Source organism: Mastigoproctus giganteus, chromosome 13, assembly GCF_048544385.1.
Source record: "Mastigoproctus giganteus isolate SK-2022 chromosome 13, ASM4854438v1, whole genome shotgun sequence".
In the NCBI taxonomy this organism is placed as follows: Eukaryota; Metazoa; Arthropoda; class Arachnida; order Uropygi; family Thelyphonidae; genus Mastigoproctus; species Mastigoproctus giganteus.
The window spans coordinates 51070147-51183225 of record NC_143587.1 but is presented as its reverse complement, the minus strand read 5'-3'; the positions used below and the strand labels follow the sequence as shown (position 1 = coordinate 51183225).

The 113079-nt window shown below is 37.8% G+C and overlaps 1 protein-coding gene across 1 annotated transcript; it reads left to right on the top strand.

Annotated features, from left to right (window-relative positions):
• Positions 1–19825: 19825 nt before the first annotated feature.
• Positions 19826–91317, top strand: Rpn8 (regulatory particle non-ATPase 8). Its single transcript, XM_090387881.1, has 8 exons — positions 19826–19965; positions 43890–44086; positions 47111–47203; positions 60417–60514; positions 75583–75663; positions 78828–78919; positions 87636–87747; positions 90919–91317. The coding sequence occupies exons 2-8, from the start codon at positions 43912–43914 to the stop codon at positions 91228–91230; spliced, it is 963 nt and encodes a 320-aa protein (XP_090244007.1). The 5' UTR covers positions 19826–19965; positions 43890–43911; the 3' UTR covers positions 91231–91317.
• Positions 91318–113079: the final 21762 nt, after the last annotated feature.

Sequence of the window (113079 nt, the reverse complement as noted above, 5' to 3'; positions counted from 1 at the left end):
ACTGTAATCATGTATGTCCATTTTTAAACACAAAAAAAAAAAAAAAAAAAAGAACTCTTTGTAAATCTACTCTACAAAACTGAATTCTTCAAGCAATCATATTAGGTTTAATTTTTTTTTTTTTTTACTATGCCACTTTACTACACTGTTTATAATATTATTTTCACTGAAATTATAAAATAGTAAACACTTTTTCTTTGAAAAATAGAATGAGGAAATCCTCCCATTTTTCAAAAACAAGAAGAAAAATTGGAAGGTTCTCATCCTCCTCGTGTTTTTTGGCCAGCAGGTTTTTAACTGTCTAATAAATGTAATGATCTTAATGCTAACAGAAGAACACACTTTGTTGTCACTGAAAGACATCTGCCACTTATTTAAAAAAATGAAACACTGCTATATAGCAGTGTCCCAATTAATCATAAAATAAAAAGTTAATCTGCAATTTAAATAAATTGCACACTACTCAAAACTAGGGTCAGGAATCTTTGGAATAATCAATTTTAAATGCAATCTAACTACCTATACAAAGGTAAGCAGGAAAAACATTGAGAAAAAATACATTAATCTTCAGATCAAACCAACACATAAAACTGAGGTTAGTCGATACTGGGACCTATTTTATCCACTGCTCTTAAAGATGTACAAAGAATTTATTCAAAGTTTTCTGAACTATACTGAGAAAACCCATTTATGGAAAGTTCAATCAAGAGACAACACAAATAAAAATTTTAAAGTGACATATTAAAAACACAAAGAAGTTTGATATATCTATGAAAAAACAGCCAAGCAAGCTGGTTATCCACTTCTGTATAACATTCTAATATCTATGCCACAGATATTAGAAATCCTCTTCGAGATTTCTTACAGGTACAAGCTAAAGGTTATAATGATTTATGCACCAACATCGAGCCATGATGATGATGAAGATGTTGAAGAAATGTACACCGTAATTGAGAGACTTCTAGATAAGCAGAAAACCCAATACACTATCATCCTGGAGGACTTCATTGCTAAGGTTGGAAAGAGGACAAAACAATGCAGAAAGGGGAACTACAGGAAATTTTGGAATTGGTGAAAGAAATGAAAGACTTATGGAATTTGCAGAATCTCGAGGAATGTCAATAATGAACACTTTTTTCAAGAAAAGGGTGAACAAAAAGTGGACATGGAAGAGCCCAAATGGATTAACAACTAATGAAATAGACTTCATCCTCACTAACAGAATTGTTTGTTTATTTGGTTTTTAGGAGCATTAGCAACAAAGGCCATATTGCTCCGGGGATATGCGGCGGTCATTCCCTGACCTTTCCGCATCCTCCGTATTTGGTGGACACGGGCTCAAACCCCAGTCTAATCAAGAAGCATGTGCTACGCACTGCTGCTCCTGCCCACCTGGCTACGGAAGCGCCTCACTAACAGAAGATATATCGTGAATGATGTTACCATCCTAAACAAGATAAATGTTGGAAGCGATCACAGAATGGTAAGATGCACACTTGATATATAAAGGAAAAAACTGACTCGAGTAAATAATATGAAGGTCTTTGAGATAACAGAGGAGGAGGAAAAAGCAGTATGTACTGGAACTTAAGAACATGTTTCAGCTTCTGCAAACCTTACAGGGCCAAGATTACTTTCTGAAATTGATAAAGCCCAAGAAACCTATACGTAAAAAAAAATCCAAACAAGAAAAAATTAGTCAAGAAACACTTGTCACGATGAACCGAAAGTGACAAATGAAGAGCAAGATAAACACTGACAAGGACAAAATTGAGTATACTGAGTTATGCAAAGCCATTAGAAAGAGAGTCAGAGAGGACATGAGAAGACTTAACACAAAAAAGAACAAGTATTAAGGGAAAACAAAGGACTTAAATCAGCAGTCATGAGCAGTAATACAAAAAGACAAATAATAATGAATCTGAAGAATAGTGATGGTGTGCTTATAAATAACAGAGAAGGCACAATTCAATTAGCAGAAGACTACTATAAAGAATTATATAAGGAGTGATGGAATGATGCTAGCAGTTGGGAAGATGAATCACAAATTAGTAACACATACGACATACCCAATATCTTTCCCAATGAGGTAGAACATGCATTGAAGAAAATTAAGAATCAGAAAGCCCTGGGCGAAGATGAAGTTACTGTAGAGTTGTTAAAATTGGGAGGAAGAGACATAACGCAGAAACTGGCAAGAATCTTCAAAAAATACATTAAGAAAGGCGTAATGCCTAAAGAGTGGAATAATGAAATCATAATTTTGCTGCATAAGAAAGGAGATAAATCAGAAAATGGAAATTATACACCAACTAGCTTGTTGTCCAACATCTACAAGTTGTTCACAAGGGTTGTTATTAACAGATTAGAAAGAATACTTGATGAGTATCAACCAAAAGGCAAGGTAGCTTTAGGACAGGATTCCAACTACGGATCACCAAGTAATATCACAGCTAATGGAAAAAGCAAATGAATACAAAACACCATAATTCCTGGCATTTGTGGATTATGAAAAGGCATTTAACTCCATACAGCATAAAGCAATGTTTCAGGCACTGTAAAGACAAGGCATAGATACCCCATACATTTTGATTTTGAAGAAAATATATGAGAACACTACCTCCTTTATTAGATTAGACAAAGACTTTAGCAAATTTAAAATTGAGAAAGAAGTTAGCATTAGCAAAGGCATGATGCAAGAAAGCAAGCTTATATAGCATCAGCAAAAAAAAAAAAAAAAAAACTTTATTTCACCCATTCACTCGCTCCAAATAGTTCAAAAAAGTAGACAATATCTCCAAAGTTGTTTACTGCTGTCCTTGAAGAAGCTTTCAGAAGATTGGACTGGTCACAAAAAGGAGTCAATGTGAATGGAGAGTACCTAAACCATTTACGATTTGGAGATGTCATTGTGATCATAAGCCACAATCCCAAAAAATTAGAGGAAAATCTTAAATCAGTTATGTAGAGTTAGTAAGGATTTCGAACTAAAGAGGAATATGATTAAACAAAAGTAATGATAAAAAAAAAGGATGCCACAGAAAGGGATATAATCATTGAAGGAGCAGTAATTGAAAAGGTGGGTTCATATACTATCTGGGACAAGTCATTAACTATAATAATGATAAATGGCTGGAAGTCAAGAGAAAAATAAATTTTGAATGAATAGCATTCAGGAAATATAGTTACATTCTGAGACGCAATATCCCAATTTGCCTGAAACGTAAAATAATGAAACAATGTATACTCCCCACCATGACTTTAGCATTAGCAAGAACATATGATGCAAGAAAGCAAGCTTAAATAGCATCATCCAAAAAAAAAAAACACACACACACCATTCTCGTTTCACCCATTCTCTCGGTCCAAATGTTTGTCTAGTTCTGCCTTGAATCTGTTTAAGCTATCAACTACAACAACGACAGATGGAAGTTTGTTCCAGCAATCAACCACCCGCTGGCTAAAGGCAAACTTCTGCACATCTATCCTACAACTGTCTTTCTTCAATTTGAATTTATGCCCTCTCAGGCAATTATTCTGAGCAAGAGGAAGAATCCCATCAACATTGAGCATGCTCAAACCATTCAAGGCTTTATACAACTCAATCAGATCACCTCACAGGCGCCTAGTCTCCAGACTGTCATTTGCAAAACTTAATCCTTCTTTCGTAAAAGCAACCCTATGTTCCATTCACTAATCTTGTTGCCCTTCTCTGAACTCGTTCCAGCAGCTCTACATCCTTCTTAAAATGAGACCTCCAGACCTGTATTCAGTACTCAATGTGTGGCGTGACCATTGCCTTATACAAGGGGATAATCATTTCCTTATCCCTGCTAGAAAAATTGCTGTATATCATTGACAAGACACCATGAGCTACTCTTTCAGACCGTCTGCACAGCTCAGAAAATTTCATATCTGCCTGCACAATTACCCCCAGATCCTTTTCACTCTCTACCACTGCCAGTGTAGTACTACACAGTTGATACATCACTCTGAGTTTACTGCTTCCCATATTCAGTACTTTAACTGAATATGAATATCTTTTGTCAATGTTAAACTTCAGTTGCCACCTCTCAGCCCATCTGCTCAACTTTTATAGATCCTATTGCAGCAACATACTGTCATTAGCATTAGTAGTATAGGCACACAATACAAGAAAACAAGCTTATGCAGCATCAGCCAAAAAAAAAGCTCTGATTTCACCCCTCCATTTGTTCCAAATACCTGTCCAGCCCAGCCTTAATTTTATTTAGGCTATCAACTTCCACAATAAAAGATGGAAGTCTGTTCCACCAATCAACTACCCGCTGGCTAAAGGCAAACTCCCGCACATCTATCCTACAACTGTCTTTCCTCAATTTGAATTTATGAACTCTCAGGTGATTATTCTGAGCACCACATTGTCATTAAGAACCCTGCCGACCTTCATATCGCCTGCAAACATGGACATTAAGCCTGATATACCACATCAATATCATTAATGAATACAGAAAACAACAATGGACCCAACACTGAACCCTGGGGAACTCCACTAATAACAATAGTCCACAAAGAGCAGTGTCCATTGATTACCACTCTCTGTCTTCTCCCACTCAACCATCCCTTTATCCAAAGCAGCAATTTGCCTCTATGCTACACTGCTCCATTTTGTGCAAGTCTTCCATGTGCAACAATATCAAAAGCCTTTCTAAGATCCAAATATATGATATCAAAATTATTCTTTGCGTCCAGTTCCTTTGTGACTACATCGTAGTATCCAATCAAATTGCTCAGACAAGAATTTGTCTGAGCAATTTCCCTTAACAAACTCATGCTGTGTCTGAGCTATAACTGAAGCCTTGTCTAGATGATCCTGCAATGCTTCTTTAACCAGTATCTCCATTAATTTTCCTGGAACAGAAGTTAAACTAACAGGTCTGTAATTATCTGTGTCTCCCTTTGATCCTCCTTTGTAGATTGGGGTCACATTTGGGTTTGCTTACTTCCTTTGCTGCCTCTTTTAATATAACTGGATAGATTCCATCCACCCAGGTGCCTATCTTACGTTTATCTTCAACAATTTCTCCTCCACTTACTGCTAGAGTTTAATTCACCTCTGGCATTCCCCTCCCTGAATAACTCCTCATGTTTGAATGTAGATGTAAAATATTCATTTAGTTTGTTAGCTACCTGAGCAGGATCATCAACGGTTGAACCATCGATATCAAGTGGACCATTCATCCCCTTCCTTCTAGAGTTTACATAAGTAAAGAACTCTTTGCTGTTTTTCTTTGCATCCTTTGCCAAAGATTTCTCGTAATCTGCCTTTGCCTACCTAACCTCCTTTGTGACTTGGTTACAGACCAGCTTATACTTATCACAGGCTTCTGTGTCACCTGTGAATTTATATGTATCCCATGCATTTTTCTTCTCTGCCACATGTCTAATTAGTTCATCTGACATCCATTTAGGCCTAAATCTTGAACAATATTTCTTAGTTGGTATGAAAAGCTTAGTAGCTCCCAAGATTAATTCTTTGACTGCTTCCCATTTTGAATTTGCTGTTAGTAACATCATCAGTTGGTCCCACTCAGTACTGTAGCTAGAGCTTTTGCCACCTGGGGTGGGGCGGTCCCTGAGTTTACCAACCCTCTCAATACACACCAAAAAAAAGTCAAAATGACGTATACGGAAATAAATTAAAACATTATATTTATTTTTGAAGTAAAACTTTAATTCCAACATTCTAAAATGTTATTTTTGCATATAACTAAGGCCATCCTGTCTATGGCCTTAGTTATATGCAAAATTAGAAGAAAAAAAAAAAAAAACAATACGTTTTCACAACTGTGTACTGACTGTACAGTGCCGCTGCTGAGACGCAGCCGCCGCGGTATAAACAATAAACCAATCGCAGTGGCATGCGTTTTGTTTTATTTTTAAGAATTTGAATAATAGTATGATAGGGAAATGTAACGGTTTTGTTATATTTATATTTTATTTATTTTAGTTGTAAGTATAGTTGTTAAAAACTAATTATTAATTAAGTAATAAAAATTACTAAGTTAACATAAATAAAAGAATCGTCGGAAAATAAAATTGTCTCACGTGAAAAGCACCGCCCTCCCCAGCTATGCCACTGGTCCCACTGTATAGAATTTAAATACTCTCTCAGACCGTAGTCGCCTTTACAAAAGCAAAAATCCATCCCTTTACCCCTGATGATAGTTACCTCTTTGAGTAAATCCCACTTCAGCACACTGTGATCACTGCCACCTAGTGGTTCCTTTATCCACAGATTCTTAATGCACGAAGAATCACTACTGATAATCAGATCACTCCCTCTAGTTGCCTCCTGAACATACTGCTGTAGAAAACAATCATCCAATAAATCCACAAAAGTGTGTGAGTGACCAACCCACAAATTCCAGTCAATCTCTGGGAAATTAAAATTCCCCTTTATAAGACACTCTGATTTACTAGCCCTCTATTTCTCTGCACAATTGCTCATCAGATTCATTAGGCCTATAACACACACCCACTCTCATTTTTCCTTTCCCAGTGCTTAAGTCACACCAAACAGACTCAACATTGCATTGTCCACCAACAACAACTAGATGCACTGCCTTAGATTTTATGTGTTTCTTTAACTAACAGCATAATCCCTCCTCCCTTTCTGTCCTGTCTATCCTTCCTGTACACATTGTACTCTCCAAATTCCAATTCTGCCCTGCTTATGTCTGTGTGACACCACGTCTCTAATATCCCAACAATATCTGCCTTTGTTTTTTTAATTTTCTACCACCCTAGGTGTAGTAGCACAGAGCTGGTACATTACTGCAGGCCGCCGTAGCCCAGTGGTCAGGTGCATAAGTACACATGCCTTGCATTACCGGAGTTCAAGCCTGTGACTACTGAATATGGTGCTGTTTCTTGTATTCTTGTCTATCTTGTGAACTCCTCTGACCGTTTTGTCGTCCCAGAGTATAAACAGAAAAAGAAAAAAATTACTCTGGGGGTACTGCAGCCCATAAGCAGTACTTTGCATTTGTCAATGTTCAACTTCAGTTGCCGCTTGTCAGCCCATCTGCCCAACTTTTCTAGATCCTGTTGCAGGAGCGTACCATCATGAACAAACCTGCCAACATTTGTATCATCTGCAAACTTGGACATTAAGCCTGACATAGTTTCATCAATATCATTGATAATTATAGAAAACAACAATGGGCGCAACATCAAACCCTGGGGATTCCACTAATAACATTAGTGCATAAAGAGCAGTGTCCACTGATTACCACTCTCTATCTTCTCCCACTCAACCATCCCTTTATCAATAGCAGAATTTGTCCTTAATGCCACACTGGATGCAATTATTTTTAGCATCCAGTTCCTTTGTGACCACTAGCATCCAATCAAATTGGCCAGACAAGATTTCCTCTTAAGAAACACGTGCTGTTATCTGAACTATAACTGCAGTTTGTCTAGATCAGTATTACCCAAACTGAGGTCCGCGGACCCACAGACCAGGGGATCTGCAAAATGGACCCCTTCAAGTGGTCAAATTATTCGTTCTATATATAGCAAATTGATGATAAATAAAGTTATTACTATATATTTATGTAAAAATAAGAATAAAGTTGAGTTTTTATAAACATAAAACTTTGAATTTTCTTTTCAGTAGGTGTGTGTTGCATAACACACACCTACTTTAATTTCTGCTTTCCCAGTGCCTATGTCACACTAAATTGACCCAACATTGCAATGCACCACTGGATGCACTGCTTTACATTTTATGTTTCTTAACTAACAAAATGACCCCTCCTCCCTTACCGTCTTGCCTGTCCTTTCTTGTGTCACTGCTGTTTAGGCAGTCTAACACATTTTGATGTATAGTTTATGAAAATTATGTTAATTGTTGTTGGATCGTAAATTAACTTTGATGATTCTCCACTAGTAACCTACTATAAAGTTTACTAAACTATTTCTTATTTCTAGAAGATGCCTTCCACTTTCATCTCCTACTTTCTCTCTTTTCCTCCCCTTCCATCCCATACTTATCACACCAATTCCTTTTTCTCTTCCTTAATTCTTGGTCTGCCATTTTGGCACAGGTAAGAGTCTCTTCCCTAGTGTAGCAGACCTTTACGTGCATCCACATAGCAAAGGATGGGGGACAGGGAACCAGGTATTCCCTGCCCCTTGGCTGCGAGGTCGCCCGGTGCCAGCACTCAACAGAACCCACACATACTATACACACCTACTGGCCTTCGCAAATGCCATCAGATGCATCAGCAGCATATAGGGAACCCTGGAGACTCCCTATAATACAAGAATACTTTGCCCTTTCTGTACGGCACCTCCATAGCCAGGTGGGCAGGAGCAGCAGTGCATAGCACACGTTTCTTGATTAGACCGGGGTTCGAGCCCGTGACCACCAAATACGGAGGATGCGGAAAGGTCAGGGAATAACCACCGCATATCCCCGGAGCAATATGGCCTTAGTTGCTAATGATCCTGAAAAAAAAAAAAAAAAAAAAAACCAACCCTTTCTGTACACATTGTACTCCCTAAATTCAAATTCTGCATTCCTTATATCTGTGTGACACAACTCTGATATCCCAACAACATCTGCCTTTGATGTCAAATTTATTCATCAAATTTATTTGCTATACTCCTAGCATTGGGGTACACGTAAGCATACATACACCTGTTCTTACTCTCAGTTACCTTAGCACAGCCCATGCATTTACTTGTTCCACGATGACTCCCAGCAGTTCTTAAAATCCCCATCACCTTGCTTTCCAGGCTGCTGCTCATTCCCATAGAAGCAGTGCAAGAATCACTTACACCTCTGCCCGAAGCTACTGTTAATCAATTAGTCTGTGTATCCCCCCGCCAAGTTAGCAGTTTTCTGAACACTGCCTCAATAGCATCAGCAAATATTCTTGCATCCTTTCTATTTCAGTGTATGCCATCCCTGTAGAAGAAGTCTCCTGTTAACAAGCACAGACCATTGAGAAAAATTCTACCCCATGAGCCTTGCATATTCTCTCCACAGCCGAATTGACTGACAAGGCTTTCATCATATACTCCTTCCTATCATGTCTGGGAAGAACTGCAGACACTCAAATTAACTCAACTTTTTTTCAACATTGACCTGTACTTGTTAAGTAATATTGAGTAAGTTCAATAAAACGAAATTAAAAGAGGCACTTGCGAGGTGATCTGATTGAGGTGAATAAGGTCTTGAATGGTTTGAGCAAGCACAATGCTGATGCGATTCTTCCTCTTGCCCAGATTAGTCGCCTGAGGGGACATAAATTCACACTGAGGAAAGACAGTTATAGAATAGATGTGTGGAAATTTGCCTTTAGCCAGCGGGTGGTTGATTGCTGGAACTGGAACTAGAGATATATTTGGAGTTAACAAATGGGTGAAATGGGAAGGGTTTTTTTTTTTTTTGGCTAATGCTATATAAGCTAGCTTTCTTACATCATATGCCTCTACTAATGCTAATGAGGAGAAAAATTAAATTTGCAGTCAAGGAGAATTTCAAGATAATTATGAGTTTCAATTTTAGTAATGAGAACACCATCCAAAGAGACAGTAATATCAAAAGGGCTCTTTTTGAAATAAATTTGCAAATGTTCATATTTAGAAGGTTTACTGAGAAATTAAATGGCAAGACAATCTGCAAATTCTTTAATGGTTTTGAAGAGTAAATTTTCAGAAAGGAGTTTGATTGAGACAAGGTTTTTACATCATCATCATCAGCATAGGAGATTACATTATGGTGGGTTTCCAAAAGAGGCTGAAGAACGGAGAAATGCAGGGAGACCCATCTCAAAGAATGCCATCAGTCAACTTCCTCTTAAAGCTGTTAACATCAACTGTTAAAATTGTAGATTTGACTAAGATCAGCAAGGAAACTGAGAAGAAACTATTTAAAAGAGGGAGCAGAAAATGATGCAGCAGTACACTGCATCAAAAGCAGAGCTATCACTGGTTTAAATAATGTCTACTTGACATTTATCATAAGCACTTTTCGGATGCAGAAGTTTATGGAAAGGAGGTTTGTTTCAGTTGAATGATTGCAGATACCATAATGCATATGATGTGGTGTGTGTGCACACTGGGAATAGTTGGTTAGATAAGAAGGCTAATAAACACCATTTAAGTACTTTTAAAATGGAAGAGGAAATTGAGATGGTGCAGATATCTTTAAGAACTTTAGGATTTTTATGTTTTGGGAGCGGTAGCAGTACGCTGACCAATAAATTAGCTGTCAAAGTGATTAAAGAAGCATATAAGGAAGTCCTCTGACCATGTGGTAGTCAAAACAGTACAAGAAGAAAATTTATTTTATTTAAGTCTAGGACATACACAGTTGCAATTTTGAGAATGAAAAATGGGATTCTGTCCATTTCAGATGCTTTAATGGGGAAAGAGTCGATTACTTTTTTAAATGATCCTTTGATATACAAAAGGAATTAAACTGCAAGTGAGGTAGGTGTTTTCAAAAGAGAATTCAACAGGGAATGATAGTATTAAATCTGGCAATATGATTAATGCAATTATCTTGCTGAAAATTTGAGAGAAGAGGAAATTTTGATTTTGGATACACAGAGGAAAAAGTTTTTAATTAAGGATTTCTTTTCTTTGTTTAAAATAGAATAGGCCTGGGAGTAAAGAAGGAAGTTTTCAGAGTAGGGGGGGATTTTTTTTTATAACTACAAAATAATTTTAGTTTGTTTTTGAAGACAGCAGTAAGATGGGAGGACTGCAACACTTCTGAGTGGGAAGAAAGAGAGCAGAGTTTTGGGGCTGATAATTTGGAGATTGATGAAAGGCAGATCAAAAATAAATAAATAGGCAGTTTCAAGAGAACAGTTTGGCAGGGAATCCCAGGAGTATAGATTCAATTTGCTTATTCAAATATTTTACAATTAAAATTCTGGGTTGAGAGGTATTTTTAACATTGCCTAAGTTGACATTACTTGAACTTGATTTAATATCTTTAATGAAAAGAATTTTCTGAGTGGCAGGCGATCAGAGTCAAAAGATATTGATACAGAGAATTTGTTGCATTCTGAGGCATTCGTAAAAAAATGATCTAATGTATTATGACCTCTGGCTGGTTTGTTTGTTTTAGGATTTTATGGCGCATTAGCATCTAAGGCTATAATGCGCCAAGTCAAACCTCTGACTAGAAGTTTAATAACAGGCATCAGAGATAATAAAGAGAACTGGTGAGAACCCGGAAAATAAATTTGCAAACACCTCAAAAGGGCACAGGAGGAATGCAGGGGCCAATGATATCTAACCATATTAATTGAGAGTTGATACAGATATGAACTGCTTCAAAGTTACAGGAAGGGCATATATTTTCTTTTGTGGTAAAGAAAGAATTCTTGACGATAATTGAAACTCCTCTGCTTTACTCGTGTTTCTGACAACTGGTGAATACATTGTACCCAGCTAAAGAGGGTATCACAAAGTAATGCTGATAAGTGGAAATCCAAGCTTCTGAAAGAACTGACTTCATAAATGCAACAGAGACAGGGATTCCAATGTGGATAGCTTATTCTTAATCTTTGATACATTTTGGAGGAAGAGCGAGATGTTCATTATGCTGGTGGTTGTTATTACAATTATCCTACACGAAACAGGGGTTTTTCTTTTTTAAGTCTACATTTTTTTTTTTTTTTTTTTTTGTGCAGCAATTTGAATTGTGGAGTGTCTTGTTGAAATTCCTATGAGGTGATGAAAAAGTTTAAGAGGATGGAGATTAGAAATTCGAACAAGGATTTGACAAAAAACTGATACGTCATCGTCAGAGCTCGAGACGAAGAAGCTTGCACCGGATGACCAAATAGCATGAGTTGTTCCAACTGAAGAGGGTAACCTTCTAAAACTTCTGAAGGTAGAACAGCCTGCGTCTAACAATCTAATGCCAGCTTTTTACGTTTCCAGGCAGTTTAACTACGCAACTGAAAATAAGTTGGTATAAAAAGCTTTTTCTCAAGAAGGTTAGGAAGGAATTCTTTAGCATACGTGTTAAGGAGAAACTGGAGAAGTCGACAGTTGCTGTCAGCAAGTGGTAAGCATGAGACGGCGATATGTTTACATGATTGCAGCAGAATAACAACAATGCTAAGCATACATGCGCGAATTAGGTTTACCATACCAGCGAGGAGGCTATATGAAAATTACTCACGTGGCCAGAAATAAAAAGCCTAGGACGATAAATTTACCAATATATATATACAGCAAACGCTAATGTGATTATGAGCAGAAAACACAAATTTCAACACTTACGAAAATAAAAAAAATCACAAAAAAAAAAAAAAAACAGCAAAACGAAATACATCCAATAACATCCAGCGCCCTCACATCTCTACTCTGTGGTACAGAGTAGTCACAGAAAAAAAGTAACATTCCTAATTACTCTGTGCTCACTGTACCATTCACCGGAACGATTCAAACATAATAAGTAAATAAATTAACAAAGTCGGCAACAATGAAGAACACAAACAAACATGGGAATCACGTGAAAACAAGCCAGACAACTGCTCTCCTAGGAATTTGAGAAAATATATAAGTAAAATATACATGCGTTTTAGAATACAGTATTTCATAAAGAGTTAATTACGACAATCGATAAAATGAAATTAATACGTTTTATTAAAATTTAAATGATTTATTATATTTATCAGTTTTTATAATATTGATAATAATCATAATAATAATTATTATTATTATTATTTGCCATGACTGTAATAACAACAAGTGAGGTTTACAGTATGTATACATAGAGCAGGAATAGACTGGGTTCGTGTGGAAAGAGGGCGGAGCCTAATGAGTGAAAGGAGGGGAAAGCCATGGCATGCGCCGCAAGAGCATTGAAATAGTTTTTAAAATTGATTTTTGTTGAATTCTCATTTTAAATTAAAATAAAAATGTCTTAGATAGTGGTATGCTGCTATTTTTATTAAGTGAATTTGCTAAATTTGATCAAAAAAAAAAAAAAAACTTTTGTATTATTTATTTCTCCTCCGAACAAAAATGTGTGAATCAACGGGTTCGTTGAACTTAATTTGTTATCAGCGAGTTCCCTCAACATGAATTGTTGAGGAGGCTTCCATCCTGCAGTGGGTTGATAATTATAATAATAATTATTATTATTATTATTATTAATATCCATATGATGCAAGGAAGCCTGAGGCTTATGCTGCACCAGGAAAAAAAAAAAAAAAAAAAAACAGTTCCCGAGTAACCCTGAGAGAGAGAGAGAGAGAGAGAGAGAGAGAGAGAGAGAGAGAGAGAGAGAGAGAGTGTGTGTGTGTCAAAATTAGAAGGGAATCACCAAGAAAGAGAAGAATGATGATATCCAGCTCAGGACCCTGGGTGTGCCAAGCCCATACTCACCAGATGTGAGCCCCCGGGGTTAATGGCTGCACTTTACTTTTTTTTTTTATCAGCGAGTTCCACTGAACCCCACAGCTCCGCATTGGCTTTAGACCATACAAACGAGATTTTCTGAATTTCACTAACAATATTTCCTCAGTATCGAAAACATAATAAATAATAATAATAGATGTATTTTTTTTTTTACTGAGCAGAGTGAGCCCCCCGATCGTGCATAATCATAATTCCGAACCATTTAAGAGCTTGCCGTCCGTTGGCTCTAAAGAACAGTCTTCCTTCTAGAAAAGAAATCAGCAGCAAATGTTTATAGTAGAGTATGGCTCTCCAGGTTCAGGAGGAGTCGGTCTAGATGGTTAGGTGAGAAATTTGGGTTTTCAGTTTTAATTCTATTCCTCTATTAGTCATAATGGGGGTAGTCATAAAAGATATGTTGCCAACCGTCCGCTCAGCGATCCGTGTTGAGCAGCCCCGGCTGATGCAATTTTTCATTAAGTGATCCGCGTCCTGTTATTAAGTAGGAGGTCTGAAATCTAAGGGAAAACCTTAGATTTCAGTTAGTTAGTTATTTGGAGCATTAGCAACTAAGGCCATATTGCTCCGGGATATGCAGTGGTCATTTCCTGACCTTTCCGCATTCTCCGTATTTGGTGGTGACGGGCTCGAACCCCGGTCTAATCAAGAAGCGTGTGCTACGCACTGCTGCTCCTTCCCACCTGGCTATGGAGGCGCCTAGATTTCAGTGAAAAAACTTTAGTGAATTAACAGATCTTGTCATTGCGAACTTAACATCCGAGAGGAACTTCTTAGTGACTTGTCCCTCGGGCGATGTGCCCACCTAGTTGCTATATATTGACTAGTTCGTTGAAACAAAAAAAAAACTATTATGTTTAGCCCACCAGAAAAATTAAATTTATCTGCCGTGCTGTGTCTTATATCTATTAATTGCGTGTGTTCTAGGGTTGATTTGTCTGTTTGCTGACGAAAAACCCCAGTTTCTGGGGAAAAAACCTTGCTATCTACGCCTGAGACCGACTAACTCAGCCACGGAGTGAAAAAAGCCCATTAAAGTTCCTCCCGTCATTGACGGGATTCGAACCAGGGCCTTTTCCACCCGATGTGGGGAGGACGGTGACGATACCACTGTGCTACATGCGCAGGTTCTTTGAAACAGCCTCAGGGGATAACATCTGGTGGGTATGGGTTTGGCACACCCAGGGTCCTGAGCTGGACATCATCATTCTTCTCTTTCTTTCTTGGTGATTCCTTTCTACTTTTGACTCTCTCTCTCTCTCTCTCTCTCTCTCTCTCTCTCTTTCTCTCTCTCTCTCTCTCTCTCTCTCTCTCTCTCTCTCTCTCTCACACACACACACAACTGAGTAACTTGGGAATTTTTTTTGGCTGGTGCAGCATAAGCTTCAGGCTTCCTTGCATTATACAGCTAATAATAATAATAATAAATAAAACAGCGTCTTTTTCCCTTCTTTATGTCTTATTATTATTATTAGTAGTAGTATTGTACTAGTAGTAGCAGTAGTAGCCATATGCTGCAAGGAAGCCTGAGGGTTATGTTGCACCAGCCAAAAAAAATTCCCTAGTTACCCTGAGAGAGAGAGAGAGAGAGAGAGAGAGAGAGAGAGAGAGAGAGAGAGAGAGAGAGAGAGAGAGAGAGAGAGAGAGAGAGAGAGAGAGAGAGAAGAACGATGATATCCAGCTCAGGACCCTTGGTATACCAAACCCATACTCACCGGATGTGAGTCCCTGGGGCTCCTTCTAGACAGAGCTCCATATCCATGATTTCTGCCGGGATGCTTTCTCGAAGTCTAAAGGGGCCGCGATATACAAGAGATAGGTCAAGTGAGAAGAGCATTCCAGCAATGGCTGCTATGCAGACTGTTCTAGTTTGCCTTGGCAGATTTTGCTTCTTCAGAGTGACACTTTTTCGAGGTTTTGTGGGGAACCACTGGCACTGCCGACAAAACCAAACCAAACTACGCTGGTGTACAAAACTTAAGGACCAACACTATTTCTAAAGGTTACAACCACAAAATCAAATGAAACAGCCTGTGGCGATTTGCATAACTGGTCGTTCAGTAGAAAGCTGGTGCACATGCAAAAATTTGAATCGTGATGAGAGGGCTCACATAAACAGATAAAAGCAGCAGTTATGTGCAAATTACCGAATGGTGAGCACGATTGTCAGACGTTCGACTGAGTTCATACATTGCTACAGACAACGAAATGGCCAGTAGACACATTTGGATGAATTTACCCGGGGTGGAATAATTGGGAAGCTAGAGGAAGGTCGAAATGAGAGGAGTGTGACTGCAGAGTTCGGTATCGCCAATAGCATCGTCTCACGCGCGTGGTCGGCCTTCAGAACGAGAGGTACAGCTGTTCGAAAGACCAGTGGTGGTCGTCCACGAAAAACAACGCCCAATGATGACGGCTATATACTCCTACAGGACAAGAGGGACCGAAACCAGACAGCGAGATCCATTGCAAACCAGCTGCACATGATATCGCGTTTTACTGTGGCCAGGCGATTCCACAAAGGTAGACTGTTTGCGCGACGGCCAGTACATTGTGTACCTTTAATACTTGCCCTTCAGAGACACCGTTTACAGCGGTGCAACGAACACAAGGACTGGACAGCAGCGCAATGGGGTAAGGTACGCTTTACTGATGAGAGTAGATTCAGTCTCAGCAGCGATTCTGGACGTCAGCTAATCTGGCGAGAGGTTGGAACACGGTAATATCCCTCAAACATCACTGAAATTGATTGATATGCCAGTCGAGGTGTTCTCGTCTGGGGAGGCGTTATCTTGGATGGACGTACACAACTCCAGATACTGGAAGGCGGTACTGTAAGCGGTGCACACTACTGTACTGAGGTAATCCTTCCCCATGTGCCTCTGTTCCGAGGTGCCATTGGCCCCAAGTTCGTGTTTATGGATGATAACGCCACACTCCATCGCACTGCAGCTGTTGATATGCTTTTGGAAAGTGAGGACATTGTTCGTATGGATTGGCCTGTCCGTTTCACGAACTAAATCCATCGAACACATATGGGACGCTCTGGGAAGAAGCCCAGCGGCACGCCCACACCCACCAGAAAATGTTCACCAGCTGAAGATGGCGCTGATAGAGGAATGGACGATGTTACTGCAAGAACTTATCAACAACAACATTGTTCTAAGTATAGACAGGCGGTGCAAAGCCTGTATCGACATTAGGGGTGGCCATATCTCCTACTGAGGACAACCTTTTCCCTTTCTTCCACCTTTGGCAGTGATGCCTCTGTATCATGGCAGCCAGTGCTATGTTGCCATTTTTGAATAAGTCCCTTTGTACCGTTTTGTTTCCTTTGTTGTGTAGCTTTTGTTTCCTTCATAATTTCTGTACCTCACGAGGTTCCTTTCGTATGCTTTTACCATATCCAGGCCACTCCTATGAGAAGCTACAGGTAAAAACCTGACTGGTCCTTAAGTTTTGCACACCAGTGTATTACATTAGGTTCACCAGGAAAGTTATTTCATATACTCATGTATATTGTGTCTGTAAATTGTGTGTGTTCTCTGGTCGATTTGCCTGTTTTTCTGGACGAAAAACACTAGTTTCTGGGGGGAAAACCTTTTATTTACCCTGAAACCGACTAACTGAGCCACAGAGTGAAAAAAACCCATAAAAGTTCCTTGCGTCATCGACGGGATTCTAAACTTGCCTTTTTCCATCCGTTGTGGGCTGGACGGTAACGATACCACTTTGCTACACGGGCATGGCACTGCTGACATAAAAAAACAAAAAAAGCCGAATTTTGATATTAGGGTTCCCCGGAAATGATTACATCTACCCGTATATTTATTTTGTCTGTAAATTGCGTGCCTTCTCTTCGATTTACCTGTTTCCTGGACGAAAAAACCCCAGTTTCTGGAGAGAGAAAACTTGTTGACTACTCTTGAGACCGACTAACTCAGCCACGGAGTGAAAAAAGCCCACTAAAGTTCCTCGTGTCATCGACCGGATTATCCCGGGCTTTTCCTTTCGGTGAGGGAGGACAGTGATGATACCACTGTGCTACCCGTCCAGACTGGCACTGCTGACAAAAAATTCAAATTATTATATTACGGTCACCCGTAATTCATTCCATAAACCCGTATTTGTGTCTGTAAATTGCATGTATTCTCTGGTCGATATTCCTGTTTTGCTGGACAAAAAAACCTTGCTACCTACGCTTGAAACCGACTAACTCAACCACGGAATGAAAAAAGCCTATTAGAGTTCCTCGTGTCATCGACGAGATTCGAAACCGGGCCTTTTCCACCCGGCGTGGAGAGGATGGTGACGATAGCACTGTGCCACCGTGCATTTAGGCCATCCGAATAATTAAATTCATCTGCCGTGCTGTGTCTTGTGACTGTTAATTCCGTGTGTTCTGTGGTCGATTTATCTGTTTGCTGGATGTAAAACCCCTCTTTCTAGAGGGGGAAACCTCGCTATCTACGCCTGAGACCGACTAACTCAGGCACGGAGTGAAAAAGCCCATTAAAGTTCCTCGCATCATCGACAGGTTCGAACCCGGGACCTTTCATCCCGGTGTGGGGCGAACGGTGACGAGACCATTCTGCTGTCCGTGCAAACTGGCACTGCTCACAAATACACACTATGTGTGCTATGGTCCATACGTACCAGGGATTTTAGTACTTGCTAGCAAAATAAGTCTCGTGTTAAGCAACCACCGCCATCTGCGATTGTGGGCACTGTGCACGATGGTGCCATGGATTCGTGTTGCTAGCGGCACACACACACACGAATGCGTCCTTTGGCGTGTTGCACTGGTATTTGAACTCATCCAACCAACGCACCTGTTTCTACTCCTCCGGTGTCCAACAACCATGCTGCTGACATCATAGCATTTGCCGTCAACGATGTCAGGACAGTATGTCTCTTTGGTCGTCTGCTCTAGAATCCATAGTTTGAGTGTGTGGCACATCGTCACGTGGGATATTATTTTTGCATTCCCTATATTTATATTGTTCTTGCTTGCTTATATTGTTCTCACAATCATGCCCTTTTGAAACTCCGTGATATCTGTACTACTTTCCATAAATGTTACTCTGTCTCTTTAACTTGCACAACCGTATTCAAATTACCACTTCTCTAGCGTAGGAATCTGCTCGACTTTTTACACTGCGAGATATACAGCTTAATCTATTACGTTGGGGTAGTCATAATTTATTGATCATTGAGTTTAAAATCCAGACCTTCGATGCCATTATAGTATAATGACATCCAATAATGGTATACAGTGCCGGCTTCAAAATTTGTGAGACCCTGTTCAAAATTACTTGCGGGCCCTAGGATGCTGTGCAAAACTTATACGGGATGTTTTTTAATAGTGATTTTTTAGCAATTTTCAAGTCGACTCGCAAGTGCCCTTGGAGTGATGATAATGTGGGTAACTAGTCATTAATAGGGCGGTAAGTTCGTTGATAGAAATGCGGAAAAGAAGCGGATGATATTATTATTTAGACTATTTGAGCGCGCGTCTCTGTTCGACTGAATCGGTTGAACATGCTTGTGGCTAGTCCTGCATTATACGGTAATATCACAATAGTGTGCCTCTCTGGTCTTATCTGTTTCTCAGAGCAGATCGGTTTATTACAATTGTTAGAAAAGGAATGAAATGTTATTATTATTGTTGTTTTTGCGTCAAAGCTACAAAGAATATTGAGGTGTAGTGTGTTGTATTTTGAAATTAGTAGTAGTAGTAGTGGCATGTGATGCAAGTGTATGAGCTTATGCAGCATAAGCCAAAAAAAAAAAAAAAATTTCACACAACCATTTCCTCCTAATGTTTGTCCAGTTCCTCCTTAAATTTATTTAACCTATCAACTTCCACAACGACAGATGGAAGTTTGTTCCAGTAATTAACCACCCGCTAGCTAAAGGCAAATTTTCGAACATCTATTCTACATCTGTCTTTCCTTAATTTGAATTTATGTCCCGTTAGGTTCGTAATCTGAACAAGTGGAAGAATCCCTTCAGAATTCAGCGTGCTCAACCCATTCAAGGCCTTATACACCTCAATCAGATCACCTCGCAGGTGCCTAGTCTCCAGCCATTGCAATTGCTTGTATTCCATGATTGGTTTGACTGTTTTGTTGTCTTGTTTTGGATGAAAGCACATTTCCCTCTTTTGTTTTTTTTAAAAATGTAAATAATCGGAGTACAGTATTTGTGATGGGATCTCTTGTAACTCTTAAGTTGTATCTTTCAAACCAGAGGGCATTAAAGTTGTAGCAACATGACAGTTTCGAATAGTAGTGTGTCATGGCTAATATTTCGTAAATATTCGTTTTTAAATTAATAAATTTAAGTAAATTGGTTTAGGCAAGTTTTTCTGGATGCGATTTTTGAAAATTTCTTTATAATCTAACATTATATATGAATATACGTATATGGTGAATAGTATTACAAGTGTGTATGCTAACCCGTAGAAAGCTGTAGTTTCTTTTATGTGCACGAGGTATATTACGTACCAGCATTTTCATAATACAGGTATGTTTTTTGGCTACCTCTGATTTCAGCTGCACTCAAATTTAATTCTACAAGTAAAGATAAAATTTAATTCATTTATATACATATTTTTGACTTTCATTTAAAATGATTACCGTAGGATGGAATAAATAAATATCGGTTTTGCGGCAAGAAAAATATTACAACACAGGTAATGCTCAAATTACCTCCTGGTACAGTGGTAGCTAGAGGGGTTTACAGTAGGAGAACCCGACATATATCAATATTTGAAATAAATCCCCAGAGTTAATTAAACATAACACAAATCATTAAAAATACATAAAAAAAGAACATATTTTTTAATAATTTGTTTATGAACAATGAAATTAACATAGATAACAGCTAAGGTACAGTTATTATCTATTGTAAGAGAGAATAGTATTTGCAATTTATTTTTGAATTGGTGAGAAAAAAATAAAATAAAACCAATGTTTAAGTTGTAATCAGCTTGAGAGAGGGCTAAGGGGAAAAAAAATTATATCAAGACCCTGTTGACATATTAACAAATGAGGGCTCAACCTGATGTTTGTGGGAGGAACATGCCAATGAACTTTTTTTCCCAAATGTGAAGATCCTGCCAGATGTTAGGGTATAAGTTCAAAAAAGCAGACAGGAATTTTGCCAGTTTTTCCACTGCCTGAGGAAACTAATTAAGATTCTTGTAAATCAGAGACCCCAAAATGGTATAATGATTAACCCCATTAAGGTTGGTCGATGTTAGAATTGTAAACTCACTTGAGAGTAGCCTTTGAGGTCAGATGCAGCAGACAAGATTTCAGAACCATATGTCAAGGTAAATAGGAGATTAATTTTAATATTCTGGAGGAGAATGTTTTGAACAGATACATGAAGAAGATTCAGTCTCAGAATCTACATTATGCTGATTAATTAAGTTGGTTGATGTGATTATGGAAGAGCACTTTTGCACTGAAGTGAATGCCAGGAATTGTAACCCTTTGAACCTCTTGGTTGTTAGGTTGTCAATCATGGTATGGGCTGAAAGGGAGTACTCCTTTTTTTGAAAAATATTTTTATGCAGTGCTTTATCTTGAGATATGGAAACAGCCCAAATTTTCACATCATTGGCATATGAAACAAGGAGCACATTCAGAAGCAGAAGAAGAATTAGAGCAAGGATTATGGTAAAAAAAAAAAAAGTAGAGCAAAGGGAGTATGGCTCTTGAGGAATCCCAACTGAAACTCTCCTCTTGGACACTGAATCAAATCTCTACCAGCAAAGACCTATTAAAAAGTGAGTGCCTAATGAAAGCAAGTAGATCACTCTGTATTATATACATTTTTCCCAATAGACTAACTAGCATAGAAGATTGAACTGCATCATGGGCAGATGGTAGATCTGTGTAAATGAGGTTAAGATGACCTTTAAAATTAAATGCTTTAGTAAATTAGTTCTGGCACATGGGGAAGGGAAGTTAACTTCATCATCATCAGCCATTTTCAATCCACTGCAGGATGAAGGCCTCTCCAGCAACTTTCCAGTTCCTTCTGTTTACTACCCAAAAACTCATGAATTTCATCTATCCATCTCCGCCTTTGTCTTCCAGGTTTTCTTCTAGCTCCTCTTGGGTACCATTCTGTTATTTTCTTAGTCCATCTGTCATCATGTCTTCGAGCTATGTGTCCTGCCCAAGACCATTTTAGTTTAGTTTTGATAAGAATGTCCTTTACTTGAGTTTGCTGCCTAATCCATGTGTTTCTCTTCTTATCTAACAGTCTGATTCCCAATATAATACGTTCCATTCTTCGCTGTGTAGTTCTCAGCTTCTCTTCCATTCCTTTGGCGAGTGCCCAAGTTTCACTTCCATAAGTCATGGTGGCGAGTATACATTGGTTCATTATTTTACATTTCAGACAAACTGGGATATTGCTCTTCAGTATGTGACTATATTTCCTGAATGCTATCCATCCAAAATTTATTCTTCTCTTGACTTCCAGCCATTTATCATTATTACAGCTAATAACTTGTCCCAGATAAGTATATGACTCCACCTTTTCAATTACTGCTCCTTCAATCATTATTTCCCTTTCTGTGGCATACTTGTTCATCATTACTTTTGTTTTAGCCATATTCATCTTTAGTCCAAACTCCTTACTAACTGTGCATAACTGATTAAGATTTTCCTCTGATTCTTTGGGATCGTGGCTTATGACCACAATGTCATCTGCAAATCGTAAATGGTTTAGGTAATCTCCGTTCACGTTGACTTCTTTCTGCGACCAGCCTAATCTTCTGAATGCTTCCTCAAGGGCAGCAGTAAACAGCTTCGGAGATATTGTGTCTCCTTGTCAAACTCCTTTCTCGATTTAAAATTTCCTACTATCTTTGTCTAGTCTAATAAAGGAGGTAGCATTCTCATATATTTTCTTCAAAATCATAAAATAGGGGGTATGTATGCCTTGTATTTCCAGTGCCCGAAACATTGCCTTATGCTGTATGGAGTCAAATGCCTTTTCATAATCCACAAATGCCAGGCATAATGTTGTTTTATATTCATTTGCTTTCTCCATTAGCTGTGATATTATGTGAAGGTGATCCATAGTTGAGAATCCTGTCCTAAAGCCAGCTTGCTCTTTCGGTTGATTCTCATCAAGTATTCTTTCTAATCTGTTAGTAATGATCCTTGTGAATAACTTGTAGATGTGAGATAATAAGCTAATTGGTCTATAATTTACGATTTCTGATTTATCTCCTTTCTTATGCAGCAAAACTATGATTGCATTATTCCACTGCTTAGGCGTCACTCCTTTTCTAATGCACTTTGTGAAGACCCTTGCCAGTTTTTGTGTTATGTCTCTTCCTCCCAATTTTAACAACTCTACAGTAACTTCATCTTCCCCCGGGGCTTTCTGATTCTTCATTTTCTTCAATGCATGTTCTACCTCATCAGGAAGAATATCGGGTATGTCGTATGTGTTGCTACTTTGCAATCCATCTTCCCCACTGCTGGCATCATTCCCCTGCTCCTTTTATAATTCTGTATAGTAGTCTTCTGCTATTTGAATTATGCCTTCTCTGCTGTTTATAAGTACACCATCGCTATTCTTCAGTTTCAGTATCATTTGTCTTTCTGTATTACTGCTCATGGCTGCTGATTTAAATCCTCTGTTTTCCTTTAATGTTTGTTCTACTTTTCTTGTGTTAAATCTTCTTATGTCCTCTCTGAGTCTCTTTCTAATGGCTTTTATACTCAATTTTCTCCCTGTCAGTGTTTTTCTTGCTCTTCATTTGTTGTCTTCGGTTCATCATGACAAGTGTTTCTTGACTAATTTTTTCTTCTTTGGATTTCTTTTTCCTATAGGTTTTTTGGGCTTTATTACTTTCAGAAAGTTGTAGTATTCCTCGTCAATATCTTGGTACTGAGCAGTCTGCAGAAGCTCAAACTTGTTCTTAAGTTCCCAGTACATACTGCTCTTTCTCCTCCTCTTTTATCTCAAAGACCTTTGTATTATTTACTCGAGTCAGTTTTTTCCTTTCCTACATCTATATCAAGTGTACATCTTACCATTCTGTGATCACTTCCAACATTTACCTTATTCAGGACAGTAACATCATTCACAATATATCTTCTGTTAGTGAGGATGAAGTCGATTTCATTAGTTGTTAATCCATTTGGACTCTTCCATGTCCACTTTCTGTTCACCCTTTTCTTGAAAAAAGTGTTCATTACTGACAGTCATTGAGATTCTGCAAATTCCACAAGTCTTTCACATCTTTTATTTCTTTCACCGATTCCAAAATTTTCCTATAGTTCCTCTTTCTGCGCTGTTTTGCCTTTTTCCAACCTTAGCATTGAAGTCCCATAATAATAGTGTAGTGGGTTTTCTGCTCATCTAGAAGACTTATTTCGGTGTACATTTCTTTAACCTCTTCATCATCATGGCTTGATGTTGGTGCATAAATCATTATAATCTTTAGCTTGTACCTCTTAGAAATCTTGAGTATTAGTCGTGACACCCTTGGTGATGTACTTTTGAATTCCAAAATGTTGTTTTTAAAATCTTTATGGACCAGAAACCCAACTCCACCTTCACTCCTTTCACTGTTTCCATTGGTGTACAGCAGATTTCCACTTGATAAACTTATAAGTGATTCATTTCTTCTTCTTGTTTCAGCCAAACCAATGATATTCCAATTCACATTTTCTAATTCCTTTTCCAGCTCTAATATCCTAAGTTCACTTGTATATCCCAATTATGGCAGTGGGATACAGTGAGCAGTAAATGTTTATACATTCAGTGATCACTGAATCATGACGACTTACCTAATATCACGTTGGGCCACCATTTGCACAGATAATAGCTGTTATTCACCTAGGCATTGACTCCACTAGATATCTGAGGACATCCATAGGGATCTGCAGGCATGCTGCCTGCAAGGCTTTCCACAGTGTTGAAATAGATGATGGTTGCCTGTCCACATGCTTTACTTTCCATTCAAAAACATCCCACAGTTGTTAATTGGATTGAGGTCAGAAACATTTGGAGGCTGATCAAGATGGGTGATATCTTCATTGTGTTCTTTGAACCACTCGTGCACAGTGTGAGCCTGGTGTCATGGTGCATTATCATCTTGGAAGATCCCGTTTCGCTCGAGAAAAAATACAACATGGTAGGGTGCATATGATCTCCTAAGAGCTGCCAGTAGACCTTATCAATGACACCCTCGGGTATTGCATTTCCTGTGTGTGAACTATCTTGCCATAGTTTGGTAAGAACAGGGTGATAATAGGCCAACCTGAGTACAGGGTTATCGCATCCACTGGTTTTGTACTACCTCCAGTGGATGCATATAGACTGAACTACAGGCCTGGCTCCACGTGCTGGGGAATGAGCAGCAGGTGTCCAGGTGATGGCTGCTCCCTGGTGGCAAAGAGGCTTGATGCACACTACAGCACACATTTCACAAAAGCACACTAAACACATGTTAGGCCTTCTTTGCAGAGTTCTGTATACCAGCACAATAACACTAGATGGAGATGGACAGTTGTCTTGGGCTACCATGGACAGGGTACACATACAGACCACATCAGTGAAATGTTGGCCTATATGCACTAGGGGCTCCTAGTCCTTGACAGCAAAACACAATCCATATTAAGCAACTATCACCACCTGCCTGCATAGCAGACACCCTACACAATGGTTCTATGGACTTGTGTTACTTGTGCCACAAATGGTGTTCATTGGCATTTTGCACCAGCAATTTGGACTCATCCGACCAGCACACTCATTTCTTGTCCTCCAATGTCAAACCAGCATGTTGACACCACAGCATTCACTGTGGAATGATTAGCGGTGAGGAGAGGGTGTCTCTTGGGTTGTCTGCTGTAGAACCCCATATGTCTGAGTGTGCAGTACATTGTCATTTGGGATATTGTTCTTGCATTTCCCATATTGTATTGGGATGTTAATTGTTGCAGAATGACCTGCTGTTCAACTCGTACAATGCACCACACTCTTCTCTCGCACTGAATGTTCACCTTGTGTAATTCTTTACAGTTCTGTTTGTGGAAGGTGGTTTGACCCATTTAATGCCATCCTTTGTACACCTTAACCACAGTGGGCTGTGAGCAACCAACAAGTTGTGCTGTTTCTGATATGGGTGCACCCGACACGAGCTCCCACAATCACACCCTTTTGAAACTTCATATCTTTAATACATCCCATAACTGCTGCTTTATCACTTGCATGATCAGATGTAAATTACCAGTGCCTCTAGTGTAGGAAGCTGTTTGGCATTTTATACTGCAAGCTATGCAGCATAGTCTGTTACGGATGGGGGTGGTCATAATTCAGTGGTCACTGAGTGTACCCACTACTTTCCTCCTTACTTCTCTTATTAGTTAGCAAGTTTTGGTAATCAAATGCTTTGGACTTTCATAAATCACTGCTTTTCTTAGCCTTGAAAAGCTAAGATATGCTAGTGGTCTATGCTCTTTTTAAAATTGTTTATAAATATCCTAAAATTTATTATAAAATTGTTTATAATATATATATATACACACACACAAAGGGTACTAGGAAAGTTTTGCAATACAGCTTGGTTTATTTAATTTTTTCAAAGTAATTTCCTCTACATTCAATACACCTCTCCATCCTCCGAAACCAATCTTTAAACCAGTTCTGCCAAGTTTCACTAGGGAGTAAAGCACACTCGTTGTCCCAAGCCCGTAGAAGGTCCTCATCACTGGAAAACCGCCTCCCTTTTAGCTTCATTTTCACATTCAGGAACAGTGCAAAGTCACAGGGAGCAAGGTCTGGACTGTAGGGAGGGTGCTCGAGAAGTTTCAGTCCTGTCGTGGTCAAATATTCGGTGCAGGCTTTGGCGCGGTTAGCTGGAGCATTATCGTGATGGAGGTACCAGGTGTCCATTCTTGACTTTGGCCGCAGGTTCTTCATAGATCCAATGACTTTAGGCAGGCATTGTTCAGTATACCACTTAGCTGTGACTGTCTTCTGCGTGTCCAAAACGATACGTTCCACAATTCCACTCGATTTGAAAAATACAGCTATCATTTTCTTCTTTACAGATCGGGATTTTCTGACAATTACGGGTGTGTCGTCATCATCAAAGACCCAAACTTTGTTTTGAGCCTTGGTCGGCAGATCATAATAGTACAGCCAAGTCTCGTCACCTGTCACGATGTTGTTCACATACCGAGATTGTCCCTTATCAAACTTTTTTAACATCTCCCGGCACCAAGTCACACGTCGTGTCATCTGCTCTTCAGTCAGTTGATGTGGCACCCAGAGAGAACAAAGTTTCTTCACGTGCAAATGATCTTGCAGAATCGAACGAATTGCTGGTGCATTTAGGCCCAAAGTATCCTCTATCTGTTGGTAGGTCACTCGCCTGTTTTCGTCAAGCATTTTCCTCACAGCAGTAACGTTTTCCTCCGTAACTGATGTTCGTGGCCTTCCCGGCCTCTCAGAATCCTCCAGAGTGAAATTTCCCCTTTGGAATTCTCTATACCACCTGAATATCGTTGTACGATGTGGACAATCATCATCTAGTGCAAGAGTAATTTCTTCTAAGCACTGGTCTATGGTTAAACCACGCTCGAAATTATACCGCAAAACTGTCCTTATCTCATTTCGTGACCACGATGCCATCGCAAGCACTTTACACTCTCACTACTAATGAATAACTGAGCCCATCGACTTGGCGCGGCGGCTACTATGCACGTATGAACATGTCTCAACATGCAGCAACAAGCAGCTTCCTGTGATTCATTGTTGCGTCATATTGCAAAACTTTCCTAGTACCCTTTGTATATATATATATATATATATATGTATGTATGTATGTATGTATGTGTGTATACTCCTCTTGGCTATAGCTGCTTTTCACTTTTACTGCATGATATATATAATTTTTTTAATTTCTCCTTTTTTCTTACTTTTTTGCCTTCTGTTTGTTTCCTAATATATCTTCACATTCATCTGCAGCTGAACTGTACAGATATAAATTTATATTTTTGTGTGTTTGCATATTGACTGGAATTTGTGGGTTGGTCACTCGCACACTAGCAAGGCTTTTGTGGATTTATTGGATGATTGTTTTCTACATCAGCATGTTCGTGAGGCAACAAGAGGGAGCAATACTCTTGATCTGATTATCAGTAGTGATTCTTCGTGCATTAAGAACCTGCAGATAAATGAACCACTAGGTGGCAGTGATCACAGTGTGTTGAAGTGGGATTTACTCAAGGAGGTAACTACCATCAGAGGTAAAGGGAAGGGTTTTTGTTTTCGTAAAGGCGACTATGATGGTCTGAGACCGTATTTAAATTCTATACAGTGGGACCAACTGATGATGTTACCAACAGCAAACTCAAAATGGGAAGCATTCAAGGAACTAATCTTGGTGGCTACCAGGCTTTACATACCAACTAAGAAATATTGTTCAAGGTTTAGGCCTAAATGGTTGTCAGATGGACTAATGAGACATGTGGCAGAGAAGAAAAATGCATGGGATACATACAAATTAATGGGTGACATGGAAGCCTATGATAGATATAAGTTGGTCTGTAACCAAGTCACAAAGGAGATTAGGCAGGCAAAGGCAGACTACGAAAAATCCTTGGCAAAGGATGCAAAGAAAAACAGAAAGGAGTTCTTTACATACTTGAACTCGAGAAGGAAAGGGATGAATCAGATTGGTCCACTGGATATTGATGGTTCAACAGTTGAGGATCCTGCTCAGGTGGCTAACAATCTAAACGAGTATTTTGCATCTACATTCACACATGAGGAGTTATTCAGGAAGGAGAATGATGTAGGTAAAGTAAACATTGGCAGTGAGCTGGATGATTTTGTAATAACTGAGAGGAAAGTGGAGGAGAGATTGTTGAGGATAAACATAAAAAAGGCACCTGGGGTGGATGGGATCTATCCAGTTATATTAAAGGAGGCAGCAAAGGAAGTATGCAAACCCCTAGCCATAATTATGAGAGCTTCTTTGGACTCAGGGGAGGTACCCATAGACTGGAGATGTGCAAATGTAACCCCAATTCACAAAGGAGGATCAAAGGCTGACACAAGTAATTATAGACCTGTTAGTTTAACTTCTGTTCCAGGTAAATTAATGGAGGCACTGGTTAAAGAAGCACTGCAGGATCATCTAGACAAGAATTCAGTTATAGCTCAGACGCAGCATGGTTTTGTTAAGGGCAGGTCTTGCCTGACCAATTTGATTGGATACTATGATGTAGTCACAAAAGAACTGGATGCAGGGAATAACTTTGATATTATATATTTGGATCTTAGAAAGGCTTTTGATACTGTTGCACATGGAAGACTGCTGCACAAATTGGAGCAGTGTGGCATTGGAGGCAAATTGCTGCTATGGATAAGGGGATGGTTGAGTGGCAGAAGACAGAGAGTGGTAATCAATGGACACTGCTCAACGTGGACTAATGTTATTAGTGGAGTTCCTCAAGGTTCAGTGTTGGGTCCATTGTTGTTTTCGGTGTTTATGAATGATATTGATGATGGGATATCAAGTTTAATGTCTAAGTTTGCAGATGATACAAAGGTTGGCAGGGTCGTTAAGGACACTACTGACGCTATGCTGCTGCAACAGGATCTGGAAAGGTTGAACAGATGGGCTGAGAGGTGGCAAATGAAGTTTAACATTGACAAATGTAAAGTACTACATATGGGTAACAGTAACCCCAGAGCAATGTATCAACTCTGCGGTACTACACTGACAGTGGTGGAGAATGAAAAGGACCTGGGGGTAATTGTGCAGGCAGATATGAAGTTCTCTGAGCAGTGCAGACGAGCTGCAAGAGTAGCTCATGGTGTCTTGTCAATGATATACAGGAATTTTTCTAGCAGGGATAAGGAGGTGATTATTCCCTTGTATAAGGCAATGGTTAGGCCACATCTTGAGTACTGTATACAGGTCTGGAGGCCTCATTTCAAGAAGGATGTAGAGCTGCTGGAACGAGTACAGAGAAGGGCAACAAGATTAGTAAATGGAACAAAGGGTTGCTCTTACGAAGAAAGGCTTAAGTTTTGCAAATTACAGAGTCTGGAGACTAGGCACCGGCGAGGTGATCTGATAGAGGTGTATAAGGCTTTGAATGGTTTGAGCATGCTCAATGCCAATGGGATTCTTCATCTTTCTCAGAATAATCACCTCAGAGGGCATAAATTCAAATTGAGGAAGGACGGATGTCGGATAGATGTGCGGAAATTTGCCTTTGGCCAGCGGGTGGTTGGTTGGTGGAACCGACTTCGAACGAACGGAGGGGTGAAATGGGAGAGGGTTTTTTTTTTTTTTTTTTTGGCTGATGCTGAATAAGCTTGCTTTCTTGCATCATATGCCTCTACTAATGCTAATGCTATTTATTTATTCTTTTGTGAATTTAAGGTAAATTTATTTAGTATTAGCAGTGAAAAATGACAATGAAGCAAGCTTATACAGCATTAGCCAAAAAAAAAAAAAAAAAACCTACCTACCTCTTCTGTCCATTGTTCTCATAACTTGTCTAATCGTTCCTTAAATTTAAAAACTAACCACTTGCATGACACCGGATGAAAATTTGTTCTGGTTGCACGATAGATTTTCAGAAATCTATCGTGCAAACAGCCTTTTTCAGTTTGTTCCCTTAAGTATGTTGTACGAGATAGAATGAAGGTGCCATCAACATTTAGCTTACTCAGTCCTTTCAAAGTCGTAACATTTCAGTTAGGTCTCCTTGCAGTTGCCTTGTGTCCAAATTCTGGAATTTGCAGAACTGAAGTCTTCCATGGTAGAATACTCTTTCGTGCCCTTGACTAATCCCGTTGCTCTTCTCTGCACTCATTCTAGTAAATAGCCACATCCTTCCTAAAATGACTTTCTGGACTTGTATGCAGTAATCAAGATGTGGCTTAACCATTGCCTTATACGACAGGACAATCACCTCCTTCACTTTTGTTGATTTACCAATAAATTGGTAAATTGACAGTGTTTCGATAAGCTGAAAATGTTCACTCTACATTATCAAAAATAGTTCATTAAAAGTAATTGCTGCAGTAATTAATTGAGATCTTTATTTACATTTTAGAATAATACATTTATTTGTTCCTTCCAGGGCACTTTCCATTGGAATTATTGTTGTAATGCTTCGATGATGTGAAATTAAGTTACACTGCTTATAATTTACTACTAATTTAGCTTCTTTATGAATGTGAATTTTAAATAAAAACAGTTATTTGGCATGTTTAATATTAAGTATTCGTCACTAACTTTCAAATTAAATCACGTGAAATAGCATTTCATGGGCACAATTTTATACATTTCAAACTTTCTATAAATTAGATATCTTTACCGTAATTATTTATGTCAACTTCTGTTTTCACTGCAGAAGTTGAAATCAACTTTTTTTTTTTTTTCATAAGAACCCCAAGCACAAGATGTATTAGAACCTATAGCACTTAGTACCCTGCCTGGGTTGAAAGTTAAGATGAAAGAAGATACTTCTTGACATTAAACTTGAATTTCTGTAGATTATAATTTTCAGTAAATACATATCAAGGGGAGATTGTTCCAAAAAACAAAACTTGAAGGAAGAAGAAAAGTTGGTTCTGTGAGCTTGAAGTTGGACAGTAGAAGGACGCTTACTGGTTGCTTCATATTTCCTTGCTGGTTTGTAACAGAGAGCAGGAATTATAAAGCCAATTTGGTGCCCATGGAAGTATCCATAGAAAAGGCATGCAGCAGAAACAGAATGTCTATGAGAGAGAAAAGAGAGCGAGAGAGAGTGGAGCCTTTCCTAGAGATGGGTCTTTAATTAACCTAATGCCCTCTTTTAAATGGAATCTAGAAGCCTGAGAGAGGTTTTGGGGCACCACCCCCAGATGTGAAAACAATATTCCATGGTAGGGCAGATTTGTTGTACAGAGTGAGCAGCTCTTTGGAAGAAAAGTAACTCCAAGAGAAAATAGAAAACCCTGTTTTTTAGATGCAGAGGAAGCAATATTTGTGATGTACTTATGCCAAGAGAGGTTAGAAGTCAGGGTAATACCTAGTAGAGATATGTGATCTTGGCTAGAAATTTGAGTGCCATAAAAGATAAGCATAGGAGAAAAAGAATCCTTTTTGCAAGATATAAAACAGGACGGAGTTTTAGGATTGAACTCACAAAGTTATTTTTGCCTCACTTGAGAATTACCGTATTTCCCTATGTATAAGTGCACCTTTTTTCGAAAAATTTGGGGTCAAAAAACTGGGTGCGTCTTATACAGTGGTTGTAGATTTTTTTACTTGCATTTCCCGCTTTTTCACGCTTGTTGTCTTTGTGCTCATTGTTTCGCACTTGTTACCGGTATATTAGGTTACGTTTTGCCACGTTCTGCCCAGAAATGGCTCAGAAAAGATTTTCGTACAATGCTGAATTCAAGTTATGAGGAGTTGTATGAATTTTATGATGAATAAAACTTGAGTTCAATAACTTTATGTAATACATTTTTTTTTTTTCAAATTTCGGGCTCAAAAATTAAGGTTAGGTACATCTTATACATGGGGAAATACGGTACCGAGAGATCAGCATTTAAGAATTGGTAGTGAAATAGCAGAGAAGGCATAATTCAAATAGCAGAACTACTATTGAGAATTATACAAGGAGCGAGGGAATGATGCCAGCAGTGGGGAAGATGGATCGAAATTAGTAACACATTCAACATACCTGTTATCCTTCCCGATGAGGTAGAACACACGTTGAAGAGAATGAAGAATCAGAAAGCCCCTGGGTAAGATGAAGTTACTGTTTTTTTTGTCCTCACCTTTTCCCATTATTATGGGGTCAGCGGTTTTTTTTTTTATTGTTTTGGCATGCAATTTTTACGGACAGATACCCTTCCTGACGCCAACCCTCACCCTTTTTTCGGGCTGGGGATATGCGGTAGTCATTCCCTGACCTTCCACATCCTCCGTATTTGGTGGGCATAGGCTCGAACCTCGTTCTAATCAAGAAGCATGTGCTATGCACTACTGCTCCTGCCCACCTGGCTATGGAGACACCTCGGAAGATGAAGTTACTGTAGAGTTGTTAAAATTGGAAGGAAGAGACAAGACACAAAAACCTGCAAGACTCTTCACAAAATGCATTAGAAAAGGTGTGATGCCTAAGGAGTGGAATAATGCAATCATAGTTTTGCTGCATAAGAAAGGAAATAAATCAGAAATTAGAAAATATAGACCAATTAGCTTGTTATCCCAATACAGGTTGTTCACAAGGGTCATTACTAACAGAGTAGAAAGAATACTTGATGAGAATCAACCGAAAGAGCAAGCTGGCTTTAGGACAGGATTCTCAACTATGGATCACCTTCACGTAATATCACAGCTAATGGAGAAAGCAAATGAATATAAAACACCATTATGCCTGGCATTTGTGGATTATGAAAAGGCATTTGACTGTATACAGCATAAGGCAATGTTTCTGGCACTGGAAAGACAAGACATAGATACCCCATATATTATGATTTTGAAGAAAATATATGAGAATGCTACCTCCTTTATTAGACTAGACAAAGACAGTAGTAAATTTAAAATTGAGAAAGGAGTTCGACAAGGAGACACAATATCTCTGAAGTTGTTTACTGCTGCCCTTTTTTTTTTTTTTTTTATATGAAAACCCCAAACACGAGAGGTATTAGAACCTATAGTACTTAGTACCGTGCTTGGGTTGGAGGTTCAGAGAATGAAAGAAGATATTTGTTGACATCAGACTTTAACTTCTGTAGACTGTAATTTTCAGGAAATATGTATGAAGGAAGGTTGTTCCAGAAAACGGCAGTTGAATGAATAAACGAGGAAGATGAAAAGTTGGTTCTGTGAGTTTGAAGTTGGACACTAAATGGATGTTGGCTGGTGGTGGTGGCACGTGTTCAGACTGTTTTGAAAGAGAGAGCGGGGAATTATAGAAGCCAATTCAGAAGAACAGTGTGCCCATGGAAGTATCTGTAGAAAAGGCATGCAGCAAAAACATTACGTCTATGAGACAGCGAGTGGAGAGATTCTGTTACAGAGGAGTCATTAATTAACCTAACTGTCCTCTTCTGAATGGAATCTAGAAGCCTGAGAGAGAGAGGTTTTGGGGGCACTGCCCCAGATGTGGGAACAATATTCCATGGTAGGGCAGATTTGCGATTTGTACAGAGTGAACAGCTGTTTGGAAGAAAAGTAATGCTGAGAGCAAAAGAGAAAACCAAGTTTTTTAGATGCAGAGGAAGCAATATTTGTAATGTGCTTGTGCCAAGAGAGATTAGAAGTCAGGGTAATCCCCAAAATGGATATATCATTTTGCCTAGAAATCAGAGTGTCACCAAAGATAAGCATAGGAGCAGAAGAATCCTTTTTTGCGAGATATAAGACAAGACTGAGTTTTAGAAGGATTGAAATCAACTAAGTTGTCTTTGCCCCACTGTAGAATTACCTGGTGATCGACATTTAAGGAATTGGTAGTGGATATTCGAGAAGTTGAAGCTGATTGAGCAGGGTAAGGTTTCTCAAAATGGAAAGTGGAATGCAATGTGCTGTCATCAGCAAAACTATGGATAAGATTTCCAGTCAATGGAAGAAGGCCATTAATATAAAAGAGGAAAAGAGTGGGGGAAAGAACTGAACCTTGGGGGACACCGGCATTAGTGGAGAAGTTAGAAGAAAGAGAGCCATCTACCATCACCCTCAGTGAGCGATCAGAGAGAAAACTGGATAACCAATTACTAAAAACAGTTGGCAAACCATAAGATGGAAGCTTGTTTGGAAGACCTTTATGCCAAACACGATCGAAAGCCTTTGAGATGTCAAGAGCAACTGCTTGTGTTTCACCAAACATTTACATTGAATTTTTCCATAAATGAGTAACATAAGCCAGAATATCACCAGTGGATCGACACTGACGGAATCTATACCGGTGATCGTCGATCAGACGGAAGGGTTCTAGGTAGTTTGAGTTGGTGGCTAATTGATTTCTCCATTACTTTAGAAAGAGTAGAAGTAATTGCAGTGGGACGATAATAGGATGGGAGGGATTTGTCACCTTTTTTTGGAACTGGCTGGATATGAGCAAATTTCCAAGCAGAAGGAAAAACACCTTTGGAATAAGAAAGTGAAAAAAGGCGGCAAAGAACATAAGTTTTGAGAACAAGTGGAGAAATTAAGTAAATCCAAAAAAATCTGCACAAATGGTATTTTCACTCAAATCAAATCCAACACAACTAAACCTGGAAATCCACGGAACCCCCATCACCCCAGTCATCAAACGCAGAGATCTCGGCATTATATTCGACCCTAAACTCAGTTTCAAACAGCATGTTGCAGACATTCACAATAAGGTCTGCAGATCAAGATGGCTTGCCAAACAACACCTCCTTCATGTCACAGAGCCCGAGTACACGCTCCAATACATTACCAGTTTCTGCAGCCAGCCATCACCTACGGTTCAGAAATCTGGGCGTCGGCAACGAAAACCACGCTAAAAACAATTGTATCTGATGAGTACTGGCTTCTTCGGTGGGTCCTCTTCAAGCATAATCTGCCACCACTCACACATACTTCAGATATCATCCAACTTCTAAATTATAAAAAGTGTCCAAACGGATATTCACCCTCTGCTTGCTTGTATCAATTAAAATGATAGCGGGTGAAGTCAATATGCCAAATTTTTGGCAGATGCGCAATTGGAGGATCTCCCCGAAACCCTTAAGAGCCCTCCCCTCTCTGCAAGTTGTGGTGTGGAGGCTCAGGATAGGGGATAGATTCCTGCCCATGGAGAGGCTCCACAACGTCCAGGAGATAGATGTGGACTACAAAAAGTTCATAGAGGACAAATCGTACAGAAGACGCATCATCAGGGACCAGCTTTCGTCTTCAACCGAGTGACTGCCGTCGTCTCTTCATCGCTTTTCATGTGTCTTAATTTCACATGTTAATATTAATTTTATATGTAAAATATGTAATTATACGTTTTATGTCCTAATATATGTTTTATGTAATTTTTCTTGTAGTAGTTATTTCATGTTAAACCCCTAGCATTGTCGCTGTTGTGGGTATTATTGCATCAGGCAATCATGTAATCAGTCACTGCCTGCAATAAAGATAAAGATATTAATTAAATACCATCCGGACCTGAAGCTTTCTTTGCATCAAGATTTGTCAAAATTCTTCTGACATTTTGATGGAAGACCACAGGAGGCATTGAATGGAGCATGTTAGGAATGGTGGGAGGTGTTTTACCAAGATCATTAATACACGAGTTGGAAGAAAAATGGAATGCTAGCAGGTCAGCTTTTTCCTTGGCTGAAGTGACAACAGAACCATCTGGCTTTGACAGAGGTGGGAGCAGAGATAGGCAAAAGTTGCGGCCAATAGCTCTGGCAAGAGACCAGAATGCTCGGCTACCATTAGGGCAAGAAGCAAGTTTTCTACTCTTAGCCTGTTCAAAATCTAGTTTGGACTGATAAATAATTGCTTTACAATTGTTGCAAGCTTTGATGTAGGCAGAAAATGAAATGGAAGAATTGGAAACAAGCCAATTACGATATGCAACATTCTTCTCTTGAACAGCCTTAGCAAATTTATTGGAAAACCAAGATTTAGATAAAGGACAAGATTTTAAAGTGAGTGTGGAATAAAGAATTCCATTCTTACAAGAATAATTTCACTGAAACGATCTGAGCAAACGTTGACATCAGAAGTTTTGAAACAGTAATCTGACCAAAGAAAAGAAAACTCGCAGGTCATTCCATTTTGCATTCTTGTAATGTCAAATTGCTTGAGGAAGCTTTCAGAAGATTAGACTGGTTGCAGAAAGGAGTCAATGTGAATGGAGAGTACCTAAACCATTTACGATTTGCAGATGACATTGTGGTCATAAGCCACGATTCCAAAGAATTAGAGGAAAATCTTAATCAGTTATGCAGAGTTAGTAAGAATTTTGGACGAAAGATGAATATGGTAATGATGAACAAGTATGCCACAGAAAGGGATATAATGATTGAAGGAGCAGTAATTAAAAAGGTGGAGTCATATACTTATCTGGGACAAGTCATTAGCTGTAATAATGATAAATGGCTGGAAGTCAAGAGAAGAATAAATTTTGGATGGATAGCATTCAGGAAATATAGTCACATACTGAGGAGCAATATCCCAATTTGTCTGAAACAAAATAATGAACCAATGTGTACTCCCCACCATGACTTATGGAAGAGAAGCTGAGAACTACACAGCGAAGAATGGAACTAATTATATTGGGAATCAGACTGTTAGATAAGAAGAGAAACATATGGATTAGGCAGCAAACTCAAAGGACATTCTTATCAAAACTAAAGAACGAAAATGGTGTTTGGCAGAACACACAGCTCAAAGACAAGATGACGGACTAAGAAAATAACAGAATGGTACCCAAGAGGAGCTAGAAGAAAACCTGGAAGACAACAACAGAGATGGACAGATGAAATTCATCAGTTTTTGGGTAGTAAATGGATGGCCATTGCGCAAAACAGAAGGAACTGGAAAGTTGCTGCAGAGGCCTTCATCCCGCAGTGGATTGAAAATGGCTGGTGATGATGATGAGTGGATATTTGAGAAGTTGAAGCTGCTTGTGCAGGGCAAGGTTCCCCAAGATGGAATTCAGTGTGCTATCACCAGCAAAACTATGGATAGGATTTCCGGTCAGTGGAAGAGTGTTATTAATATACAAGAGGGAAAGAGTGGGAGAAGAAAGAGAGCCATCTACTATCACCCACAGTAAGTGGTCAGAGAGAAAATTGGATACTCAATTATAAAAAACAGTTGGCATACCATAAGATGCAGCTTATTTAGAAGACCTTTGTTCCAAACACATTTCATTTATTCATTTGTTGATTGGCAGACCCCAGGGTTCCCCCATTAGCCACTGTTCAACATCATGTGGAGAGAGCAGAGTAACTATGTAACTACACAAAATTATCTACAGAACAATCAACAATATCTGTAGTTCTATATACAATTTCTAACAGGTTAACACTCATAAAATAAAAGATGGATCATCTTAAGTAAACAACTTAACTGGCCAGATGGCCAGTAGAATGGCTAAAATATATTTATTACATCTTCAGGTCAAACACAAGGTAGAGCAAGAAGTTAAAAATAGAGTATATTACTCAAATCTCAATAACAACTTATCACAACAATCTGTGTGATTAGACATCAGAACATCAAAGCTAATTAAACATTACCGTCAAATACATTATCAAAGCATATACAGCACAATTAATTAGTTTAAATATGTATACACCACACTCAAACCTTACACAGAAGTCATAAGGCTACAGTAATAATAACAGTGACATTACCAGCAGAATAAGTTACCAAACCAAAGAATGATTGAACTTAGGATTAAGTGGCAGCAGAGGAACTGCATCAACTTCCAACTAATACCCAGGAATTTAAAATTTTATCTTCACAGTCGACTTGTAACTTTCAGAATGAAAGTTCCTAAGAAAGCAGACATTAACGATTACACATATTTGACACTCAATCCAATCAGGGCATAAGCTAGACCAACCAAACAATATATACACTATACATTAAGTCCAGCTCTCGGGGTTCAATGACAATTACAAATACACCATATTCCTGCGGCTTCCAACAAGGTGAAAGTTCACAAGCACGAGTTTCCCAAGCAGTAAGTTAAAACCAAAACAATCAACAACAATACAATATTTATACTATAACAATTACATCATCTCTAACAGATATGACAGAATATTTGCAATATTGCAACAATTACCAATTATACAACAGACTTTCTTGTGACTTCCAGACTAGGTGAAAGTTCAGAAGCACATCATTGCCATAATAACAATCTGTTCCACTGACAGCAAAAGTGCATAGCAGATCAAAGTGCACAGCATAAACAGGACGAAAGACGCTATCTACTAGATTCTAAGCAGAAAAACACTAAGCAGTCAAGTATATCTTGAAGATGCTTGTCAGGAACAACTTGTGTTATCCGAGTTCGCTATAACGGTGAAGTTCTCATTCAATTAAGGAGCCACTGACTGATGTAGAAACTCCCTTCTTTTGAAAGCTCTGCCAGCAAAACAGTTTAAGATGATAAAAACATTTGCCGTTTGCACCAAAGCCCTTTTCACAGCTGGGGAAAAGTTTGGAATTGATGACACCAGTTCAGTCCTAAGATCACAATAAGATGGCCAATCAAAGAGAATGTGGTCAGCAGATTCAACAGCTCCACAAAGACAAAGGGGAGTGCCAGAGAGACCCAATATTTAAGCAACTTCTTATTTAAACTACCATGTTCTGTTAAAAGAAACATTCTATACAGATTTTTGATTGTGCCAAACACAATCAAAAGCCTTTGAAATGTCAACAGCAACTGCTTGATTTTTGCCAAACTTTTCCATTGAATTTATCCATAGATGGGTAACATAAGCCGGTATATCACCAGTGGTTTGATGCTGACGGAATCCATACTGGCGATCATTGATCAGATGGAAGATTTCTAGATAATAGATTTTTCCATTACTTTAGAAGTAGAAGTAATTGCAGTGGGATGATAATTGGATGTGAGGGATTTGTCACCTTTTTAGGAACTGGCTAAATATCAGTATATTTCCAAGCAGAAGGAAAAACACCTGTGGAATAAGAAAGTGAAAAAAGGTAATGCAGAACAGGAGTAAACTTAGCACAGGTTTTGAGAATAAGTGAAGAAATACCATCAGGACCTGGCATTTTCTTGGCATCAAGACTGAAAAATTCTTCTGGCATCCTTTTGATGGAAGACCACAGGAGGCATTGAATGGAGTATACTAGCAGGTCACCTTTATATTTGGCTGAAGCGGCAGTACAGCCATCTGGCTTTGAAAAAGGTGGGAATAGAGATGTGCAAAAGTTGCAGCTGGTAGCTTTGGCAAGAGACCAGAATGCTTGACTACCATTTGGACAAGAAGCAAGTTTTCTACTCTTAGACTGTTTGAAATCTAGTTTGGACCGATTAATAACTGCTTTACAATTGCTGCAAGCTTTGATATAGGAAAATGAACTTCCCTATAGGAAATATAGGAAAATGAAGTTCATTTTCCTATACTAAATCTTATCAGGAAACGAACATGGAGATTTGGTCAATTGCGATATGCTACATTCTTATCTTGAACAGCCTTAGCACATTTATTGGAAAACCAAAGTTTAGATAAAAGACGAGATTTTAAGAAAGGATTTCATCCCTTCAAGAATAATTTCACTGACACAATCAGAAACAACGATTGACATCAGAAGATTTGAACAGTAATCCGACCAAGGAAAAGAAGATAAGATATCTCACAGACCATCCTATTTTGCATCTGTAATGCCAAAAAACATGAGGTTGAGAATGGCAATGAGAGAATAGCTTCATTGGAGAAGAGACCATCACCAGGTTGTGATCTGAGGTGCCTAGCAGACTACTCACCTCAACCATGTACTTAGAAGGGTTGTTGGTAAGAAAATGATTGTGTTGGCTGTTTGATCAGGTTTGTCTGGTATTATCATAGTTAAATGAACAGTCTGTGCAAGTTCATTAATAATTGCAGCTGGAGTTGTGAACATCAAAATCACAAAAAAAAATTACTTCACTGTTAGGAAAGTTAGACTGGAGAAAGTAAAGTTTCAAAGAGAGGAAGTCAAAGAGTTCCAAGTGATTAGTGGAGTTGGGAGAATGATAAAGGCAACAGATGAATTTGACAGAATGTGGTAGAGAGATTTTAACCCAGAAAAGATCGAAAAGAGGAGATTGCAAATTACTAAGTCTCTAACAGGAAATATCAGAATGGACATATGCACGCATACCACCTTTGAAGTGAAAGGAATCATGCAGCAAATAATTTGGACAACTGAGATGAGCATATGGTTGAATCAACTGATAATTGGGATTTTCTCAGAAAAATGTGTGGTGGCAGACCGAGTGGAAATGGACATCGAGATTGGGGCTGAGACCACATGTATAGTATTTGTGAAATGAATGAGGAAGTGTTTGGAAGGTTTAGATCCTTTCACAGATAAGTTTGTTCTGTTAGTTTGACAGTTCATGATGTATTCAGTAGTAATAAAAGGTGGGAAGGACACGTTGCATTATGTAATGAAATTTTTGGATATGGCATTTGCATTAGCATTAGTAGAGGCATATGATGCAAGAAAGCAAGCTTATGCAGCATCAGCCAAAAAAAAAAAAAAAACGCTCCCATTTCACCCCTCCATTCGTTCCAAATACTTGTCCAGCTCAGCCTTAAATTTATTTAGGCTCTATCAACTTCCACAACAAAGGATGGAAGTCTCTTCAACCAACCAACTACCCGCTGGCTAAAGGCAAACTTCTGCACATCTATCCTACAACTGTATTTCCTCAATTTGAATTTATGCCCTCTCAGGTGATTATTCTGAGCAAGAGGAAGAATCCCATCAGCATTGAACATGCTCAAACCATTCAGGGCTTTATGTTCAGTCTGATGGACTACTCTATCAGATCACCTCGCAGGTGCCTAGTCTCCAGACACTGTAATTTGCAAAACTTAAGCCTTTCTTCGTAAGAGCAACCCTTTGTGCCATTCACTAACCTTGTTGTCCTTCTTTGTACTCGTTCCGACAGCTCTACATCCTTCTTAAAATGAGGCCTCCAGACCTGTATACAGTACTCAAGGTGTGGCCTGACCATTGCCTTATACAAGGGGATAATCACCTCCTTATCCCTGCTAGAATATACTGCAACATGGCAAGAATGTACTCGGCTCCTTGGCATAACATGGCCTCCTCCTCCCCCCTTTCACACTACTCAGACGCCCCCATCACTATCTGACAGAGTGGAGGCAGCAAGATTATATTCTAGCTGGTCTGGAAGCCTCCAATAAAATTGCCAGTAGGTTCAGTCTGATGGACTACCTTGCAGCCAGCCTTCAAACATAAGGAAGATTAGATCTTGCCATGATGTCCATCATAACCTCAGAAAACATCAATCATACTGCATGATGGAAGAGATGGGAGTTTGCCAGAGCTTTCCTCTGGAGGCTAAACATGGGTTCCACCACTTCAAGCACCCAATAAGCAAAGTGGTGGTGGTTGATGAGAGTCATCTACCACCTAGTATTGCCTGGTAACAGAAGTTGTGTATGGGTGCCTCCGTAGCCAGGTGGGCAGGAGCAGCAGTTCGTAGCACACGCTTCTTGATTAGACCGGGGTTCGAGCCCGTGACCACCGGATGCTGTGAAAGGTCAGGGAATGCCCATCGCATATCCCAGGAGCAATATGGCCTTATTTGCTAATGCTCCTAAAAAAAAATAAATAACCGAGTTGTATGTGACATTTGCTCTTCATTATGTATTATAGTCATTGACGTTTACTATTAATGTCGATGAGAAAAATGTAGCTGCATACATTAACACAAAAAATAAGCTTTTACATTAATTTAACTGTTAAGTAGATAAAAGTAGTACCCAGCAGAGATTATTTTGAGTTTTTAACTATTCATCAGTTGCATGGGATATCTGATAGATTGCCACTCTTTTTCTTTTCTGTTATACCTTAAAATTTGGGAATGAAATCATATCCTGATCTGTACATTTCTCCACTAATTTTCTGTTGTCATGATGCAGTGTTTTTAGTTTTTGTTTTGATTTACTAGAATTATGAGAGATTAGCATTAGCAGAGGCATATTTATTTTTATTTCGTATGATGTGATCAATACATGAAGGAACCAGTTTTTTCTTGCTTCCTTCGTATATCATGGCCGGGATATCCAACCAACCGGTTGGTTCGGCACCATCGTGATATCCAGCCCGAGGCGGGAATCGAACCCGCAACCTTTGGGTTGCCAGGCAGGCACTTTACCTACCCGGCTAGCCCGGTCGGCAGCAGAGGCATATGATGCAAGAAAGCAAGCTTATATAGCATCATCCAAAAAAAAAAAAACCTTCCCACTTATCCATAATTTTTTTGTTTGTTTAGCATATAACATATGCTGTGTGACTGCATCAAAGTTGTCTGGAATTAGCTGAAGTGGACAAACTTCTCTCATCCATTAACTGTAATTTGTCTTCCCTACCTACTCCTCACTGTAGGTAGAGCTAGATTATAGGTAATATATTTACATCAACTGCATTTTCATATCCACCATGTATATTTTTCTAAAATTGGTTTTTTTCAAGTGATTGGGGTGGTTTACTAAATGAAAAACTGGAAAATTAGGAAAATATGTATAATGGAAGATCAGTGAAGAATATTCATACAGCGCAAGAAACTTCAATGAGAAATGGGATAAATTATGTAAATAATAATTAATAAAAAACCGTTTTCAGTTCATGAAAATTTTTTTTTTTTTTTTTTTTATAATTGAAGAATAACGATGAAGGCTAGCAGATGCTCTTTTTTGCTTCCTTTTAGGGATGCAACTGACATAGGTCACAAGTTCTATTAAAAAAATTTTTAAAAAAATTAAACCTGCTATTATGAATAGGATATTTTTTATAGTGTTATAATGATATTGACCAAAAAAAAATTTCAGTAGTATTTATAAACATCTATGCTATAAGAATTTAAATTTCTGTTGAACTATAACATCATTTATTAACATGTCTCCCACACCATGCACATCCCAAATAATGTTGCATCCATCTTTGATGCACTATACCATTCAAATATCCTGCCTCTTGATAAGGCCATTTCATCATATGTTTCAACAATAATTTTTACTGTCGTTAACAAAATGCAAAATTTTATAGATATTTCAAAAAGCAACTTTCTGAAAAAACAATGTAAATTTATTTTATAACAACAGATAAAATATAACACTTTTGTGCATGTGCAGCCAAAAGTTTTTTCTTTTTCAGTATTCAACTGTTTTTAGCACATTCAGTCCTGGAAGCATTTTGATTAACTGTAATTTGTTAGATGACATTTGGCTACATTTCAGTTCTACCATATTTCTTTGTGGTTGTGTATATTTTATGCTTGATTCTGCTCACTACCATGAAAAATCCACAGCCCATTGCTAATAGGATAGATATTGCTGAGCACTGCATGTATCTGCCCTGTCAATGAAGTTATTAGTTGTCCTCTTGCTGTATATGGCTCTTCCCAAAGTATACGCAGAAACTTTGAGAGACAGCTGTAGCCCTGTAATTTTATACCCTTGAATCCACATGCCAGTATAAAAATAATGTATCATTAACCAAATGCTGTAGGTAGCTGTCACAGCAGTGAAGTTTTTACTATTTCTCCTGCCACACTGGTATTTTGGAATATAAACCGAAACTTTGTAATTATTTATTTTTCTAATTATAGAAGTATCATAATTTTTATTCTCCTTCTTTAACTCTCTTGATGTCAGTAACACTTTGTTAACAAGTGCTTTTTATTTTTCAGTTATAAAAACAAATAAGCAAGTATGCCAGGAACAGAGTTGCCTATTTCCAAGGTTATAGTCCATCCTCTTGTTCTGCTAAGTGTAGTTGATCATTTCAACAGAATGGGAAAAATTGGAAATCAAAAAAGAGTTGTTGGAATTCTTTTAGGATCTTGGAAAGGAAAAGGTGTTCTAGATGTTTCAAATAGTTTTGCAGGTAAAATTTTTATTGGACATTTTAGAATCTAAATAGGCTTAATGCTTAATATTAACTTAATAAAACTAATGTTAATAAAACTAATATTAGCTTAATAAAACTAAAGAGTTGAGTTTTTTTTCCTTATGAAAGTTTTACTGGATCCTTTGACCTATTTGTTTAGTTCAGACACGAGTGAATTTTCATCCATCTAAACTTTCAGTTTGTAAAGCATTTCTCTGTGATAGAAACTCTAATTTGTATTTTATCGTTGATTAAGTTAATTCTGGTGCTAAAATGCAATTTGTTTTGTAAAAATTTATATGAATGACCAAAGCATTTTTGATCTTTTTTACTGTCATAATTTTTCATAGTTGCATTGTGAAAGCTGACTATTTGTATATACCACTTGTTTACTTAAATATTAATTTATCAACTATATTTCTTACTGTTTTCTGTATAAAATGTTTATTTTATTGTCGTTCACAGAAAAAATATCTTCCAAAAAGTGCCAGTAAGTTTGGCCAGTCAGTTGCCATGAAAAATGTGCTCCAATATATAAATGTATTGTGAATATATTTGAGTGTAAACAGCACTCAGATTTATTAAAGAAAACATTTCTTTGCCTCCCTTTGATTTCATATTTATATATGTATAAATATGAAGAAGGAAAATAATGATTTCATTTATACAATAGTAATAAATAATTTTTATTTTCACAAGTTTGCAACTTCAAGAATGATGTTCCAGTGTTTTTCAGTAGAAAAAAGCCTCCTATATACGTCAATAATTTGAAATGTCAATAATCCTAACAAGCCAGCATTTATTTATTTATTTTTATATACTGGCGGTTATTGTGATTATGTTTGCGAATTGAATTTTGATTCTATTAAACGGCAGTTCTAATAAGTGATAATCGGAGGAAATTATCCACAGGCTATAGAAATGAAGATATAAAGCACAAACTTGCATTTTTATTACCTTACTAATTAACAAAATTAAATGATATGTGAAAATTAGAAAAATATTATCTGCAGGTTAGCAAAATAAAAATAAATTTATGCTTATGAACATAGCTTAATTAATATACATACAGTACTAACTAAACATAACACTTGGTAATCGGTTATTAAACTCACTTCGTAATCTGATATGGTTTACCAACGATTTTATTCCGAATGTCAAGAAGTATTGTGAATGAGAAGGCAAAATGGGCAAGGTCTTTCTTATCCTACAGTGGAAACATTGAACAAAATAGAAGACAGATTCAAGGTCATGTTTCTTCCATTAAACATTGCCGCACTCAATCAATTAGCATTAGTAGAGGCATTTGATGCAAGAAAGCAAGCTTATGCAGCATCAGCCAAAAAAAAAAAAAAAAAAAACCCACTTCCACTTCACCCCTCTGTTCGTTCAAAATACCTGTCCAGCTGAGCCTTAAACTTATTTAGGCTATCAACCTCCACCACAAGGGATGGAAGTCTGTTCCACCAACCAACCACCCGCTGGCTAAAGCGGGTCCAGGGAGTCGTCGAAAAGTTGAAGAGAATATAAAAAATGTCTTGCGTCATTTACCTTTAGCAGAAAGCATCGTTGCATTTTTAAAAAGCTCAGTCTCAAGGACAGCTGGTACATGTTAGTTGACACATGGGAATCACTTACTGCACAGAATTTTAAAAATGCTTGGAAAAAACTATGGTCTACTGCAGAAACCATAGGAGATGAGCAGAATCGAACTGAAGGAAATGAGGGACAAATACTGAATGAGATGAGCAACTTGTTTCAGCCAAACCGTGAGTTTGAAGATTGCAATGAAGGTGATGCAAGGGCGTGGATGGAAAATGATATTGATGCAACAGGGTTTCCTGTTTTAAATGAAACGAAATTGTGAAATAAAAGAAAGCTCCCAAAAATGATGACGGATGAAGACTACTGAATGGGTTGAATGGGTTGAGCACGCTGAATTCTGATGGGATCCTTCCACTTGTTCAGATTACGAACCTAAGGGGGCATAAATTCAAATTAAGAAAAGACAGATGTAGAATAGATGTGTGGAAATTTGCCTTTAGCCAGCGGGTGGTTAATTGCTGGAATGTGAAGGTTAAATAAATTTAAGGAGGAACTGGACAGGCATTTGGAGGGAATGGTGTGATTTTTTTTTTTTTTTTTTTGGCTGATGCTGCATAAGCTCATACACTTGCTTTCTTGCATCACATGCCACTACTACTACGAAGAAAATGACATCAATACTGGGCCTACACATGCTGAGGCATTCGCTGTGCTATTATAGACTGCGATAGCTTGGTACGAGCAACAAACTGAATGCTGTCCAGCTCAACTACTGTTTTGCTGCAAAGAGTGAGAAAGCAAAGAAACAAAGTTCGAAAATGGTGCAGCAAAAAATAAGTAATTGTTTTCATTAAGCCTATACATCTGTGTTATTGTGACTGAAAGTTCCATTTGTTTTGTTACCTATGAATAAAAATACGTAAGTACAACTTAGTGATTTTATTTACTTAACTTACTAAACCTCTGTTTTTTTTTTTTTTTTTTTAAGTCTCCAAAACGGCATTTTTGAAAATCCGACCAAATTGAAAGTCTGAACTACCCCCAGTCCCAATTAGTTCGAATTATCGACGCTCTACTGTATGTATATAGGGTGTTTCCAAAGTATGAACAGAAAAATACAAATACAAGTCTGTATTTTCAATTTTAAAATTGACAGTTAGGAACCAGTTCTGTGAAACTGTTACTTTGAGAATCATACAAGAAATATTTTATTGTATGAAGCCCTGTAGTACTGAGGTGAGGTGTAAGGACACCTGATGCTTGCAAGATGTGCTTGTAACTGATGCAGTATAATACCTTATATTAATAATGTTTAATGTGAAAACTAGCATTTGCACAATACCACCTGCATGGTTTGTACTGAAATGTGCAGGTGTATGGCTGTATCTATGGTTATAAAATATATCTTGTTAACTGATTTCATCATTTTACTTTTTTTTTGGTGTGTTTTTTTTAAATACTATTAAATATTTTTAGTTCCATTTGATGAAGATGATAAAGACAAAACTGTGTGGTTTTTGGATCATGACTATCTGGAAAATATGTACAGCATGTTCAAGAAGGTTAATGGTATGCCATTTTATGTAACTTCTTTTGTTATCATATATAAAATATATATGAACAGAAATCTTATAATTGGGATAATTTTTGTTAATATGATTTTAACTTATATGATTACATGATTTTAACTTATTATAATAAGTTAAAACCATGGAACATAAGTGAGGATGAAATAAGCTAAAAAAATGTAAATGCCTCTTTTTCAACCATCTAGTGCATGGGACAATATGACATAAATAGTAGGTTTGTTGTATGATAGAATATAAACCAGGACATAATGATGCTCAAAAAATATATACAATGGATTCCGGTTATTTGGGACACATCGGGACTAGTGCAATTTGGCCTGATTAAGCGGCTGCCCCAATTATGCAGAGTTTCATGTAAATGGTTAAAAATACAGTGGACCTCTGCTTTATGATTGGTTCACTGTACAATCAAATCACGATGGACTCACCATAGCAAAATACCATTCACTATAAAATATGTAGTAAGTGCCAGTCTTTGTGATCGTGTTTGTGAATTGAATTTTAATTCTATTAATTGCTGATTCTAATAAGTGAAAATAGGAGGAATATTATCCACAGGCTCTAAAAGGTAAGATATGTTAAGCACAAATTTGCACTTTATTACCTTACCAATTAAAAAATTAAATGATACATGAAAATCGGAATAATATTTTCCACAGGTTAGCAAAATAAAAATAAATTTATGCTTATGTGCATAGCTTAATTAATACTGTAATATGTACATACTAATTGATATTTCTGTTCACTGGCTTTTTTTTTTTTTTTTTTTTTTTTTGGCTTGTAAAATTTAAAACAGTTAAAAAGATAAGCAATTAATAACAAAGAACATGGCACGCACAAATTGCAACTAACACGATACACGCAAGTGAGAACAGAGTAACCGTTACGAAGCTTAAAAAATAGAAATGAAGAGAATATTCTGAAAATTTGTTTTTTATATGATTGAAGAGAAAGAGGAAACACATTTCACCATAATAACGTAAAAATCCACAGAATTCCAGCTGTCGATATTATCACAAGTGCAATAAGATAGAGTTTACTACCCGTTTATAATAGATTGCACTAACAGAAAAGCCCAATAAACTGGAAGCTGCTAATTGTTTTATGGTTGTGACCTCCAGAAATCTGACCGGACCACGTGGTGTGGTCAGGCACAATCATAGGGTAATCTCAAGTGCTGTGGTCTCCTGCCTCGATTAAACAACATGTTGTCCCAATTAAGCAAAGAAAACTCTTGCTATTAGCATTAGCATTAGTAGAGGCATTTGATGCAAGAAAGCAAGCTTATGCAGCATCAGCCAAAAAAGAAAAAAAAATAAATAATAATAATAAATAAAAAATAACCACTTACACTTCACCCCTCTGTTCGTTCGAAATACCTGTCCAGCTGAGCCTTAAACTTATTTAGGCTATCAACTTCCCCGACAAGGGATGGAAGTCTATTCCACCAACGAACGGAACCTATTCTCTCGATTAGGTTCCATTCTTTAAGATTTGTCCCAAATAAATGGCTGCCCTGATTAACTGGTGGCCCAAATAACCGGAATCCACTGTATAATAAAAATAAAAAATATAGCTAAGTATCTGACAGTAGTAAATGGCATTACATACCATGATAACAATACGAGTGTGTCAGTTCTGATCATATTGTAGGATAGCAGCATCCATAATGAAGAGGATACAGGTACTTCTGCTATGGTTAAAATTGGGGCGCACCATAAAAATAGATTGCCTTGAACCATAAGTGGAAGAGAAATTGTGTGAGCAATCAATAACATGTCAAGCCAGCTTTTTATGTTGTATTGTGCCATGCACTAATTAGTTGACAAAGAGGCACTTTGCCTTGAAAACTTCTTGTTTGTTTATTTATGATTTTAATTTATTTTACTCAGTATATTTTTATCACTTTTAGTATGTTGTTTGTCATTTTAATTTATTTTTACTTATTTTTGTATATTTATTTTTTTTAATGTTCAGATAGTTGTTTCAAGTAATTTTATTATCGATTTATAGCAGGAATTCCCAACAGGTTCGATATTGAACCCCCCCCCACCCAGGGTCAATTGTCTTAAAAGAGGAGTCAATACATGCCAAGGAGTCAAATTTGGGTCCATGGGCTAATTATATAATATCATCATCAGCCATTTTCAATCCACTGCAGGATGAAGGCCTCTCCAGCAACTTTCCAGTTCCTTCTGTTTTGAACACTGGCCATCCATTTACTACCCACAAACTCATGAATTTCATCTATCCATCTCCGCCTTTGTCTTCCAGGTTTTCTTCTAGCATCTCTTGGGTACCATTCTGTTATTTTCTTAGTTCATCTGTCATCATGTCTTCGAGCTATGTGTCCTGCCCAAGACCATTTTAGTTCTTTAGTTTTGATAAGAATGTCCTTTACTTGAGTTTGCTGTCTAAACCATGCGTTTCTCTTCTTATCTAACAGTCTGATTCCCAATATAATTCGTTCCATTCTTCGCTGTGTAGTTCTCAGCTTCTCTTCCATTCTTTTGGTGAGTGCCCAAATTTCATTTCCATAAGTCATGGTGGGGAGTATACATTGGTTCATTATTTTATGTTCCAGACAAACTGGGATATTGCTCTTCAGTATGTGACTATATTTCCTGAATGCTCTCCATTCCAAAATTTATTATTCTCTTGACTTCCAGCCATTTATCATTATTACAGCTAATAACTTGTCCCAGATAAGTATGACTCCACCTTTTCAATTACTGCTCCTTCAATCATTATTTCCCTTTCTGTGGCATACTTGTTCATCATTACTTTTGTTTTAGCCATATTCATCTTTAGTCCAAAATCCTTAATAACTGTGCATAACTGATTAAGATTTTCCTCTAATTCTTTGGGATCGTGGCTTATGACCACAATGTCATCTGCAAATCGTAAATGGTTTAGGTACTCTCCGTTCACGTTGACTTCTTTCTGCGACCAGTCTAATCTTCTGAAAGCTTCCTCAAAGGCAGCAGTAAACAGCTTCAGAGATATTGTGTCTCCCTGTCGAACTCCTTTCTAGATTTAAAATTTCCTACTGTCTTTGTCTAGTCTAATAAAGGAGGTAGCACTGTCATATATTTTCTTCAAAATTATAATATATGGGGTATCTATGTCTTGTCTTTCCAGTGCCCGAAACATTGCCTTATGCTGTATAGAGTCAAATGCCTTTTCATAATCCACAAATGCCAGGCATAATGGTGTTTTATATTCATTTGCTTTCTCCATTAGCTGTGATATTATGTGAAGGTGATCAATAGTTGAGAATCCTGTCCTAAAGCCAGCTTGCTCTTTCGGTTGATTCTCATCAAGTATTCTTTCTAATCTGTTAGTAATGACCCTTGTGAACAACTTGTAGATGTGGGATAACAAGCTAATTGGTCTATAACTTCCAATTTCTGATTTATCTCCTTTCTTATGCAGCAAAACTATGATTGCATTTTTCCACTGCTTAGGTGTCACACCTTTTCGGATGCACTTTGTGAAGACCCTTGCCAGTTTTTGTGTTATGTCTCTTCCTCCCAATTTTACCAACTCTACAGTAATTTCATCTTCCCCCGCGACTTTCTGATTATTCATTTTCTTCAATGCATGTTCTACCTCATCAGGAAGAATATCAGGTATGTCATATGTGTTGCTACTTTGCAATCCATCTTCCTCACTGCTGGCATCATTCCCTCGCTCCTTTTATAATTCTCTATATTAGTCTTCTGCTATTTGAATTATGCCCTCTCTGCTGTTTATAAGTACACCATTGCTATTCTTCAGTTTCAGTATCATTTGTCTTTCTGTATTACTGCTCATGGCTGCTGATTTAAATCCTTTGTTTTCCCTTAATGCTTGTTCTACTTTTCTTGTGTTAAATCTTCTTATGTCCTCTCTGAGTCTCTTTCTAATGGCTTTGCATAACTCAGTATAGTCAATTTTCTCCCTGTCAGTGTTTTTCTTGCTCTTCATTTGTCGTCTTCGGTTCATCATGACAAGTGTTTCTTGACTAATTTTTTCTTCTTTGAATTTCTTTTTCCCTATAGGTTTCTTGGGCTTTATCACTTTCAGAAAGTTGTAATATTCCTCGTCGATATCTTGGTCCTGAGCAGTCTGCAGAAGCTAAAACCTGTTCTTAAGTTCCAGTACACACTGCTTTTTCTCTTCTGTTATTTCAAAGACCTTTGTATTATTTACTTGAGTCAGTTTTTTCCTTTCCTTTCGGTGTACATTTCTTCAACCTCTTCATCATCATGGCTCGATGTTGGTGCATAAATCATTATAACCTTTAGCTTGTATCTCTTAGAAATCTTGAGTATTAGTCTTGACTCCCTTGGTGATGTGCTTTTGAATTCCAAAATGTTGTTTTTAAAATCTTTATGGACCAGAAACCCAACTCCACCTTCACTCCTTTCACTGTTTCCATTGGTGTACAGCAGATTTCCACTTGATAAACTTATAAGTGATTCATTTCTTCTTGTTGTTTCAACCAAACCGATAATATTCCAATTCACATTTTCTAATTCCTTTTCCAGCTCTAATATCCTGTCTTCACCGATGAGTGATCTTACGTTATAACAGGCTAAGTTCAGTTTCCGTGCATGGCAGCCTGGTCGTACCCAGAGAGTCTTAGCACCCTCTGCTTCCACTCTGATCCTCTTGCTGCCGTAAGAGGGGGAGTGAAAGCTGCTGGGGACTGAGGGCCATTTGTTTTGTCATGCTGTCATATACTGGAGGGTTTGGTCTTTTCCTCTTCACACTGACCAAGCGTCTTGAAGAGAACCACTCTACACGTTCGTTGCCACTTAAGTGACATAACAGGGCTTACCATTGAGAAGGTGTGCATGAGTGCATTTTAGGGAGGCAGGCCAACCAGACTTCTCCTAAATCTTCTGTAATAGAGAGATATTGGATCCATCAGTGTTTTAGGCTGAGTGTCTGATAACACACAGGATACCTGTTCCCCCTCTAAGCCCCATTATATAATAATAGTGTTATAATTATTTTACATTTTTTAATAAATAATTAAGTGTTATCAACAGATTTTTCTTATAATCCATCCATAAAATTAAAATGTGTATTTTTTGGATAAAGAGGGACTAATGAGGAAATAATGCATTTTTTTTTAAAGGGGATGGCAGTTAAAAAAAAGGTTGAACCCCTGATTTACAGGTTGTAAGGCTACCATAATGCCTAGACATTACAGTGGTGCAGCAGGGTTGCAGATCTAATGATGATTGATGCTGAAAAATTCCACTGTTTTGTGTAGAGTGGCTTGGTGAAGCAAATATTATAAAAACATATGTATAAAGGAGATCATAAAGAATAAAACATTATATATTACTTTACATCAGCTTTATTGAACACAGAAAATTAATGAATTCTGATGAAAATACCCCACTAAATTTATTAACTAGTATAATTTCATGAAATATCAAAATGATATGTTGCACAAAGAATGTGTGAGAAGAGTTTTGAAAAATGTTACTAATGAAAATAAATATTTTACACGAGGGCTTGTTTTTTGTTATCGCAATAAAATGAATAAAATATTAATGCAATAAAATTAATACAGATATTCTTTTGCATAAAGGGCATTTATTGAAGATCGTTTAGATGCTGTGCATGGATTTATAACATCTGGGTTATCTTTGTGATAATTTTCCTTCTGCCAAAGATCACAGCAAAGTATACTCCTTACAGATGAGATAATGTTTAATACGTTATACAATGTATATTAGTATTAGTAGTAGCAAATGATGCAAGAAAGCAAGCTTATAAAGCCTCAGCCAAAAAAAAAAAAAAAAAAAAAAAACTTCCTGCATTACCTCTCCATCCCCCTTCAGTAATTTAACTAGTTCTTCCTTGAATTTATTAAAACTTCCTATTTGTACAACCACGGATGGAAGCTTGTTCCAACAATAAACCACCTGCTGACTGAATGCAAACTTCCACATATATATCCTACAACCATCCTTCCTCGGTTTGAATTTATGCCCTTCATGTGTGTAATCTGAGCAAGAGGAAGAATATCATCAGCATTGAGCTTGCTCAATCCATTCAAAACTTTAAATTGCTCAATCAGATCACCTTGCAGGTGCCTAGTTTCCAGACACTGTAATTTTCAGAATTTCAATTTGCAATTTTAAGTCTTTTCAACTGCAATTTCACAGCCCATCTGCTTAATTTTTCTAGATCTTGTTGCAGTAGTTTACCTTGATTACTGTCATGTATATTATGATAGTTACTATTAAATATAGGTGAGATACACCATAGTATTATTGTGTTAGGGTAGTTAAATATACAAGAACAGTAAGTCTTAATTGTTTATATAGTAATGTTAGAAGTGTCGTCAATAAAATGAGCGAATTCGAACTGCTGGTTAAAACAAGTAACGCGGACATAATAGGGCTTACGGAGACATGGTGCCACGCGGAAATTGGGGATGATGAGTTTCAGTACGGCTTGTATAATGTATTTAGGAAGGATATGATAGATAGAAGGGGTGGTGGGGTAATGCTTCTTATCAGAAGCAGCCTGAGTGCAACGATAGCTTTCCCGGATTCAGATGTTTCACATGCTAGTATAGAATCTGTATGGTGTGAAATAGTTGGAAACAAAGGTATAATGCGAGTAGGAGTAATCTACAGACCAGGTGATTGTGAAGATTATCATGAAAGCCTCTACATGAAAATGGAATGGGCAAGTAAGCGTCAATGTCTTATTATGGGTGATTTCAATTTGCCTCTAATTGATTGGAGTAAATGGGAAGGAAACTCGACATGGGGAACAAAATTTTTAAATCAATTAGATGACTGTTATTTGTATCAATATATCAGGGAAAGTACTAGAGAAAAGAATATCCTAGACCTCATCATCACCCATGAATCAGATGACATAACAGGGCTGACAGTAGAAGAACCAGTAGCAGGAAGTGATCACGGAGTTCTATGGTGGATGATGATGAGAGAGGTAGCAGCAGTAAAAGGCAAAGGAATGGGTTTTAATTTCAGAAAAGGAAATTACGATGCCTTAAGGTACTACATGGCCTCTATTAACTGGGTAGATATTGCACAGAGAATGAATACATTTGAACTGTGGTATGCTTTTAAAACATTAATCACAGATGCCTTGAATGCGTATTTACCATTAAAAAAATACTCCACGAGGAGGGTTCCAAGTTGGATGAATAGTGAAGTTGCTACATTACTTGAGCAGAAAGAGGTGGCATGGAAAGGTTACAGAGCAATAAAAAGTACCGAAGCCTATAACAGCTACAAGATGATCTGTAATAGAGCCACAGAAAAGGTTCGACAGGCAAAGGCAGTTTATGAGAAATCACTAGCAAACAGAGCAAAGAGGGGGGGGGGGATAAGGAATTCTTCACATATATAAATGCCAAGAAGAGCAGGGCAAACCAGATCGGACCTTTACGTAAGGGAAAGGGGATAGTATTAAATACACCTGTGCCATTGCAGATGAACTCAACAGTTATTTTGTTTTGCATCGATATTTACAAATAAAAAACCTTTTGTGGCAATGGGAAATTGCAGGAGCGAAGTTGAAAAATATGTAATTAATGATATTGAAATTTTGCAAGATTATTTAATGAAAAAACTTTCAAGCCTACAATCCAGTAAGGCTCCTGGAGTTGATGGAATATACCCTATAATCTTAAGGGAGGCGGCAAGTGAGTGCATTGAACCATTGAGTCTAATTATGCGAGCATCACTAGATTCTGGGGAGATTCCCTTGGATTGGAAAAGTGCCAGTGTATCTCCCATATATAAGGGTGGCTCTAAGAGTGAAGTGGGAAATTATTGACCTGTCAGTCTGACTTCAGTGGTAGGGAAAATCATGGAGGCAATGATCAAGGGTGGAATTCAGGATCATTTGGATCGAATTGAAATTCTCAAGGATACTCAGCATGGTTTTGTAAAGGGAAAATCATGTTTTTAACAAATCTGGTTCGCTATTTTGAAAGGCTCACTCACGAGCTGGATTTAGGGAATAATTTCGACATTGTTTATTTAGATTTCGGCAAAGCTTTTGACTCAGTCCCACATGAGCGGTTGCTTTATAAGCTGGAACAGATTGGAATCACTGGGAAAATCCTTAGATGGATAGCAGGATGGCTTCAGGGCAGGAGGCAGAGGGTTGTGATAAATGGCTATTCCTCAGATTGGATTGATGTAAGAAGTGGGGTTCCCCAAGGATCAGTATTAGGACCACTGTTGTTTTTAATTTTCATAAACGACATCGATGAAGGGATAGAGGGCATGATGTCTAAATTTGCAGATGATGTTAAAATTGGTAGAGTAGTTAATGATCACTGTCAAGCTGAGCTTCTTCAGAGAGACCTAGATAGATTTCAGGAATGATCAGAAAAATGGCAGCTATGCTTTAATCCAACAAAGTGTAAGGTATTACACCTGGGAAACGGTAATCCCAAAATAACTTATTCACTTGGTGGAGTTCAACTAAACCCAGTACTGGAGGAAAGGGACTTGGATGTTACGATATGGTCAGACATGAAATTCTCTGAGCATTGTAAACAGGTTGCAAGGAAGGCCCATGGTGTCCTATCAATGATCTATCAAACTTTTGCAAGTAGAGATAGGGATGTGATAATCCCATTATATAAGGCTTTTGTTAGACCACACTTGGAATACTGTGTTCAAGTATGGAGAAACCTAAAGAAAGATATCGAGCTTCTTGAAATGGTGCAGAGATGGGTAACTCGCCTGGTGAGATTGGCAAAAGGGCGTCCTTATGAAGAAAGACTTTGAATATGTGAGTTGCAGAGTTTGGAAACTAGAAACCTTAGAGGAGATTTGATTGAGGTGTTTAAGGCTCTGAGAGGCATCAGTAAAATGAATGAATAAGTACGAAATTTTCAAGATTATAAATGATGCTAGAACTAGGGGGCATAAATTCAAGTTATGGGGGGAAATGTTTAGATTGGACTGCAGGAAGTTTTATTTTAGCCAGCGAGTTACAAATTACTGGAATAAGTTGCCTACATGGATGGTAGAGGCTGACAGTTTGGGGAAATTCAAAGGTCATCTGGATAATACCTTCAGGTGAGGGAAGCGCATAGGATGATAGGTTTAATTTCCTTTTCTTTTATTAATTATTATTATTATATATATATATTTTTATCATTGTTTTATTCGGGGGGGGGTGGTTTAGCATAAGCCATAGGCTTTCTTGCACCATGCGGCCATTACTAATGCTAATACTAATAGTGTAGCTCTTAAATGAAAACTACAATCGTAGTGTAAAGGCATCAATCATTTCAATTGTATCTCATATTGTGATCATCCTTCTCTCATATAGATTTCGCATCTCTCATATTGTGGAAATAACTTCACAACTGTGATGGCATGTTTCATTACCAGGGTACCTGCTCACTCACTGATGATGAAGCCAAAAAACTTCGAAACGATCGTCTGGGTGGTGGTATCTCCTGAGAATAAATAACAGTAGTCTTCTCTACTAGAGAAGCATTATTTATTTGAAGTAGTGCAATACCTGCTATCTTGTTGTGAAGGCAAACCACAATATGAGATTCAATTAAAATGATGCCATTTACACCACTTACATAGTTCAAATTTATGGGTTAACTATGGTGTGTCTACACCGATATTATATAGTTAATTACCAAAACCCATAAAGATTATGCCTTGTGCATTTCTTGCGAATATAGTATTATTACATACCTTTTGGCATTTCTCATATTATGGGAATAACTTCAACTGGATTGTCATGAGTGCAATACCAGGGTACCTGCCCAGCCACCGATGAAAGGCCTACAAGCTTTGAAACGGTGCCGTCTGGGTGGTGGTGCCCATTGAGAATAAGTAATAATAGTCTTCTCTATTAGTGAAGCGTTACTTATTCGAGGTGGTGCAGCACATGGCAACTCGTTGTGAAGGATGGTCACAATATGAGATACAATTGAAATGATGCCTTTACACTATGATTGTAGTTTTTATTTAAGATTAAGTACAGTTGTGCCCCCGTATCCGCTGATTCAGTTACCCTCAGATAACCACGGTAAAAAAACAAAAAACTTAACGCGTACTGCTCCCGTGTCCAATACGATGCTTTCCTTTATTTTTTACAATGTTGCGTATGGCTCGATCACCAACATTATAATGGTTCTTTAGAGATTTAACGTATAGATTTAGAGATTGTGTGTACTGTTTTCAAACCTTTGAATAATTTGAAGTTTTTGTTTAATTTGAAAGCACAACTCTTGCATTTGCCCATCATTTTCACAATTCCTAAACAAAAAAAGAAGAAAAAAAGTTACTATGAAAAAAAAAAATTCCGACATCCCTGACATAAATAACAAAACAAAATTTGCCTTTTGCGGTGCGATGGAACACAACAATTGACACAACACACTAAATCAAACTAAACATTTGGTCTTGAAGTGTCCTGGTAAATAAATCGAGAGTCTGCTGTACTTTATTATTACTGTATTTAATGTTGGTAGTGTCTTACTGTGTGTTTAATTTATCAGTTAAACTTTATTATATACGTATGTATGTACAAGAAAATCATGTTATATATATATGGGGTCAGCAGGTATTCGCTTATATCCGTGGTTTCAGCCATCCACAGTAGGACTTGGAACGTATCCCCTGCAGATACAGGGGTCTTACTATATGGTGTAACTTCATAGCAACCTTGATTCATCACATAGACATAACTGTACTAATGGTCATTGCATTAAATACCAAATTGTTGGATTAGATACGAAAAGCTTGTGTTCATTGAAACACTCCTCATTTAAGTAAAGACATATTTGAAATTATCTTATCCCCTTTGAGATTTGTCAAATTAATTTGACATTAACAAACATGAACTTTGACTATTTAATTGAGAAAGTTTCAGTCAGCATTGTATTAATGTGGTGTTGAGGTATAAGTGCTGCAGTTTTAATTTTTTAGCAAAAAAATTATTCTTCAGTCTTGTCCATCAAAGCATATGACTTAGAGCAATGAAAATGCTTTGTTTTGGAGGTAGGGAAAGGCCAGAGCCAATTATCTTATGAATTATCATGTCTTATTGCTTGATCTGTTGTGTGTGTCGCATGCTTGTGTGTACAGATTTAATTGTAACTAGACATAAGAGTACCACAGGAGATTCCTTTGTGTGCATTAGATGCAAATAGACTGAGCAGATTAAGCAAAAATTTGCTATTTTCATGGACAAAATTGGATGCTTTAAAAAAAGAGTTAATTCTCTCAAAGGAATTATATTAGGAGGCTCATCAAATTCTCATCTATGATATGTGCTTAGAGTTAGAAAGATACAAATTAATACTGGTATATTTTTCAATTTAGTACATATATTTTTGCATAAATGTCCATCGTTGCTCACCGTTTATAACCCAACAATTTGTTCTTCTTCGTCAGATGAAAACCATTCATGGGATTCATTGGGAGTTATGCTTTTGTGTTTACTTTTTTGAGCTCTTGAAAAGTAAACTTTCAAGATTGCCATTTTCTTACAGCAAATTCTTTCCATTTTGAAACATTGCTTATAAAGAAACCTGTTTGCCAGTACAGTACTAAACAGGCAATAAGGAATGGCTCGGTCACATAATCAAAGCCTCTCACATACACATTATAGCATTTGTAAGGCTGATGTCATGTCTTCATCTATAGCATAGGTGATGACACTCAAGTTTGGGTTGGTTGGATAACTTCATAAAGCAGTACTGTATACACATTACAGCTTTCTTTAGTTTGCTGTGTAATGTAATAAAGTATCACTAACTTTTGGAAGAATGAGCAGAAATGATTGAATTAAAAAGCAGTAGTGATTATTAATAAACTACTAAACAAGATGTACAAATTCCTGGAATGCTTGGGGGCCGTGATAGTGAATTTTACAAATGCACATGAGCTACTGGTAGTGAGTTTCTGATGGAAGTGGGCTCTGTGGAATGAATTTGTAGAATTTTGAAGATAAAGTAAAAATGGATGCTTTGTATATTATTCATTATTATTATTAGCTATATGGTGCAAGGAAGCCTGAGGCTTATGCTGCACCAGCCAAAAAAAAAAAATTCCCGAGTTACCTTGAGAGAGAGAGAGAGAGAGAGAGAGAGAGAGAGAGAGAGAGAGAGTGAGTGAGTGTCAAAAGTAGAAGGGAATCACCAAGAAAGAGAAGAATGATGATATACAGCTCAGGACCCTGGGTGTGCCAAGCCCATACTCACCAGATGTGAGCCCCTGGGGTTATAAAACTGTTTAAGTATTAATTTGTTTTTATTTTGATTTGATTGTGCAAAATGAGCGAAATTATTGTCCAAATGAGATCAAAATTAAAAACAAAATCATGACACGATCACATGATTCAGTTTCATCAATTTATAGATAAAAATTCCAGAGAATTGATTGTTTTACATTAATATGCCCAAATTGGACAACTGACACTAACGGATACAAGTTTTTATTCCAATTTTCAGAGCTCCTTTCTTATCTCTGTGTCTTATAAACTATCTATATAATATAGGTGTAAAAACACCATAGACTTATAAACTATATACATAATTACTTGGAAATGCAGATATGGTAATGCCTATTTGCAGATTTATAGATAATTTGTACATAAATGGATGCATTATGCAAAATTACCTTGAAATGTGTATGTATACATATATACTCCACAGAACCCACACATGAAAAACATATGTACATAAATACCAGGGCCGCCGCAAGTGGGTAGGCGAGGTAAGTGTCACTTGCGGGCAACAGTTCAAGAGGGTGCTGAAATGTTTTCAGGTTAACGCTTATCGGTATTCAGCATTTAGGGAGGCAAATTTTATTTTGCTTACTAGCAGCACATAGGAACGCAGCGCTACTGATACGTACTCACAAAACGATTAAACATGGGGTATGTGGAAATGTAGAAAATGATTTGCCACACTGGAATATGTGGCAAATCATTTTCTAGAACTGTTGAATAATATGATTATTTCTGGGCTTTGAGGTTTACTAACTTTAACGATTTTCATAACAATAAGCCCCAACATATGCTTCCATTAATAGTACAGGAATAAAGCTTTATAAGAGCTTATTAATTAGTCAAGTCTCAGTAAATTATTATTATTGCTCCCATTATGATAATTATAGTTTATAAAGTAAACTGAAAGAAGAAAAAAAATTTTCTTTCAGCTCGTGAAAGAATAGTTGGCTGGTACCACACTGGTCCAAAGTTACATCAGAATGACATTGCCATCAATGAATTAATTAGAAGATACTGTCCTAATTCTGTAAGTATATAATCATACTGAAGTTAAAAGTTTAGATTATAGCAAATTCTCTCTCTCCAACTCACACGAAAACCTTGTTGGTTGCAACTTTGCTGTTCACTGATTTGCAGTAAGTTTTTGAGATACTGTTTTCTGAATTGTGGACAACTGTTTTGTCAGTTATTTCCTCTTGTGATTTTATTGCCTGGTAAGGCCTGTCAGTCAATCATTTTGACCAATATTATTCGTTATTACAGAGCGTGGTAATAAATTTCATACGGCAAACTTGAAAAAGATCTATTAAAGAATATCGCTAGTGCTAGAGTACTCATTTGTTTACCAAAAATCAAAATTTACAGACAGTTGTATATTATTCCAACCTGTAGAAAAGGTAGATTGACAGTTTGCAAATTATGACATTGATACACAGGTGTGCTTAGAATATATGGTGAAAAGGCTTATCTGATGTTTTTTTAAATGACTCTTTTTTTTTTTTGCTGGTAATATCTGTCAAGAAATGAATTGTTACAACACTATCATGCTGTATAAAGGGTTGTAACAGTTCATTTATTGATGATGGAAAGGCTTTTAGATTTATTTACATTTAACTTTTATTTCTATATGCAGGATTCCTTGGCATGTTGGTCACAATTTGGAACACTGTCTGACTTTACTCCTGCGCTAAGTTAATGTGATGTTTAGCTTTCATTGCTGACAGGGTTAATAGGTACATTATGTTATAGGTGTCAAACTCAAATAGAAAACGGGGGGCCACTAAACCTTATATGAGGATCAGTGCATGCTGCATATTGACTTGACTATGCATTGGTTTTCAGTATTTATATGTATTTATATTTATGAATACAAATCAGATAGAAACTATAGATAAAAATAAAACATATAATTTTATGTTTTAATATCGAATAGATTCAAAATTAATTTAATATTGTTTGCAAGAAACTGTATGAGCTTTTGTGATAATGCAGTTTTCGGTACAGATGATAAGAGCTTATTTGTTAATCTTGTCCTATGTGAAGTTTTAATCGTCTTCGGTAGTGAAAATAACTGCTCGCAAAGGTATGTACTACCAAACATAGCTAAGATTCTCACAGCAAGCATACACATTTCAACAAAATGTCTTGGCAAGTAAGAATAAAAGTCAGGAACATAATCTTCACCACTTCTCTTTTAGCACTGTGTTACACTGAACTTCAACAAGTTCCATTTGAATGTTACCTTTCACTTTCTCAACATCAAAAGAAAATGAAGTGCTAAATAGTAAAAAATTGTTTTCACACATCTTAAATCCTTCAAATTCAAATATTAATTCCTCAATATCTGAGGCATACTTGCTGAAATTACAAGAATCAAATGAATCTTGATAATTTTTACATGTAGGAAAAGGAGTCAAATCACAATTTTTCAGTTGCCTTTCCAGAAGTCTTGAGTTTTTTCTTAAAAGCTTTAACACAGTCATACATAAACGTTACAACCTGATTTCGACCCTGAAGTTTTAAGTTCAATTCGTTTAAATGCCCCGTAATATCTACAACAAAAGCCAAATCCTGAAACCATTTCTTATCATTAAGTTGTTCTGGTGACTCTCCTTTCATTTCTAAAAACATTTTGATTTCTTGGTGTAGTACCCAAAATCGATTCAAAACCTTCTGACAGGAGAGCCAGCGAACTTCTGCATAATAAAGTAAACCTTCCTGTTCACTTTCAATTTCCAAGAGTAATGAAGAAAACTGCCATTGATTCAAACCTCGGGAATGTATAAAATTCACTGTTTTCTTAACAAAGTTCAGCACATGTTCCATTCTCACTACTTTTGAGCACAAACTTCCTGATGTATAATGCAGTGAACATGATGAAACTTTTTATCAGGTGCAGTTTTATTCTGCTTAGCCAATAATTTAGCTATAAATCCATTTGTCTTCCCTGTCATTGCTACTGCACCTTCTGTAGATATACACACACTAGTTTTGATAATGGAAGGTTATACTTTTCTAAAAGTCCATATACTTTCTTAAAAATACCTTCACCTGTTGTAGTGTCGTTAAGAGAAAGAACATCAAGCAATTCTTCAGTCACAGTAAGATTTTCATCACATGTGCAAATATATTACGCTACTTCAGCCAGTCCACTAATATCAGTACTTTCATCGACCGCGATCAAATGAGTCAGACAATTTTCCATTTTTTTCTTTTAAGATTTCCACTGATGTCAGTGGCAATTTCATCAATTCTTTCCGCAACAGTATTTTGCAATAATGAAATGTTCTGAAAGATTTTAACTTTTTCAGGGCAAAGAATTTCAGCGGTTTTCACCATACACTGCTTTACAAATTCACTTTCACTAAAACACTTTGAATGTTTAGCTATGAGTTCTGAAATAACTTAACTAGCTTTGACCACACTGTCACTGTCTTCATAAATTTTTGTAAATACTTTTTGTTGTTTTTGAAGTGTAGATTTCAAATTTCTTAATATATCTTCTCTTATTTTGCCCAAGTATTGATCAAACTCAGAACGGTGTATTTCGTAATGGCATTTTAATTATATTTCTTGGGGACACTAATATTGAGTCTACAAATTAAACATAAAATCTTGTTGTTTACTTCAGAAAAGAAATAATCTTGTTCCCATCTTGTCTGAAAAATTCTGTGTTCTTGTATGAATCTTTTCTTACTGCTCTTAGAATGTGACATGACTGATACCCTTCCTATAAGATTAAATTAAAAATAAATAAGTTTGGATTGATTAAATGAAAATTGGTGATGGAAAATAATTTCATATATTTAGTTATAAAGAAATGTATAATTTTCTTACCTTACATAAATTGCAGTTAAGACTCGTAGAGTATAAAACCTACAAAATATCATTGCCTGCATACTGTTTAACATAGATTAAATTTCTGAATTGAAGAAAACTTTCACAAAACCCTACCCTGCTACTTTGCTTATCCACCGCTAGTCTACTGATAGGGAGTGACGTTCAAGGTGCTTCTACCTGGAGAGGGAGAGAGAGAACATGCAGTGAGTGGGGAAGTGTGCTGCCTTACCTACTTAAAAGGCATGTATAAACCAAAGTCCAAAGAGAACTTTATGATTTTCAGTTTTAAAATGAAATACTATCAGTGTTTTATTGTATTTTTATTATTTTGTTGAATATTTCCCAATTAAATTTTAATCTGGTTCAGGCTGCACTCAGGAGTGTTGTGGGCCACATGTTTGACACCTCTGCATTACTTTATACCATAATCATCTACAGCCAGAAGACCTATGGATTTCTAGATGTTATCTGGTTATAGAGAATTGTCATATAAATTAAAAATTAATAATCATTGACATAATAGTAATTGTCTCTATATTTTTGCATGCACTGCAACATAACCTCATCATAGCCTTGCTCCTTAACCTCTCATGTGGTACGTATGCTTGTTAATATAGTGGAATCCATACATGGGTGCACTGGGTCTAATGAGCATCCTATCCCCGGTGACTTAAAACTTTCCCTGTCATAATCACTTGGTATAATACATAGTATTAAAAATTCAACAAATAATCTATAATTAGAAAGCAGATCTTTGCAAGGAAAATTGCAGTGAATCTTGAAAGAACATTTGAATCAGGAGGAAATGATGTAGAGGAGTCAGCAGTAAAAAATAAGTGATATAATGATTTCTAAGAAGTGTATATTAGAGAAACTACTCAGGCTGAGTTAGTGGCCTTCGGGAATAGATGTTATACATCCTGTCATATTAAAAAAGGCATTGGGAGTATATAAAACTTAATAAGATATATGATTTGAACCACAGACTGGTGAGTTTCACTTCTGCGCTAGGCAGGATCATGACATCTGTAGTTAAAATCTATTTATGCACCAATGTGGCCCTCAGAGGACTGGGAGGAGTTCCAACTTCATTGTAACTGCTTTATTGAAACTGATAAATCAGGCAACAGTTAACAGTGTAAAGTGTGTTAGTTGTCTGATGGCACCGGGGGTTTCTCTCATCTCCGCGTTGTATTCTTTGTAAGTGACACAGAACTCTGTGGAGGCCAGAAATTTAAAAAGTGTGTGTGGGGAGTGGTTTGTTGTGTAGTGTTATGTTCTGTTGTTTCTCTGACCATTTAGCCGTTGGGCCCCTATTGGGACCCACCGTTGCCCACACTTTGCCACTAGGAGGCAGGTCAGGCACCCAGTAGATTATTTAAGTACTCTGGCAGGTCCTGCCACCTATTTGATATTAAGAGTAGGAGACCGGCAGAATTACTTAACAAGTACAGATCACTGTTGAAAAAAAGCCGTGAATTAGGGTTGAATTTGAAAGTGGCTGCAATTCTTCCCAGACACGATAGGAGGGAGTATATGATGAGAGCCCTGTCGATCAAGTCGGCCCTGGAAAGATTGTGCAAGGCTCAAGGGGTAGAATTTTTTTCAGCCTGGTCTGTACTTGTTAACAGGAGAGACTGCTTCTACAGGGATGAGATACACTTAAATAGAAAGGGTGCAAGAATATTTGCTGATGCTATCGAGGCAGTGTTAGGTGGGTCGGAAAACTGCTAGATTGGGGGGATACAAGGACTAATAGATTAACAGTAGCCACTGGCAGAGGTGAAAGTGATTCTTGCACTGCTTCTATTGGAATGAGCCGCAGCCTGGAATATAAGATACAGGATATTTCAGAGACTGCTGGGAATCATTGGGGTACAAGTAAACACATGGGTTGTGTTAGGGTAGCTAAGAAAAAGAACAGGTGCTTGTATACTTGCGTGTACACCAATGCTAGGAGTATAGTAAATAAATTTGATGAATTTGAGGTATTGCTCAAAACATCAAAAGCAGATATTGTGGGGATTTCAGAGACGTGGTGTCACACAGATATAAGGAATGCAGAACTGGAATTTGGGGAGTACAATGTCTACAGAAGGGATAGACAGGATAGGAAGGGAGGAGGAGTTATGCTATTAGTTAAGAAATACATAAAATCCAAGGAAGTGAAGCCAGACATTGCTGGACAGTGCAGTGTCGAGTCAGTTTGGTGTGACATAAGCATTGGGAGATTAAAATTGAGAGTAGGAGTGTGCTATAGGCCTAATGACTCTGATGAGTATAATAAGAAATTGTATAGGGAAATAGAGTGGGCCAGTAAATCAGAGAGTCTTATAATGGGGGATTTTAATTTCCCAGATATTGACTGGAATTTGGGGGCTGGTCAATCACACACTAGCAAGGCTTTTGTGGATTTATTGGATGATTGTTTTCTACATCAGCATGTTCGGGAGTCAACTAGAGGGAGTAATAATCTTGATTTGATTATCAGTAGTGATTCTTCATGCATTAAGAATCTGCAGGTAAATGAACCACTAGGTGGCAGTGATCACAGTGTGCTGAAGTGGGATTTACTCAAAGAGGTAACTACCATTAGGGGTAAAGGGAAGGGTTATTGCTTTCGTAAAGGCGACTACGATGGACTGAGACAGTATTTAAATTCTGTACAGTGGGACCAACTGATGATGTTACCAACAGAAAATTTAAAATGGGAGGCATTCAAAGAACTTATCTTGGAAGCCTAGGCTTTACATACCAACTAAGAAATATTGTTCAAGGTTCAGGCCTAAGTGGATGTCAGATGAACTAATGAGACATATGGCTGAGAAGAAAAATGCATGGGATACATACAAATTAATACGTGACACAGAACCCTATGATAGATACAAGTTGATCTGTAACCAAGTTACAAAGGAGGTTAGGCAGGCGAAGGCAGATTACGAGAAATTTTTGGCAAGGTATGCAAATAAAAACAGCAAAGAGTTCTTTACTTATGTAAACTCTAGAAGGAAGGGGATGAATCAGATTGGTCCACTTGATATCGATGGGTCAACTGTTGATGATCCTGCTCAGGTAGCTAACAAACTAAATGAATATTTTGCATCGACATTCACACATGAGGAGTTATTCAGCGAGGGGAATGCCAGAGGTGTATTAAAACTCTGGCAGTAAGCTAGAGAATCTTGTAATAACTGAGAGTAAAGTGGAGGAGAAATTGTTGAAGATAAATACAAGAAAGGCACCTGGGGTGGATGGGATCTATCCAGTTATATTAAAGGAGGCAGCAAAGGAAGTAAGCAAACCCTTAGCCATAATTATGAGAGCTTCCTTGGATTCAGGGGAAGTACCCATGGACTGGAGGTGTGCAATGTGACCCCAATTCACAAAGGAGGATCAAAAGGCGACACAAGTAATTATAGACCTGTTAGTTTAACTTCTGTTCCCGGAAAATTAATGGAGGCACTGGTTAAAGAAGCACTGCAGGATCATCTAGACAAGAATTCAGTTATAGCTCAGACGCAGCATGGTTTTGTTAAGGGCAGGTCTTGCCTGACCAATTTGATTGGATACTATGATGTAGTCACAAAAGAACTGGATGCAGGGAATAACTTTGATATTATATATTTGGATCTTAGAAAGGCTTTTGATACTGTTGCACATGGAAGACTGCTGCACAAATTGGAGCAGTGTGGCATTGGAGGCAAATTGCTGCTATGGATAAGGGCATGGTTGAGTGGCAGAAGACAGAGAGTGGTAATCAATGGACACTGCTCAACGTGGACTAATGTTATTAGTGGAGTTCCTCAAGGTTCAGTATTGGATCCATTGTTGTTTTCTGTATTTATAAATGATATTGATGATTGTATATCAAGCTTAATGTCCAAGTTTGCAGACGATACGAAGGTTGCCAGGGTTGTCAAGGACACTACTGACACTATGCTACTGCAACAGGATCTGGAAAGGTTGAGCAGATGGGCTGAACGGTGGCAAATGAAGTTTAACATTGACAAATGTAAAGTACTACATATGGGAAACAGCAACCCCAGAGCAATGTATCAACTCTGTGGTACTACACTGACAGTGGTAGAGACTGAAAGGGACCTGGGGATGGTTGTGCAGGCAGATATGAAGTTTTCTGAGCAGTGCAGACGGGCTGCAAGAGTAGCTCATGGTGTATTGTCAATGATATATAGGAATTTTTCTAGCAGGGATAAGGAGGTGATTATTCCCTTGTATAAAGCAATGGTCAGACCACACCTAGAGTACTGTATACAGGTCTGGAGGCCTCATTTCAAGAAGGATGTAGGGATGCTGGAACGAGTACAGAGAAGGGCAACAAGATTGGTGAATGGAACAAAGGGGTGCTCTTACGAAGAAAGGCTTAAGTTTTGCAAATTACAGTGTCTGGAGACTAGGCACCAGCGAGGTGATCTGATTGAGGTGTATAAAGCCTTGAATGGTTTGAGCATGCTCAGTGCTGATGGGATTCTTCTTGCTCAGAAAAATCACCTGAGAGGGCATAAATTCAAATTGAGGAAAGACAGATGTAGGATAGACGTGAGGAAATTTGCCTTTTGCCAGCTGGGTGGTTGGTTGGTGGAACAGACTTCCATCCCTTGTCGTGGAAGTTGATAGCCTAAATAAGTTTAAGGCTCAGCTGGACAGGTATTTCGAACGAACAGAGGGGTGAAGTGGAAGTGGTTTTTTTTTTTTTTTTATTTATTTATTTATTTTTATTTTATTTATTTTATTTTATTTATTATTATTATTTTTTTTTTTTTTTTGGCTGATGCTGCATAAGCTTGCTTTCTTGCATCAAATGCCTCTGCTAATGCTATTTTTCCAGGATTTCTGTGGCAAGGCCTAGAAAAGGGGGGGGTGAACTTGGAAAGAAATTGGAAAGGCTGAAAGAGGTTAAAGAGAAAGTGGTTGAATTTTTTGACGCTGATTAGAATTTGGTGGCATTGTTAGGAGCATATCAGTTGGCTTAGTTATAGTGGAGGAGAAACAGGTAGAAGGATGGGGACGATAGAGTAGGCATCCCCAAAGAGGTCATTGGGGATGAGCCCACTAGGCAAAGTATGGGGGAGGCAGGGAGGGGGAGGCAGACCTGTCTCCTCCCTCCCCTGCCTGGGGATGGGGTTTTAAAGGGAACCGGGTTAGAGTACCCAGTTCAGTTCGCCAAATGGTGCATTGGTAGCAAAGCCGCAGTATGTCTTCATCGGTGATGGTTGTCAGGTCCATGTCTTGTCGAATCCGATGGGAAGGTCAAACTGCCCATCCCACTCTGGCTGTGGGATATGTTAGCTGGCAGTGTGGAACCCACCAGGTGGGGGGGGTGAGAGAGACACACATTTACTTCATTCATAATCCGTATTCTCATTTTACTTGCATTCTATTTTTATACTTTTTTTTATAGTTTATATAATTTTTTTTTTCCACTCACTCATTCATCTCTTTCTCACACACCAGGGGGGGATGCAATGGTGTGTAATGTAATTTAAATACTGATGCTTAATAATTAAGCTAAATAAGAAAGATTATAAAAGATTAAAACTAGGGTTAGTGTGAACTTTAACATTTATGGTTTGTGTTCTTTTTCTCACACACTTACACTCTCATTCATTCTTCTGGCTTTTATTTCATTTGTTTGACTCTTGCTTTCTGCACTGCAATCTCTGGGCACCTCAACTTGCTATTATTCTTCAGTTGTGGTGCCACAAGTTTTTTGCAGGCCAGAGGAGAATGCAGTCATATTGTTGTTAGTAAATGTTTGTTAGTATATATAAAGTAGTGTACATTATTATTAATTTTGTATTCTTTCATCCAATTACAATTGCTCTTCCACTTATTTCCATTCACCGTAACACTCATTCACTCTCTTTCCCTCGTGCTGGGTCCGTCTTTCATTCACCAAAACTGACATTTATTCCCTTTTGCCATAATTTCTAATTCACTCTTTCACTCAGTGACCAGCCTATTCATTCTGTCTTTCATTCTACTTGCTACCAGCTTACTGATAATTTTCAGCTAATCTGCTTTCCTGGCTGCCTGTACATCTCCCTCCTCCACATGGTTACTTATTTGGTGTGGGGACCCCAGGTTCCTACGCATGGCAGGGTAATCCTAGGGGGTACCCAGGTCAATCTGGTTTTGTCATGTCAGGGCACAGAATTCTGCTGTCCTGACAGTTAGGTCATCATCTGGGCATGGTGGAAGACGTGGGCAATTTTAACTATTGATTATTATTTAATTTCCAGGGGGCTGAATTGCCATTCTTTGGATTGTTCTGCACATTTCAAATACAGTCAGTCCTCATATAGCACGATAGTTGTGTTCCTAGAAACCCCCGTGCAATGCAAAATCGTGCAATATAAACAACAGGCCCTATGGGAAAAATAGGGTTAGGTGCTGACCACCCAAGACTGAACACACGTTTGTAATCAAAACGTTACCAAACACAATAAATTATAATAATAAAATACGTAAGTATTTTATTACGACTATTGCGTAATAAAATATTGCTAATGCTTTTGCTTCTATCGTAAGCAAACTTGTTTTTTGTTTGATTTTCTATCCAAATAGATGACAGCTGTTCCATCTCTTCCAATTCTTTGTGTCTTAATCTAATGGATTTTAATTACACTTTGAGTTGTTCCTGCTATAAAAGTTGTTTTTATTTTCTCTGCATTCTTTGTAATTCTTGGCATTGCCTCTTTTGGGCCTGTAGCAGGTGCAGTATCACATGGTCTTTCATTTCGCTCAAAGCGTTCCACAATTTCATATTTTTTCTCTATTGACAGAGGCGGACTGGCCATAAGCCTTACCAGGGAAACCACGGTGGGTCAGAGGCCAGTGTGATTTTGGCCATAAACGCTAGTATGAGGCCACTACAAATTTTCCCAGGTAAGAATTTTTGACCCAGTCCACCTCTGTTTATCAATATTGCTTTTCTTTTTCTCTCTGAATCTGTAGTGTCTTCACCAGGATGCTTCCTTTTCACACCTTTTACGTATTCTACTCATTTTTAGGGAATAAAGCACAATTACAAAATGAGGTGGCACACTTGATACACATAAACAAAGCTGTGCACGTGTAGCAACTGAATAAACAACACCGTAAAGGCAGAGACAACCCTATTAACACCTCACTAGCTCACATTTTACTAAAGCACATTTCTGGGGGTTAATACCATAAAACAATAAAAACAATTTCCAGTTGCGTTCCTGCTAGTGGAATCTGTTAAAAACTGGTAGTAAACGCGATCTAATTGCATTTGCGATAATACCGATAGCTGGAATTTTACGTTATTATGGTGAAATGCGTTTCCCCTTCACTGATATAAAAAACATAAATACATTTTCAGAATCTTCTCTTCATTCCTATCGTGTTGCGTTCAGTTGGGGTGATTCTGGTCCGACTGCCATTTCTTGTAAACACAAAGGCGAATCATGCATAAGCGAATTCGGTTCATGTTATAATAAGATATCATTCCCCTATTTATAAATCGTGTACAATTGAATTCGTGTAGTGTAAACACGTGTTATACGAGGACTGACTGTACTTTCTGTGTGAAGGTTGTAAAGGCTTTATAATTTTCCTCTTCTATAATGAATAGATGTTCTTCTCCCCTTGGAAGGGGGCCAATCTGTGCTGTAGAATGTGTGCCCTGTCTTCACTCTCGCCACAGGTGTAATTTGAGTCACCAGTCAGCCCTAGGAAGGTTATTTTTGCCTTTGGGGAGCCATGACTTGTCAATATGGTGCCTCCCTAGCCAGGTGGGCAGGAGCAGCAGTGCGTAGCACATGCTTCTTGATTAGACCAGGGTTTGAGCCCGTGACCACCAAATACAGAGGATGCGGAAAGGTCAGGGAATGACCACCACATATTCCCAGAGCAATATGGCCTTAGTTGCTAATGCTCCTAAAAACCAAATAACAACAACAACCTGTCAATATGAATGTTGTAAAAAGTCCAGGGGCATACCACTTAGGTTGACCATTGCCACTCGTGGCAGAAACCTTTTGGTAACTAGACCTCTGGTTTCCTGCTTCCATTTTGTTTGCCCTAGCTCATGGAGCTTTGTGGATATTCTTTTTTCTTTCAGCATTGAAAGTGCTGGCTGTATCAAGGGCTATCCCTAGAAATTCTGTGGGTATGCCCTTTTAAGTCTATAATACAAACCTCTTTTGGCTACTTCCAGGTAAAGTGGGAGAGTTCCAGCCAGCAACTGTAGCGCAGGTGTGCTCACTGTGCGATATGCTCTGGTAATGGTGAAAATTATTGTCCTTTGTATCAATTCTAATTTATTCCTGTTTCTTACTATGGCTAAGCAGATGAACCACGCACTGGCTCCATAGGTGATAACAGGTAGGAACATTGCACGTTATATAATTGCCAGGGTCTTTCTTTTGAGCCCCCAGTTTGATCGACAGATCCTGGCAATCATGCCTGCATAATTTCTCACTTTAGTTAACAGTGGGATGGGCATTTTTTGTGGCAGCATATGAGCTTGATCTTGCATGTATGTAACCATGTTTGCATACATTACCCAGGACCACAGCCAGCCCTTGGATGTGATAAAACTTACAGGAAAACCTTGTAATAACTTAACTGCTGTAATGAGATCACAAAAACAGTTGTTCTAAAATCAACTTTTGACATTATATACCATTACTTTAATAAAGCTTTTGATATTATACAGTTATGCAATTACCACATGGTAATTGTATGATGTGGAGCTAATTGGGATTACAGAGGAAATTCTTAAGTGGAGGGGCTGGGTAAATGACAGAAGATAGAAGGTAGTCGTAAATGGGCATTCTTCAACTGTTTTATCACAGCTGAAATACAAGTGCAACTTTTAAAATGGGTTGTGTACTTTTGTGGCAATATACAGGCTTGATTTTACACTATGTGCACCAGCATTTGTATGTGTACATTACTCCAAGAAAACACTCTCGTGGGCAGCATAGTGGTTATTGACTGCTGTCTTTTCACACAGCATGGAAAGGCTTGGGTTCAGAATCCTATTAATTGATGAAGGTTGTATGGTTTTTATCCTCTTAGAAATTTGTTTTTAATTCAGTAGAATAAGCAAAGCAACTGTAAAATACATTCAATTTTTAAAACAAGACACTAGCTCCAGGATCATGGCAATATTTGTGTATAAAATGGAGTTTCTTATGGTTCGGTGCTCGAACCCTGAGAAGGATGGGTAAGATGGATGAAGGCAATATATTCTCACTGTTAGGAAAGACTAACCAGTATAAAAGACATAAGTATAAAATATTGGAGAATAGCAAAAACCTGGATCTTGTGAAGTTTATTTTCAGGGAGTGTGCTGTAGGTTAATTTATATTCAGGTAGTGTGCTGTAGGTTAATTTATTTTCAGGTAGTGTGCTGTAGCTGTATTTTAAGAAGGATGTAGAGCTGCTGGAATGAGTACAGAGAAGGGCAACAAAATTAGTGAACGGAACAAAGGGTTGCTCTTATGAAGAAAGGCTTAAGTTTTGCAAATTACAGTGTCTGGAGACTAGGCACCGGTGAGGTGATCTGATAGAGGTGTATAAAGCCTTGAATGGTTTGAGCATGCTCAATGCTGATGGGATTCTTCCTCTTGCTCAGAACAATCACCTGAGAGGTCATAAATTCAAATTGAGGAAAAACAGATGTAGGATAGATGTGCGGAAATTTGCCTTTAGCCAGCGGGTAGTTGGTTGGTGCAACAGACTTCCATCCCTTGTGGAAGTTGATAGCCTAAATAACTTTAAGGCTCAGCTGGACGGGTATTTCGAACGAACAGAGGGTTGAAGTGGAAGTTTTTTTTTGTTTTTTTTTCGGCTGATGCTGCATAAGCTTGCTTTCTTGCATCATATGCCTCTACTAATGCTAATGCTAGGTTATTGGAATACATTACCTCCTGAGGTCGCCAAGACAGTTCTGTAGAGTCCAAAGGCAGAATTAGATTTTCTTTATTTTGTTTGGTAGAGGCAGAAAATGTCTACTTGAATGGATTTTTATTTTTTCTCCCACTTTTTCCCTTCTTTTTGTAAGCTGCTAACTGACTGACTGTCAGCATAGTATCATCAGTTTGCAATAATGAGTTTTTTAACCCTGAACCATTTTCTTGTTTTATTTCCACAGCTTTTGTAATTTGTCTTAGTGCACATATTTGATCATGACATCCTTTGTCGCTGTTTTTATTGTACCTCCCAGAACCTTACTGTTCTTCCCAAAGATACATTCAACAGTGATTCTAGCCCTCTTCTCTAAAATACTTGCATAGATTTTAGTACACTAAAGAGGGAAATTGTTCTGTAATTTCCATATTCAGATTTATTTCCCTTTTTATATATTGGTATAATTGATGTCTTGCTCCAATCTTCTGGAACCTTTTGTGCAGAAAACTACCCTTGGATAACGTAACGTGACTGCTGTTGCATTGTTTTCCCTTTGGCTTTCAGCATTTTGGGTCTAATTTCATCTGCATCTGCTGCTCTTCTATACTTTATATATTTTCTGTGGCATTATTTACCTCAGTAATATAGTATCCCAAATTCCTCCATTTAAATTTTTACCTGTTTCAATAATGTCATCAGCAACTTTGTTTAGAAAATTACCCAGGTAATTACTCCATATTTTTAAAGTATTCTCCTCTTCTGTTTTAACTTCACCTTTGTCATTTTTGATTACCAACTTTATGATTTTAATATTTTTTTATTTTTTTCTAGTTAGCTCTTCAACTTTTTATGAAACCCCCAAGCACAAAAAAGGTATTAGAGCCTGTAATACTTAGTACCATGCATGGATTAAAAGATGAGAACATAGAAGATAGTTGTCTCATGGTAGATGACTTTCATCAACCGGTGAAATACCACCACTTTGCTTATTGGAGGCTTGAAGTGGTGAAACCCATGTTTAGTCTCTAGGGCAAAGTTTCCGGCATCCCCCTCCCCCCATACTTCTCCTTCAACCCATGCACGGTACTAAGTACTATAGGTTTTGATACCTTTCATGTTTGGGGTTTTCATAAAAAAAAAAAAAAAAAAATTGTTTTTCTAGATCCATCTGTTACTGAACTAGAGCCATGAATACAGTAGGAAGTGTTATGCTGGAGAAAGTTGAAATCTGATCTGTTATAAAATTTCTTCATTTGCAAGGCAAAGAAGCAACAAAAATCCACGAGGAGATGAAAGCTGTATCTAGTGAGGATTGCCAGTCATGTGAGACTGAAAAATTGGAAAAGGCAGTTCAGATGTGTGTGTGTGTTTGAAGCAGTGTACATGATGACTCAAGAGAAGAAAAACTCATCTCAGCATAAACCCTGCCATTGTGGCTAAAGTGGAACAGCTAATCCTTGTATTATTAGCCATGGGTGTGTTTGAACCATAATTCACAAGTTCCTGAACATGTCTAAGGTGGAAGCCTGATGGGTTGAGAGATTGTTGACACAACCTCAAAAGCTCCACAGAAAGAGTTTTCCTCACAATTGTTGGAGCTTTGTAAAGAGAATGTTGAATGATTTTTTTTTGACTGAATTGTGATGATGCTAAATATATCACTATAACCCAAAAACAAAAATAGATGATCAAACAGTGGAAACATTCATTGTCACCAATCCACAAAAAAAGCCAATTGTCTGCCAGCATAGTCATGTTGTCAATCTTCTGGGACTCTTAAAGGTCTTATCCTTACAGATTACCTCCCAAAAAGCAATACCATCACTGGGAAGTACTACAGGAACCTCCTGGGAAAGTTAAGAGAAGCCATCAAGTAGAAGAGTAGATACTGGAAGCTATCTAAAGGTTTCTGCCTCCTAGCTAATAATGCTCCTGTTCACAAGGCTGCTCTCACAGTGGACTTTGCAATCAGATGTGGCTTTGAAAATCTGCAGCACCTACCTTATTCTTCAGACTTCTTCCTCTTCCATAAGATGAAGAAATAGTTACAGGATGAAGTGAAAACATAGTTTTCTGCTCAAAGTGAGTTATTTAGGAAGCCTGAAAGAACTTATCCACAGATGGGGGAAATATGTAGCTGTATAAGAGAAGGATTAAATTGTTCAGCCAAGTTTCAACCCCTAGCTCAAATATTTCTAGGTGAGGGTAAATACTTATTGACCAGCCATCGTATGTTTGTCTATATAGTTATCATAGAGTTTACAGAAAAAAATAACAGTATGCAAATTAAGTTTCAGAATGTTTACTAATAAACATGTAAATATATGAAATAAGCCTTAAATTTATTTTCAGGTACTTGTTATTATAGATGCCAAGCCAAAAGATTTAGGACTTCCAACAGAAGCATATATTGCTGTTGAGGAAGTGCATGATGTGAGTTTAATTACCTTTTATTATATTTCATAAAAAAATTTTGGTTCAGTATTTAACATTGAGAATTGTAGATAGTTCCATTAAAGTAACTGCTATGGAAGTGGCAAGATCTCTTCAATTAAGACTATAGTTAGCTGTTTTTATCAGAGGTAATAGGATTTTTTCCTGTGAGTTAATTCTGGGGTTTTTAGCTCTCATAATGCAAATCAGCCTGTGATGATATATTTGTATAGATACATTATACTGGCACATTATGTTTCTAAGTTGCTGATGCATTGTTATACCAACAACAACAACACATTCTTTTTTATACTTATAAAGTTTTGCCCCCCTTTTTTTTTCTTTTCTTTTTTTTCTTAGTTATCAGAGAAACCCAAAGGTTTTGAGAAAGGGGTAGAGAGGGGATGAGAAAATAAATCCTGATTGCTATACTATAACAGTACGATTATCCTTAACTATCTTATATTAAGTTTATTTTTATGCAAGGAAAATAAGAAAATAAATCTTGCACATCATCCCATTTTGCATTTTTGTAAGGCCAAACAATACCACAAAAAGCAGTACTGTTTGGGAAAGGCTCCATTGGAGAAGAGACCATCACCTAGTTGTGATCTGAGGTGCCTAGAGGACAGTTCACCTCGACTGTGTACATTAGAAGGGTTGTTTGTGAGAAAAAGATAATAAGCATTTTAGCTGCGTTGTTAGGATTGTCTAGTATTCTGCAGGTAAACAAACAGTCTGTGCGAATTATTAGTAATTAGTAATTGCAAAAGCCTCAGCATTTCGGCCAGCTGGGTGTGTGTCACTAGAAAACAGAACCCAGCTGGAGTTCTAAACATTAAAATCACCAAGAAAATTACCTCACTGTTAGGAAAGTTGGACTGGAAAAATTAAAAAGTTTCAAAGAGAGGAAGTCAGAGTTCCAAGTGATTAGTGGAGTTGGTGGAACAATAGAGATAACTGATGAATTTTAGATTATTAGCATTAGTTGAGGCATATGATGCAAGAAAGCAAGCTTATACAGCATCGGCCAAAAGCAGAGAAAAAAAAAAATTTCCATTTGTATGGGTACCAGTCACTCCAAACATTTGTCTAGTTCAGCCTTAAATTTATTTAAGCTATCAGCTTCCACAACAACACATGGAAGTCTATTCCAACAATAAACTGCCCGCTGGCTAAAGGCAAACTTCCGCACATCTATTCTATAACTGTCTTGCCTCAATTTGAATCTATGCTCCCTCAAGTTCGTAATCTGAGCAAGCAGAAGATTCCCATCAGCATTGAGCCTGCTCAAAACCATTCAAGGCTTTATACACCTCAGTCAGATCACCTTGCAGGTGCCTAGTCTCCAGATGCTGCAACTCGCAGAACTTAAGCCTTTCTTTGTAAGAGTACTCCTTTGTTCCTCTCACCAATTTTGTTGCACTTCTTTGTACTTGTTCTAGCAACTCTACATCCTTTCTAAAACGAGGCTTCCAGACCTGTACGCAGTACTCAGTGTGGGCTGATCATTGCCTTATACAAAGGCAGTGGTCAGGCCACTTCCCTGAGTGTAGGACCACACAGTTGGTACGTTTCTCTTGGTTTACTGCTACCCGTATGCAATACTTCGCATTTGTCAATGTTAAATTTGACAGAATATGGTAGAGAGATTTTAAGCCAGAGAATATCAAAAAGAGGAGATTCCAAATTACTTAGTTTCTGACAGAAAATATCTGAACAGACATATGCACAAGTACCACCCTTGAAGTGAAAGTAATCATACAGCAAATAATTTAGACAACTGGAATGGACAGTGGTTGAATTTTGATTGGAACTGAGACTACATATATTTGTGAAGTGTATGAGGAAATGTTTAGGGAGGTTTATATCTTGTCGCAGATAAGTTCGTTCTATTAGTTTGATAATTCATGATGTATTCAGTAGTAAGAAAAGGTGGGGACAATGTGTTGTATGAAGAAATAAAATTTTTGGATGTAGTGTGCGCATGCCAAGAATATACTCATCTCCTTGACATAACATGACACCAATAATTCCCCTCCCGTGCACACTACTTGGACTCCCCTCCAGTCACTATATGACTGAGTAGAGGCAGCGGGATTATACGCTTGCTGATACAGAAGACTTCTAGAGAGTTACCAATAGGTTCGGTCTGGTGGACTATCTAGTGGCTGGCCTTGGGGAGGTACAATCCTCGTTACATTTCAAGAGTACAGCTCTAAAACGGTGTTTTAGAGTTGTACTCTTGAAATATAACGAAGATTGGATATCGCCATGATGTCCATCATAACCTCAGAAGATGTCAATCATACTATATGATGGAAGAGATGGGGGGCTTTGATCTGGAGGCTAAGCATGGGTTCCACCACTTCAAGCCTCCAATAAGCAAAGTGGTGGTATTGCACCAGTTGATGAGAGCCATCTAGTATCACCTAACACAGATGGGCAGTATTCCTCTGTGTGGTGTGGGCACAATACCTCAAAACCTCTGCTTACTTTGTCACCTCCAGTATGCTAGGTGCCATATTTTAGGATATGTACATGGGGTTATACCCAAGGTTACTAACACTCCCACCATGGTGAGAGGATTTGGCTGTTTCAGACTGAATAGACTTGACCAAAATTAGGTCCACTTGACTTGAGTGTCACCCAAATATCAGTTCCATCAGAGTTTTTGACTCCCATATAGCAAGCCAAGCTTGGCATACCTGAGAAAATGTCTGTGACCACCTCAAATAATAAATCAATAAAATATATTTTTTTATGATATACTGAAAGAAAAATTTTTTTATTTATATTTATTTCAAGCATTTCAGAAATTTTGGGCTTGAATTTTTTTATAATTAGTCTGAAATACATTGAAAACAAGGATGTCAATCCCTGACTGATTGTTGTTCCTTTTTAGCACTGCTGTTGCTCAGCTACTTTTTTTTTTTTTTTTGTTGTTGTTGTTGTTGTTGTTGTTACTAGAGAAACTCTTTTTATATTTATAATCGTGGGCTTTTAATGATTGCATTTTTCATCATTTTAAACTTTTTATTCAGTATATTTTTATTGATTTATTTGTATGTGTTTGATGATTTATTATTTTAAATAAATAAAATTGTATGTATGTAGTGTAAAAATGTTAACATATCTTTTAAATTTTTAATTTTTCCTTTAAGGATGGAACACCAACTACGAAAACATTTGAGCATGTTCCAAGTGAAATTGGTGCTGAAGAAGCTGAAGAAGTTGGAGTTGAACATTTATTAAGGTTTGAGTTTTTCAAAATTTCTTGATTTGATGTTTATTTAAAATAAAAGAAAGGGAATTACGGTGCAGTAGTGAAGGTAAAATTGTTCCCATGGCACCTCCTTCCTAATCTCCACTGAGATTGCTACCAGTCTGTTATCGAGATGGTTTTCCTGTATGACACAAAATCACTTCAGCAAGACATAGATTCTTATTAAACTGTAAGGCCTAGTGGAGCTCACAGCTGCTTAAGAAATGGCCAAAGTGATGATAATATAGCAGAGAGAATTTCTGTCGGTGAATCAAAGTCATTTTCTGGCTATTCCATGACACATTCATGCTACAATTCCACTCCTCATTGACAGACTGTGGATTCAAGAAATGCACTACTTATGTAAGCAGATAATATTACCAAAAATGTGGGTGAAATGTATACGGAATGAGAGAGAGAGAGAGAGAGAGAGGAGTACAGCTTATTAGTATTAACAATGGCCACATGGTGCAAGGAAGCCTATAGTTTATGCTGCACCAGCCAAAAAATAAATAATAAAAATTAATTAACAAAAAATAAATAAAATAATAATAATAAGAAGAAACTTTTTAAAAAATAATAATATTAAAAAAAATAATAATAATTAATAAGGGAAAAGGAAATGGACAACCTATGTGTTTCCCTTCTCCTGTAGGTAATTATCCACCTGACCTTTGAATTTCTCCAAACTGTCAGCCTCTACCACCCATGTAGGTAACTTATTCCAGTAATTTATAACTCACTGGCTAAAATAAAACTTCCTGCAATCTAGTCTAAACATCTCCCCTCCGTAACTTGAAATTATGGCCCCTTCTAGAATCATTTATAACCGTGAAAATTTCATCCTCATTCATTTTGCTTATGCCTCTCAGAGCCTTAAACACCTCAATCAAGTCTCCTCTAAGGTGCCTAGTGTAATAGGTCTAAGGTCCCATATGTAATACTTTACACTTGTCAATGTTAAACTTCATTTGCCACCTCTCAGCCCATATGCTCAACTTTTCTAGATCCAGTTGCAGCAGCGTACTGTCATTAGTGTCCTTAACAACCCTGCCAACCTTCGTATCATATGCAAACTTGGACATTAAGCTTGATATACCATGATCAATATCATTTGTAAATACAGAAAACAACAATGGACTCAACGCTGAACCCTGAGGGATTCCACTAATAACATTAGTCCACGATGAGCAGTGTCCATTGATTACAACTCTCTGTCTTCTCCCGCTCAACCATCCCTTTATCCATAGCAGCAATTTGCCTCCAATGCTACACTACTCCAATTTGTTCAGCAGTCTTCCATGTGCAAGAGTATCAAAAACCTTTCTAAGATCCAAATATATGATATCAAAGTTATTCCCTGCATCCAGTAGCTTTGTGACCATATCATAGTATCCAATCAAATTGGTCAGGCAAGACTTTCCCTTAACAAAACCAAGCTGTGTCCGAGCTATAACTGAAGTCTTGTCTAGATGATCCTGCAGTGCTTCTTTAACCAGTGCCTCCATTAATTTTCCTGGAACAGAAATTAAACTAACAGGCCTATAATTACTTGTGTCACCCTTTGATCATCCTTTGTGAATTGAGTCACATTTGCACATTTCCAGTCCATGGGTACCTTCCCTGACTCCAAAGAAGCTCTCATAATATGGCTAAGGGTTTTCTTACTTCCTTTGCTGCCTTCTTTAATATAACTGGATAGATCCCATTCACCCCGGGTGCCTTTTTAATGCTTATCTTCAATTTCTCCTCCACTTTCCTCTCAGTTATCACAAAATCATCTAGCTCACTGCAAGAGTTTAATTCACCTCTGGCATTCCCCTCCCAGAATAACTCCTAATGTTTTAACGTAGATGCAGAATACTCATTTAGTTTGTTAGCTACCTGAGCAGGATCATCAACAATTGAACCATCAATATCCAGTGGACCAATCTGGTTCATCCCTTTTCTTCTATAGTTTACATAGGTAAAGAACTCTGTGCTGTTTTTCTTTGTATCTTTTGCCAAAGATTTCTCATAATCTGCCTTTGCCTGCCTAATCACATTTGTGACTTGGTTACAGACCAGCTTATATCTATCATAGGCTTCCATGTCACCCATTAATTTATATGTATGCATTTTTCTTCTCTGCCATATGTCTGATTAGTTCATCTGACATCCATTTAAGCCTAAACCTTGAACAATATTTCTTAGTTGGTATGTAATGCCTAGTAGCTTCCAAGATAAATTCTTTGAATGCTTCCCATTTTGAATTTTCTGTTGGTAACATCATCAGTTGGTCCCACCGTATAGTATTTAAATACTGTCTCAGACCATCGTAGTCGCCTTTATGAAAGCAAAAACCCTTCCCTTTACCCCAGATGGTAGTTACCTCTTTCAGTAAATCCCACGTCAGCACACTGTGATTACTGCCACCTAGTGGTTCCTTTATCTGCAGATTCTTAATGCATGAAGAATCACTACTGATAATCACATCAAGAGTATAACTCCATCTAGTTGCCTCCCGAACATGCTGATGTAGAAAGCAATCATTCAGTAAATCCACAAAAGCCTTGCCAGTGTGTGAGTGACCAACCCACAAATTCCAGTCAATATCTGGGAAATTAAAATCCTCCATTATAAAAGACTGTGATTTACTGGCCCACTCTATTTCCTTATACAGTTTCTTATTATACTCATCAGAGTCATTAGGCCTATAGCACACTCCTAATCTCAATTTTGATCTCCCAATGCTTATGTCATGCCAAACTGACTCGACACTGCACTGTCCAGCAATGTCGACTGGCTTCACCTTCCTTGGATTTTATGTGTTTCTTAACTAATAGCATAACCCCTCCTCCCTTCCTATCCTGTCTTTTCATACCTCCAGTACATGGGGGACCTCCTCTTCTGTAGACGTTGTACTCCCAAAATTTCAATTCTGCATTCCTTATATCTGTGTGACACCACGTCTCTGATATCCCAACAATATCTGCCTTTGACATTTTGAGCAATATCTCAAATTCATCAAATTTATTTACAACTCTTAACATTGGTGTATATGCAAGTATACATGCATCTGTTCCTATTCTTAGCTACCCTAACACTACCCATGTGTTTTCTTTTACCGCAATGACTCCCATCGGTCTCTGAAATAACCTGCATCTTGTTTTCCAGGGTGCTGCTCATTCCAATAGAAGCAGTGCAAGAATCACTTTCACCTCTGCCAGTGGCTACTGTTAATCTGTTAGTCCTTGTATCCCCCCCCCCAAGCTAGCAGTTTTTCTGACCCACCTAACACTGGATGGCATCGGCGAATATTCTTGCACCCTTTCTATTTAAGTGTATCCCATCTCTGTAGAAGCAGTCTCTTCTGTTAAGAAGTACAGACCAGGCTGAAAAAAATTTTACCCCTTGAGCCTTGCACAATCTTTCCAGGGTCGAATTGATCGAAAAGGCTCTCATCATATACTCCCTCCTATCATGTCTGGGCCGAATTGCAGACACTTTCAAATTCAACCCTAATTCACGGCTTTTTTTCAACAGTGACCTGTACTTGTTAAGTAATTCCACCGGTCTCCTACTCTTAATATCATTAGTGCCAAAGTGTACAACAATATCACCTTTTATGCCCTTAAAAGATGATATTCACTCTACACCATCAACCTTTGCCCCTAGCAGACATACCCTGCTCCTGTTCCACCTATCCTTTTTACATACCATGTTCTCTGTTTCTCTGACAACAGAGTCACCAACAACTACTAGTTCCTACTATAATTTTTAGTGTTTTCCACCAACCATGGAATAAAACGAAAGACGAAAAACCCAAATTTTTTTTTTTTTTTTTAAATATTTAATATTTACAATAAGTGATTTACAAACAAAATATTACTGATAGTAATTTTAAAATAAAATAAAACAACTGTGATATTCAGGATAATAATAAAATGCCGAATTTAAAATGCAATAAAATATACTGGGTTAAAAGCGCTAAAATACTAACTGAAGCTTTCAAAGGCTTCTGCCTTCTTTCTCAACAGTGTAATTTCTGTTCTGCGGTGCATCATTAAATACCAGCAGGTTCACGGTGCATCTCACGTGAACGTGTACTGTTCCCATCAGAACCGGAAGTGGTTCGGGAGCGTTTCAGGCAAAAACGTTCATCCCCTCCAAGGATTACCGCCTCAAAGAGGGGATGAATGCGTGTGCCCCTATCTCTATTTATATTTTTCTCAGTAGAACTAATTCGCAAGCTCTCGAGCCACTTGCGGTCCCAAAATCTATGTGCCCGATCAGTGATGACCGCTTCATATGGGGAGATTTGATGTTGCTTCTCCCAGAAATGTTCAGCTACGGCGGATTTGCCATAGTCTGCATTTCTTATCGCATTTGTGTGCTCCCCCAGACGATCCTTGAGACGCCGTTTTGTTTCTCCCACATAACACTCCCCACATTCCGGGCATTTAATACTGTATACGACCCCACTTATATTTTCTTTTAAGACAGGGTCCTTCACCTGTGACACGATTGTGTGCAGCTTCCTGCCTGGGAGCTGCACACAGTGTCTGGTAATTCCTTAATACGCGAGCTAAACGCTCGGATAAACCCGGATAGTAGGGAATGTATGCGGTGGCTGTTGGCGTGAAGGACTCACTTCTACTCTGCCCTCCACTAATGTATTTCTCAATGATCCTCCGGGGGTAGCCACACTTCAAAAGATCCGCCGTAACACGTTCATACTCCAAGTTTCTATCCTCTGAGGTACTACAATGGGATTTTGCCCTATCCACTAATGCTCTTACTACACTGTTCCTGTGATAATTAGTCTGCGCTGAGTTGTAGTGTGAATATTGGCCCCTGCACATAGATTTTCTAAATACTTTTGTTTTCAAATGCTAGCCTTCTCTACAAATCAGCACATCCAGGAACGACAAAACCCCTCCTTCCTCTACCTCAGAGGTGAATTGTATGAACGGGGAGAAGCTATTAAGAAAATTCAACGTATCATCCTCACTCCCTTCCCGAATAACTGAAAACGTATCATCAACACACCTTTTCCACAGACGCATAGGGAGAACTGTAGTGTTAAATAGTCTGGACTCGAGCTCCTCCATCGCTAAATTAGCTATGATGGCACTGATGGGGGAGCCCATGGCTGCACCATTAACCTGCTTGTACATGGTGTTATTAAACACCATTGTAGTACTCGAAAGACATAACTCTATTCCTTTACATATGTCCTCTAAGTTTAGTTGCGTCCTATTATTCAAGGTGGTGTCTCTTTCTAAAGCCATGTACGCACAATGTATCCCATGGTCAATTGGGATGCAGGTAAACAACGATGTTACATCAAATAGTGGAGGGCAGAGTAGAAGTGAGTCCTTCACGCCAATAGCCACCGCATACATTCCCTACTATCCGAGTTTATCCGAGCGTTTAGCTCGCGTATTAAGGAATTACCAGACACGTTGTGTGCAGCTCCCAGGCAGGAAGCTGCACACAATCGTGTCACAGGTGAAGGACCCTGTCTTAAAAGAAAATATAAGTGGGGTCGTATACAGTATTAAATGCCCGGAATGTGGGGAGTGTTATGTGGGAGAAACAAAACGGCGTCTCAAGGATCGTCTGGGGGAGCACACAAATGCGATAAGAAATGCAGACTATGGCAAATCCGCCGTAGCTGAACATTTCTGGGAGAAGCAACATCAAATCTCCCCAGATGAAGCGGTCATCACTGATCGGGCACATAGATTTTGGGACCGCAAGTGGCTCGAGAGCTTGCGAATTAGTTCTACTGAGAAAAATATAAATAGAGATAGGGGCACACGCATTCATCCCCTCTTTGAGGCGGTAATCCTTGGAGGGGATGAACGTTTTTGCCTGAAACGCTCCCGAGCCACTTCCGGTTCTGACGGGAACAGTACACATTCACGTGAGATGCACCGCAGAACAGAAATTACACTGAGAAAGAAGGCATTTGAAGCCTTTGAAAGCTTCAGTTAGTATTTTAGCACTTTTAACCCAGTATATTTTATTGCATTTTAAATTCGGCATTTTATTATTATCCTGTATATCACAGTTGTTTTATTTTATTTTAAAATTACTATCAGTAATATTTTGTTTGTAAATCATTTATTGTAAATATTAAATATTTAAAAAAAAAAAAAAAAATTTGGGTTTTTCGTTTTATTCCATGGTTGGTGGAAAACACTAAAAATTATAGTATGAGTATACCCAACCCCAGAGGCCTATTTGAAGAACTACTAGTTCCTGTGGGACCAGCGCATTCTGCCTTGGGGGTTGCTGCTGTGTTGCGAGATGATCAAGTGCAAGCTCTGCCGTTGATGTGGGCAGCTGAGAGCGTGATGGGGCCCCTCAATTTAGATCCTTCTAGGGCATCCACCCTGCTCTTCAAGCTCTCATATAGGCGCATAACAATGCTGAGTTGTCATCAGATTTCCTCACACTCCTTACATCGCACGCACACACAAGGGGAATGTCTTTGTGTGTGCGCGATGTAAGGAGTGTGATTTCCTCACACTCCTTATGTCTGATTAGCTATTTAAATCTAATAGCTTTCCTATATTTTTTATGATGTCGCATATGGTTTGGTCACCAAGATTATAATGGTTCTTTAGAGATTTAACGGATGCACCGTTTTCAAACTTTTCAATAATTTCAAGTTTTTGTTTAATTGAAAGCGCAACTCTGGCATTTACCCATCATTTTTGTGATTTCTAAACAAAGAAAAAAAAAAACCTATAAAAAAGATTTCTACATCCCTGACATAATAAAACAAAAATTTGTCTTTTTTTTTTTTTTTTTTTTTTTTTGTGTGGCGGGTGTGAAGACAGTGGGGTTGCAAGTAATAGATAGATTAATCTCCCAATGACGACTTATAACGCCACTTATTTACAACTTGCAACATCTGTTTATATCTATTCTAGTTATTACTTGAATTTTATGATTTTTTTTTTTTTTTTTTTTTTAATTTGGAGTCTTGAAGTGTCCCGGTAAATCGAGAGTCTAATGTATTTTGTATTTATGACAACTAATATAAATGATTAAATGTTGCAAGTGAACAGCTGAAAGCAAAGTGCCATGCTAATGCTGATTCTCATAGTTGGCTATAGCAAATAACTCACTCAAGTGCATATCAATGCTTTGGAACTCTTTTCTGCATTCATTTGAAGGACAAATTAATGTATCAGAGCAAGCCTGGCTCCAGTCTCCACTCCTGCATTCTTGTGTTAATATTTATTTGCAATGAATTTGATTTATTAAAATAATAATAATAACCTTTTCATCACTGTCATATGATGATGAACTTGAAATTAAATGATTAAGCAGACCTCTACCTGATCTAAATATTACGGAAAAGTGAAAAACAACAACAAAAAAGATGAAGTTATTATTTTTATTTATTTTTTTTTTGCCATTACTGTTGAAATCAGCAGCAGCCACTACTGGGATAAAATGATCTCAACAAATGAAGTTTGATGGCTAACACTTGGTAGTTTTACCAAATAAAAGACTTGTCTTTTCTGAATCCCATCAGAATCAAGGTTTTCTCTTCATTCAAGGCTGTAATTAATCATTCTCAGGTATAAAGAGCAGGATTTCCCCATGATGCCTGTAAAATGCCTCAATGAGCATGTTGGAATTTTATGTAACCCAGACACGTCCTGTTTATTGATGTGTGCCTGTTTAGGTGATAGTGTGCCTTATCGGTGAAGTAAATATGATAAACGGCATCTCAGTTGTCTTTCAAAAAAATTGGTCATAAAAATAGTATTGCCGAATAACGTGTCAATGTTATTCGGGAATTGTTGTAACTGAATTTTGTAGAATAATATTTTTGTCTTCTTGAATAGTAGTTATGTTGGATGTTTGTTTTAAAGCAAGCTCTTCCAGAGGTTTTAGATTTTCTAGGATGAGAAGTAATGGTTGTTCCTGCATCCTATATTCCTGCAATGTTTTGGTGTTCTCACAACACTTCTTTCTGCATGCAGCTTCCTTATACACAGCACCAGTTTTCAAACTTTTTAAATCAACCTACTAATATGCTGATCTGCTTGGTCAATCCATTATGGAAGATCTTACTCAAAACTCTGTTCCTTAATAATACAAGCTGCTCATAGCATATGCCATCTTGTTCACAACTGCTTACAGAATTTCCACAAAAGGACCACAATATTTCCAAGTTTGGTGATTTCTCTAGTATCAAATTAATTGCTGTAAATTAAATACTTAAATAAATATAGACAAATTGAAAATTGAAAATCCTTCCCCCCCCCAGTTTAAAGTTAACCTTGGATACTATGTTTATATCCTTTTAAGTTTCATATTATGGGCTTTGAAATGAAATTAATTTAACTGCACTTATAACTGTTATTTTACAGCTGATGACTAGCCTTGCCTATCGTGTTTTCAGGTTCCTTTTTTTTTTATTTATTTCTTTTATTTCCTGTACTATATGTTGGCTCTGTCTGATTTTAAATTATAGCTTTCATTTATCATTTGCCATTTTCTTTACTCTATATGATGTTTATTAAATTTTTATTAATTTTTTTTAGTTACAGAATGTTTTGCATGACCTTTTGAATAAATACTCATATCACTATGTTAAACCATATTGATCTCCTTCCATTTATTCTTGTTCTTTGAAATTTTGTGTATCATTACTAAATATTATACATGTAGCCTAATGTTTGTTATTTTCTTTTAGAGATATTAAAGACACAACCCTTGGCACTTTGTCTCAAAGAATAACCAATCAATTAAGAGGATTGAAAGGCTTACATTCTCAAATTAGTGATATTAAGGATTACTTAGACCAGGTAAGAAAGTGTTCTTAGTCACTTGAGTAAGCTAAAATTATGGGAAGATTGAGTTGTGAGATGTCTTCAGTTATGTATGATATGTATAATAATAGAGCAAAATTATTTTGTTCTGTGAGCAGTTTATAGTTCAAGAGTAAGAATTACATTATGGAATCTACAATAATCCCTCTATCATATACAACTCCACTCAAAACTGGTACAAAGCTTCCTGCTGTTTCATTTTAATTTACTCTCCTGGGAGAAAACTACAATGTATTGCTACAACTGTAAACACTGCAGCTTTCTGATAACGTAAGAAACAGTTTTGTCTACAATGTTCCTGATTGTGTGATGAGTTAGGTTTGTAAAACTAAGTGAAGGGGTCAACTGACTCTTTTGCCTTGGTCCTGCACTACATACAGGAGCAATATTAATGTCTTAATGTTAAAATTTTTGACTCCTTACACATAATTTCCCCCCTCCCCTTTTTTTAATGAATAAAACCCCAACCCAAAATACATTTAGCCACTATAGTGCTTAGTTACATATATGGGTTGAGTGCCAAGAAGTTAAAAGGTATTTGTTGACATTAGACTTGAGGCGCCTCCGTAGCCAGGTGGGAAGGAGCAGCGGTGCGTAGCACACGCTTCTTGATTAGACCGGGGTTCGAGCCCGTCACCACCAAATACGGAGGATGCGGAAAGGTCAGGGAATGACCACCGCATATCCCGGAGCAATATGGCCTTAGTTGCTAATGCTCCTAAAAACCAAATAACAAAACATTAGACTTGAATTTCTGTAGATTATAGTTTTTGGGAAATGCATGAGAAGTAAGATTGTTCCAGAAAACAGAAGTAGAATGTATAAATGAGGAAGAGGAAAAGTTGGATCTGTGAGTTTGGAGTTAGACAGTAAACACATGCAGACATGTTTGAACTGGTTTGAAACAGAATGGGGAGATTTACAGATGCTAATTTAGAACACTGCTCATGTAAATATCTATAGAAAAGACATGCAGCAGAAACTGAACATCTCTGAGACTAAAGTGGAGAGGCTCAGTAAGAGAAGGGTCATTAATTAACCTGACTGACCTCTTGAATGGAGTCAAGAAGCACGAGAGAGATTTTGGGGATGCCACCCCAGACATGGGAACAGTATGCCACGGTAGGGCAGATTTGAGATTTTTGCATACAGAATGAGTAGTTGTTTAGAAGAAAAGTAATGCAGAGAGCAAAAAAGAAAATCCAATTTTTTAGATACAGAGGAAACAATATTTGTGATGTGCTCAAACCCGAGAGAGAGAGAGAGACTAGAAGTTGAGGTGAGAGGACTGAAAAGCTTACAGATTTCTAGACACGGTCATATAAAAATCTGGAAATCAAAGTTAAACATAGGAATAGTAGACTTCTCTTTTGTGAGAAATAAATAAGACAGGACTAAGTTTTAGAAAGAGCAAAGCTAACTAACTTTTCTTTACCCCATTACTGAATTACTTGAAAATCGTTATTTAAGGAATTGGTGCTGGATATTTGAGAAGTTGAGGCTGTTCGTGCCAGCACAGTTTCTTAAATTGGAAGGTAGAATGTAGTGTATCATTAGCAAAATTATGGATAGGATTCTGAGTCAGTGAAAGAAGGGTCATTAATGAACAAAAGGAAAAGTTCAGGAGAAAGAACTAAACCTTGGGATACACCAGTATTACTGGAGAAGTTAGAAGACTGAAAGCCATTTGGGAACTGTCTTCTCACTTGGAATCAACTTGGGAAAAACACTAGGATCAAAAAAAAGTTAAAATAGTAATCCAACCAAATAAAAGAAGAATAGAAATCAATCAGATTGCCCATTTTGCATTTTTGTAATGCCATACAATACAAGGCTGAGAATGACCATGAGAAGAGGCCTGAAGGAGAGACCATCACCTAGTTGTGATCTGAAGTGCCTAGAGGACCAGTAACAGTGACTACTTATTTTGAAGAGTTGTTGATGAGAAAAAGGTCAAGAATGTTTGGCATGTGATTAGAATTGTCTATTATTCTGGTAGGGAAATGAACAAGCTGTGCAAGGTCATTAGTAATTGGAAAAGCCTCGGCATCTTGGCCAGTAGGGTCTGTATAACCAAAAAACTGAAGCTGTCAGGTGTTGTTAACATTAAAATCACCGAAGTAAAATTACCTCACTGTTGGAAGAGCTAGACTGGAGAAAGCTAGTTTCAAAGAAAGAAAATTAGGGTTCTGTGTGATTAGTGGATTTGGGAAAACAATAAAGGCAATAGTTGAATATGACAATGTGACAGAGAGATTTTAAGAAAGAGGAGATTCTAGTTAGCAAATGTCTGACAAGGAATATCAGATTGGACGTATTTGCAAAAGAATACATTATTTTAATTGTGTGAATTTTGTCTTAAAATTATAGTTCTATTATATATATATATATATTCATTTATTTATTTTTTTTTAGATTCCTGCCAAAATTTTATCCGAAAGAATCTAGCAGGGTTTCTAGTAGTGCAGTTAGAATACTTTTTTATTATTAGACTAATTAGTAAAATTAGAATAATTTTTATTATAAGTATGTTTTAATTTAAACCATTTTTAGTGAATCATTGATATATTAAAAAAAGAAAAAACAAGTGATGTTATTTGCACCACCACACTTTAATAAAAAAATTTTAGAAATCAATCAGATTGCCCATTTTGAAAGTTTTACCAATAATAAAATATTAATAGTGTTTAGTTGTATAATTTAATTTTGTTTTGTAATTGGTTATACTGTGTTCATATTTTGTTCAAGACACCTTAATGGTAGAAAACTTTATAAGTTAAAAACAGTATTCTTTCCATAAACTGTTTATCATGTATTTTATTATTTTTTATTATTTTTTTTCTTTTAATTTCAGAGGCTAAGTACCAGGCATTCAATAACCAGCAATTATATTACATTGATTGAATGAATAATAACTATTTCACCCATTTGCACAATCAGTGTCTGATTTAATCATTGCATTTTAGTATAACCTAATGAAGGATTAAAGAAAATGCATATTTGTGCATCTTTTTGTTTTGAGAAGCAGTTTCAAATACTGAATTGAATAAAATCCAATACCTAATAATTTAATAGTAATATTAAAATAAATATTACAAAAATATTCATTAAAGTAAATTTTATAAATTAATAATATGTTCATTGCAGGTAGTATCTGGTAAACTTCCCGTGAATCATGCCATTATATATCACCTTCAAGACATCTTCAATTTATTGCCAGATTCTAAAGTGGAAGAATTTGTGAAATCTCTGTACATCAAAACTAATGATCAGATGTTGGTAGTTTACTTGGCTTCACTTGCACGATCTGTTATAGCTCTTCACAACCTCATCAACAACAAAATCACCAATAGAGATGCAGAAAAGAAAGAAGGCATGAAAAAAGAAGATAGTAAAAAAGAGAAGATTGAAGAGGGAAAAGATGAGAAAGATAAGAAGAAAGAAGTAAAAAGTAGCTGATTTTAAGAAAGCCCCCAGTAGTTAATTTTCTACTGAGTGCTACTTGGTCACTTTTATAGTAAATTTCATAAATTAGTAAATGACTAATTTGTGCATTGTTTTATTTTTATTTAGAAATGCCTATATTTTTAAACTCTGCACCAGTCCGCATAATTCAGACCTAAATTATATATAATCGACAGAAATCAGCAATTACTTGGTAAATAGTTTTCTTGTATTTCAGTTAATTTTTAAAAAATGTTAAAATTTGTGCAATATGCTTAAAAAAGGTTCTGTAACAAAAAAAAAAAAAAAATAGAATTCTTGCTTCCAGTTACCATCTTAATTATGAAGATATAAATTATTTCCATCTTTCAAGTCTGTGGTGTTAGTTTACAAAATTATTCATCAAGAAAGTTATATAGCCATACTCAGGATCACACATGAAATTAAATTTTCTTTTCAAGTCTCCCTTTCTTCCACCTGAAGAAAGCCTGGCCATGTTTTTGTAATGTTATTAATTCTAAGCTTTGAAAAACTTTACATTGCTCAACACACAAAAAAAATGATACTGAGTATGAAATTTGCATGGTATTAATTTCTAATTTAATAGAGGGTCAGTTGAGTCATGGATTTTATATAATAGCAGTGACTCTTCACATAACTTTTCTTTCAAGAAAATTCTAATAACTAGTTTAATTCATGACCTTACAACCACAGAATATATATTTTTCCCATGATTCATTTATTTATATATGAATATTGTTCACAGCATGTTCATACAGCTGTAGTTAATTCCAAAATATCTACTGTAATAATAAATAAATAACCAAACATAATACAGGCAACAGAGATAATGACAAAATTAAAACTATCCTGTGTGCTTAAATTGAAAATCCAGTTTTTCAAACTGCTAAACAAACTTTAGCTATAAGGACGAAGGAAAGTACATTAGATTGAGATAGTAACAGTAAATTTGTGGTGGAAGCACCTGTGGTAGAATGCATTTGGAAGAGATGTGCTGATAGGCAAGTAGGCTGTAGAAATCAGTGAGAGAAAGAAAATAATAGAATTATGCATCCTTTTTTCAACATTATTAAGAATTACTGGACCATTGGTTGCAGCCAACCATGATATATTGGAAACTGGAATGCATAAAACTATTGCAGAAGGTTGCTGTGATGCTGTTGGTAGACGATCTGCCAGTTTTATTATTCTGAAAAATGGAATTTGTTTGGATTTACTCTCATTTTTAAAAAGCTCATCTTTAAATTCTTTTCTCTGTCAGTGGTTATCTGGAAAATACATAGCCTGTGAACCTCCTTCCAAATCTTTGTTTTTATTTGTTTGTTAGCTAGTTCAGATCTTTTAACTCTAGTATACTTTTGGGTTCCCCAGCCAACATCCTTCAAGTGATGGTAATGTCTTCTATAGCTGTGGTCTACATATATATTTTTGCATTGGTAACATAGACCATAGAAAGAACTTATGGATGTGTTTTCATGAGAGCTTTGTAGGATCATAATGTGAATTGAAGAAACTGAAAGAATTGCTAACCCAACTTGATTAAAAGGAACAACAGTTCCTTTTAATCAAGTCTTATAAGAAATGTTTCAAATCTAAGAATGAACTCTCTGGAAATGAAAGGCTCCACTTTACCCAGCTTTGTTACTGGTGAGATGGTTGATAGGGTAGTGAAAGCTTTCTACTATCTGTTTGCTTTTTAAAAATGAGAGTAAATCCAATCAAATTCCATTTTTAGGCCTCCTGATATATAAACATAGAATTTGATTAGTTTCAAGTTCGATTTTAAAGATGTTAGGATGCCTGTTAATAAGATACTGGTGGAAACTCTGAAGACATAGACCATGTTGCCAAGTGGCTAAGCTATTGTCAGTATGGATGCTACTTAGATTAGGCTTCAAATGCAGTTGATTGATGGAATTGGATCATTTTCTTCTCTTCTACCAAATATGAAAATATTGGATGATTGTTTTCTACAGCAACACATTAGAGGCAACCAGAGAAAGTAATACTCTTTATCTGGTTATCAGCAGTGATTATTTGTGCATTAAGAATTTGTAGATAAAGGAATCACTGGCTGGCAGTGATCTCAATGTACTGATATGGGATTTACTTAAAGATATTACTATGATCAGGGGTAAAGGGAGGGGTTTTTGCTTCCGTAAAGGTAACTACAGTGGGACCAACTGATGCTGTTACTGGCAGCAAATTCTAAATGGGAAACATTCAAGGAAGTAATCATGGAAGCTACTAGGCTTTTCATGTATACTTTGATTAAGAAATACTGTTCTATATTTAGGCCTAAATGTATGTCAGATAAACAGAGACTTGTGGCAGAGAAGAAAAATGCATGGGATCCATATAAATACCTGGAAACACAGAAGCCTATGATAGTTATAAGCTAGTGTGTAATCAAGTCACAAAGCAAGTTAGGCAAGTAAAGGCAGATTAACCAGAAATCTTTAGCAAAAGATGCTAAGAAAAACAGCAAGGACTTCTTTAGTTATATAAACTCTAGAAAGAAGAGGATGAATCAGATTGGTCCACTTGATATCAATGGTGCGACTGTTGATGATCCTTCTCAGATAGCAAACAAACAATGAGTATTTTGCATCTACATGCAGACATGAGTTAAGGAAGGAAAATGCCAGAAGTTTATCAAATTGTAATGGGGTGCTTAATATTGGAATAACTGAGAGCAAAGTGGAGGAGAAATTGTTGAAGTTAAACATAAAGGCACCTGGGATGGACTATCCCATTATATTAAAGGAGGTAGCAAAGGAAGTAAGCGAACCCTTAGCCATAATTATGAGAGCATCCTTGGACTCAGAGGAAGTCCCCACGGACTGGAGATGTGCAAATGTATCCCCAATTCACAAAGGGGAGTCTCAGGGTAACACGAGTAATTACAGACCTGTCAGTTTAACTTCTGTTCTGGAGAAAATAATGGAGTCACTGGTTAAAGATGCATTGCAGGATCATCTAGACAAAACTGCAGTAATAATTCAGACACAGCATGGATTTATTAAGGGAAAGCCTTGTCTGACAAATTTGATTGGATGCTATGGTGTGGTTACAGGGGAACTGGATGCAAAAAATAATTTTGATATCATATACATTAAACCCTCAATTTAACGGACCCTGATATAACAGACTTCAGATTTAATGGACCGAACGAATAATAATACAGTAATGTACATATTAATCTCGACCATATTATTTTTTTTAGGTTATACAAAACTTCAGTGTTATTATTAATTAAAATTAATAATAACACTAATCCATTATTGTTATGATAATTACCTACTTTCATTTTTATAATCAAATTCAGTAATTTGTTTTTTATTCTTTCTGAAAAACATGTTCAAAGAGCTGTTTTCCCAGATAACAGATAAGAGCAGGCGGTAACTTGCGAGCTGAACATGACTCGAGACACTAAACTGCAGGTCTACCGACTTGCTTTGTTTCGGTCTGTCTGCCTCAAGCTATCATGGGGTCAGGTTGTATGCAGAGTGTTTCTGTGATTTCTGAATTGTGATTATTTATTAAATAATTTTGCAATCCTTACAATTTAAAATGGCATCAAGTGATAGAGGAGTTAAAAGAAAGCATGTAAACTTAAATGTGGCACAGAAATTAGGGCTAATTGAGAAATTAGAACAAGGCATCTCAGTACCTCGTAAAAAAACAAACTTTCTGATAACCATAAATGAAAGGCCAAATTGCAACAATTTTTTATTGTACAGTACTGTATATTGTATTAAAGCTTTTTTTTTTTTTTTTTTACATTAAGAACAGTAAAAGATGCCCCCCCCCCCCAGGTTACATTCGATTTAATGGACTTTCAGCATTAACGGACTTCCCTTCTCCCTTATTAGTCTGTTAAATCAAGGGTTTACTGTACTTGGATTTCAGGAAAGCTTTTGACACTGTTGCGCATGGAAGACTACTGTACAGATTGGAGCAGTAAGTTATTAAGTTGCTACAATGGATAAAAGGATGGCTGATTGGGAGAAGACTGGTAATCAATGGACACTGCTCTTCGTGGACTAATGCTATTAGTGGAGTCTCCCAAGGTTCAGTGTTGGGCTCATTGTTTTCTGTATTTATCAGTGATATTGATGAAGGTATATCAAGCTTAATGTGCAATTTTAATAATAACACTGATCCATTATTGTTATGATAATTACAATTAGATGATACGAAAGTTGGTAAGGTTGTTAATGACAGTATACTACTGCAACAGAATCTAGAAAAGTTGGGCAGATGAGCTGAGAAGTGTCAACTGAAGTTTAACATTGACAAATGCAAAGCACTGCATATAGGTAGAAGTAACACCAGATAAATGTACCGACTGTGTGGTACTACATTTAGGGTGGTAGAAAATGAAAAGGCTGGAAGTAATTGTGCAGTCAGATATGAATGTTTCTAAGCAGTGCACGCAGTCTGCCAAATAAGCTCATGGGGTATTGTCAATGATATACAGGAATTTTGCTAGTAGGGAAAAGGTGATAATTCCTTTGTATCCTGAATGGTCAGGCCTTACCTTGAGTACTGGTACAGGTCTGGAGGCCCCATTTTAGGAAGGATCTATAGTTCCTTGAGTGAGTACAGAGGAGGGCAACAAGATTGGTGAGGGGAACGAAAGGGTGGTCTTATGAAGAAAGGCTTAAGTTTTGCAAATTGCAGTGTCTGGAAACTACCTGCGAGATGATCTGATTGAGGTGTATAAGGCCTTGAATGGGTTGAGCAGGCTCAGTTCTGATAGGATTCTGCTTTCTCCAATTACAAACCTGAGGAGAGACAAATTCGCATTGAGGAAAGACAGTTGTAGAATAGATGTGTGGAAATTTGCCTTTAGCCAACAGGTGGTTAATTGCTGGAACAAGCCTCCATCTGTCATGGAAGTTGATAGCTTAAATAAATTCAAGGAGGAAGTGGACAAACATTTAGAGGGAATGGTGTGAAATTTTTTTTTTTTTTTTTGGGCCGATGCTACATAAGCTTGCTTTCTTGCATCACAGCCTCGATTACTAAATACTACATCAGGTGGGAGAGGAGACAATAGGTTTCTGTATAAAAAAAAATAAAAGTAAGCTGCAGCCATTATCAATCCACTGCAGGATGGAAGCATCCTCAATGATTCATGTTGAGGGACGAGCATAATTTGGCATGCTGCTCCAGTGCAGGTTGGCAGATTGACCGTATTTAGCAGTCAGGTGCTTGAACCCCTAGTCTACTCAAAGGGCATGTGCTACTGCACTTCTGCTCCTGACCACTTGGCTACGGAGGGTTCTGTATCCTCAGTCCTATCTAATTTTTGACAGAGGGAAATGTTTAATGAATGTGGATTCGACATTGAAACTCCAATAAATAAAGGCTGGAAATGATACTATGCTCGCTCTAAAAATAAAATATTGTTATAGTAATAGCTTTTATTTATTTTTTTTTTGTAACATTGTATTCATGGTTGCGGCTAATTTACATGCTTCAAAAGCCGTAAATAGAAATTTACACTTAAAATGTGTTCTGGTCGATATTACTGTAAGAACTGCAAAAATAAAATATGTTCATAGTGACAGTGGTTTGTATTTTTAAAGTGATGCAAAACTGAATTTGAGAAATGTAAAATTTTATTTAATGCATACCATTTCATCAGTTTTCAGAAAAAAAATAATTGCCTGCTGACCATTTGACACGAATAGCTTATTTTTAATGGTTTGTTTCCTTCCGCTTTACAGCGTAAACAGGTAGATTAGGAAGGCACATGGCATTCTGTCTATAATTATAGGACTTTTGCAAGTTGAGAGAAGGATGTCATGTTCTTCCCTCCCCCCCTCTGTATAAGATGATGGTGAAGCTGCATTTTGTATTCAAGTCTGGAGGCTGCACCTAAAAAAGAATGTGCTTTTAGAGAAGGAAGACCAGATCAATTCAGGGACACTAATCAGCGTATTAATGAACAGTGGGTTAGAAAGCACAGTCTGCAGAGCTTGATAACTAGGCATCTTTAAGTAGGGCTTTGATTGGGTCTTTGAGGCCTTCAGGGGATTTAGTAAATGATGTATACGAAGTCGGTAAAGTGAGCGAGGAAGAGATATATTTTCACTTGTAGAGAACAAGAACAAACATAAAACCTCAGATGGCAACAGGAGGCTGGATCTTTACCTCTGGGTTGTTTGTTGTAGATAATCGTAATGTGAGGAATAGTTCGTGGCCTGAGCATGAAAGGGCGATCATACAGTGTTAAAAATTTTTGTACTTAATGTAATAACATTTAAAATAGTAATTCACCAAGTTTGAGGCAGTTTCAATAACATCTTTTTTTTTTAAGTTTATAGGTCGTCCAGTCAAAGTTTGTGGAAAGGGACAGAATCAGTCACTGTACAGTCATCCAGTAATTGAGAGAAAAGAACTAACACTAGAGGCAATTTGTGAGTATAGGGTTACAACACTTGGGGAGGGTACCCCCTTCCTATTTCATGGTTAAGAAGTGGGCAGCAGAATTTAAATAATCGAGGAATAGCCTAGAAGATGGTCCACATTGTGGAAGACCGACAACATTCATCGCATTGACAGTGTGCATGATCTGGTGATGAGTGACATTTTGGGAATCATTTGAATTTTTGTTCTTTGCATTGTTTTCAAGCAGATTTTATTTGCAAGTTTTTTTTTTTTTTTTTTTAGTATGAACTAGACGTGGGTCCAACAATATCAGCCGGAGACAAAGGAGCAGTCCAGACTAAATTGGACTGCTCTCTTTTCCAAAGAAGGTAACAGCATCTATTTTTTGGGTTGCTAACAGAAAAAGGCCAAGCAGTCATAGGAGCATATGCAGACCTTGTGAGGCATTTACATGAAAACATCAAAGACAAATGCTGAGTAACAACAAAGGAATCATTGTTCCACCAGAACAATGCACCTGCTCACAATTCTCATTGCCATGGCTGCATGAGCACAGCTTAGAAATCTTGGACCACCTCCCATATTTACCAGATCTAGTACCATCGGATTTCACCCATTTCCTAATTTGAAAAAATACCTGGCTGACATCCATTTTCCCACCGACAGTGTTATCATTGCTGCACTGGATGCATTGCTTGAGGCCCAAAGAAAACTTTCTTTTCAGCTGGAATCAGTGCATTACAGCATCAGTGGCAAAAGTATATTGACACCAAAGAGAAACATGTTGAAAAAAAAACATGTTACTAGACTCCTCAGATAGGTCGCAGACTTTTCAAATGCCCCTTGTGAATTATCTGCCAGGTGGTTGAGGCAGAGTTTTGTTAAGTTCAAAGGAGAACTGGATAATCGCTTCTTGGTAATGAGTAAAGTATGACCTTTTTGCCAATTTCTCCTTCCTCCCCGCCCCCTTTTTTTGGTAGATAATACAAAAAGTCACTTCCTTGTATCATTTAGCCATTCGAGTATTAACTGCAAGTCTGCAGTTGTACAGAAGATAGCACGTTGCTGCTGCAAATATCTTATTCTGCTTATCCCACAGGTGCTCACTCAAGTTTATCTGGTGACTGAGCAGACCATTGAAGTATGGTAGTCATCCCTATACTCCTAGAACTTCCTAAATGATCTGTGCTTTGTAGCATGGTGCATTATTCTGCTGGAAACAACCATTACCAAATGGATAAACTGATCATGCAAATGTACCTGGTTGGCTCGATCTATAACCACTTGTGAATCCAGCAACAATACACATATGCAAACCTTTTAAATATATAGAGCAGAGGTAGACAACCTTTTCCTGCATAATGAATTTCTTTCCACCAGGGATATTTCCATTAATTTCCACATGAATATTTTCGGAAATTCAAACATTTTCTTAAAAAGTACAAAAAGCAAAACATTGCTTTTTGTACTTTTTAAAAGCTTCATTTTGTGCCGGAATGGTAAACAAAACACTATAATTTTTAAATTTCTTAGAAATTTAAGCCATTGTCAAGAATAAATTATAAGCGTTAGTCAATTCGAAATTCCATATCAACATTGGTGCTCGATGTAAATACATTTGGTTGTTACTTTTTTCCAAGTTGATGCACTTTTTAAAAGCATTCTATTCAGTAAACTGAAATTTGTTGGGTTCAGCCCAATTTTTAGGTTGCTTTATAGATTTCATCTTTGAATTCGCCCCTTCTCACCGAATTTGTGATCAGTTAAAATATTGCAAACATTTAAGGGAACAAATTTTGACATGAACACATCTTTAAATTCGGTCCGGTATAGGGGGGGGGGGGTCTCTACGAAAACTCTAGCGACCAAAAAACTGGCAAGATTTGTCGCGCTTATATCTCGTAAACTAAAACTATAAATGATAATATAATGATTTAAATTTTGTTGGATAGAGGGTTTGTGTACGTATCTAAAATGGTGGGTAGTGGGGGGAAGGATAGTGCTTGCACGTGAACACTGAAAATGGCTACGCCGCTCGGCGTTTGGGCAGTGTGACTGGATTGCAAAGAGATAGGACGTTGAAATTGGTGTCGATTTGTAGAGAATAACAGGATCTGCAATATTATTTAGCAATAATCGATAAAATAAAATTTGTAAAGTTATAAGCCGATAAGTGTGCTGAATTCAAGAAAATTTACATAATGTCGAGAAAATTGCAAAGTAAATATGAACAGAAATGTAAGAAATGTACAAATCTGTATATCATTGGGAAAAAAAATTTCAAAAGTTCAGCTTGAAATACATTTATACATCGCCCACTACTCTGGGCAACACTTGTATAGCTTTAACCTTTGTAAGAAATGTCTATGTAAATACTATGCCATATGTATCTTACTTCTATCATCGGCCTTTGATAAATAAAATTATACTTCACTTATAACCACCAAGACTATTCATTTACATCTTACCCTGCCTGTAATAACAGAAAGACGGATTCAATCCTTAAACGATTGCGGTTGTGCCTCCGTACACAACCCACCACAATTTTTTTTATTTGGTGCATAATTTAAGTATTTCCATTGTTTGGTGCACGTAACTCATAGCCTCTAATACACAGTTTGCAGAACATTCAATTTTTAGTAATTGCTCTGCAATAGGCAGAACGAGTTAAGCTCAGGAGCACAGATTTTGAGAAGTGGAGAAATACCATCAGGAATTGGCATTCCCTTGGCATCAAGACTTCAAAATTCTTCTGATATACTTTTGACAGAAGACCACAAGAGGCATTGAATAGATGGTACTGGGAATGGTAGGAGGAGGTTTGCCAACATAAAAACACGAATTAGAAGAAAAGTAGGATGCTAGCAGGTCAGCTTTATCTTTGACTGAAATAGCAATAGAACCATCCCGGGTTTGACAGGCGGGAATAGAAAAGGGCAAAAGTTGTGGCCAATAGCTTTGGCATGAGACCAGAATGCTTAATTACCATTTGAACAAGAAAAGTTTTCTTCTCTTAGCCTGTTTGAAATCTAGTTTGGACTTGTTAATAACTGCTTTACAATTGTGAACTTTGGTGTGGGCAGAAATAAACCAGGAGATGTGGATGCAAACCAATTGCAATATGCAACATTCTGATCTTGAACAGCCTTAGCACATTTAATGGAAAACTGAGATTTTAGATAAGGAAGAGATTTTAATGTGGAATAAAGGATTTCATCCCTACTCGAATAATAATTTTACTGATGATCTCAGCAAACGACATCAGATTTGAAGCAGTAATCCGACCAAGGATGGCGCCTCCATAGCCAGGTGGGGAGGAGCAGCAGTGCGTAGTACACGCTTCTTGATTAAACCGGGGTTCGAGCCCGTGACCACCAAATACGGAGGATGCGGAAAGGTCAGGGAATGACCACCGCATATCCCCGGAGCAATATGGCCTTAGTTGCTAATGCTCCTAAAAACCAAATAACAAACAAACCGACCAAGGAAATGAGAAAAATAAATCACATATTATCCCATTTTGCATCCTTGTAATGCCAAACACGGGGTTGAGATTGACTACAAGAGAAAGGCTCCATTGTAGAAGAGACCAAGTTGTGATCTGAGATGCCCAGAAGATCACTCACTTTTTGTGTACTGAGTAGCGTTCTTTGTGAGAAAAAGATAAAGCTTGTTTGCTGTGTGGTTAGAATTGTCTGGTATTCTGGTAGGGAAATGAACAATCTATGGGAGTTCATTAGTAATTGCAAAAGCCTCAGCATATTGACCACCTGGTTCCCTCTGACTAGAAAATGAAAGCTGGTTATGAACAGTGAAGTCAAAGAGTTCCAAGGGATTAATGGAGTTGGGAGAATGATAAAGGCAACAGATGAATTTGACCGAATGTGGTAGAGATTTTTAGCCAGAGATCAAAAAGAGGAGATTCAAAATCACTGGCAGGGAATATCAGTGGACATATGCACAAGTACCACCTCTGAAGCAAACTGAATCATACAGCAAATGATTATAACAACGGACATCAACATGTGGTTGTATCAATCGATAATTGGAATTCTGTCAGAAAAGGTTTGTGGGGTTTGGCAGGCTATGTGAAAATGGAAAACATTGAGATTGGAGCTGATCCCACAGTTGTGGAATGAATAAATGAAGTGTGGGAAGTTTAGATCTTTCCACAGATAAGTTTGTTCTAATAGTTTGTGGGGAGGACATGAAGTAATGAAATTTTTGGATATGGTGTACACATTGCAAAAATATGCCCAGCTCCTTGACAATTTCCTCCGCATACATTCCACTCAGACTCCAATCGCTACCTAACAGTAGAGGCAACGATATACACTAGCTGATGAAGTCAAGAGAGTTACCAATAGGTTGGGTCTGGAAAACTCTAGCGGCCAGCCTGCAAACACTTTTAGAGCTGTACCTTCAAAATATAAGGAATTGGATCTCGTCATGACGTCCATAACCTCAAAAGACATCATTAAACTGCATCATGGAAGCATTGAGAGGGGATTTGTTGGAGCTTTGCTCTGGAAACTAAACATGGGTTCCACTCTTTCAAGCCTCCAATAAGCAAAGTGGTGGTATTGCACCAATTGATGAAAAGTGACTCATCAACTGGTACAATCACCTACCATATAGTATTGCCTAGTAACACAGAGGGGCATCATTCCTCCATGTGGTGCGGCTGCCACATCTCGACCATTGCTTACATTGAGTTGCACCTGGGTGGTCACCTCCAGTATACTAGGTGCTGTATTTCAATACTTGCACATGGGTGTTATACCCAGAGTTACTAACAGTCTCCTCATCTTGAAGGTACAAGTAGATCATTTAGCTGTCATAGACCAACTGGACTTTGCCAAAATTTGGTCCTCTTGTTTTGAGTGTAAAAACAGTGAATCCATAAACTCATCCTACCAGATGTAAGCCCTCAACAGCAGTACTGGTTATACCTGAATATCAGTTCTAGTATTACCAGGTTCTGGTATAACCAGGGTAGCACTGGCTGGTTACACATGAATATAAGTTCCATTAGCATTTTAAAATCGTAGGTAGCAAGTCTGATTAGACATATCTGAATGTGTGTGACAGCCTCAAGAACGAAAGTAGGAAATAAATCCCCATTCTGCAAAATCAAATGCCTCTCCTGATATAAATATAGGATCATGGGTTAGCAATACAAGATAACTAAATGCAACAACAGACAGAAAAATATCGCAATGCAAAAAACCTTGGTAGAGATTATCAGGATGATTTTATCATTCGCTCACGAGAAGTCAAAGTTGGGGAATACAATTTTTCTGGAAATGAAGAACGGAAGACAATTCTCCACAAGTAGACGATTTCGCAGAAGACATATCCGGGAAATTGCTGGAAGATTAAATTAGAACCAGTGAGATGTTTGAAGTTCAGATGTTCTGGTTAAAACCAAAAAAAATAAATAAATAACTGCTGTCCTCTTCTTGAAAATGGTAATACAGAAATTATCGAAACAAAGTTTAATTCATTTAAAATTAAATTATGTTCATCGCTAAGAAACAAAGGACTTGTTTGCAACAAGGGTCACTCTTTGCATATAATATGGATAAGAATTCAGGACAAGATTTGCCTTCTGTGCACCAAAAGTTACAATGGTCAGCATCAGAAGTGCCACTCTCAATTATCGTAGGTTGAAAAGAAAAAAGGAATAAAAGGCTAAAACATTTAGTATATTCTCGAATGCGGCAGGTAGTAATTCTGTTGTACAGTACTTCATTCCATCATTTTCCAAATATTAACTAAGTAAGACCGTATTCTTGTTTTCAACTTTAATAATTGGTAGAACGATTTAAGTCAATTCTGTAAATTATCATTAGCATTAGCATTAGTAGAAGCATTTGATGCAAGAAAGCAAGTTTATGCAGCATCAGCCAAAAAAAAAGAAAAAAAAAAAAAAACCTACTTCCACTTCACCCCTCTGTTCGTTCAAAATACCTGTCCAGCTGAGCCTTAAACTTATTTAGGCTATCAACCTCCACCACAAGGGATGGAAGTCTGTTCCACCAACCAACCACCCGCTGGCTAAAGGCAAATTTCCGCACGTCTATCCTACATCTGTCTTTCCTCAATTTGAATTTATGCCCTCTCAGGTGATTTTTCTGAGCTAGAGGAAGAATCCCATCAGCATTGAGCATGCTTAAACCATTCAAGGCTTTATACACCTCTATCAGATCACCTCGCTGGTACCTAGTCTCCAGACACTGTAATTTGCAAAACTTAAGCCTTTCTTCGTAAGAGCACCCCTTTGTTCCATTCACTAATCTTGTTGCCCTTCTCTGTACTCGTTCCAGCAGCTCTACATCCTTCTTGAAATGAGTCCTCCAGACCTGTATACAGTACTCTAGCTGTGGTCTGACCATTGCCTTATACAATGGAATAATCACCTCCTTATCCCTGCTGGAAAAATTCCTGTATATCATTGACAATACTCCATGAGCTACTCTTGCAGCCCGTCTGCACTGCTCAGAGAACTTCATATCTGCCTGCACAACCACCCCCAAGTCCCTTTCATTCTCTACCACTGTCAGTGTAGTACCACAGAGTTGATACGTTGCTCTGGGGTTGCTGTTTCCCATGTGTAGTACTTTACATTTGTCAATGTTAAACTTCATTTGCCACCTCTCAGCCCATCTGCTCAACCTTTCCAGATCCTGTTGCAGCAGCATAGTGTCAGTAGTGTCCTTGATATACCATCATCAATATCATTTATAAATACAGAAAACAATAATGGACCCAACACTGAGTCCTGAGGGACTCCACTAATAACATTAGTCCACGATGAGCAGTGTCCATTGATTACCACTCTCTGTCTTCTCCCCCTCAACCATCCCTTTATCCATAGCAGCAATTTGCCTCCAATGTCACACTGCTCCAATTTGTGTAGCAGTCTTCCATGTGCAACAGTATCAAAAGCCTTTCTAAGATCCAAGTATATAATATCAAAGTTATTCCCTGCATCCAGTTCTTTTGTGACTGCATCATAGTATCCAATCAAGTTGGTCAGGCAAGACTTCCCCTTAACAAAACCATGCTGTGTCTGAGCTATAACTGAAGTCTTGTCTAAATGATCCTGCAGTGCTTCTTTAACCAGTGCCTCCATTAATTTTCCTGGAACAGAAGTTAAGCTCACAGGTCTATAATTACTTGTGTCAGCCTTTGATCCTCCTTTGTGAATTGGGATCACATTTGCACATTTCCAGTCTATGGGTACCTCCCCTGAGTCCAAGGGAGCTCTCATAATTAAGGCTAAGGGTTTGCTTACTTCCTTTGCTGCCTCCTTTAATATAACTGGATAGATCCCATCCACCCCGGGTGCCTTTCTTGTGTTTATCTTCAACAGTTTCTCCTCCACTTTACTCCCAGTTATTTCAAGATTCTGTAGCTTACTGCTAGAGTTGAATACACCTCTGGCATTCCCCTTGCTGAATAACTCCTCATGTGTGAATGTCGATGCAAAATATTCATTTAGTTTGTTAGCTACCTGAGCAGGATCATCAACAGTTGACCCATCAATATCAAGTGGACCAATCTGATTCATCCCCTTCCTTCTAGAGTTTACATAAGTAAAGAACTCTTTGCTGTTTTTCTTTGCATCCCTTGCCAAGGATTTCTCGTAATCTGCCTTCGCCTGCCTAACCTCCTTTGTAACTTGGTTGCATATCAACTTGTATCTATCATAGGCTTCTGTGTCATGTGTTAATTTGTAAGTATCCCATGCATTTTTCTTCTCTGCCATATGCCTCATTAGTTCATCTGACATCCACTTAGGCCTGAACCTTGAACAATATTTCTTAGTTGGTATGTAAAGCCTAGGCTTCCAAGATAAGTTCTTTGAATGCCTCCCATTTTGAATTTGCTGTTGGTAACATCATCAGTTGGTCCCACTGTATAGAATTTAAATACTGTCTCAGTCCATCGTAGTCGCCTTTACGGAAGCAATAACCCTTCCCTTTACCCCTAATGGTAGTTACCTCTTTGAGTAAATCCCACTTCAGCACACTGTGATCACTGCCACCTAGTGGTAAATATTAAAAACAATGTTTTTTCTCAAATAAGAGCTCAGCATAAACTTCCAAATTAAGTAGAACATTGCCTGCGATAACTTGGCAGCCCCCTCGTGGTTGTTATTTTTATTGTTGTAGGATTTTAGGAGCATCAGCGACTAAGACCCTATTGTTCTGTGTACAGTGTCTAAAATTGCGTTCGTTCTGAGTTCGATTTTCTGTTTGCTGTAGAAAAAAAAACTGATTTCTGGGAGAAAAATATACGCAAACTATACAGAGGAGTGTCGTTAAAATTGCTGATGTGCTTAAAAACCAAGCAACAACCAACCAACTTGTGTAGCTAACGTCGACACAGACGAATATGTTCACTTAAACTAACATTAATTGCTGAGCTCTCTCAGGATGATGTTGAGTCACTGCCCTATTAGTTCTTGTGACCACTCACTAGTCCAGTTATGACTGGAATAATGACTGCATTATATAAGAGATTAAGGGCTCTACTTTCAAGCCTCAGATATAGGCTATCATAGCAAACACGTTTTAATCTTGACGTAGCCTATATGTTGTGAGAAAGCAAGTTTCCTGTCTACGAGTATTCCGATTGTTCATTTTATTTGATTATTAGCGGATGTATAAACAAATGCCATTTCGGGAACATTGACTTCTCTTGAGAAATCTTCAAACGATTTACTGGAGACAGCATGAAGCTGTTGTCACATTCTGTTGGTACTAAACAGGGTCGCCGCAAGTGGGTAGGCGAGGTAAGCGTCGCTTACTGGCGGAAGTTCAGGAGGGCACCAAAATATTTTTGACATATACAAGTCGTACATATACTTAAAGTCGTTTATACATATACTTATTTAAAACGAAATTTTCTATTTAGCGATATTCTGCAGGAAAAGAAAAGAATCCTTACCTTTCTAATCTCTAATTGGTAACAGGACTAGAGCTCAGCCGATGTTGGATCTGTTACCAGAGAATATTTCCTAACAGTCAAAGAATTTCTTAAGACGGATTCCCTCTAGGTGTCACCTAATCTTTATAGCATGTTCTTGCTTACAGAACATGGTAGCTTGAACTCCTAACTTTTCAAGTTTGGCATATCAACAACTTATTTGTGTCAATGTGGGGCTGAGGAAACACCAGACCATGTCTTCTATGATTGTCCCACGTATTCTGATCTTACATTGGATCTGGAGGTTAAATTTTAAAAATTTTCTTCTCGGAGCAAAATGACCTTAGTTTAATCACAACAACTTTGTTGTCTTCAATTCTTTTGCAGGCCGAGCTTTTAAAAGAAGATATTCATTGGCCCCTGCACAGTAATGCGTTAGTTATGTGTTTGATTGATCTATGTGGCTGTCATTGTAAACCAACAACTCAGATTTGTATAGTTGTAAAGTTTCTTTATATCTCATGAACTTTTAAATTTTGGAAGACGTGAGATATCTCTCTCTCTCTCTCTCTCTCTCTCTGCGAACTTTCACTGTGGAAGTCGTTGAGTAAACTTTGATTGTCAACTGCACAAATTGTTTTGGGTTTACCTTTTGGTGTACATATTGTGTGTGATGATTATTATATTATTGTTTATAAATTAATTTTATTGTTTTGTTACTTTTAATAACATCTTTTCTTTAATCAGAAAAACCCTGATTTAATTTAAGTTACATACATTGTACACTTTTATGTTGTGTTTAATCTCACGTATGAGTTGTTTTGACTAGATTCTAAAGATCGTTCTAGTCTTAACTGCTTAATTTGTGTTTATTACCATGATCTGTAGATGTTGTTTAGATTTGAATATTGCACTACTCATCTTTCCGCAACTGTGATGCTTTAATTTATTATTTTGTAGTGTATAGTCTGTGCTAAATTGTGCACTGCGTACTATAATGGGTTTTTTGTTACTTGATGCCTTGTTGCAATTGAGTTGTTGTCTATAATCTGATGAAATAGAATCTGTATTACTTAACTGAAGTTTAAAGATTTTAGTTGTATCTATTAGGTATTGCCTCTGGCACTTGAATGTTCGTTAATAACTTAAAATTTTATCAGTGCTTCGAAAGTTCTTAACACTGTTGTATATACTGCTTGGATTGATATTGGAAGTTGAATGTTTCTGTGTTAACTTAATTTAATTTTGTATAGATTTATTATTATTATTATTATTATATTATTTCTCCCTGATTGGGGATTCCACCTCGTGACGGGTATTGCTACCAAATACACAGGGTGGTTGTTGTTATGTCTGGTGTTACTGTTGGTCGAGGAACTCTCTGACTGTCCTACAGGTGTTCAGGATTGCGACTTTCTGGAGTTCCTTGTAGGTGTTCGCTGGGAGACTTATTGCTTCTAGGCTGTTATGTAGGGCCATTGGCACCATACCTGTGGTTATTATTATTATTATTATTGTTGTTGCTCTTATATTATTCCTCCCTGATTGGGGGATTCCACACCGTGACGAGTAGTGCTACCAAGTACACAGGGTGGTTGTTATGTCTGGTGTTACTGTTGGTCGGGGAAATCTCTGACTATCCTACAGGTGTTCAGGATTGCGACTTTCTGGAGTTACTTGTACGTGTTCTCTAGGAGACCTATTGCTCCTAGGCTGCTATGTAGAGTCTTTGGAACCATACCGGTGGTTAACACGATGATCGGGATGGTCGATACTTCTTGCATTTGCCACATCTCCTTGACCTCATATCTGAGGTTCGTGCACTTCCTAATTTTTTCCTCGTGGGTTTTCTGGACATTGCTAGTGTTCGGCACCGCTATGTCAATCAGGTAGGTAGCCTTTTCCATCTTGTCCACAAGGGTTATGTCCGATCTGTTGTGCGGGATGGTCTTATACGCTATTATGGCGCGGTCCCAGTGCAGCTTGTGGGTTCGGGTCTCTAGTACTGCCTGGGGTTCGTACTAGTAGTATGATACACTTTCTTTGGTCAACTGGTATTTCCTCACTAGCTTTTGATGTATTATCCTGGCTACCTGGTCGTGTCTATGAGTGTACTGTCTGGGTGATCACCTTGCACCCCGCAGTGATGAGTTGGATCGTTTCTGAGGCCAGGTGGCATCGTCGACATGTGTCGTCTGATATTCTGGGATCCTTTGCGATGTATTTTCTATAGTGTCTGGTGTTGATTATCTGGTCTTGGATGGCCAGCATGAATCCTTCAGTCTCGGGGAAGAGCGTCCCGCTTGTGAGCCATGCATTGGAAGCAATGTTATCGATGTGATCTTGATGGAGGTTATTGTAGTGTCTGCCATGGAGTGTCTTCTTTGCCCATCTTTCTAACTTCGTTTCTTGTGCCGCCTGGGCGGGAAGGGGCTCCTCGCTTAGGCTGAGTGGGTTATACCACTTATCTATCTTCCTTATGGCCTGGTGGAATGGTGATGTGTTGTTCTCGAAGTAATCCTTCAGGTGAATTATCGCTGTTTCCTGTTGCTCTATCAGGTCTATCACGCCACTTCTTTCCCTCTTTCCGAGCTATTGTTAGTCTCTCCACTGCTGACTTCGTGTGGTGTTGGCGGCTCTTGGTCATCATTGTCCTTGTCTTTCGCATGATATCTTCTAGCTCGGTGTTAGTCCAGTCTATGACCACGAAGGTGTATGTTAGTATTGGTGCAGTGTGTGGGTCTTGCATTTGTCTAGACCAAATTCCATCCTGATGTCCTTGCTGAATTCTTCGGTGATCCGGAGTAGTTGCCGGAGTTGCTTCTCGGTTGCCGCGTAAAGCTTGATGGCATCGATATACATCAGATGGGTGAGGGTGTATAGGTTCTTTCTTCCTTCTTTGAGGTTAAATCCATACTTGCTGCCGTTAAGCATGGTGGATAGCGGGTTGAGTGCTAGACAGAACCACAGTGGGCTCAGAGCATCTCCCTTAAAGGTTCCTCTTCTAATGGGGATTGGCCTGGTTGTGATATTCTCGACCTTAATGGTGGTACTCCAATTCGCCATTGTTGCTCCTAGGAAGTTTGTCACTATCGGATTGACCTTGTAGATCTTCAGGGTCTCCATTAGCCAGCTATGAGGTACGGAGTCGAAGGCCTTGCGGTAATCGATGTAGGCGGTGTATAGGTTGCGGTGCTTCTTGTAGGCTTGCTCCATAACTGCGGCATCTATGGTTAATTACTCCTTGCATCCTTTGCTCCTCCGCTTGCATCCTTTCTGTTATTCGACCATTATGGTCTGACTCCCTAAGTGATATGATTTCTTCTTGGTTATGCAGCTAGTCAGGATCTTGTACATCGTTGGGAGGCAGGTGATTGGCCTGTATTTCGCCGGGTTTCTTGTATCTTCGTCTTTAGGCTTCAGTTATGTGACTCCTTCTGTAAGAAACTTCGGGATTGTCGCCGGGTGCCTTATCATTCGAGTGAACTTCTCTGGTAGGTGCTTTGTGTGCAGGTGAGCTTGTACCAGTAGTTGTGGATGTTATCAATTCCTGGGGTTCACCAGTTCTGGGTGTTCCTGATCAACTGTTTTACTTCTTCTCGAATCTCCTACTCTCTCATCAGTGTGTCCATGTATTCTCCTATTCTCTGATTTCTGGTCTCATGTATGTTCTTGGTTTGCTACCGTTCTACTTCTAGCCAGGGTGCTCTGCTGTTATGTCTTACTTCACTGCTCCAGATATTTCCCCAGAACTCTTCAATCGTCTTCTTCTCGGGTGATCTGTTTCCTGCTCTCTCATCTTCACCCAGTTTCCTGTAGAAGGCTCTTTGGTCGTCATCGAAGATTCGGTTGTTTATTTTCCTCTTGGAGCTCTCTTTGTATCTGTGCTGTCTCTTGCTGAATGCGACGAGGTTCTGCTTCAGTGTGTCCATGTATTCTCCTATTCTCTGATTTCTGGTCTCATGTTTGCTGTGGACGCTGTCTCTCTTGAGGATGCTCTTCACCTTTCCAATCAATTTCTTACTTCTATTACCCTATTGGTACTGGGTGAACTGAGCTATCTTGACTCTTAATTCGTCTATCTTCTGCTGCTGGTTTCTCGTATCTTTTCCATTAATCCTAGTGCTGCTATGGCAGCACAGTATATGGCTGTGTGGATAGCCTCCAGCGTTGCACCATTGTTGTCAAGGTAATGTGGCATTATTTGCAGATTGAGGTGGTCTGTTACTCTCCACAGAATTTTATTTGGTCTCTGTTTAGTATCACGTGGTTTCTTGTGGGGTCTATTCCTCCTAATTCTGTTAGGACCTTCTTCCACTCGTCTTCTATTCTGCATATCATGACTTCGTCTCTTTCCACTTCAGCTACTCTGGGTTATATTTCTTGCTGTTCCTCCTTTTGTTCCATGGTATGATGTTCCTCCTCTGGTTCCATATTGACCATATTCTTTGTGCTTTGTTGTTGAGCGCTGACATCCTGCTTGATTTTTTCCAAGATGGCAGGAGCTATTAGGTTCTTTGTGACGATGAAGCTGTTCACCGAACAGCTAATCGATGTTCGGTGATCTGAATATGAAGGTAATCCGGATATGACCTGATATCCGGGTATCGTATTCGGTGACCTAAATATCTGGGTGTCGTATTCGGTGATCTAAATATCCGGGTATCGTATTCCGTGACCTAAATATCCGGGTGTCGTATTCGGTGACCTAAACATCCGGGTATCGTATTCGGTGTCCTAAATATCCGGGTATCGTTCCAACCACTTGGTATGTAGTCGCGACCTGTACATTTTCATATCGGTCCTAAGCCTGGTTATTTCATAATATGCTCGCATGATGTACATATTCATTTCAATGCTCCATTTCATACGTTAGCGTTTTCTTTCTTCCTGGGTGGTCACTAGCGCAGGAAGCACGTCCAGTTGGTGGACCTGGATGGTCTTGCCCTTCTCTTGTGGTAGCCTTACGGGGGATAGTGCCACTTGCTCCACTGTCTTGCTCTGGAGACAGTCTCCAAGTTTTCGAACCGACCCCTCTACCTAAGGCCTGAACGTGAGTGACTTTATCCTGCGCCACACTCGATGCAGTATGAATAATATTTCTCTACGACATCATCTATCTATGGAGGTGTTTATTTTTTAGTTCTCGTGAGGGACACCAGATAGACCACCATCTGCCTCAGCCATCACTCCTACCTTCGGGAAGGTAAGTCCAATGGGGAAACTTTCGCGATGTTTTTTTTTATTAGCATTTAATGTTATTATATCGGTCTTCCAGTGTAAAAACAGCGTTCACTTCCACCAAGGCGGGATTCGAACCCGGGTCCATCAGGCTGGTACTCGTGTCTTAACCACTGGGCCATCGTGCCATTTTATTTCAATATGGCGCGAGCTATATGGTGCAAGGAAGCCTGAGGCTTATGCTGCACCAGCCAAAAAGAAATTCCCGAGGTACCTTAAGAGAGAGAGAAGTATAAAGGAATGACCAAGAAAGAGAAGAATGATGATATCCAGTTCAGGACCTGGGTGTGCCAAGCCCATACTCATCAGATGTGAGCCCCTGGGGTTATGATATGCTGTAGAAATCAATTCTTTTATACATTGGTGTGTAAAAGCTTTTGTTAATGATTTAAGTTTAAACTTAAATGTTTAAAATTTGCTAATGTTATGGTGTTTTATGGTTTAAAATGCTTATAATCTCACAGTGTATATATAACATGATCTTGCTTTTCTGTACAGCTGTTTTAATGTTAAAATGTATATTAATTTTCTTTTTAAATCTGGAATGAAACTTCTGGAATGAAGTTTTTGTAAACTGCTGGAGATGTTTTCACTCTCGCATTCTTTCTTGCTTTATTCTTACATTTTCTCTTCTTTCTGATTCCTGCCGGACCCTCTGTTGGTCTTCCACTTTACTTTCTTTCCAACCCCGTCCAGTTCCAGTTCCCTACTTCTCCTGTCTAATCCTCCTCCTTTTCCTCTATGTCCATCTACTCAGGTTTTCCTGGGTTGATGTAGCATGATGCAGTAGATCCTGGCTGCCTCCACGTGGCAGTGATGGGGGGGTGGGGGGTGGACGTGATGACCAGGTGTTGCCACTTCCCACCTGCTAAAAACCAGGTACCGACCGGCCGAGAACATAACAACAGAACGCGTTATAACAATTACACAACCAACACACTACATACAAATGGCCGGTTTTGGCGTAAGCTTCAACACAAGAAGTACAATAGCGGCTAATGGGGGGAAACCCTGAGGCCCGCCACAACAACAACACATAAATATCCCTGTGGTAGATGACTTTCATCAACCGGTGAAATACCACCACTTTGCTTATTGGAGGCTTGAAGTGGTGAAACTCATGTTTAGTCTCTAGAGCAAAGTTTCCGGCATCCCCCCCCCATACTTCTCCTTCAGCCCATGCACGGTACTAAGTACTATAGGTTTCGATACCTTTTGTGTTTGGGGTTTTCATAAAAAAAAAATTACATTTAAAATAGTTTC

Excerpts from the sequence above, each read along its gene's own strand:
- Rpn8 (XM_090387881.1), top strand. The coding sequence starts at position 43,912 with ATGCCAGGAACAGAGTTGCCTATTTCCAAGGTTATAGTCCATCCTCTT. Across the intron at positions 75,664-78,827 it reads CTGTTGAGGAAGTGCATGAT|GATGGAACACCAACTACGAA; the intron begins GTGAGTTTAATT and ends TTTTCCTTTAAG. Across the intron at positions 87,748-90,918 it reads TTAAGGATTACTTAGACCAG|GTAGTATCTGGTAAACTTCC; the intron begins GTAAGAAAGTGT and ends TGTTCATTGCAG.